The sequence below is a fragment of the Pristiophorus japonicus genome, chromosome 13 (assembly GCF_044704955.1).
Source record: "Pristiophorus japonicus isolate sPriJap1 chromosome 13, sPriJap1.hap1, whole genome shotgun sequence".
Classification (NCBI taxonomy): Eukaryota; Metazoa; Chordata; class Chondrichthyes; family Pristiophoridae; genus Pristiophorus; species Pristiophorus japonicus.
In genome coordinates this window covers 7,149,123-7,271,018 of record NC_091989.1, presented here as the reverse complement: position 1 = coordinate 7,271,018, position 121,896 = coordinate 7,149,123, and the positions used below count along the sequence as shown (strand labels likewise).

General features: G+C 47.5%; 1 protein-coding gene across 1 annotated transcript; it reads left to right on the top strand.

Moving 5' to 3' along the window:
- Positions 1-1,579: 1,579 nt before the first annotated feature.
- On the top strand, positions 1,580-101,522 carry dhtkd1 (dehydrogenase E1 and transketolase domain containing 1). Its single transcript, XM_070897105.1, has 17 exons — positions 1,580-1,846; positions 29,315-29,470; positions 39,320-39,531; positions 44,245-44,439; positions 46,881-47,150; positions 49,323-49,494; positions 53,139-53,337; positions 54,765-55,077; positions 58,567-58,651; positions 64,476-64,615; positions 68,291-68,446; positions 75,439-75,540; positions 77,202-77,366; positions 80,267-80,349; positions 86,805-86,974; positions 93,705-93,790; positions 97,026-101,522. Exons 1-17 carry the CDS (start codon positions 1,669-1,671, stop codon positions 97,128-97,130), a joined length of 2,787 nt encoding a protein of 928 aa, XP_070753206.1. The 5' UTR covers positions 1,580-1,668; the 3' UTR covers positions 97,131-101,522.
- Positions 101,523-121,896: the final 20,374 nt, after the last annotated feature.

Genomic DNA, 121,896 nt, shown 5'->3' with positions numbered 1-121,896 from the left:
TAGAGAGCAGACAGGGCCTCGGTTTAACGTCTCATCTGAAAGACGGCACCTCCGACAGTGTAGCACTCCCTCAGTACTGCACTGGAGTGTCAGTCGAGATTTTTTTTTGTGCTCAAGCCTCTGCAGTGGACTTGAGCACCCATGCCTTTGTTGCCTCTAGACTTGACTAATTCCAACGCTTTCATGGGCAGCCTCCCATCTTCCACCCTCCATAAACGCAAGCTCATTCGAAATTCTGCTGCGTGAATCCTAACTCGCACCATTCACCCATCACCTCTGTACTCGCTGATCTCTGCGCGCTTCCGATTTCTGGCCTCTTTCACATCCCCGATTTTAATCGCTCCACCATTGGCGGCTGTGCCTTCAGCTGTTGAGGCTCTGCGCTCTGGAATTCCCTCCCTAAACCTCTATGCCTCTAAGACATTCCTTCATACCTGCCTCTTTGACCAAGCTCTGTGTGGCTCAGTGTCAAATTTTGTTTAATAACGCACCTGTGAAGCACCTTGGGACGTTTTACTACATTAAAGGTGCTATATAAATACAAATTGTTATGATTGTAATCATTGTTATGTATAAACAAAATGCCATTTATTTATTCTGTCAACATTTTCATAAATTAAAAACTTATCAAACTATGAAAGTACACCTATGGTCACAGTTGAACGCAATCTTGTATTTTCCAGCTGGTGGGTCACTGCAGAATATTGAGGCCAATTTTAGTGCGTCTACTTGTGGCGAAGATCATTTAATTCAGAACTGAGACAATCCTGCAGCCAAACTTGTGTGAAAGCTCAGTACCATGCCAGATGGTTCACCAAGTAAAAAAAAAAGGTCATGTATAAAAAAAATCACTGGGTGACTGAGTCAATGATTGAGTTTTAGCCGTGGCTCAGTGGGCAGCACTCTCTCTCGCCTCTGAGTCAGAAGGTTGTGGGTTCAAGTCCCACTCCAGGGACTTGAGAACATAAATCTAGGCTGACATTCCAGTGCAGTGCTGAGGGAGTGCTGCACTGTTGGAGGTGCCGTCTTTCGGATGAGACGTTAAACCGAGGCCCCGTCTGCCCTCTCAGGTGGACGTAAAAGATCCCATGGCACTATTTCGAAGAAGAGTTATCCCTGGTGTCCTGGGGCCAATATTTACCCCACAATCAACACCACTGAAAACAGCTAATCTGGTCATTATCACATTGCTGTGTGTGGGAGCTTGCTGTGTGCAAATTGGCTGCCGCGTTTCCTACATTACAACAGTGGCTGCACTCCAAAAGTACTTCATTGGCTGTAAAGTGCTTTGGGACGTCCTGAGGTTGTGAAGGGCTCTGTATAAATGCAAGTATTTTTTTTTTAAACTGTTGTCATGAACAAAAATTTACTGAAAAATACAATTATTCTCAAAGGAATGGGTTCCTCTGCTGTTAATATGTTTCTATGTTTTTAAATACTTTACAGATTATACGTTTCTGGACAAGCTGCCTGCCCTGGGGGAGGTGGCTGCTGTCACGAGCTGGAACCTATCAGAGTCTGGAGGTGGTGTCTGTTGGAGTTGATCCGCCCTCCTGTGATCAATTGCCTGTCTGGGGCTCTGGCTTTAGAAGCACGCGCTCAGGGGAAAGGCGGAAATTATATTTATTTCGGGAAGGGAGAGAAAAAGGTTAAAAGGAAACACAAAGGATGTTGGCTTCTATCCTCAGTGCAGTGATTAGTGGGCCATTGGGCAGGCCCGCGAGGGCAGTGTGCCAGAGTGTCAGACTGAGGCGTCTTTACCGCAGCGAGAGAGGAGTTTATGGCTACAAACCGCACAGGAATGACCGTAATGTCAAATGCACAGCAGAAGCAGTCCCCACTCCAGGTCAGTCGGCGTTGTTTGTCTTTTAAACCCCAGAGTTTTTTCAGGGTTGGAACTGGACTGTAAAACATGTAATGAGAGTAAGGGCGAGGGTCTGTAAACTGCTCCCCGCGCCAAGTCAGCGAGCATTGTAATTGCAAACTTTTGTGACTTTCAAAGTAATAATTTTAGGAAGGCGCTTCCTCGATTTTTGCTACATCGCTGCCGACACTGAACCTTCCACCTTCCACTGCAAATGGCTGCCTCACAGCTCTTAGTTTTGCTCCTCCAGAGCACTAGGAGGATGTTCCATGATCAGATCCTGAGTATACAACCACTGGGTTCCTGCATTTCAGCCTGACCTGTAAAGTTGCCAATGTTCTCGCTACCACACTGGTGTGGTAGCCAGTGTGCTCCTGCCTGGACTTCTGTCAGCCTGCTGGGTACACACGTCCCTTCCAACAGCTGCCGCCAGTTTTAGTCACACTGGAAACACTCAGCAGGTCAGGCAGCATCTGTGGAGAGAGAGAAACAGAGCTAACGTTTCAGGTCGATGACCTTTCGTCAGAATGGGGAAAAAGTTAGAGATGTTACAGATTTTTAAGCCAGCTCAGAGGCAGGGAAAGGAGGGGAGGACAAAAGGGAAGGTCTGTGATTGGGTGAAAGGCAGGAGACAGTAAAAGACAAAAGGGACAATGGTGCGAAGTGAAAGGATACAGTAATGGGACAGGTGAAGAAACAAAAGATGGGTCGAGAGGAGATGTAAATGGGAATAGCAGAATCAATAACAACGTGTATTTATATAGCGCCTTTAACGTTGTGAAACTTCCCAAGGCGCTTCACAGGAGTATTATGAGATAAAAATTTGACACCGAGCCTCATAAGTAGAAATTAGCGCAGGTGAAAGAGGTATGTTTTAAGGAGCGTCTTGAATGAGGAAAGAGAGGCGGAGAGGTTCAGGGAGGGAGTTCCAGAGCTTGGGGCCCAGGCAACAGAAGGCACGGCCACCGATGGTGGAGCGATTATAATCAGGGATGCTCAGGAGGGCAGAATTAGAGGAGCGTAGACATCTCTGGGTGGGGGGTTTGTGGGGCTGGAGGAGATTAGAGATCGGGAGGGACAAGGTCACAGAGGGATTTGAAAATAAAGGTGAGAATTTTGAAATCGAGGCGCTGCTTAACCAGAAGCCAATGTAGGTCAGCGAGCACAGGGGGTGATGGGTGATGCAGGCAGCGGAAAGAGTGTGTGGCAAACCAGTCCCACCCACCCTTTTCCTCAACGACCATATGTCCCATCTGTGACAGGGACTGTGGTTCTCGTATTTGACTGTTCAGCCACCTAAGGACTCATATTTTAAGAGTGGAAGCAAGTCTTCCTTGATTCTGAGGGACTGCCTATGATGATTGATGGGTGAGCGGGACTTGGTGCGAGTTAGGACACAGACAGCAGAGTTCTGGATCATCTCTAGTTTACGTAGGGTAGAATGTGGGAGGCCAGCCAGGAGTGTGTTGGACTAGTCAAGTCTATAGGTAACAAAAGCATGGATGAGGGTTTCAGCAGCGGATGAGCTGAGGCGGGGTCGGAGACGGGCAATGTTACAGCGGTGGAAATAGGCGGTCTTAGTTATGCTGCGGATATGTGAATCATCAGCAACAACTGCCATCTGAAAAAATGGGGGCGGAGGTTACGATTCTGCCATTTACATCTCCTTTGGACCCATCTTTTGTTTCTTTACTTGTCCCATTACCATCTCCTTTCGCCTTGCACCATAATTCCTTTTGTCATTTAATCTCTCCGATCAAGACCTTCCCTTTTGTTCTTTCCTCCCTTCCCCTGCCCCGACACTTGCTTAAAAACCTGTAACATCTCGAACTTTTTCCAGTTCTAACGAAGGGTCACCGACCTGAAACGTTAACTCTGTTTCTCTCTCCACAGATGCTGCCTGACCCACTGAGATTTCCAGCTTTTTCTGTTTTTACTTGTCACATCATCATCCTCATAGGCAGACCCTTGAAATCGAGGAAGACTTGCTTCCACTCTAAAAGTGAGTTCTCAGGTGGCTGTACAGTCCTATGCAGGAATTACAGTCTCTGCCACAGGTGGGACAGACAGTGGTTGAAGGAAAGGGTGGAGAGTCTGGTTTGCCTGCGCTTGATTTCTCCATGCTCTCGGCGACGAGACTCGAGGTGCTCAGAGCCCTCCCGGATACTCTTCCTCCACTTGGGGTGGTCTTTGGCCAAGGACTCCCAGGTGTCGGTGGGGATGTTGCATTTTATCAAGGAAGCTTTGAGGGTGTCCTTGAAATGTTTCCTCTGCCCACCTGGGGCTCGCTTGCCGTGTAGGCGTTCTGAGTAGAGCACTTGCTTACGGAGTCTCGTGTTGGGCATGCAGACGATGTGGCCTGCCCATCAGAGCTGGTCGAGTGTGGTCATCAGCAAGGGCAGACATCGATGATGTTAGATCTCTTAATTTCCAATGAAATATGAACTCCGGTTGTAGTTTTAATGTAACTTTATTCTGGCAGCAGCAACAAGCTCTGGTTTTAAGCCAGGCCTTTGTCCTTCTGAGACCACATGGCCAAAATGGCTGTACTTATACCTGGTTCAATTTACAGAAAAGAACTTGCCTTCTTTGACCTTATTGGCTCAATTGAAAGTATTTTAACCTTTAATTGGCTCGCTACCCAAGGTCCTAAAATTCCAAGTTGATTGATGACTTAATGCAATGTGGTCTGTGTTCTTTCAAAACTGCAGCCGGGCTGCAGAGCTTGAATTCCCTATCAATCCCCCCTTTGATTCTTTCACAAACTGCATCATAAAACATCAGCTATCACTGGTTAAACATTCTACAAAATAATTTCATACATCTTCATAGAGTTTCCTTCTCAAATTTGTTGATGTGTTTCGCCACATGTCCAGACTAGTAGCTTCCACACAAATTTACACCAACCCGAGTTCCATCGTGACCACAATGGAAGTCTGGTTTTAGTAGGTTAATTAACCTTATTCCAATTTAATCCAAATCAATATCTTAATTCAACCAGTAAACAACCTTCCCTTAAGCATAACATACCCCTGTGCCACGTACAGACGGTCTGCTGGAACCTGCAAGGTGTCTCACCTGCGGGGCAGCAGCTACAGCCGCCTGGTCGCAACAACATTTAATCAACATAAACAAACAATATAAAAGTAAAATAATTACAGCAAATAAAATTAAACCTTCCACCAATGAAGTTCCAATTGAACCTAGCCATTCAGTGGCACCGCTCCACAAAGTGAATGATGGGGGTTGCTTAAGGTTTTCTACCTCCTTTTGGATATGCTCCGCTAAGTGGGTAATTTCTTCGGAGCTATCTGGGATATATGTGCAACACTCAGTTCTGAGTAGGGCGCAAGTACCTCCCTTTTCAGCCAGGATGTAACCAAGGGCCAGTCTATTCTGTAGGGCTACTGTGCGGATTGCTACCATTTCTGCATTGATTTTAACTAGGGCCTCTGAGGTATCATTGGCTACCTGTTCCACAACGGATGCCATGTTAATGGATTCCCTTGCCAGTCTGGCGGTCCCATACCTGGGGATCAGAATGGCAAAGAACCTCTCTGTTTCTGTGATAGCGCTCTTAGGACGGTGTAAATGTTCCGACAGTGACTTTATATGATACATATAAGGCACAATGTAGGCTAAATAGCAGGATCCCTAATTCTGGGGCAGCCAAGGGTAGGCCTTGTGGCCACACACCCAATAAGTGCCATTATGGGCAAAGAATGTTAGCTGTTTCTTTGTCAGCAACACTCCGGGGCCTGTCCAGGCTTTTCCATCTGTTTTATTCAGAATCCCTGTTACGTTAAAAGTTCCCACATCGGCCCAGTTTGGACGGTTCCATGGCTTGATTATATTATAATTCCGGGAGCAGTTACTATACCCCATAATTTGGCCTCCTTCGATGTTTCTAATCAGACAGATCGATTCCCCCCGGTCTTCCTATTCCCGTTGTATTAGTGATAACAAAAAATGGGGGCCGTTTGGAATTATTGTAGCACGGTTGGTATCCCCCTTCAAAGATAGTCAGATTGTAACCTGCTGACTTCCATTTACGTGCCCAGTTTTCCTTATCCTGAAACGCATTGCCTGTTTTGTTTTGATTAATTATCCACTCAGCCATTTCCGAGATATTCAAGGGAACTGGCCTCAAGGGAATCCCTCCCTTTTGAGTGAATAGGAATATGCGCACACACTCAACAACTAGAAATGTTACCTTTTTTGACATAAATGTATGACATATATAAAAAGGTATTTACATGTAATTCCCTTGCTACCCTACTATTTCCCTTTGGTGCAGAGGGTCAGCTAGTAAGAAGTAGGCAAATGCCTAGAATACCTACAGTCAGCAATACAGTAAATTTATACATTTGGCAAAAAGTAATTGTCCTTATTAGATTTCAGCTTCAGTTACGGGTGCTCGTTTAACGTGTGAAGCGTGGATCCAGGCTTTCTTTCCTTGGACTTTAACAGCTGCCTGGGTGGTCAATAACACTTGATAAGGTCCCTCCCACTTGGCACCCAAAGGTTCTTTATGCAACTTTTTCACATACACCCAGACTCCCAGGATGATGTCGTGTCCTCCTTCGGGTGGATTACCCCAAGCTGCCGATATCTGTCGGGAAACAGAACTAATAGCATTGGTTAAATTCTGACAGTATGATAACAAAGCGTCACTCATAAAGTGAACATCAGCTTTCTGTAAATCGATAGTTCCTGGCAGCGACATGGGTCTTCCTGTTATAATTTCAAATGGGCTTAGACCTGTAGTTCTGTTCAGGGTTGCCCTAATGCTACATAGCACTATTGGTAGTGCCTGGGGCCATGGTGTTCCTTCTTGGTGATATTTGGCAAGCCGTTGTTTCAGAGTTCGATTCATTCGCTCTACTTGTCCTGATGATTGTGGATAATAAGGACAGTGTAAATCTCACGTAATGTTCAGTAACCTACAGACTTCTTGGCAGACAGCACCTGTGAAGTGTGTTCCCTGATCTGAGTCAATGCTACTCGGGACTCCCCATCGGGGAATGTAATCCTTACACAAGACCTTTGCAGTGTGATTGGCTGTGGCTCTTTTAGTTGGGACAGCTTCTACCCATCTAGAGAATCTGTCGACCATGACAAGAATGTTAGTGTGTCCTTGGCATGAAGGAAGAGATATATAATCAACCTGCAGATGCTGGAATGGTCCGACAGGGGCAGGGGGCCTCAGTTGGGGCATTACCGTGATGGGTCTAGAATTATTTTTCTGGCAGACCACACAGCGGTCTGCTACCAGCTGGGCATGTTTTTTAAATCCCCGACCCCACCAGCTTTTCTGGAACCGTGCCGCCATCTGTTGAGGCCAAGTGTCCCCACGAGTGAATCTGTTGGGCTAAAAAAGGCTTAAGCACTTATGGCGCGACTGGCTTGTCGGGAACTCTTTGTCTCCAGACACCATCTTCACATAGCTTAATTCCTGCCTCAATCCATAGAAACATAGAAACATCGAAAATAGGTGCAGGAGTAGGCCATTCAGCCCTTCTAGCCTGCACCGCCATTCAATGAGTTCATGGCTGAACTGAAACTTCAGTACCCCATTCCTGCTTTCTCGCCATACCCCTTGATCCCCCAAGTAGTAAGGACTTCATCTAACTCCTTTTTGAATATATTTAATGAATTGGCCCCAACCACTTTCTGTGGCAGAGAATTCCACAGGTTCACCACTCTCTGGGTGAAGAAGTCTCTCCTCATCTCGGTCCTAAATGGCTTATCCCTTATCCTTAGACTGTGACCCCTGGTTCTGGACTTCCCCAACATTGGGAACATTCTTCCTGCATCTAACCTGTCCAAACCCGTCAGAATTTTAAACGTTTCTATGAGATCCCCTCTCGTTCTTCTGAACTCCAGTGAATACAAGCCCAGTTGATCCAGTCTTTCTTGATAAGTCAGTCCCACCATCCCGGGAATCAGTCTGGTGAATCTTCGCTGCACTCCCTCAATAGCAAAAATGTCCTTCCTCAAATTAGGAGACCAAAATTGTACACAATACTCCAGGTGTGGCCTCACCAAGGCCCTGTATAACTGTAGTAGCACCTCCCTGCCCCTGTACTCAAATCCCCTTGCTATGAAGGCCAACATGCCATTTGCTTTCTTAACCGCCTGCTGTACCTGCATGCCAACCTTCAATGACTGATGTACCATGACACCCAGGTCTCGTTGCACCTTCCCTTTTCCTAATCTGTCACCATTCAGATAATAGTCTGTCTCTCTGTTTTTACCACCAAAGTGGATAACCTCACATTTATCCACATTATACTTCATCTGCCATGCATTTGCCCACTCACCTAACCTATCCAAGTCACTCTGCAGCCTCATAGCATCCGCCTCGCAGCTAACACTGCTACCCAACTTAGTGTCATCCGCAAATTTGGAGATACTACATTTAATCCCCTCGACCAAATCATTAATGTACAATGTAAACAGCTGGGGCCCCAGCACAGAACCTTGCGGTACCCCACTAGTCACTGCCTGCCATCCTGAAAAGTATACCCATTTACTCCTACTCTTTGCTTCCTGTCTGACAACCAGTTCTCAATCCACGTCAGCACACTACCCCCAATCCCATGTGCTTTAACTTTGCACATTAATCTCCTGTGTGGGACCTTGTCGAAAGCCTGCTGAAAGTCCAAATATACCACATCAACTGGTTCTCCTTTGTCCACTTTACTGGAAACATCCTCAAAAAATTCCAGAAGATTTGTCAAGCATGATTTCCCCTTCACAAATCCATGCTGACTTGGACCTATCATGTCACCATTTTCCAAATGCGCTGCTATGACATCCTTAATAATTGATTCCATCATTTTACCCACTACTGAGGTCAGGCTGACCGGTCCATAATTCCCTGCTTTCTCTCTCCCTCCTTTTTTAAAAAAGTGGGGTTACATTGACTACCCTCCACTCGATAGGAACTGATCCAGAGTCAATGGAATGTTGGAAAATGACTGTCAATGCATCCGCTATTTCCAAGGCTACCTCCTTAAGTACTCTGGGATGCAGTCCATCAGGCCCTGGGGATTTATCGGCCTTCAATCCCATCAATTTCCCCAACACAATTTTCCGACTAATAAAGATTTCCCTCAGTTCCTCCTCCTTACTAGATCCTCTGACCCCTTTTATATCCGGAAGGTTGTTTGTGTCCTCCTTAGTGAATATTGAACCAAAGTACTTGTTCAATTGGTCTGCCATTTCTTTGTTCCCCGTTATGACTTCCCTGATTCTGACTGCAGGGGACCTACGTTTGTCTTTACTAACCTTTTTCTCTTTACATACCGATAGAAACTTTTGCAATCCGCCTTAATGTTCCCTGCAAGCTTCTTCTCGTACTCCATTTTCCCTGCCCTAATCAAACCCTTTGTCCTCCTCTGCTGAGTTCTAAATTTCTCCCAGTCCCCAGGTTCGCTGCTATTTCTGGCCAATTTGTATGCCACTTCCTTGGCTTTAATACTATCCCTGATTTCCCTAGATAGCCACGGTTGAGCCACCTTCCCTTTTTTATTTTTATGCCAGACAGGAATGTACAATTGTTGTAATTCATCCATGCGGTCTCTAAATGTCTGCCATTGCCCATCCACAGTCAACCCCTTAAGTAGCATTCGCCAATCTATCCTAGCCAATTCACGCCTCATACCTTCAAAGTTAGCCTTCTTTAAGTTCTGGACCATGATCTCTGAATTAACTGTTTCATTCTCCATTCTAATGCAGAATTCCACCATATTATGGTCACTCTTCCCCAAGGGGCCTCGCACAATGAGATTGCTAATTAGTCCTCTCTTATTACACAACACCCAGTCTAAGATGGCCTCCCCCCGAGTTGTTCCTCGACATATTGGTCTAGAAAACCATCCCTTATGCACTCCAGGAAATCCTCCTCCACCGTATTGCTTCCAGTTTGGCTAGCCCAATCTATGTGCATATTAAAGTCACCCATTATAACTGCTGTACCTTTCTTGCATGCACCCCTAATTTCCTGTTTGATGCCCTTCCCAACATCATCACTACTGTTTGGAGGTCTGTACACAACTCGCACTAATGTTTTTTGCCCTTTGGTGTTCTGCAGCTCTACCCATATAGATTCCACATCATCCAAGCTAATGTTTTTCCTAACTATTGCATTAATCTCCTCTTTAACCAGCAATGCTATCCCACCTCCTTTTCCTTTTATTCTATCCTTCCTGAATGTTGAATACCCCTGGATGTTGAGTTCCCAGCCCTGATCATCTTGGAGCCACGTCTCCGTAATCCCAATCACATCATATTTGTTAACATCTATTTGCACAGTTAATTCATCCACCTTATTGCGGATACTCCTTGCATTAAGACACAAAGCCTTCAGGCTTGTTTTTTTAACACCCTTTGTCCTTTTAGAATTCTGCCGCACAGTGGCCCTTCCTGTTCCCCGCCCCGGGCCTCTCCGCCCCCCCACCCCCCCCCCCCCCTCAATCTCCCCTCCGTCTCCTGCCTCTACCTCCTTTTTGTCTCCCTCTGTCTCCCTGCATTGGTTCCCATCCCCCTGCCATATTAGTTTAACTCCTCCCCAACAGCACTAGCAAACACTCCCCCTAGGACATTGGTTTCGGTCCTGCCCAGGTGCAGACCGTCCGGATTGTACTGGTCCCACCTCCCCCAGAACCGGTTCCAATGCCCCAGGAATTTGAATCCCTCCCTGCTGCACCACTGCTCAAGCCACGTATTCATCTGCGCTATCCTGCGATTCCTACTCTGACTAGCACGTGGCACTGGTAGCAATCCCGAGATTACTACTTTTGAGGTCCTACTTTTTAATTTAGCTCCTAGCTCCTTAAATTCGTTTCGTAGGACCTCATCCCTTTTTTTACCTATGTCGTTGGTACCAATGTGCACCATGACAACTGGCTGTTCTCCCTCCCATTTCAGAATGTCCTGCACCCGCTCCGAGACATCCTTGACCCTTGCACCAGGGAGGCAACATACCATCCTGGAGTCTCGGTTGCGGCCGCAGAAACGCCTATCTATTCCCCTCACCATTGAATCCCCTATCACTATCGCGCTCGCACTCTTTTTCTTGCCCTCCTGTGCAGCAGAGCCAGCCACGGTGCCATGAACTTGGCTGCTGCTGCCCTCCCCTGATGAGTCATCCCCCCCCCAACAGTACTCAAAGCAGTGTATCTGTTTTGCAGGGGGATGACCACAGGGGACCCCTGCACTACCTTCCTTGCACTGCTCTTCCTGCTGGTCTTCCATTCCCTATCTGGCTGTGGACCCTTCTCATGCGGTAAGACCAACTCGCTACACGTGATACTCACGTCATTCTCAGCATCGTGGATGCTCCAGAGTGAATCCACCCTCGGCTCCAATTCTGCAACGCGGACCGTCAGGAGCTGGAGGCGGATACACTTCTCACACACGTAGTCGTCAGGGACACCGGAAGTGTCCGAGTTCCCACATGGTACAGGAGGAGCATATCACGTGACCGAGCTCTCCTGCCATGCCTTAACCCTTAGATACCCTTAAATTGGTAATAACAATGTTACAGTTAACTTACTGATATAAAAAAGAAAGGAAAAGCTACTCACCAATCACTTACCCCATTGGCTGTGACGTCACCTTTTGATTCCTTTCTACTTCTATTTTGCTTTCTCTCCCTCTGTAGCTGCACCGGTACGCCTTTTATAGGCCGCTCCGACGCTGCTCCCGCCTCTCACCTACTGCCGCTGGTACTCGAGCTCCCGCTGGGCCTTTTAAAGGCCGCTCCGACACTGCTCCCGCCTCTCGCCAACTGCCGCTGGTACTCGAGCTCCCGCTGGGCCTTTTATAGGCCGCTCCGACACTGCTCCCGCCTCTCGCCAACTGCCGCTGGTACTCAAGCTCCCGCTGGGCCTTTTATAGGCCGCTCCGACGCTGCTCCCGCCTCTCCCCAACTGCCGCTCAGATGCTGTCCATTTTTCCTCTCTGGAGCACTCGCCTTGCATTGTTTGAAGGTCTCGTGTCAGAGTCCTGAGTGCTTTCAATCTGCACATCTGTGTTGGTTCTTCTGGGGGAACGGCCATGTGAGGCGACATCTTTAGCTGCCTGGTCAGCTAGGGCATTTCCTTGTGCTTCCGTGGTATTTTCCTTGGTATGGGCCTTACACTTCAGGATGGACACTTCCTGAGGTAATTGTATGGCCTCGAGTAAGTATCGGACGACTTTTCCATTTCGGATAGGTGGACCAGCAGCAGTGAGGAATCCTCTTTTCCGCCATAACAGACCAAAGTCGTGAGCGACTCCAAAAGCATAACGCAAATCTGTGTAGACATTAGCTGTCTGTCCTTCTGCTATTCGACATGCTTCTGACAGGGCCTGTAACTTGGCCTGTTGTGCTGATGTTCCTGAGGGTAAACAACCTTTTGCCACTACCTCATATAAGGTTGTAACTGTCCATCCTGCTTTTCTGGTACCATTGTCAATAAAAGAGGAACCATCTGAAAACAGGATGAGGTCTGGGTAGTGCAGAGGCTCCTCTGCTGCTAAGGCTGCTTCTTCTGTTTCTTTTAAAATCTCCACGCAGTCATACTCTTCACATTCTCCCCCCTCTTGCTCCCTCGATTCTGACATTGGGAGCATAGTTGCGGGATTAACCGGGCTGGCCCGGACGATATGGACATTAGGAGCTTCCAAAACTGCTGTCCAGCGGGTCCATCTAGCTGCTGTCACCTGAGACATTCTATTCATAGACAGCAAAGCATGTACGGTGTGGGGACACTTGACAATCAGCTTTTGGTCGAGGACTAGACCCGCTGTGATCATTACCGCTCGACATGTAGCTTCCATGGCCCTTAGGCAACTTCCCCATCCGAGGGCTACCGCATCCAGTTTTGCCGAATAATAGCCAATAGGTCTTTGCCGATCCCCATGTTCATGTGTCAGTATAGCTGTCATATATCTTTCTTTCTCATGGACAAACAGGGTAAATGGCTTACCACTGTCGGGGATTCCCAGAGCCGGTGCTGAGACAAAACCTTTTTCAAACTCGGGAAGGCCTCTTGCTGTTCTTTAGTGAGGGTGATGGCTTCTTTAGAGGCACGTTTCCCCTTTAAAATATCATTCAATGGCTGAGCAAGCTGTATGAAGGAGTCAGTCCAATTTCTGTTAAAGTTACACAATCCCAAAAAAGACCTTAGTTCCTGAATAGTGGTGGGTTTTTTAGCAGCCCGAATGGCTGCAGTTCTATCCTGGGTAAGTTCTCTCTTTCCTTGTGAAATCTTTTGTCCCAGGTATACAACCTCTTCTTGGGATATTTGTGCTTTGTCGATGCTGGCTTTATGTCCTTTCAGCCAAAGGTGGTCCAGCAAAGCTCATAAATCTTGTTCATGCTGTTCTTCCGTGTTTGAAGCTAGCAGGATATAACATAAGAACATAAGAATTAGGAACAGGAGTAGGCCATCTAGCCCCTCGAGCCTGCTCCGCCATTCAACAAGACCATGGCTGATCTGGCCATGGACTCAGCTCCACTTACCCGCCCGCTCCCCATAACCCTTAATTCCCTTATTGGTTAAAAATCTATCTATCTGTGACTTGAATACATTCAATGAGTTAGCCTCAACTGCTTCCTTGGGCAGAGAATTCCACAGATTCACAACCCTCTGGGAGAAGAAATTCCTTCTCAACTCGGTTTTAAATTGGCTCCCCCGTATTTTGAGGCTGTGCCCCCTAGTTCTAGTCTCCCCTACCAGTGGAAACAACCTCTCTGCCTCTATCTTGTCTATCCCTTTCATTATTTTAAATGTTTCTATAAGATCACCCCTCATTCTTCTGAACTCCAACGAGTAAAGACCCAGTCTACTCAATCTATCATCATAAGGTAACCCCCTCATCTCCGGAATCAGCCGAGTGAATCGTCTCTGTACCCACTCCAAAGCCAGTATATCCTTCCTTAAGTAAGGTGACCAAAACTGCACGCAGTACTCCAGGTGCGGCCTCACCAATACCCTATACAGTTGCAGCAGGACCTCCCTGCTTTTGTACTCCATCCCTCTCGCAATGAAGGCCAACATTCCATTCGCCTTCCTGATTATCTGCTGCACCTGCAAACTAACTTTTTTTGGGATTCATGCACAAGGAGCCCCATGTCCCTCTGTACCTCAGAATGTTGTAATTTCTCCCCATTCAAATAATTATCCCTTTTACTGTTTTTTTTTTTTCCCAAGGTGGATGACCTCACTTTCCGACATTGTATTCCATCTGTCAAACCTTAGCCCATTCACTTAACCTATCTAAATCTCTTTGCAGCCTCTCTCTGTCCTCTACACAACCCACTTTCCCACTAATCTTTGTGTCATCTGCAAATTTTGTTACACTACACTCCGTCCCCTCTTCCAGGTCATCTCTCTTCCAGGTCATCTATGTATATTGCAAACAGTTGTGGTCCCAGCACCGATCCCTGTGGCACACCACTAACCACCGATTTCCAACCTGAAAAGGACCCATTTATCCCGACTCTCTGCTTTCTGTTCACCAGCCAATTCTCTATCCATGCTAATACATTTCCTCTGACTCCGCGTACCTTTATCTTCTGCAGTAACCTTTTGTGTGCACCTTATCGAATGCCTTTTGGAAATCTAAATACACCACATCCATCGGTACACCTCTATCCACCATGCTCGTTATATCCTCAAAGAATTCCAGTAAATTAGTTAAACATGATTTCCCCTTCATGAATCCATGCTGCGTCTGCTTGATTGCACTATTCCTATCTAGATGTCCCGCTATTTCTTCCTTTTATGATAGTTTCAAGCATTTTCCCCACTACAGATGTTAAACTAACCGGCCTATAGTTACCTGCCTTTTGTCTGCCCCCTTTTTTTAACAGAGGCATTACATTAGCTGCTTTCCAATCCGCTGGTACCTCCCCAGAGTCCAGAGAATTTTGGTAGATTATAACGAATGCATCTGCTATAACTTCCGCCATCTCTTTTAATACCCTGGGATGCATTTCATCAGGACCAGGGGACTTGTCTACCTTGAGTCCCATTAGCCTGTCCAGCACTACCCCCCTAGTGATAGTGATTGTCTCAAGGTTCTCCCTTCCCACATTCCTGTGACCAGCAAATTTTGGCATGGTTTTTCTGTCTTCCACTGTGAAGACCGAAGCAAAATAATTGTTTAAGGTCTCAGCCATTTCCACATTTCCCATTATTAAATCCCCCTTCTCATCTTCTAAGGGACCAACATTTACTTTAGTCACACTTTTCCGTTTTATATATCTGTAAAAGCTTTTACTATCTGTTTTTATGTTTTGCGCAAGTTTACCTTCGTAATCTATCTTTCCTTTCTTTATTGCTTTTTTAGTCATTCTTTGCTGTTGTTTAAAATTTTCCCAATCCTCTAGTTTCCCACTAACCTTGGCCACCTTATACGCATTGGTCTTTGATTTGATACTCTCCTTTATTTCCTTGGTTATCCATGGCTGGTTATCCCTTCTCTTACCGCCCTTCTTTTTCACTGGAATATATTTTTGTTGCGCACTATGAAAGAGCTCCTTAAAAGTCCTCCACTGTTCCTCAATTGTGCCACCGTTTAGTCTGTGTTTCCAGTCTACTTTAGCCAACTCTGCCCTCATCCCACTATAGTCTCCTTTGTTTAAGCATAGTACGCTCGTTTCTGACACAACTTCCTCACCCTCAATCTATTACAAATTCAACTGTACTGTGATCACTCATTCCGAGAAGATCTTTTACTAGGAGATCGTTTATTTTTCCTGTCTCATTACACAGGACCAGATCTAAGATAGCTTGCTCCCTTGTAGGTCCTGTTACATACTGTTCTAAGAAACAATCCCGTATGCATTCTATGAATTCCTCCTCCAGGCTACCCCGTGCGATTTGATTTGACCAATCGATATGTAGGTTAAAATCCCCCATGACTACTGCCGTTCCTTTTTCACATGCCTCCATTATTCCCTTCATTATTGCCCGCCCCACCGTGAAGTTATTATTTGGGGGCCTATAAACTACGCCCACCAGTGACTTTTTCCCCTTACTATCTCTAATCTCCACCCACAATGATTCAACATTTTGTTCATTAGAGCCAATATCGTCTCTCACAACTGCCCTGATATATCATCCTCTATTAACAGAGCTAACCCACCTCCTTTCACTTCTTGTCTATCTTTCCGAATTGTCAGATACCCCTGTATGTTTAATTCCCAGTCTTGGCCACCCTGCAACCATGTTTCTGTAATGGCCACCATATCATACCCATTTGTAATGATTTGTGCCGTCAACTCATTTACTTTATTTCGAATGCTGTGTGCGTTTCGGTCTACATATTGGATGACTGTGGATGACAGGGGAGGTAATTCTCGCAAATGGCTTTGTAAAGCCATGTGGAATACCGTCGGGCTGTTGTGGAAACCCTGCGGCAACCGGGTCCAAGTATACTGTTGTCCTTGGACCGTGAAAGCAAACCACTGTCGAACCTCCGGTGCCAGAGGCACCGACCAAAATCCGTTGGCCATATCTATAACCGAGAAATATTTATGTTCCGGTTTGAGGGCATTAAAAATGGTGGAGGGATCTGTGACCAAAGGAGCTTTTTGATTAATACGCTGGTTAGCTTTCCTATAATCGACAGTCAAACGCCAAGTCTCATTAGATTTCTGTACTGGCCACACGGGGCTATTGGAGGAGCTATGCGTTTTAATAAGCACCCCTTGTTTCTCCAATTGCTGAATAACCGGTAAGATTCCCGCGATGACAGTTGGACTGATGGGATACTGTTTAGTGCATGGCGGCTTGGTCCCGGTACATGACGCAGGCTCCATCTGGAGTAGGCCACAATCGTTCTTATCTTTAGCCCATATCGGGTGTTCCTTCAATTCTTCTTTCTTCAAAGTTCTAATTGACCATGTCACCCGACCATTCTCGAAGTGCAACGATGAATCTATTTGGATTAGAACGTCCATTCCCAAAAGGGGTTGATCTACTGGGCCTATCCAGACCGGCATGGTTAGTTCATGTGGACCCAGCCCTATAAGTACCGGTGTTGTCCTTTTAATTTCCATTTTATGGCCCCCAACTCCATAGGCTGTACGTGCCCGACCATCCAACGGCAAAAAGTCTCCATATTGTCGGGGTAAGCATGTTCATTCCATCCCTGTGTCTAAAAGACAGTCCACATCCTTATCGCCCACCCTCACAGTTATATATAGCCCATCTCCTCTTTGTTGTATTAGTGCGAGGAGGTAGACCAGGGTGGGCTCTAATTGTTTTTTGCTATCCCAAGTAACTCCTTCTGTTGTATTGTCATTAAATGCTTCTATGAGGTCGTTATCTTGTGACAAGCCTAGTTTGTTGGCTGAATTGTATCCCTGGCTGCGTCCTCTTCCCCGGCCATGACCTTGCTGTTTTGCCCTGCACGTCTTGGCTTAGTGACCTTCTTTCCCACAATAATGACATTTTCCGGGTAATTTTCCTAATGACTATTTATTGGAATCCTGGGATTTCCATCCCATAGCCTGTACAGCTCGGACTTTCACTCCCATATCCCGACCTAATTGGTTACATTGATCCACCAATGCTGCAAAGGTAGTTCCTCTACCTTCCCAGTCCGGTAACACTACCTTAAGCATTTTGGACAGTTCTGGCTTTAGACCTGCCACGAAAGCTGCTTTCAGGGGTTCAAACACTTGTTCATCCATTTCCTCATCCGTATTATTCATACCCGAATGTTCTAGCCACGTGCATCTAAACCACTCGTCATACTCCAGGACCTCCTCTGTTCCTTTCTGTTGGCAGGCTGCAATTTTTCCCCAGTCTGTCTTAGCTGGACTGAAGGTTTGCAGCCAGTGTTTAATCGCCTCCTACCCTGTGTCTAATTCTTGCTCATTCTGCTCCAAAGCTTCTTCTGCCTTGTCGTGCAATTTTCTTCCCTGTGTTTTTGGCATCATTATGGTCAAAATTTGCACTCCATCCCAGGGATGAAGTTGATATATATTTCTTAAGCGGTCCAATTGGTCCCACGTTTTTACTGCTCCTTTCTTTTGATTGGGCAATTCCTTGGACCATTTATCAATTTTCTCTGGGTCTGCCGGATTATGAAATAAGTATTCTGCATACACCCTTTTCCTCGTTTTTTTGGTTCCGCCCTCATCCGCAGTCTCTTCTGATTTGACTACAACTCGTCTTTTTTTAAACGGGGCAAAGTGCACCCCTAATTCTTCATCCTCCGACCCTATATCGTCGGAGGATTCAGAATTCGTATCTATTCCTTGGTTGTGTCTTCGGGTTTGCGCTTTTAATTTATCCAAACATGCGTACCCTGGGAATTGACCGATACATTTTCATTTTCCTATGACTGTCTCTTGACCTAATGATTTTTTCCATTCTTTAATTTCACCTTTTAAGATCTTTAACTTCCGCTTCCGACTTTTCAAGTTCAAATCTTTTCTGTTGCAGCTGTGCACAAACAGCTTGCAATTGGTCCTTTGTACTGGTCAGTTCTCGATCATGTTGGGAACGCATTATAATTTCACTCAGATCTGTCCCATAACGGCTAGGGACCATCTTGTTCACTCTTTATTTTTCATACGGGTCGTTTTTCCCCAGACCCTTTTCATCTCGTCCACGGACCATTGTCCTTTGGAGGTTCCGTACTTTTGTTCGATCTTAATACAGGTTTTAGATAAGTCGAATTGTTGCTCTATGTATTCTTTCAACTGTTGGAGGATTTCATCCATCGAAACCTCAGGTAGTGCCCGCCCACCTTTTAACAGTTGTAGGCAATTCTTTGCTCTTATCTCCTGCTGCCATAATACTGATTTCTTTACTGGGGTCTCGAGTCGTAGGCTTTCCAGCCGATCAGTGGGTCGGTGATTAATTAACTAACACACCGCCGAAGTTAGACGTCTATGGGACCTCGAGCTGACTATCAACCGGAGGGTTCGCAAATCGGAGGCTTTCGGAATCGCATAGAAGGAGAGGCGAATTTAGACTTTTGACCGAGGACTTTTTATAAAGAGGAGTCCTGACCTCAGTATGTAGGCCCGATGTCCAAAATTCAGTTTCTTCCCTCAGCGATCGTGTTCGTGACGCCAAAATTGTTAGATCTCTTAATTTCCAATGAAATACGAACTCCGGTTGTAGTTTTAATGTAACTTTATTCTGGCAGCAGCAACAAGCTGCTGGTTTTAAGCCAGGCCTTTCCTTCTGAGACCACATGGCCAAAATGGCTGTACTTCTACCTGATTCAATTTACAGAAAAGGACTCGCCTTCTTTGACCTTATTGGTTCAATTGATAGTCTTTTAACCTTTAATTGGCTCGCTACCCAAGGTCCTAAAATGTCAAGTTGATTGATGACTTAATGCAATGTGGTCTGTGTTCTTTCAAAACTGCAGCCGGGCTGCAGAGCTTGAATTCCCTATCAATGACGAGGTCCAACACTGCCTCCAGTGTCCCAGCGCAGGCTTCGGTCGCCTGGGGAGGAGAGTGAACACCAGGACCTCAAATCTGGCACAAAGCTTATTTATCACACCCTGCCTGCTACATGCCTTAGACTGTCAACTGGATTTACTTGCCTCATTGCCAGCTATCAGCACACACCCGTCTAGTTATTGTGACATAGGGGTGGGTCATTTCGCCTACTCCTTTTTTTTAGTTATTATTTGTTCTTCCTCAAACTTCTCCTGAGACACGAATACAAAATCAAAATTCTGCAGATGCAGGAAACCAGGAATAAAAACAGAAAATGCTGGAAATAATCAGAAGGTCAGGCAGCATCTGTGAAGAGAGAGACCGAGTTAACATTTCAGGCCGATAATCTTTTGTCAGAACTGGAATAAATTAGAGATGTAACAGGTTTTAAGCAAGTGCAGAGTCAGGGAAACGGGGACGGGGAGGAAAGAGCAAAAGGGAAGGTCTGTGATAGGGTGGAAGGCAGGAGAAATTAAATGACAAAAGGGATGATAGTGTAAGTCACTGTTTCGAAGAAGAGCAGGGAAATTATCCCCGGTGTCTTGGCGCTAATATTTTTCCTTCAATCAACATCACTAAAACAGATTGTCTGGGTCATTATCACATTGCTGCTTGTGGGAGCTTGCTGTGTGCAAATTGGCTGCCGCGTTTCCCACATTGCAACAGTGACTGCACTCCAAAAGTACTTCAGTGGCCGGGAAGTGCTTTGGTGTGTCCTGAGATTGTGTTTCTTTTCAACAGCAACAACAGTGACTTGCATTTATTACTGAAGAACACTATAAAATCTGTTGCAGGAATGTTGCCAGCAAAAGTTACCAAATCACTTGTAGATCGCTTCAGGGAAGCATTGAGTGAATAAAAACAGAGATGAGGCAGACCCAGGATCCAGCACTGTGGCTGCAAAAGAGGTAGCTGTTTAAACAAATTGCAATTCTCCCTTTGGCTATGGTGTCACAGACAGAGAGACTTTGCATTTATATAGCACCTTGCATGGCCGAAGAGCATGGCAAAGCGCTTCACAGCCAATGAAGTACTTTTGCAGTGCGGTTCCTGTTGTAATGTAGGAAATGTGGCAGCCAAGGGCACACAGCAAGCTCCCACAAACAGTGAAGACGAGCAGGGGGAGTTCTCCCCGGTGTCCTGGTCAATATTTATCCCTCAATCATCGTCACTAAAACAGATTATCTGGTCGTTGCCTTACTGCTGTTTGTGGCAGCTTGCTGTGCGCCGCGTTTCCTACGTTACAACAGTGACCTCCCCATCCGCGGAAGCACTGGTTCACTCAGCCTACTGTTGGTGACAAAATGGTCTGACGTTGTTGAAGTCAATATTAGGACCAGATGACTACAAAGTACTGAGTAGAAAGATGAGGTGCTGTTCCTGCAGCTGGTGTTGAGCTTCACCGGAACAGGGTCGAAGGCTATGGTTCGAGAATTCAAGTGGTGTGTGTTGTGTTCCTAACACAGATGAGATTGCACACAAGGAGGTTAAAGTAACAGTGACCTCAGTCTTTATTAAGACACTCAGAGTGAGTAACAGGCCTTGGGGGCCGGCTTATATACAGTGCTCCCAGGGGATGCGCTCCCTGGTGATGGAACATGGGAGTGCATGCTTTACAGATACACCATCACTCACCCCGCCAAAGTCAAAGTGAAAACAATTTACAAGGCGAGGCGGTCGGGAGCCTTTCTTTTCCTGGAGGACCGCCTCGGTACAAATGTCTGTTCTGGTGTGTTGGCCGTGCCCTCGCTGGGCTGGCGTGTTGTTGGCCCTGCAGGGCTGCTGGGTGAGCCTGGCCTTGCTGGGCTGTTGGGCGTGATGGGTTCGATTTCCTGGTCCGGGGTGGTGTCGTTGATCCTTTGGGAGTGTGTTCTGGGCTCTCAAAAGGTGGTGTCTGCTGTGGGTTGTTCAGGGCAGTCTGTGAACCACAGCCTCGTTTGGTCCAGGTGCTTTCTGCAAATTTGTCCATTGTCTAGTTTGACGACAAACACCCTATTCCCTTCTTTAGCTATCACCGTGCCCGCAATCCACTTCCATGTCCATTGTTTAGCACATACACAGGGTCATTCAGATCAATTTCCCGTGACACAGTGGCGTGACCATCGTTTACATTTTGTTGCTGCCGCCTGCTCTCTACCTGATCATGCAGGTTGGGGTGAACCAGCGAGAGTCTGGTTTTAAGTGTCCTTTTCATGGGTAGCTCAGCCGGGGGCACCCCTGTGAGTGAGTGGGGTCTCGTGCGGTAGCTGAGCAGTACTCGGGACAGGCGGGTTTGGAGTGAGCCTTCTGTGACTCGTTTGAGGCTCTGTTTGATTGTTTGTACTGCCCGCTCTGCCTGCCCATTGGAGGCTGGTTTAAACGGGGCCGAGGTGACATGTTTGATCCCATTGCGGGTCATGAATTCTTTAAATTCGGCACTGGTGAAACATGGCCCGTTGTCACTGACCAGTATGTCAGGCAGGCCGTGGGTGGCAAACATGGCCCTCAGGCTTTCAATGGTGGCGGTGGCGGTGCTTCCCGACATTATTTCACATTCAATCCATTTTGAAAAAGCATCCACCACCATCAGGAACATTTTACGGAGAAACGGGCCCGCATAGTCGACATGGATCCTCGACCATGGTCTGGAGGGCCAGGACCACAAACTTAGTGGAGCCTCTCTGGGCGCGTACACAGGACTCTAAGTCAGAGTCGATACCGGGCCACCACACGTGGGATCTGGTTATCGCTTTCATCATTACGATACCCGGGTGTGTGCTGTGGAGATCCGATCTTTGGTAGCACTACGCAGTTACCTCACAACAACAGTCTGCCTGAATGGATAGCTCGTCCTTTCGCCGCTGGAACAGCTTGATTAGCTCTTGCATTTCAATGGGGATGCTGGCCCAGCTCCCATGCAGTACACAGTTTTTTACTAGGGACAGCAGGGGATCTTGGCTGGTCCAAGTCCTAATCTGGCGGGCCGTGACAGATGATTTATCATTTTCAAACGCTTCCATGACCATCAACAAGTCTGCGGGCTGCGCCACCATCAACAAGTTTGCAGGCTGCGCCATTTCCACCCCCGTGGTGGGCAATGGTAGCTGACTGAGAGCATCCGCACAGTTCTCGGTGCCAGGCCTGTGGCGGATGGTATAGTTGTACGCTGATAGTGCGAATGCCCAACTTTGTATGCGGGCTTGAGGCATCAGTATTTATCCCCTTGTTTTCAGCGAACAGGAATGTGAGGGGCTTGTGATCGGTTTCCAGCTCAAATTTGAGGCCCAACAGGTACTGATGCATTTTCTTTACCCCAAACACACACGCTAATGCCTCTTTCTCAATCATGCTTTCGGCCCTCTCGGCCTTAGACAAGCTCCTGGAAGCATAGGCGACAGGTTCCAACTTCCCCGCAACGTTAGCTTGTTGTAATACATACCCGACTCCGTACGACGATGCATCACATGCTAGCACGAATCTTTTACACGGATTATACAATACAAGCAGCTTGTTGGAGCATAAAATGTTTCTGGCTTTCTCAAGCAATTACTTGTTTTTTTTTTTCCCCATACCCAGTTCTCATCTTTACGCAATAACACATGTAGGGGCTCTAAGAGGGCGCTTAACCCCGGTAGGAAGTTAGCAAAATTGTTGACGAGTCCCAGGAACGACCGCAGCTCCGTGACGTTTTGTAGCCTGGGCGCGTTCCTGATAGCCTCTGTCTTGGTGCCTGTGGGCCGAATGCCATCCGCCGCGATCTTTCTCCCCAAAAACTCCACTTCTGTTGCCATGAAGACACATTTCGACTTTTCAGCCGCAGCCCTACGCGATCCAGTCGCTGGAGGACCTCCTCCAGGTTTTAGAAGTGCTCGATGGTGACCCGTGACCAATATGTTGTTCTGAAAAACCACTGTGCGTGGTACCGACCTGAGTAGGCTCTCTATGCTTCTCTGGAAGATCGCTACAGCCGACCGAATTCCAAACTGGTATCTGTTGTCGACGAACAGTCCCCCCTGTGTGTGTTGATGCAGGTGAGGCCCTTTGAAGACTCCTTCAGCTCCTGCGTAATGTAGGCCGACGTCAGGTCGAGCTTGGTGAACGTCTTTCCTTCTGCCAGCGTCGCAAATAGGTCGTCTGCCTTAGGTAGCGGGTGTTGGTCCTGTAGCGAGAAACGATTAATAGTTACTTTATAATCGCCACAAATCCTGACCGTGCCATCACTTTTGAGTACTGGAACAATTGCGCTGGCCCACTCGCTGAATTTCACTGGGGAGATGATGCCCTCGTGTTGCAGCCTGTCCAGCTCGATTTCCACTCTCTCTCCCTCATCATGTGAGGTACCGCTCGCGCCTTATGGTGAATGGGTCGTGCCTCTGGGACCAAGTGGATCCGCACCTTCGTCCCGGAAATGTTTCCAATGCCTGGCTCAAAAAGGGAAGGAAATTTGTTAAGAACCTGGGTACATGAGGCCTCATTGACATGTGATAGCGCTCGGATGACATCCCGGTTCCAGCGGATTTTGCCCAAGCAGTGTGGGGCCATTGCCCGGGACAATCCAGTGTGGCAGTTCATGCATCGTGCCCTCATAGGTTACCTTGACCATGGCGCTGCCCAGGACAGTGATAACCTGTTTGGTGTACGTTCTCAGTTTCGTGTGGATGGGGCTCAGGGCTGGTCTGAATGCCTTGTTGCACCACAGTCTCTCAAACATCTTTTTACTCATGATGGATTGGCTAGCGCCAGTGTCCAGTTCCATGGCAACGGGTAAGCCATTCAATTTTACGTTTAGCATTACAGGTGGACATTTCGTCAAATGTGTGCACCCCGTGTTCTTCAGCATCTGCCTCCTCTCTCTCTGAGGCTCTCCAAATGCTTTGGTCCACCATGGACCGATATTCCTCTGCCACGTGGTTAGCAGGTTTTGCAGAGCTGCAAGTTCGTAGGAGGTGCCCCATTGTTCCACAGCTCTTGCAAACATACCCTTTGAAGTGGCATGAATAGGCTGAATGGAAGCCTCCACAACGCCAACAAGGTGTGAATTGCCTTACATTCATCCTTTGTTGCAGACTCAGTCATCTGGGTCACCTGAGGCCTACTGACAGTTGCAGACTCGTGGTTTCTGCCCTGTACATTTCTGCTCGCAAACACAGTTCCAGTTAATTTATGAACAATGCTAGCACTTCTGTGTTGAGAGATTTGTTTGGTGTTATCACTGGTGGACATAAACACCTGTGCTATCGCAATGGCCTTACTGAGGGTCGGTGTCTCTACAGTCAAAAGTTTTCGTAGGATAGTCTTGTGGCCAATGCCCAGTACAAAAAAGTCTGAGAATTTGCTCCAGGTAGCCATCAAACTTACATTGTCCTGCAAGTTGCCTTAGCTTGGCGACGTAGCTCGCCACTTCCTGACCTTCAGATCGCTGGTACGTATAGAACCGATACCTCGCCATCAGCACGCTCTCCCTCGGGTTAAGATGCTCCAGAACCAGTGTGCACAGCTCCTCATACGACTTATCTGTGGGTTTCACCGGAGCCAGAAGATTCTTCATGAGGCTGTAGGTCGGTGCCCCGCAGACCGTGAGGAGGACCGCTCTCCTTTTTGCAGCGTTTCCTTCTCCGTCCAGCTTGATGGCTACAAAGTACTGGTCTAACCGTTTGACATAGGCTTCCCAGTCCTCACCCTCCGAGAACTTCTCCAGGATGCCCACAGTTTGCTGCATCTTTGTGTTGGATTCGTGTACTCGTCGCCAGTTGTTGTGTTCCTAACACAGATGAGTCTGCACACAGGGAGGTTAAAGTAACAGTGACCTCAGTCGTTATTAAGACACTCCAGAGTAACAGGCCTTAGGGGCTGGATTATATACAGTGCTCCCAAGGGATGCTGGGATCCTTTGGGACTTCAGGGGATGCGCTCCCTGGTGGCGGAATATGGGAGTGCATGCTTTACAAATACACAACATCGTGAGCTCAGGATCGCACTTGTGGACAGAATGGAGGTGTTCAGCAATACAATGCATGACTATTTTATCAATTCCTATTTTTATACAATGTCTCTGCTAAAACTGTTGCATTAATCAAAAAAAAATTTAAAAACCAACCGTAATCATGTAGACAAACTGTTCTTGCTGTAGTCTGGCATTAATACTAGTTAACCTACAGCCGTGGCTCTGGGCAACACGCTCGCCTCTGAGTCAGAAGGTTGTGGGTTCAAGTCCCACTCCAGGGACTTGAGCATGAGGATCTAGGCTGACACTCCCAGTAATTGGCAGACAGGAAGTAAAGAATAGGAATAAACTGATCCTTTTCAGAATGGCAGGCACTGAATAGTGGGGTACAGCAGTTATTTACAATATATATTAATGATTTAAACAAAGGAATTGAATGTAAATCTCCAAGTTTGCAGATGATTCTAAGCTGGGTGACGGTGTGAGCTGTGAGGAGGGTGCTAAGAGGCTGCAGGGTGACTTGGACAGGTTAGGTGAGTGGGCAAATGCATGGCAGATGCGGTATAATGTGGATAAATGTGAGGTTATTCACTTTGGTGGCAAAAACAGGAAGCCAAATTATCATCTGAATGGTGACGGAATAGTAAAAGGGTTGGTGCAACGAGACCTAGGTGTCATAGAAACATAGAAAATAGGTGCAGGAGTAGGCCATTCGGCCCTGTGAGCCTGCACCGCCATTCAATAAGATCATGGCTGATCATTCCTTCAGTACCCCTTTCCCGCTTTCTCTCCATACCCCTTGATCCCCTTAACCGTAAGGGCCATATCTAACTCCCTCTTGAATATATCCAATGAGCTGGCATCAACAACTCCTTGTACATCAGTCATTGAAAGTTGGCATGCAGGTGCAGCAGGCGGTGAAGAAGGCAAATGGTATGTTGGCCTTCATAGCGAGAGGATTTGAATATAGGAGCAGGGAGGTCACTGAAATTGTACAGGGCCTTGGTGAGGCCACACCTTGAATATTGTGTACAGTTTTGGTCTCCTAATCTGAGGAAGGACGTTATTGCTTTTGAGGGAGCGCAGCGAAGGTTCATCAGACTGATTTCTGGGATGGCAGGACTGACATATGAAGAAAGACTGGATCGACTAGGCTTATATTCACTGAAATTTAGAAGAATGAGAGGGGATCTCATAGAAACATATACAATTCTGACGGGATTGGACAGGTTAGATGCAGGAAGAATGTTCCCGATGTTGGGAAGTCCAGAACCAGGGGTCACAGTCTATGGATAAGGGGTAAGCCATTTAGAACTGAGATGAAGAAAAACTTCTTCACTCAGAGAATTGTGAACCTGTGGAATTCTCTACCACAGAAAGTTGTTGAGGCAAGTTCGTTAAATGTATTCAAAAGGGAGTTAGATGTGGCCCTTACGGCTAAAGGGATCAAGGGGTATGGAGAGAAAGCAGGAATGGGGTACTGAAGTATATGATCAGCCATGATCATATTGAACATAAGAATTAGGAACAGGAGTAGGCCATCTAGCCCCTCGAGCCTGCTCCGCCATTCAATAAGATCATGGCTGATCTGGCCGTGGACTCGGCTCCACTTACCCGCCCTCTCCCCGTAACCCTTAATTCCCTTATTGGTTGAAAATCTATCTATCTGTGACTTGAATACATTCAATGAGCTAGCCTCAACTGCTTCCTTGGGCAGAGAATTCCACAGATTCACAACCCTCTGGGAGAAGAAATTCCTTCTCAACTCAGTTTTAAATTGGCTCCCCCGTATTTTGAGGCTGTGCCCCCTAGTTCTAGCCTCCCCTACCAGTGGAAACAACCTCTCTGCCTCTATCTTGTCTATCCCTTTCATTATTTTAAATGTTTCTATAAGATCACCCCTCATCCTTCTGAACTCCAACGAGTAAAGACCCAGTCTACTCAATCTATCATAAGGTAACCCCCTCATCTCCGGAATCAGCCTAGTGAATCGTCTTTGTACCCCCTCCAAAGCTAGTATATCCTTCCTTAAGTAAGGTGACCAAAACTGCACGCAGTACTCCAGGTGCGGCCTTACCAATACCCTGTACAGTTGCAGCAGGACCTCCCTGCTTTTGTACTCCATCCCTCTCGCAATGAAGGCCAACATTCCATTCGCCTTCCTGATTACCTGCTGCACCTGCAAACTAACTTTTTGGGATTCATGCACAAGGACCCCCAGGTCCCTCTGCACCGCAGCATGTTGTAATTTCTCCCCATTCAAATAATATTCCCTTTTACTGTTTTTTTTTTCTCCCAAGGTGGATGACCTCACACTTTCCGACATTGTATTCCATCTGCCAAACCTTAGCCCATTCGCTTAACCTATCCAAATCTCCTTGCAGCCTCTGAGTCCTCTACACAACCCGCTTTCCCACTAATCTTAGTGTCATCTGCAAATTTTGTTACACTACACTCTGTCCCCTCTTCTAGGTCATCTATGTATATTGTAAACAGTTGTGGTCCCAGCACCGATCCCTGTGGCACACCACTAACCACCGATTTCCAACCGGGAAAGGACCCATTTATCCCGACTTTCTGCTTTCTGTTCGCCAACCAATTCTCTATCCATGCTAATACATTTCCTCTGACTCCGCGTACCTTTATCTTCTGCAGTAACCTTTTGTGTGGCCCCTTATCGAATGCCTTTTGGAAATCTAAATACACCACATCCATCGGTACACCTCGATCCACCATGCTCGTTATATCCTCAAAGAATTCCAGTAAGTTAGTTAAACATGATTTTCCTTTCATGAATCCATGCTGCGTCTGCTTGATTGGACTATTCCTATCTAGATGTCCCGCTATTTCTTCCTTTAATGATAGTTTCAAGCATTTTCCCCTCGACAGATGTTAAACTAACCGGCCTATAGTTACCTGCCTTTTGTCTGCCCCCCTTTTTTAAACAGAGGCGTTACATTAGCTGCTTTCCAATCCGCTGGTACCTCCCCAGAGTCCAGAGAATTTTGGTAGATTATAACGAATGCATCTGCTATAACTTCCGCCATCTCTTTTAATACCCTGGGATGCATTTCATCCGGACCAGAGGACTTGTCTACCTTCAGTCCCATTAGCCTGTCCAGCACTAACCCCCCTCGTGATAGTGATCATCTCAAGGTCCTCCCTTCCCACATTCCTGTGGCCTGCAAATTTTGGCATGGTTTTTGTGTCTTCCACTGTGAAGACGGAAGCAAAATAATTGTTTAAGGTCTCGGCCATTTCCACATTTCCCATTATTGAATCCAAAATTGAATGGTGGTGCAGGCTCGCAGGGCCGAATGGCCAACCCCTGCACTTATTTTCTATGTTTTCTATGCAGTGCTGAGGGAGTGCCGCATTGTCGGAGGTGCCATCGTTCGGATGAGACGTTAAACGGATGCCCCGTCTGCGCTCTCAGGTGGATGTACAAGATCCCACTGCACTATTTCGAAGAAGAGCAGGGGAGCTCTCCCCATGTCTTGGCCAATATTTATCCCTCAATCAACATCTCTAAAACAGATTATCTGGTCATTATCAGCTTGCTGTTCTCAAATTGGCTGTCTTGTTTTCTACATTACAACAGCGACTACACTTCCAAAGTACAAATACATGCTGGGAGGTTGTTTCCCCCTGGGTGGAGTGTCCAGAACTCGGGAGCACAGTCTCAGGATAGGCGGTCGGCCATTTAAGACAGAAATGAGGAGGAATTTCTTCACTCAGAGGGTTGTGAATTATTGGAATTCTCTGCCCCAGAGGCCTGTGGAGGCTGGGTCATTTAGTATATTCAAGGCTGAGATCGATAGATTTTTGGACTCATGGGGAACCAAGGGATATGGGGATCGGGTGGGAAAGTGGAGTTGAGGTAGAAGATCAGCCATGGCCTTATTGAATGGCGGAGCAGGCTCGAGGGGCCGAATTGCCGACTTCTGCTCCTAATTCTTATGTTCTTATGTATTTCATTGGCTGTAAAGCGCTTTGGGACGTCCGGTGGTCGTGAAAGGCGCTATAGAAATCCAAGTCTTGATCTCTTTTTTTCCAGTTGACCACGGTTTAGCGCGGCTGGTGACAGCTTATCGTGAACATGGCCACAAAGTGGCTAAAATCAACCCATTGCGTCAAGATGTGCAAGAGATGATTCCTGAAATCCAGGCCCTAACGGAAGCACTTCAGGGTCATGATCTGTTCCACACAAAAGGTAAGTCTGCTTCAGTAAATGGACTGCCTGGGATGGTTAGGAGAAATTAGAATTAAAACATTTCCCACTGTTTCCAGCCGATACAGCAGAGATTGCAGCAGAATGATATTTTCCATGTTTTATTCCTCCCTAAGACTGGACACAACTGTTGATGATGATGATGAATATCATATTTTACAGACACGCTTTCAGGGAATCACTGAATATGGGTAGGCGATCAAAGTACTGTGTACAATTCTGGTTGCCACATTTCAGAAAGGAAATACACGACTTGTAGAACGCATGGAGTAAGGGGCAAGAATTAAATCATAGGTTTACATCGGATATACGGCACAGAAACAGGCCGTTCGGCCCAACCAGTCCATGCTGGCGTTTATGCTCCACTCGAGCCTCCTCCCGTCTTTCCTCATCTAACTCTATCAGCATAACCCTCTATTCCCTTCCCCCCATTGGCTTGTCCAGCCTCCCCTTAAATACATCGATACTATTCGCTTCAAACCCTCCCTGTGGCAGCGAGTTCCACATTCTCACCGCTCTCTGGGTAAAGAAGTTTCTCCTGAATTCCCCATTGGATTTCTGGGTGACTATCTTATATTGATGGCCTCTAGTTATGCTCTTCCCCACTCGTGGTAAAATGGATGAATTATGAGGAAGAATTGAAGAAGCTTGGGCTATGCAGTCTAGAAAGATGATTACGGGGGTACCAATAATAAGAATATAACTGAACAGACCACCCGGCATCGACCTGGGCACTGACTTCCGTCCCTAACAACACTGGGAGCACCTTCACCACACGGACTGCAGCGGCTCAAGAAGGCGGCTCACCACCACCTTCTCGAGGGGCAATTAGGGATGGGCAATAAATGCAGGCCTTGCCAGTGATTCCACGCACCGGCATCTTCCACCCTTCAAGATGTAGTTCGGGATCTGGAATATTGGGTCCTTCATTGAAACATCTGTGAACTCATCCCTTTTTGGCGTGGAAGCAAGTCATCCTCGCTTCGAGGGATCGCCGATGATGATGAGTTGCTGGTTACGTTATAGGGCCATGTCGGAGGCAAGCTGTCTCTCTGCCGCTGTCACTGGCAAATAATTTGTGATGAAGCCTCCCTCAAAACGCTCGGCAAGTTTCTTCATCATCATCGGCAGTCCCTCAACATCGAGGAAGACTTGTTTCCACTCTAAAAGTGAGTTCTCAGGTGGCTGAACAGTCCAATACGGGAATTACAGTCTCTGTCACAGGTGGGACAGACAGTGGTTGAGGGAAGGGGTGGGTGGGACTGGTTTGCCGCACGCTCCTTCCGCTGCCTGCGCTTGGTTTCTGCATGCTCTCGGCGACGAGACTCGAGGTGCTCAGCGCCCTCCCGGATGCATTTCCTCCACTCAAGGCGGCCTTTGGCCAGGGACTCCCAGGTGTCGACAAGTTTATTCTGTGCTTAAACCAGACAGTCCAAAGACGGTATCACAGACCTTCCTCTTTTGTTCTGTCCTCCCTCGCCCTTTCACTGCCCCCTGCACTTTCTTACATCTCAAACTTTTCCAGTTCTGACGAAGGGTCACCAACCTGAAACGTTAACTCTGTTTCTCTCCACAGATGCTGCCTCACCTGCTGAGATTGCCATCATTTTTTGTTTTTATTTTAGCAAAGAAGGTCTCCGCTTCAACCGTTGGTCTGTATTGCAGTAGCTGACCTTAGACCGGGAGGCAGTATGGGTGCTATTGGTTTAGCACCCTTGGGGTCAGAAAGGTTCCAGCTCCTGATCGTGATCCAGCGTCGCGTCCCCCCACCCCCTTCTCCCCCCCCCCCCCCCCCCCCCCGCACCCCTTGCGGGAAGTGCGTGTGTCAGGGCACTGACTGAGGTCAGCGTATGAAGCATCATGCAGTTGAACAGCCTTCTGACGTTCACTGCGTGAATAATGATCACTCGGGTGAGACACGGAAGGCTGACGGACATCTGTGGCTCTGCAGCACAAAAAGCGATCGGTGTCTTCGGGAGAAGGAAGGGAACATCTTGCAGGAACTTTCCTCTTTCTCGGGGTGTGGGGGAGGGTGGGGGAAATATAACAGAGACTGAGGAAGTGAACCTTCAGTGATTTCCACACGTGTGAGAAGTGTTCCTTCCTGTTTTGAAACTTGCAAAGAGAAAAGGAAAACATGCATCGAATCTTTTTTATATGTAAAGAAAACTTTAAATTGTAGCCATTGCCATTGAGCAAGCAACAGAGGAACTGTGTGCAGGGTGTAATGTATACCCCTATGTGTAATGTATGTAACCTCTATATAACACCACTGCAATACTGTATATACTTAATGCACACCTTGACCACAGGGGGTGAACTTGTGGGAGACACTCCTTACCTGGTCATCCAGGTATATAAAGGGAGGTCCCACGCAGAGTCATCACTTCTTGGTCCTGTGAATAAAGGTTCAGCTCATAGATTGACCTTGTCCATAGAATGTGCCTCGTGTGGGTTTTGTGCCATTGAGTAAGGACTTTACAGTGGCGACGAGAAACGGGAATCAACGACCCACGAGAATGGCCACCGGTAGCACAGAGGAACGGTACTGTGTTGGTGAGGACTGGGACGATTTCATTGAGAGGCTCCAGCAAAGCTTTGTCACGAAAGAATGGCTGGGAGATGCAGCGGCCGACAAGCGAAGGGCCCATCTGCTGACCAGTTGCGGACCTAAGACTTACGCGCTCATGAAGGACCTACTAGCACCCGAAAAGCCGGCGGACAAAACCTTTTGAAGAGCTCAGCAAACTAATCGGTGAGCACCTCAAACCGGCGAGCAGCATACACAAGGCCTGACACGGATTCTATACCCACTGGCATCGTGAAGGACAGAGCATACTGGACTTCGTTGCGGATCTCCGGCGTTTGGCCAGCCTCTAAGTTTACAGACGCCTGCAGGGGGGAGATGTTAAGGGATTTCTTTATTGAGGGCATCAGTCATGCAGGGATTTTCCGAGAGTTAATTGAGATCAAGGACTTGACTTTGGAAACGGCAGTGTTGATGGCTCAGACTTTCATGGCGGGGGAGGAGGAAACCAAAATAATATACGCGCGCAATTCTGCCTCCAACGCGGCGGGGGATCAGGGAGTCAATATTATAAACGCGACTCAGAGCCCCGCAGGCAGGCAAGGACAGTTCAACACACCCCAGGCAGCAATAGACCCCAGAGTAGGTTTTCAACAGAGACAATGGCAGGCTGAACAGACATTTACGCCATCACAGTGGACAGTGCAGTCTGGGATGGGACCATTGACTCTCACTAACAGGGTACTCGAGGGCAGTCAAAGGGACAATCGGCGAGGAATGCCGGGTCATAGCTCCTTTGTTCACAACAATGGGAATCTCGGCTCATGCTGGAGGTGTGGGAGCAAACATTCTGCCAGGACTTGCAGGTTTCAACAATTTGTCTGCAGAAATTGCAACCTCAGTGGCCATTTAGCTCGAATGTGCAGGAAGCCTGTAACCAGGCTAATTTACGAGGTGGATGGACCAGAAGAGGGGTCTGTGAGGCAGGATGACTCTTGGGGCAAATCAATGGACGCTGAAGTTCAGCGGGTTCATGTGACAAACATTCACAGCTCGTATACCAAAACGGCACCAATGATGATGAAGGTTTTATTAAATGGCATCCCTGTACGCATGGAGCTGGACACGGGGGGCCAGCCAGTCACGCATGAGCGTTCAACAATTCGAAAAGCTATGGTCACTCAAAGCCAGTAGACCCAAACTAGAACGCATTGAGACACAACTACGGACGTATACCAAAGAAATCGTTCCAGTACTAGGCAGTGCAATGTTGGCGGTCACACACAATGGATCAGTGAACCGGCTGCCACTCTGGATTGTCCCGGGCAATGGTTCCGCACTGTTGGGAAGGAGCTGGTTAGCTGAGATGAACTGGAAATGGGGGGATGTGCACACAATGTCATCTGTGGAGCGAAGTGCGTGCTCACAAGTCCTACAACAATTTGAGTCATTATTCCAACCTGGCGTCGGGACATTCAAAGGTACCAAAGTAGTGATATGCATCACCCCGGACGCCAGACCAATGCACCACAAAGCCAGAGCTGTGCCATATGTGATGCGGGAGAAATTTGAGAGCGAATTAGACCGTTTGCTGAGAGGGCATCATCTCGCCCATTGAATTCAGCGACTGGGTGAGCTCCAACATTCCCGTCCTAAAAGCGAATGGTTCTGTCAGGATCTGTGGCGACTACAAGGCCACCATCAATCGGGTGTCCCTACAGGGGAGAGCGGAGGATCTTTTCGCCACGCTGGCAGGTGGCAAGCTGTTTACCAAGTTGGATCTCACTTCAGCCTACATGACCCAAGAACTGGCCGACGAATCTAAACTACTGACCACCATCACTACGCACAAGGAACTGTTCGTTTACAACAGGTGCCTGTTTGGCATTCGATCAGCGGCCGTGATTTTTCAAAGAAACATGGAAAGCCTGCTTAAATCCATTCCTGGAACAATCGTATTTCAGGACGACATCCTCATCACTGATCGTGACATCGAGGAACATCTCCACAACCTGGAGGAGGTGCTACGCTGACTGGACCGGGTAGGCCTGTGACTCAAGTCTAAATGTGTGTTTTTGGCTCCTGAGGTTGAGTTCCTGGGCAGGAGGGTTGCTGCAGATGGGATTCAGCCCACCGAATCCAAAACACGGGCGATTCGCCGAGCACCCAGGCCCGGCAACACATCGGAGTTTCATTCATTTCTGGGACTCTTGAACTATTTCGAGAACTTTCTGCCGAACTTAAGCACGTTGTTGGAGCCGCTTCACGTGCTCCTGCGTAAGGGTTGTGATTGGTTTTGGGGGGACTGTCAAGAACAGGCTTTCAATCGGGCGCGGAACCTACTTTGTTCAAATAAGTTATTGAACCTGTACGACCCCCCGTAAGAAATTGGTTCTGACATGTGATGCATCGTCCTATGGGGTTGGGTGCGTGTTGCAGCAGAGTAATGCTGAGGGCCCACTACAACCTGTGGCTTATGCTTCCAGGTCACGCGCTCAAGCAGAATGGGAATATGGGATGGTTGAGAAGGAGGCACTCGCGTGTGTCTATGGTGTTTTTAAAAAAAAAAATGCATCAGTACCTTTTTGGCAGGAGGTTCGAATTAGAAACGGACCACAAGCTGTTAACATTCCTGTTGTCAGACAGCAAGGCTATTGATGCCAAAGCGTCAGCCCGCATACAGCGATGGGCTCTCACGCTGGCTGCTTATGACTACACCATACGACACTGGCCTGGCACCGAAAATTGCGCTGACGCGCTCAGCAGGCTTCCACTGGCCACCACCGAGGGGACAGCGGAGCAAAGCGCCGAGATGGTCATGGCCGTTGATGCCTTTGACAGCACAGGCTCCCCCATCACAGCCCGCCAGATCAAAATCTGGACCAACAGAGATCCCCTCCTATCTCTGATTAAGAAATGTGTCCTGACTGGGGATTGGGCGCCCGCACACGGAGCATGCCCTGAGGAGGTCGGACCGCTTCACAGGCGGATGGATGAGCTCTCCATCCAAGCTGACTGCCTACTATGGGTCAGCCGGGTAGTCATGCCCCAGAGGGGCAGGGAGGCATTCATCAGGGAACTCCACAGTGAGCATCCAGGCATCGTTCTGATAAAAGCCATTGCCTGGTCACATGTTTGGTAGCCGGGAATTGATTCAGACCTGGAACACTGTGTTCGCAGGTGCACGACGTGTGCCCAGGGAGGCCCCACTCAGCCCGTGACCCTGGCCCTCCAGGCCAGGGTCACGTATTCATGTAGACTATGCGGGCCCGTTCATGAGAAAAATGTTTCTCATTGTGGGCGATGCGAACTCTAAATGGATCGAGTGCATCATTTTGAATTCGTGCACGACATCCACCACTGTGGAGAGTCTACGTGTGGTCTTTGCAACCCCTGGCTTGCCGGACATCCTTGTTAGCAATAATGGCCCATGTTTCACGAGCTACGAACTCCGGGAGTTCACGTCGGGCAATGGCATCAACCATGTCAGGACAGCACCGTTCAAGCCGGCCTCCAATGGCCAGGCGGAACGTGCGTTCCAAATCATTAAACAAGGCATGCTCCGGATCCAAGGACCCTCCCTTCAATGCTGCCTATCGCGCCTCCTGCTGGCCTATAGGTCCCGACCGCACTCGCTCACGGGGGTCCCGCCCGCTGAGCTACTTATGAAACGAACACTCAAAGCTCGGTTGTCCCTCATTCACCCAGTCCTGACCGACATTGTTGAGGGCAAGCGCCAGTCCCAAAACGAGTACCATGACCGAAATTCAAGGGGGAGATGAATAGAAGTAAATGACCCCGTATTTGTCCTCAATCACACCGTGGGGCCCAAATGGCTTGAGGGTACTGTAATAGACAAAGAGGGGAACAGGGTCATCGTGGTTAAACTTAACAATGAGCAGATATGCCGTAAGCATCCGGACCAAGTAAAAAAAAAAAAGGTTCAGCATGGACACAGAGGATCCCGAGGAAGATCATGAGATGGTGCTCACACCACCGCCAGTGAATGAGCAAAAGAACATTCAGCAGCATGCACAGTCCTGGCGGTCAGGCCGGAATCACCACAGATGACAGACACTCACGTCAAGGCTCAACAACCAGAGCCCCAACTGCGGCGCTCCACGAGGGAGCGTAAACCACCTGAAAGACTTGACCTATGATCCAAATAAGACTTTAGGGGGGGGAGGTGATGTCATGTATGTAACCTCTATGTAACATCACTGCAATACTGTAAATACTTAAGCAATGCACACCTTGACCACAGGGAGTGAACTTGTGGGAGACACTCCTTACCTGGTCATCCAGGTATATAAAGGGAGATCCCATGCAGGGGCATCACTTCTTGGTCCTGTGAATAAAGGTTCAGGTCATTCGAGTGACCTTGTCCATAGAATGTGCCTCGTGTGGGTTTTGTGCCATTGAGTAAGGACTTTACACTGAGAATGCTCACAGGTTTGTAGAGCTGTTGGCCTGATCTTTGGGCACCCTGTGCGGAAGGGAGCGGGCATGTCAGAGGGCCTCCTCATAGGACTGCTCCTGGGCTTGGCCAAGGGGGCCATCAGCCGGTCCAGGCAGCGAGCGGTCGAGAGGGTCGTTCAGCCCGATTGCCTTCCTCTCTTCCGCGGTTACATCCGAGCCAGGGTGTCCCTGGAGATGGAGCACGCGGTGTCCACACTCGTGGCCTTCTGCGAGAGGTGGGCACCGGAGGGACTGGAGTGCATCAGCACCCCCGGCAACCAGATTTTAAGTTGATGTACGTTACTGGAGAAGTTTAATTTGAAATTTCTTGGTTCTGGTGCCCTTGTCTAAAGGGGGCATTTGATATACTAAAATAGTTGTAGAGCTATTGCATTGTGAGTGGCTTAGCCAGTCACGTGATGTTCACAAGACTAAATAAAACCCCAGCCAGTTGGGTTCGGGGGAGCCACGATGAGGCAGGTGGTTGTGAGCCTGGTGGATGAACAGGTAATGTATAGTGTGATTGTTAAACCTTTGCCAACTAGTTCTTAATAGCCATGTGTTGCTCTGAATTCTTAAGCAAAGAACCCATGAAGAAAATACATTACACAGGGTTTATTAGAAAACCAACTGGCTCTGATGCAATTGTAGGCAACAACAGTAATATGTGTAGTTCTGTAATACTCTGAGGGCTAGACTTTTGATGATGAGACCATCAACATCCTGGGGGTCACCGTTAATATGAAACTTAACTGGACCAGCCACACACATACTGTGGCAGCAAGAGCAGGTCAGAGGCTGGGTATTCTGCGACGAGTGTCTCACCTCCTGACTCCCCAAAGCCTTTCCTCCATCTACAAGGCACAAGTCAGGAGTGTGATGGAACACTCTCCACTTGCCTGGATGAGTGCAGCTCCAACAACACTCAAGAAGCTTGACACCATCCAGGACAAAGCAGCTGCTTGATTGGCCCCCCATCCACCACCTTCAACACTCACTCCCTCCACCACCGGCGCACCGTGGCTGCAGTGTGCACCATTTACAAGATGCACTGCAGCAACTCGCCAAGGCTTCTTCGGCAGCACCTCCCAAACCCACGACCTCTACCGCCTAGAAGGACAAGGGCAGCAGGCGCATGGGAACACCACCACCTCCACGTTCCCCTCCCAGTCACACACCATCCTGACTGGGAAATATATCGGCCGTTCCTTCATCGTCGCTGGGTCACAATCCTGGAACTCCCTCCCTAACAGCACTGTGGGAGCACCTTCACCACACGGACTGCAGCGGTTCAAGGCGGCTCACCACCACCTTCTCAAGGGGCAGTTAGGGATGGGCAATAAATGCTGGCCTTGTCAGTGATGCCCACATCCCAGGAGCTTTAATGGTCAACTTTGGCCGGCTATTCAGTCAGGGAGACAACAACACAGCCAACTCCAGCCCCAAACCTCTGCTGATGACCACACAAATGAATCTCTGGACTGGGTCATAATGATGAATGAGGACTCTGGTTGATTATTCCCTCTTCAACTCAAGGACATTATGACTGCTCGTGCCCCTACTGCGGCCCTGGCTGAGGGGGGGGGGTTAAAGTAAAATCTATTCCTTTCTATCAATCCAAGCTCTAGCATTCCTATTACGCACATACTAGTACTTTTATAAAAGAAAAACGCATCCAGTTGTAACAACATCCGATTTAAACCACCCAATAACCTTTGTCTGGTATTTGATATTTGTTTAACTTGTCAGGTCAGGATAAGACAGCTACAGGTTTTTATACGGGCTTTTAAGGCAAATCAATATGGCAACCATTGAATATTATCTATCTATCTATCTATCTAATCTATAAAAACCCTAGCTCTCTGTCCCTCTCCCTCCCGCTCTTTCGCTCTCTCACTCTCTCTCCTTCATGTGTATGTCTTGTAATGAGTTCACATCCATTCAGCTGGTAGGCAGGAACCTGCAAAGACTTGGAGCCATGTTTGAGCTTTAGGTGGGAGTGAACTGCTATTCCAACGATTAAATGAGTGGCATAATCTTAACCATTTAATGGGAGAGCGCTTCGTTAGGAAACAGATGCGGCAGGGGTACAGTGAAATCTATCAGACACTGACTGTGGGCAAGCATGGCAGTACCCACTCACTGCCACCCCTGGCATCGTTCATCAGGGCTGTCCAGAAACTAAGCAATTCTCACTCACAACCCAATGTGCCAGGTGCACTATAGCTTGCATTGTGTATATTGTGCTGGGGACACTCGATTTCAAGTTAGTTTAAAATTGTTGTATATTGTGATGTGTACTGTAATCAAAACAATTTCAGTGAAAAAGAGAGAATGGGTGAGAATAGTTACCACCGCTCACTGCTGCCTAGTAATGGAGTGTTTGTTGCTTCCTATTAATTGGCAACGGTCCCAGTCAAAAGGTTTGACTTTGAATTCCAACTGTGGATAATCTCATGGAAAATTTAATAGAATCATAGAACGGTTACAGCGCAGAAGGAGGCCATTCGGCCCGTTGAGCCCGTGCCGGCTCTCTGCAAGAGCACCTCAGCCAGTCCCACTCCCACACCCTTTCCCTGTAGTCCTGCACATTTTTTACCTTCAGGTACTTATCCAACTCCCGTTTGAAAGTCACGATTGAATCTGCCTCCACCATCCTTTCAGGCAGCGCATTCCAGATCCTAACCACTTGCTGCGTTTAATAAAAAAACGCTTTTCAGATGGAAGCACCCCGTGATAACAATGTGAAAGTGGATGATGCAAAGGTGGAGGGGTGAGGGGAGAAGTGTGTTTTTTTTGGGAAAGACAACAGAACAAGTACTAAAGAATGATAAATTATTTTCCAGGGATGTTGAGCTTGGTGAAGGAGGAAGCCACTCTGGAGGAGGTGTTGGCCTATCTGGACCAGACTTACTGTGGGCACATATCTGTTGAGATTAGCCAGCTGGAGACCATGGCGGAGAGGGACTGGTTCGCTCAAAGGTTTGAACAAGCCAAGCAAGACACTCTAACTCAAGAAGAGAAAAGACATTTAGCTAAGTTGATGCTGGAGTCTCAGGTAAGATGTGATCTGTTCTACCTGAATGGAGGATGGGAGAAGACTAGTTGTCACTGGGAGTGGAAATTAACATGGTTGAATAAAATATAGATTGAATAATAGTGATTTATGCCAGTTATGTGGCAGATTTTTAAAAATTCGTTCCTGGGATGTGGGCGTCGCTGGCAAGGCCAGCATTTATTGCCCATCCCTAATTGCCCCTTGAGAAAGTGGTGGTGAGCCACCTTCTTGAACCGCTGCAGTCCATGTGGAGAAGATGCTCCCACAGTGCTGATAAGAATATAAGAAATAGGAGCAGGAGTAGGCCATTCGGCCCCTCGAGCCTGCTCCGCCATTCAATAAAATCATTGGCTGATCTGATCCTGGCCTCAGCTCCACTTCCCTGCCCACTCCCCATAACCCTTTACTCCCTTATCGCTCAAAAATCTGACTATCTCTGCCTTAACTATATTCAATATATCCACAGCTCTCTGGGGCAGGGAGGGAGTGCCAGGCTTTTGACGCAAGGATTTGATTTGAATCTTTTCCCTGCCCCAACCTGCCTGGTATTTCCTGTTAGGAACTTGGACTTGTAGTTCACGTTACTAGGTTAACACAAAAAATCATTTGAAAATTGGGATTTTAATTCTTTCTGAAATCTCAGTCTTTCATTTGAAGGGAGTTGTAATGTATTTGCTTCATGGGTTCTTTGCTTAAGAATTCACAGCAACACATTGCTATTAAGAACTAGTTTGTTTATTAACAAAGGTTTAACAATCACACTACACATTACTGGTTCATCCACTAGGCTCACAACCACCTGCCTCATCGTGGATCCCCTGAACCCAACTGGCTGGGGTTTTATTGAGTCTTGTGAACATCACGTGAACTGGCTAAGCCACTCACAGTGCAACAGCTCCACCAGCCCGTGAGCATGCTCACAGGTGCAAATAAAGTGGACTGAAAATAATCTTGGATCACAACTTTGGGAGAAATGTTCCTCTTGTTCAATGTTTGCAGCAGTATCGTAGAAAGCGGATATCTTTCCCCCTTCTACATTCCTTGAGCAAAGTCATTGTACAATTGAAAAGGATTGGAAAGAAAGCAAAATGAATTGAATACGTTGTAAGCATTCCTAATTGGCAAGGTTGTCTATTGGTAATTATCGGGGGACATTAATCTCAGTTTGGCTCTTCAGTGCACCTGTAAATATTGTCACCGACCTCTCCTTGTTCCCCGCTCCACAATAACAGTGGGGGTGTAAGTCAAGAAGGACTATCTGCATCTCCAGAAGAGCAGCAGCAGGTTAATGTTTCATATCGATACCCTGTGACACACGGGGAAGTGGGCCCGGTTACACACTGCCCCATCTGGGTTACAAGGCAGAAAATAAATCTTAAGTTTTAAAATGCATTTTGTAGATTGTTCCTTTCTAAATGCATTGAGCTTGATGCTTTTCATTCCTTTTTTGTGCTCCCCTTTTGTAAATAGTTTCAGTGATAGCTCTTTCAGTATTATCAAATTGGAGGGTGAATTCTGTTCCGGAAGACATTTGATTATCTGTGTCGATACAGCTTTGGATGAGTCTATATCGCACCCCTCTCTGTGTGTTTAGGCAAGAGAGTGGAATGTCTACTAATCTAACTCCAGGTCCAAGCTGAAGGTGCACCATTGGCTTTTTAACAATGCAGACACGATGGGCCGAATGGCCTCCTTCTGTGCTGTAAATTTCTATGATTCTATGAACAGTGCTCGTCAAGGTAAGCGACGTCATTGGCGGACAATGACCATTTGTTGTCCACTCCCCATACCGAGCACTCCAGGATAAGGCGCAGAGTGAACCTGCCCCAACAATCAGTCTCTGCCCCAATGTCGGCTGGGCACCCAAACTGCACCAGCGTGAATCTTTCCATCTTCTCCATCAGCCGCCCTTAACAGCTTCTCGGGGCGAGATTGCCAAATTGTGGCTAATTTATGCACAGGGTTCAAATCAACAGAACCGACTGGAGGTCGTGGCTCAGTGGGCAGCACACTTGCCTCTGAGTCACAAGGTCGTGGGTTCAAGTCCCACCCCAGGGACTTGAGCACAAAAATCTAGGCTGACACTCCAGTGCAGTACTGAAGGAATGCCGCACTGTCGGAGGTGCCGCCTTTCAGATGAGACGTTAAACCGAGGCCCCGTCTGCGCTCTCAGGTGGATGTAAAAGATCCCACGGCACTATTTCGAAGAAGAGCAGGGGAGTTATCCCCGGTGTCCTGGAGCCAATATTTATCCCTCAATCAACATAACAAAAACAGATTATCTGGTCATGATCACATTACTGTTTGTGGGAGCTTGCTGTGCGCAAATTGGCTGCCATGTTTCCCACATTACATCAGTGACTACACTCCAAAAAGTACTTCATTGGCTGTCAAGCGCTTTGAGACGTCCGGTGGCCGTGAATGGTGCTATATAAATCCAAGTCTTTCTTTTGAGACTCCCGACACTTATTTCGGATGGGATACTGAGGGAGGACATAGAGGTGTTTCAGCCAGCGGGCTGAACCTAGTTCCCAGATGTGAAAGAGCAATGTGCGAACTCCCTGTGCCCTTCAACTCTCAACTGACTGATTTCAGGCTGTGACCCAGGACTAGAGGGCATCAGAATAAAATTGCTAAACCCGGAGTCAGATTAGTCGGCATTCCACTTTATTGGCTAAACACAGTGAGAGATGTGTGGTATAGATCCATCCAAAGACACAAACACAGATAAGCAAATCTGGAGCATAATGCTGGGACCAAGGAGAGACCATCAGTCAGCAGTCAGGGTTCAATGCGTCACGCTGATATATTGGAGTTTGTAAGTTTATTACCTTTTTAGGAGGAAGAAACAATTCACAGAGCTTCTCTTCAAAGTTTTCCATGGAATTATTCACTCCGATATCAGTTGGGTTGCACCCTTGATGCTACAGATTGTACATGATCTGTTGGAGGAATTGCCCTGATGGACAGAATCAATGTTTGTTCCAATGAGGAGGCTTCTTGTGCAGCTTCACGACAAACTGTTTACCCCATCATCCTCGTGCTAATAACTCTGGAATTGGTTCTCATTTCGTTCCCTAGATGTGTTCGATTTGTTTTCAAAATTTCAAAATTCTCATCCTTGTTTTCAAATCCTTCCATGGCCCTCGCCCCTCCCTATCTCCGTAATCTCCTCCAGCCCCACAACCCCCCCCGAGATGTCTGCACTCCTCTAATTCTGACTTCTTGAGCATCCCTGATTATAATCGCTCCACCATCGGTGGCCGTGCCTTCTGCTGCCTGGGCTCCAAACTCTGGAACTCCCTCCCTAAACCTCTCTGCCTCTCGACCTCTCTTTCCTCCTTCAAGACGTTCCTTAAAACCTACCTCTTTGACCAAGCTTTTTGTCACCTGCGCTAATTTCTACTTATGCAGCTCGGTGACAAATTCTTATTGTGTATCATCATAGGAAATCGAGGAAGACTTGCTCCCACTCTAAAAGTGAGTTCTCAGGTGACTGTACAGTCCAATACAGGAATTACAGTCTCTGTCACAGGTGGGACAGACAGTGGTTGAAGGAAAGGGTGAAGGAAAGGAAAGGTTTGCCGCACGCTCTTTCCGCTGCCTGCGCTTGTTTTCTGCATGCTCCCGTGGCGAGACTCGAGGTGCTCGGCTCCCTCCCGGATGCTCTTCCTCCACTTAGGGGTGATCTTTGGCCAGGGACTCCCAGGTGTCAGTGGGGATGTTGCACTTTATCAGGGAGGCTTTGAGGGTGTCCTTGAAACATTTCCTCTGCCCACCTGGGGCTCGCTTGCCGTGTAGGAGTCACGAGTAGAGCGCTTGCTTTGGGAGTCTCGTGTCGAGCATGTGGACAATGTGGCCCGCCCAACGGAACTGGTCGAGTGTGGTCAGTGCTTCGATGCTGGGGATGTTGGTCTGATCCAGAACACTGACGTCAGTGTGTCTGTCCACCCAGGTGATTTGCAGGATCTTGCGGAGGCATCGTTGCGTAATACTTCTGTGAAGCACCCTGGGACGTTTCACTACGTTAAAGATGCTATATAAATACAAGTTGTTTTAAAACAAATTTAACACACCTCTTTTGTGTGTCGACTATTCTAACGCATTCCTGGCTGGTCTCCCACGTTCTACACTCCGTAAACTTTAAGTCTTCCAAAACTCTGCTGCCCATGTCCTAACTCGCACCAAGTCCCGCTCACCCATCACCCCCTGTGCTCATTGACCTACACTGGCTCCCGGTTAAGCAACGCCTCGATTTTAAAATTCTCATCCTCATGTTCAAATCCCTCCATGGCCTAGCCCCTCCCTATCTCTGTAACATCCTCCAGCCCCACAACCCCCTTCCAATTCTGACCTCCTGAGCAATCCCTGATTATAATCGCTCCAACATTGGTAGCCGTGCCTTCTGTTGCCTGGGCCCCAAGCTCTGGAATTCCCTCCCTAAACCTCTCCATCTCTCCTTCTCATTCCTCCTTTAAGACGCTCCATAAAACCTACCTCTAACACCAAGCTTTTGGTCACGGGCCCTAATATCTTATGTGGCTCGGTGTTAAATTTTGTTTGCTAACGCTCCTGTGAAGCGCCTTGGAATGCTTTACAACGTTAAAGGCGCTATATAAATGCCAGTTGCTGTTGTGTTGTACATCTCTCTCTCTGGGTGGGACATGTAATTATAGTAAATAGGCTAACTAATGACTTGCGTTTATTAACCAGGAATTTGACCATTTCTTGGCCACTAAATTTTCCACCGTGAAACGTTATGGCGGCGAGGGAGCAGAAAGCATGATCGGATTTTTCCACGAATTGTTCCGAATGGCGGCATTGAACGGTGTGACTGACGTGGTGTTGGGACTGCCCCATCGAGGGCGCCTGAACCTACTGACTGGACTCCTGCAATTCCCACCTGAGGTGAGCGATAATTGGGAAAAGGCCCGAAAGATACGATTGAAATGTGAAATCTCTCTCTCTCTTCCTCTCTCTCCCTTAAGCAGTCCCTTGGGGTCGAGGATGACTTACTTTCACACTAAAAATGAGTTCTCAGGTGACTGATCAGACCAATGCGGGACCTACAGTCTCTGTCACAGGTGGGGCAGACGGTGATTGGAGGGACGGGTGGGTGAGGTGCTTGGGTTGTCGTGCACTCCTTCCGCTGTCTGCGCTTGGTTTCCCCTTGCTCCCGGCGAAGCGAGTCGAGGTGAATCAGACTTGCTCCCGGGATGGCGGGACTGACGTATCAAGAAAGACTGGATCAACTGGGCTTGTATTCACTGGAATTCAGAAGAATGAGTGGGGATCTCATAGAAACGTTGAAAATTCTGACGGGTTCAGACAGGTTAGATGCAGGAAGAATGTTCCCGATGTTGGGGAAGTCCAGAACCAGGGGTCACAGTCTAAGGATAAGGGGTAAGCCATTTAGGACTGAGATGAGGAGAAACTTCTTCACCCAGAGAGTGGTGGACCTGTGGAATTCTCTACCACAGAAAGTTGTTGAGGCCAATTCACTAAATATATTCAAAAAGGAGTTAGATGTAGTCCTTACTACTTGGGGGATCAAGGGGTATGGCGAGAAAGCAGGAATGGGGTACTGAAGTTGCATGTTCAGCCATGATCTTATTGAATGGCGGTGCAGGCTCGAAGGGCCGAATGGCCTACTCCTGCACCTATGTTCTATGTTTCGCACCTTCCCGGATGCCCCCTCTCCACCCTGAGTGGCCTTGGGCCAGGGATTCCCAGGTGAAATACGGTCGAGTAAAATGTCTAGATTTGTGATCTATAAAATCAGACTAAGGCGTGACTAAAGTATGTGCAGGGCGGCTACAAGCTGTTAAACAAACATTCAGGTACACACAGATCATTTGGCCTTTCGCTTTTGCACAACATTAGAATGACGTATTTATAGAGGGCTGCGTCTGTTTATACTAACTGAAAGGCAGCCGTTTCTCTGGCTGCTCAAGTCTCTGGAGTGGAACCTGAACCCACAACCTTCCCATGTTACAATATGCTTATTTTAAGTAGTTCAGAATTCTGGTGTTGAGGTGCTTTAACGTAACGTTTCCCCTTCCAATTTTCTCTCCTTTCCTCCTGAAGCTCCTTACCGGGTACGAATCTATCGGTGGTGGTCACCTTCTGCCGCCTCGTTGGTCATTTGTGAACCTGCACAGTGAATGTTGGCAGACAGTTTAGCTGAGGGGCATCTGAGCCAAGCAGTGTCCTGTGCTTACCCAGTGTGCCTTTGCACTTCCAGCAGGGGATATTGGTGCGGATTTGGCATTGCAAGTAACGGCGTGGCTATCCGCGCTCACCGTTATCATGGGGTAAATCGGACAGCAACTTCCGGAGTCCGCATGTGCACAGTTAAATGCCGAAATCGGGAATTGCTGTCCGAGTCGCTCTGCTCCTCCAGAGCCTCGCAACAACAGAATCCTGCTGATAGACACGGCACTGAAACCCATGTCAGGTTGTGAAGTTGCTGTTCTTGTCCACTAGTTACCCACTAAACATCTATTGGCTGAGGCATAGAATATAAGAGCAGAGAATTTATGCTTGAACTGTATAAAACGCTGGTTAGGCCACAGCTGGAGTACTGCGTGCAGTTCTGGTCACCGCATTACAGGAAGGATGTAATTGCACCAGAGAGGGTGCGGAGGAATTTTACGAGAATGTTGCCAGGACTGGAAAACTTTAGCGATCAGGAAAGATTGGATAGGCTGGGGTTGTTTTCGATGCAACAGAGGAGGCTGAGGGGAGATTTAATTGAGGTGTATAAAATTGAGGGCCCTAGATAGGTCCTTCCTATCCACTCTATTTCCCTTAGCAGAGAGGTCAATAACCACGGGGGCATAGATTTAAAGTGGTTGGTAGAAGGTTTAGAGGGGATTTAAGGGGAAATTTCTTCACCCAGAGGGTGGTGGGGATCTGGAACTCACGGCCTGAAAGGGTGGTAAAGGCAGAAATCGTCACCACATTTAAAAAGTACTTGGATGTGCACTTGAAGTGCCATAACCTACAGGGCTACGGACCAAGAGCTGGAAAGTGGGAGCTCTTGGTCGACCGGCGCGGACACGATGGGCTGAATGGCCTCCTTCTGTGCCATAATTATTCTATGATTGTATAAACATGCCAAAAAAAGTTGGTGCTGGTGCATTCCGGTATTAATTAATTTTCTATGGCGTGATAAGTCATAATTTCTGCCAAACAACCTACTATTGTAATGTTTAATCTTGTATTTATGATGTTGGCTCCGTGCCTCTAGCTGCAGCATTGCACAAAATTTGGATGGGGTTCGGTTGGCAATATACTTGCTCCGTTATATTGGTGCGCTGAAAAATCTTTCTCGATTTTATTTCCAGTTGATGTTTCGCAAAATGCATGGATTAAGCGAGTTTCCGGAGAACTCCCCAGCCACTGGAGACGTCTTGTCTCATCTGACGGCCTCCCTGGACCTGGACTTCGGCATGGACCAACCGCTGCACGTCACCATGCTGCCCAACCCCTCCCACCTGGAGGCAGTCAACCCGGTTGCTGTCGGTAAAACCCGCGGCAGGCAGCAGTCCCGGCACGATGGGGATTATTCACCGAGTGGCTCTGCACGGCCAGGCGACAAAGTCATTTGTGTCCAGGTCAGGAATCTACGCATGCTGCACCCAAGGCAGAGATCGTTCGATTTTCGAATATTAATGGAATGGGGGGATATGGGGATAGTGCAGGGAAGTGGAGATTTTTTTATTTATCCTGGGATGTGGGCGTCGCTGGCAAGGCCATCATTTATTGCCCATCCCTAATTGCCCCCTGAGAAGGTGGTGGTGAGCCGCCTTCTTGAACCGCTGCAGTCCGTGTGGTGATGGTGCTCCCACAGCGCTGTTCGGGAGGGAGTTCCAGGATTTTGGCCCAGCGACAATGGAGGAACGGCCGATATATTTCCAAGTCAGGATGGTGTGTGACTTGGAGGAGAACTTGGAGGTGGTGATGTTCCCATGCGCCTGCTGCCCTCGTCCTTCTAGGCAGTGGAGGTAGAAGATCAGCCATGATCTTATTAAATGGCAGAGCAGGCTCGAGGGGCCGAATGACCGACTCCTGCTCCTAAATCTTATGTTCTTATACAAACACATACCGAAAACTAAACTCGTAGGAAACATAGTCAATGCTGTCGGTTAGTTTTATTTTCTTTAAAGCAAAATAACTGACTTCATTGACGCAATCACTGGAATGTCCTGGTCAGAAGAAAGAGGAATTGGTTTTAGAAGCTCATTTTTAAATTAAAAAAAAAACATATATATGCATTTTTATAACGGCTCTTTGCCTATGAGGCCTCCTTAAATACCTGCGCTCCCAAGGGATTATGGGATCCCTTGGGACTCCAGGAGATGAGCCCTCTGGTGGCTATACAGAGTAAATACAAGTTTACATATATAACAGTTAGGATCTGGAATGTGGGGCCTGAGAGGGTGGTGGAGGCAGACTCAATTGTGGCTTTCAAAAGGAGAAGTGGATAAGTGCCTGAAGGAAAAGAATTTTCAGGGCTACGGGGAAAGGGCGGGGGAGTGGGACTGGCTGAGGTGCTCTTGCAGAGAGCCGGCACGGGCTCGATGGGTCGAATGGCCTCCTTCTGTGCTGTAACCATTCTATGATTCTGTGACTGTAGGCAAGCATGGTCATCGTTCTACACCAGCAAACCCCACAGACATCGAGGTGCATGAACAGTTGATGATTTAGTCATGCTATTGGAAACATTGGTCGGACAATGGGGGAACGGCTCTTTGAATAGTGCCATGGGTTGTTAAAGCCCACCTGAACAAGCATACAGGACCTCTATTCACTGTCCCATTCAAAAAAAAATTGTAAAGCAAATCCCTTGCCCCCTCTTAAAACTTTTTTGAACATTTACATATTGTACAAATATTCTCAGACACTGTCTCAAATATACTATGCATACCCATCATCCAGAAATATTTAACATTTTTCAGATAGTGTATACATTTTGTTTTAATTCTGAAACAATGTTGTTTCAAAGCTAAATAACTAACACCTATTATGTAACAGAGGGGTCAATAACCAGGGGGCATCAATTTAAAGTAGTTGGTAGGAGGATTAGAGGGAGATGAGGAAAAATGTCTTCATCCAGAGGGTGGTGGGGGTCTGGAACTCACTGCCTGAAAGGGTGGTAGAGGCAGAAACCCTCACCACATTTTTAAAAAAAGTACCTGGATGTGCACTTGAAGTGCCGTAACCTGCAGGGCTACAGACCAAGAGCTGGAAAATGGGATTAGGCTGGGTAGCTCTTTTTTGACCAACACGATGGGCCGAATGGCCTACTTCTGTGTTGTGATTTTCTATAATTCGAGGAGATAGCTCTGAAACTCATGACACCTGTAGACATTTAGGGGCCTGGATAGAGTGGATAGGAAGGACCTGTTTCTCTTGGCAGAGTGGTCAACAACCAGGGAGCAGAGATTTAAAGTAAATAGTAGAAGGTTTAGAGGAGATTTGAGGGAAAATTTCTTGACCCAGAGGATGGTGGGGGTCTGGAACTCACTGCCTGAAAGGGTGGTAGAGGCAGAAACCCTCATCACATTTAAAAAGTACTTGGATGTGTGCTTGAAGTGCCGTAACCTACAGGGGCTACGGACCGAGAGCTAGAAAATAGGATTAGGCTGGGTGGCTCTTTGTCGGCCGGCGCAGAGACGATGGGCCGAATGGCCTCCTTCCGTGTCGTCATTGTTGGATGATTGTGTAGCCGTTTGAAGATGATGGGCTTTCTCTCCCCCCACCCCCCCCCACCACACCCGCTGCAGGTACACGGTGATGCCTCTTTCCCCGGACAAGGTATTGTCGCTGAGACCTTCACTCTGTCCAATCTCCCCCACTACAGAGTCGGCGGGAGTGTTCACCTGATCGTCAACAATCAGTTGGGCTACACCACTCCTGCTGAGAGGTCCAAATCCTCACTGTACAACAGTGACGTCGGTAAGCTCATTCCCTGCACCTTGTGACTGCTGACTGTCAATGAGAGAAGCATGATGTCAACCTGTGACCCCGAGACCAAACTGACGGAGACGCTGTAGGGCTGGGAATTTGGTTGGAGGGATTTTAAGGCGCTAATGTCGGGCGGTCACTACACTTAGCGCCGGGAAATGGTTACCGATGGCACCCAGCACATTCACTTATTGCGTCCTGAGAGAGGGGCGGAGCGCTAAGGGAGGCGTTTCCACACCTCTCTCGGGGCGCCAGGCCGGGTGAGCAACTGAATATCCCGCGCTAAAGAGCCGGCCTCGGAGCGCCCTGAGAGAGGCCTGCCCGTAACAAAAGGAATTGGAACAAGAAACATTCCCGATACATTACTCACCCCAAATAAAGTTAAATCGCAAAAAAAGTACATCACTCACACACGTGCCTCACGCAGTCGTTCCTTCCCGTAGCGCCCCGGGACAGCTCCGCACGCCGGCTTTCTCTGGCGGGGGCGCTACGGGTGCTGCACAAACCAAATGTTGCCGCCGTGTCGATACCGGGGGCATTGCACACCGGCGCGGTGCTCCCGGGCGATACTCCTCAGCCTCGCCAGTACCGCCACACTGAATTTGCTGAGCGGCACGAATGGCGACACTTGCGGCTGCAAACCCTCTAGCGCCCCTGTTCCCACCCTCGCCAAGGGGCACCATCCTACCGAATCTCTAACCCTATTGCTTTAAGGGTTGGCATGTTGCTGAACCGTATGCAGCGGCGTCTGCAGGTTGGTCCGCTGTGGATATTGTTTCACCGGTGCTGAGAGAGTCTTCTGACTTGGTCCTTGCTATAATTTTGGTGGATGAAACAATTAGAGAACAATCTTTGAAGAAAAGGGTAAATGTCGAGGGGACGACTTTCACCATGAAAACATTCCACTTGGGAGCAGTGGTCCCGCTCAGCTGCGTGCGTGTGGCCGCTCAGTAATCTGCAAGGTCCCGCGCAGGCCACTCTCCGCCTTTTACGTTGTAAATACTGCGCATGCGCAGAAATTTAAAGGGACAGCGCATTAAAAGAAACAGGCCACGCAGAACAAGCACAGCTCGCGGGGAACATTGCCCAGGAGCCGTTATTTCTGGTTACATTTATCTTTCCCTTCCCTCTGAGCATCATCATCATCATCACAGGCAGTCCCCCGGAATCGAGGAAGACTTACTTCCACTCTAAAAGTGAGTTCTCAGGTGACTGAACAATCCAATACGGGAATTACAGTCTCTGTCACAGGTGGGACAGACAGTGGTTGGAGGAAAGGGAGGGTGGGGAGTCTGGTTTGTCGCACGCTCCTTCCACTGTCTGTACTTGCTTTCTGCATGCTCTCGGCGACGAGACTCGAAGTGCTCAGCACCCTCCCGGATGCTCTTCCTCCACTTAGGGCGGTCTTTGGCCAGGGATTCCCAGGTGTCGGTGGGGATGTTGCACTTTATCAGGGAGGCTTTCAACCGTTTCCTCTGCCCACCTATGATGACTCCAGCCTAACCTGCAGTCTTAATGCTGAGAGTTGTACATTTTTTTTGTTAGTAGTTTGACTATCACGCATTCCATCAGACCGCGTTCCGTTGATCACAGCTACAGCTGCACCACTTGAATTCTCTGAAGTTGGGTTTTGTGATTGAGCCCATGATGAAGAAGCGAATAATGATATTATAATGTGATGCACATGAACAATAGTTCTGGTGCCAATTTCGAAGGCAACCAGGTCCGGGAAAGCCGGCACCAGCTGGCTGTTGAATTTTCCTACCTCTGATGCCTCTCGATTGGCTTTCAGGACCAACCAGATTGCAGTCTGCAGATGCCTTGTGCAGCCAGTCACCAATCCCTTGTATTGGATCTGAGCTGTATGTGGAACCCTGAAAGCGATTGTCTCCATATTACTGCACTTTATGTACTTGAACCATTGTAAAATACTTCCTGCGGGACCTCCCACTTCAGGGACACAGTGCACTGCATAGCCATCTGAATCACACTGCCAGTCTGCAGTTGATGTGCACCCAAAACCCCTTTGTTTCAATGCAAAGTGACAGTATGACTGATCATGCTATAATTATTAACAACTTCATCATAAGCATAATCACATAACCCAACTTTCAGCCAACTGTAGTGGTGCAGCTCTAGCATCTAACATAGTCTGATGGAATGTATGTTAGTAATCAAACAGTTTCTTTCTTTGTTTATGGGATGTGGGCATCGCTGGCAAGGCCAGCATTTATTGCCCATCCCTAATTGCCCCTTGAGAAGGTGGTGGTGAGCCGCCGCCTTGAACCGCTGCAGTCCGTGTGGTGAAGGTGCTCCCACAGTGCTGTTAGGGAGGGAGTTCCAGGATTGTGACCCAGCGACGATGAAGGAACGGCCGATATATTTCCAAGTCAGGATGGTGTGTGACTTGGAGGGGAACGTGGAGGTGGTGGTGTTCCCATGCGCCTGCTGCCCTTGTCCTTCTAGGAGGTAGAGGTCGCGGGTTTGGGAGGTGCTGCAGTGCATCTTGTAGATGGTGCACACTGCAGCCACGGTGCGCCGGTGGTGGAGGGAGTGAATGTTGAAGGTGGTGGATGAGGTGCCAATCAAGCGGCTGCTTTGTCCTGGATGGTGTTGAACTTCTTGAGTGTTGTTGGAGCTGCACTCATCCAGGCAAGTGGAGAATATTCCATCACACTCCTGACTTGTGCCTTGTAGCTGGTGGAAAGGCTTTGGGGAGTCAGGAGGTGAGACACTCGCCGCAGAATACCCAGCCTCTGACTTCTTCTTGTGGCCACAGTACCTATATGACTGGTCCAGTTAAGTTTCTGGTCAATGGTGACCCCAGAATGTTGATGGTCTTGTTATCAAATGTACCAAATGCGTTTGGACCTAACATTCTCCTGAACAATGTAGCTTAACCCTGAACTCGGAAGAGAAACCATTCTGCATCAGTGCAGCAACTCTTGCGTTCCAATTCTTGTGGCTCTTCAGTAAAATTGATAAAATAAAGGCAGCTTTCTGCAGAGAATGCATTCCACTTACAGAGGGATCCTTACAGTGACCGAGAGGAGAGCTCACCTGATCACCAGTGTCAGCTGTGGCTCAGTGGGTAGCACACTGAGTCAGAAGGTCATGGATTCAAGTCGCACTCCAGGAACTTGAAAGCATAAAAAAATCCAAGCTGACACTCCCAGTGCAGTGCTGAGGGAGTGCTGCACTGTCAGAGGTGCCGTCTTTCAGATGAGACGTTAAACTGAGGCCCCGTCTGCTCTCTCAGGTGGATGTAAATGATCCCATGGCTCTGTTTCGACGAAGAGCAGGGGAATTATCCCCGGTGTCCTGGGGCCAATATTTATCCCTCAATCATCATCACTAAAACAGTTTATCTGGTCATTATCACATTGCTGTGTGCGGGAGCTTGCTGTGCGCAAACTGGCTGCTGCGTTTCCCACATTACAACAGTGACTACACTTCAAAAGTACTTTATTGGCTGTAAAGCGCTTTGAGATGTCCGGTGGTCGTGAGAGGCGCTGTAGAAATGCAAGTATTTTTCTTTCTTCGTCAGCTGGTTCAGACTGTACAGCTAGAATGTGCTTCCCTTCTGTCAACGATGTCTAGTTTGAAAACCACATGTTTATTTTTGGTGCTTCCAGGTAAGATGGTTCATTGTGCCGTTCTTCACGTGAATGGAGACGATGCTGAAGAAGTGATTCGAGCCACAAGGCTGGCTGTTGAGTATCAGCGGCGTTTCCGCAAAGACGTGATCATCGACCTGCTCTGCTACAGGCAGTGGGGCCACAATGAGCTGGATGAGCCAACCTTCACAAACCCCACCATGTACAAAATCATCAGGTGCGGTAAAGAATGGAGTCCGATCTTTATTGATATTGATACTGATGAGCTGTTGAACATGCATCCATATCAACAACAACTTGTCTTTATATAGCGCCTTTAACATAGTGAAACGTCCCAAGCCGCTTCACGGGAATGTTATGAGATAAAACAATATTTGACACCGAGCCGCATAAGGAGAAATTAGGGCAGGTGACCAAAAGCTTGGTCAAAGAGGTAGGTTTTAAGGAGCGTCTTGAAGGAGGAAAGAGAGGTAGAGAGGTAGAGAGGTAGAGAGGTAGAGAGGTAGAGAGGTAGAGAGGTAGAGAGGTAGAGAGGTGTAGGGAGGGAGTTCCAGAGTTTGGGGCCCAGGCAACAGAAGGCACGGCCACCGATGGTGGAGCGATTATAATCAGGGATGCTCAAGAGGGCAGAATTAGAGGAGTGCAGACGGGGGGGGGTGGGGGGTGTTGTTGTTGTTGTGGGGCTGGAGGAGATTACAGAGATAGGGAGGGGGCGAGGCCATGGAGGGATTTGAAAACAAGGATGAGAATTTTGAAATTGATGTGCTGCTTAACCGGAAGCCAATGTAGGTCAGGGGGTGATGGGTGAGCGGGACTTAGTGCGAGTTAGGACACGTGCTGCCGAGTTTTGAATCACCTCTAGTTTACGTAGGGTCGAACATGGGAGGCCAGCCAGGAGTGCGTTGGAATAGTCAAGTCTAGAGGTAACAAAGTAACATCAATAAAGTATCAGTGGGCATTGTGTCTATCCATATATTGCCTAGTCTGGAATCATCATCATCATAGGCAGTCCCTTGGAATCGAGGAAGACTTGCTTCCACTCTAAAAGTGAGTTCTCAGGTGACTGAACAGTCCAATACAGGAATTACAGTCCCTGTCACAGGTGGGACAGACAGTGGTTGAGGGAAGGGGAGGGTGGGACTGGTTTGCCGCACGCTCCTTCCGTTGCCTGCGCTTGGTTTCTGCATGCTCTCGGCGACGAGACTCGAGGTGCTCAGCGCCCTCCCAGATGCTCTTCCTCCATTTAGGGCGGTCTTTGGCCGGGGACTCCCAGGTGTCGGTGGGGATATTGCACTTTATCAGGGAGGCTTTGAGAGTGTCCTTGAAACGTTTCCTCTGCGCACCTGGGGCTCGCTTGCCATGTAAGAGTTCCAAGTAGAGCGCTTGCTTTGGGAGTCTCGTGTCGGGCATGCGGATGATGTGGCCCGCCCAGCGGAGCTCAATCAACATCACTGAAACAGATTATCTGGGTCATTATCACGTTGCTGTTTGTGGGAGCTTGCTGTGCGCAAATTGGCTGCTGCCTTTTCCACATTACAACAGTGACTACACTCCAAAAAGTACTCCATTGGCTGTAAAGCGCTTTGAGACGTGCGGTGGTCGTGAAAGGCGCTATATAAATGCAAGTCTGTTTTTTTCCCACAGATCCCGTAAAAGTATTCCTGACTTGTACTCTGAGCAGTTGGTTGCAGACGGCCTCCTGACTGAGCAGGAAGTGTCCCACATTAAAACCTCTTATTATTCTAAACTGAATGACCACCTGTCGAACACGACCTCATTCTGTCCGACTGCCTCCAACCTCCAGGCCCACTGGAGCGGCTTGGCGGAGCCTTCAGCCAGCATCAGCGTATGGGACACCGGAATGCCCATTGATCTGCTCAAGTATGTGGGAGCCAAGTCTGTGGAGGTTCCCGAGGACATCGCCATGCACAGTCACCTGATGAAGATACATGTACAAGTAGGTGTCAGCAGGAAGGGGGGGCCAATAAATCACACTTCAATTATTAACATGCACATTGATCCTAAACTGAAACATAGAAACATAGAAAATAGGTGCAGGAGTAGGCCATTCGGCCCTTCAATATGATCATGGCTGATCATGCAACTTCAGTACCCCATTCCTGCTTTCTCTCCATACCCCCGATCCCTTTAGCCGTAAGGGCCACATCTAACTCCCTTTTGAATATATCTAATGAACTGGCCTCAACAACCTTTTGTAGAGAATTCCACAGGTTCACAATTCTCTGAGTGAAGAAGTTTCTCCTCATCTCGATCCTAAATGGCTTACCCCTCATCCTTAGACTGTGACCCCTGGTTCTGGACTTCCCCAACATCAGGAACATTCTTCCTGCATCTAACCTGTCCAATCCCATCAGAATTTTATATGTTTCTATGAGATCCCCTCTCATTCTTCTAAATTCCAGTGAATATAAGCCCAGTCGATCCAGTCTTTCTTCATATGTCAGTTCTGCCATCCCGGGAATCAGTCTGGTGAACCTTCGCTGCACTCCCTCAATAGCAAGAATGTCCTTCCTCAGATTAGAAGACCAAAACTGAACATAATATTCCAGGTGTGGCCTCAACAAGGCCCTGCACAACTGCAGTAAGATCTCCCTGCTCCTAGACTCAGATCCCCTCACTATGAAGGCCAACATGTTATTTGCCGCCTTCACCGCCTGCTGTACCTGCATGCCAACTTTCAATGACTGATGTACCATGACACCCAGGTCTCATTGCACCTCTCCCTTTCCTAACCTGTCACCATTCAGATAATATTCTCCCTTCGTGTTTTTGCCACCAAAGTGGATAACCTCACATTTATCTACATTATACTGTATCTGCCATGCAGTATGATCAGTGAAGACCCCTTTGTCAGATACAGTGCTGTGCCCAACATAGAATGGTTACAGCTCAGAAGGAGGCCATTCGGCCTGTCGAGTCTGTGTCGGATAGCACATAGCACTCATTCTTCATCTTTAAAGGATGTATTCCCTTTTGCTTGGTCTTTGGCAGTTTATGCTATATTGCTGTACATTTATCTTATTACAATGGATTCTCAGCAGATTTTTGCTTCAGCTCTGGCATTGGATTGTTGGGAACCCCTCTGAGGAACATTGTGCGATCCGTCTCCCAATATTGCTGTATACATACTTATTGTTCAAACAGAGCCAGAAAACAGCTCTAATATCCTGCACCCTTAATTAGCAGCGATGCCATTTTAAGTTCAGCATTATGGTAATTCTGTGATCATTTTTTTTAAATTTCCTAATTTGTTACTTTTGTCCCCTGGTATTTGAACTCTTTAACATAGTAAACAATGTAAATAAAAATGTATTTGTTCCTGGGATGTGGGCGTCGCTGGCAAGGCCGGCATTTATTGCCCATCCCTAATTGCCCCTTGAGAAGGTGGTGGTGAGTCTCCTTCCTGAACCGCTGCAGTCCGTGTGGTGAAGGTGCTCCCACAGTGCTGACTTTGTCGTAGTGGTTTCGCACAACTGAGTGTCTCGCTGGGCCATTTCAGAGGGCATTGCTGTGGGGTCTGGAGTCACATATCGGCCAGACCGGGTAAGGGCGGCAGATTTCCTTGTCTAAAGGGACAGTAGTGAATCAGATGGGTTTTTCTGACAATTTGGTAGTTTCATGGTCAGCATTACTGTCACTAGTTTTCTGGATTAATTTTGTCAATTCCCTTTTATAACATGGAAATGGCAATTAGATCAGAGCCTGTACTTTAATAACTAGTGTAACTTATCCTCATAATTTAAATGGCTGATACCCCAAATAATCTTCTCTCTAAAGAGCAATAATATCCTTCCTGTGGGTCCTTGAGCAGGGAGGCACACAATTATCTAAATGCTTTGGACAATACATGTTCCTTTTTAATTTATACCTTGTCCCTCTGCTACTGTAACCTCGTACCTCATTCGCCATTTTACTGCCGCTGAGCAGGGTCATAGAATCATAGATATTTTAGGCATTTCGACCCATCGTGTCCGTGCCGGCTGACAAAGAGCTACCCAGCCTAATCCCACTTTCCAGCTCTGGGTCCGTAGCCCTGTAGGTTACGGCACTTCAGGTGCACATCCAAGTACTTTTTAAATGTGGTGAGGGTTTCTGCCTCTACCACCCTTTCAGGCCGTGAGTTCCAGACCCCCACCACCCTCTGGATGAAGAAATATCTCCTCATACCTCCTCTAAACCTCCCCCCAATTACTTTAAATCTATGACCCCTGGTTGTTGACCCCTCTGCTAAGGGCCCTTCCTATCCTGGACACATAGAGAACACTACTTTAGATTTATTAATTTTGTTCTGTGCATGATTGCTCGCTTTGTAGGTTATATTATTTTAAGGACTTAAGTTTTTCAAATTGCATCACTGTGTTATTGTGAACGGAAATGAAATGGCTCACTTGTTTCAGTCGCCATTGAGCAACATTGTTACGTCAAAGAAAGACTGCATTTATATAGTGCTTTTCACAACCTCAGGACATCCCAAAACATTACCCAGCCACTGAAGTACCTTTGAAGTGTAATCAACTTGTAATGTAGGAAACACGGCAGGCAATCTGTGCAGTCGTGAGGTAAATTACCAGGTAATGCCCCTCCCTATCTCCTGTAATCCCCTCCATGGCCTCACCCCTCCCTATCTCTGTAATCTCCTCCAGCCCCACAACCCCCCGAAATATCTGCGCTCCTCTAATTCTGCCCTCTTGAGCATCCCTGATTATAATCGCTCAACCATCGGTGGCCGTGCCTTCTGTTGCCTGGGCCCCAAGCTCTGGAACTCCCTGCCTAAACCTCTCTGCCTCTTGACCTCTCTCTCCTCCTTCGAGACGCTCCTTAAAACCTACCTCTTTGACCAAGCTTTTGGTCACCTGCGCTAATTTCTCCTTATGCGGCTCGGTGTCAAATTTTTTAAATCTCTCAATACTCCTGTGAAGCGCCTTAGGACGTTTCACTACATTAAAGGCGCTATATAAATACAAGTTGTTGTTGTTTCGGAATTGTTGATTGAGACATTTTGACCAGGTGCGCTCCCTTCCTCTTCTTTTGAAAAGAGATATTTTATATCTGCCTGGGAGGGTAGACGGGACCTCAATTCAACATCTCGTCTGAAAGACCGCCCCTCCCAACAGCATAGAACTCCCTCAGTATTGCATTGAGGTGCCAAACTAAAGCTTGTACTGAAGTCTCTCTGAGTGGGACTTGAACCCAGCTTCATTTGACCCAGTGGAATGACGCTGCCACCGAGCCAATGCAAAACCCATTTCAGAAAGGAAAGAAGGCTCATGAAAGTATCCCGGTCAGGATTTTCCCAAGTTGCTTTCCCTGCAGCACATCTCCGAGTGGTGGCTTTGTGACCTGAGCCACGGGCTACGCAACCCGAGGTTGTGGAATAATGTCTGTCTAAGTGTAGTCCGCTTAATTCCTCTCCATGTCTGTATAGGCTAGGTTGCAGAAACTGCAAGAGGGCACACAGTTGGACTGGTCTGCAGCAGAAGCCCTGGCCATTGGAACTTTGCTCTGTCAAGGTAATGGGCCGGATTTTCGGCTTTGCTCATTTCGGGGTGATAACGGTGGCGGGGCGGGAAAGTTAGCACCCAGGAACAGTTTGTGCCTCAGTCGGTAAGTTTGGGCAGCTGGGGCCCTGAGTCAGGGGGCGCAGCGCTAAGGGAGGCGTTGTCCACCTCTCTCGGGGCGTTAGCGTGGGAAACTCCCGAGTTAAAGAGCCGGGCCAGGAGCGTTCCCAGAGAGACGTGGGGGGTCGGGGGACAACGACCCACAAAAACATTCCCAATACATCGCCCACGCCACCACAACACAAATCGGGGGGGAAAAAATTGACAAGAACAAACAATCACACTTGTCTCAGGAGTCCATTCCTCACCTCTCCGCTGTTGGCATGGTTGGCCCGCCCTGATTTCCCAGGCGGTCAGTGCGGGGCGCGCTGCGGGGCGGACTGGTCGGGCAGGAGCTCAAACTCGCGCCGGCGTAGTAACCGGGGGCGTCACACACCGCGCGTAGCTCTCCCGGGCGGTGCTGCTCTGCGCTGCCGCTAAACCCGACCCGAGGATCACCGCGGGGCGCTGGAGGCTGACCGCCCGCCCAGAACACCCCACCCTGCCATTGTCGCCGCTCCCGGGCGAAAAACGGAGCGCAGAAGATCCAAAAATCCAGCCCAATAAATTTGAAGGAGACGAACTGGGACTGAATTGTCCAGTTATAATAAATACGTCACGATGGTGGATGAACTTGGGCTCGGCTACGCTGAGGCTCACTCTGGTTACCAGTGCGGGGCCAACAGGCCTCTTTCACTCCCACTACACAACAGACACAAGTGGATGGTTGCAATCTGAAGGGGTCCTTAAAGAAGGATTTGCATTTCTATAGTGCCTTTCATGACCACCTGATGTCCCAAAGCGCTTTACAGCCAGTGAAGTACTTTTGAAGTGTAGTCACTGTTGTAATGTAGGAAACGCGGCAGCCAATTTGCGCACAGCAAGCTCCCACAAACAGCAATGTGATAATAACCAGATAATCTGTTTTAGTGATGTTGATTGAGGGATAAATATTGGCCCCAGGACACCGGGGATAACTCCCCTGCTCTTCTTCAAAATAGTGCCGTGGGATCTTTTACGTCCGCCTGAGCGAGCAGACGGGGCCTCGGTTTAATGTCTCATCCAAAAGACGGCACCTGCGACAGTGCAGCACTGCTGTCGAAATCTCGACCTCCGAAAAGAATGACTCCGACGCTTACAGCTCCGGCAGAAGTTTCTTTAATTTACTTGCTAGCAAGGGGCAGGTTACACTCAGTCAAGGGCTAAGTGAACACCTCCGCAATGGTACAGTTTCACAAGATATTTATACAATAAAACCCAAGTTATGGCCTCTCCCTGTATATTGCTCTGTCTCACAGTCAGTGAATACAGATAAAGAGCTAATTACTATATCCTGGTCCTGACATGGTTTACAGATATTTCCTTTTGTCAGGGTTATCAGTTGGCCAGCCGGCCATTACTCCATGAGAATGAGGTAATGGGCTATCACCTGTCTTGTATTGTGTCAGGATTGTTCAATTTCCTGGTCAGTTTATCGTTTACATCAAAAAGATGAGGTCTCTACAAGAGATAGTGGCTGGTGGTTTGAGTACATAGAAAAGGGTGGGGTGACATGGAACTCTTGTCGTGTAGACAATAGGAGAGCACCATGGGGGGGGGGGGGTGCTTGTCTCAGCATGACTTGTCTCCTAGCTGTCTGATGGCCATCAGCCATCTCCAACCAGGTTTAGCTGTTTATGCAAGCTGACTGATTTTATGCAGAAAGTTCTGGAAGGACCAGGACTCCCTCTTGTAATATATTGCAAGGGGCACACAAATACCGTATGGTATCAGCTTAGATGCAAATACATTGCCACACTGCACTGGAGAGTCAGCCTAGATTTATGTGCTCAAGTTCCTGGAGTGGGACTTGAACCCACAACCTTCTGGCTCAGAGGCGAGAGTGCTGCCCACTGAGCCATGGCTGACACTGAATTATGGAACAATATGTCGATGGTGCTTGAATACTAAAAAGAAACCTACGAGCAGAGGGGTGGGATGCCTCGGTGTCGATAACATATTTGATCACGCTTATTTTCGAGAAATCTTGCACCGAGTTAACTTATCTTGGCCTAGTGTAAGATTTAAGGCAATTGGTCTCTGTGAACTGCGAAGCGGAAAACCAACCATCCAGGGTTCCTGACCAAGGATTGACGGCCACTGGAAAATGTGTGTGTGTGTGAACTCAAAAAAAAAAAAAAAAAAAAAAAAATTAATTGATGGGATGTGGGCACCGGTGGCAAGGCCAACATTTATCGCCCAACTCTAATCAGAGGCGGGAGTTCGTGGCGTTGGTGAGGCCGATAAAGGCCCGGCGGCAGTCAGCGGCGGGAGTTCGTGGCGTTGGTGAGGCCGACAAAAGGCCCAGCGGTACCGAGAGGAGGGAGCTCGAGGTGCGTGTTGAGGCCTATAAAGGCCCAGCGGTACCGAGAGGCAGCGGCAGTCGGAGGCGGGAGCTCGAGGTGCGCGGTGAGGCCTCTCGGAATGAGTGATCACAGTATGGTTGAATTTGTAATACAGATTGAGGGTGAGGAAGTAGTGTCTCAAACGAGCGTACTATGCTTAAACAAAGGGGACTACCTGGGATGAAGGCAGAGTTGGCTAAAGTAGACTGGGAACACAGACTAAACGGTGGCACAATTGAGGAACAGTGAAGGACTTTTAAGGAGCTCTTTCATAGTGCTCAACAAAAATATATTCCAGTGAAAAAGAAGGGCGGTAAGAGAAGGGATAACCAGCCGTGGATAACCAAGGAAATAAAGGAGAGTATCAAATTAAAAACCAATGCGTATAAGGTGGCCAAGGTTAGTGGGAAACTAGAAGATTGGGAAAATTTTAAACGACAGTAAAGAATGACTAAGAAAGCAATAAAGAAAGGAAAGATAGATTACGAAAGTAAACTTGCGCAAAACATAAAAACAGATAGTAAAAGCTTTTACCGATATATAAAATGGAAAAGAGTGACTAAAGTAAATGTTGGTCCCTTAGAAGATAAGAAGGTGGATTTAATAATGGGAAATGTGGAAATGGCTGAGATCTTAAACAATTATTTTGCTTCGGTCTTCACAGTGGAAGACACAAAAACCATGCCAAAAATTGCTGGTCATGGGAATGTGGGAAGGGAGGACCTTGAGACAATCACTATCACTAGCGGGGTAGTGCTGGGCAGGCTAATGGATCTCAAGGTAGACAAGTCCCCTGGTCCTGATGAAATGCATCCCAGGGTATTAAAAGAGATGGCGGAAGTTATAGCAGATGCATTCGTTATAATCTACCAAAATACTCTGGACTCTGGGGTGGTACCATCGGATTGGAAAGCAGCTAATGTAACGCCTCTGTTTAAAAAGGGGGGCAGACAAAAGGCAGATAACTATAGGCCGGTTAGTTTAACATCTGTAGTGGGGAAAATGCTTGAAGCTATCATTAAGGAAGAAATAGCGGGACATCTAGATAGGAATAGTGCAATCAAGCAGACGCAACATGGATTCATGAAGGGGAAATCATGTTGAACTAATTTACTGGAACTCTTTGAGGATATAACGAGCATGATGGATAGAGGTGTACCGATGGATGTGGTGCATTTAGATTTCCAAAAGGCATTCGATAAGGTGCCACACAAAAGGTTACTGCAGAAGATAAAGGTACGCGGAGTCAGAGGAAATGTATTAGCATGGATAGAGAATTGGCTGGCGAACAGAAAGCAGCGAGTCGGGATAAATGGGTCCTTTTCGGGTTGGAAATTGGTGGTTAGTGGTGTGCCACAGGGATCGGTGCTGGGACCACAACTGTTTACAATATACATAGATGACCTGGAAGAGGGGACAGAGTGCAGTGTAACAAAATTTGCAGATGACACAAAGATTCGTGGGAAAGCGGGTTGTTAGAGGACACCGAGAGGCTGCAAAGAGATTTAGATAGGTTAAGCGAATGGGCTAAGGTTTGGTAGATGGAATACAATGTCGGAAAATGTGAGGTCATCCACCTTGGGAAAAAAAAAGAGTAAACGGGAATATTATTTGAATGGGGAGAAATTACAACATGCTGCGGTGCAGAGGGACCTGGGGGTCCTTGTGTATGAAACTCTTTTGAGTTTACCTGCGAAAACATAAAACATTAAAGAGTGCCACCCGACCTGGGTGACACTCCAGACATTTACAAGGCCCTTTTTTTCCCCCCTTTTTTTTTTTTTTTGTGTTTTTCTTTTTTTGGTTTTTTTCCTTGTGTATGAATTCCAAAAAGTTAGTTTGCAGGTGCAGCAGGTAATCAGGAAGGCGAATGGAATGTTGGCCTTCATTGCGAGAGGGATGGCGTACAAAAGCAGGGAGGTCCTGCTGCAACTGTGCAGGGTATTGGTGAGGCCGCACCTGGAGTACTGTGTGCAGTTTTGGTCACCTTGCGTCAGGAAGGATGTACTAGCTTTGGAGGGGGTTCAGAGACGATTCACTCGGCTGATTCTGGAGATGAGGGGGTTACCTTCTGATAAATTGAGTAGACTGGGTCTTTACTCGTTGGAGTTCAGAAGGATGAGGGGTGATCTTATAGAAACATTTAAAATAATGAAAGGGATAGACAAGATAGAGGCAGAGAGGTTGTTTCCACTGGTCGGGGAGACTAGAACTAGGGGGCACAGCCTCAAAATACAGGGGAGCCAATTTAAAACCAAGTTGAGAAGTGAATCTGTGGAATTCTCTGCCCAAGAAGGAGTTGAGGCTAGCTCATTGAATGTATTCAAATCACAGATAGATAGATTTTTAACCAATAAGGGAATTAAGGGTTATGGGGAGAGGGCGGATAAGTGGAGCTGAATCCACGGCCAGATCAGCCATGATCTTGTTGAATGACGGAGCAGGCTCAAGGGGCTAGATGGCCTACTCCTGTTCCTAATTCTTATGTTCTTAATTGAGTGGCTTGCTCGGCTTAAAAAGTTAATCGTATTACTGTGGGTCTAGGGTCACATGTAGGCAGATTTCCTTCCTGTAATGTATTTGCGTCATGGGTTCTTTGCTTAAGAATTCATTGCTATTCAGAACTAATTGGCTTATTAGCAAAAGACTTAACAATCACACGACACATTACCAGTTCATTCACCAGGCTCACAACCACCTGCCTCATCGTGGATCCCCCCGAATCCAACTGGCTGGGGTTTTATTGAGGCTTGTGAACGTCACATGACTGGCTAAGCCACTCCCAGCTCAACAAACCTGTGAGCACACTGATGTCCTTTAGGGAAATGTAATGTATGAACCTGTGAGCATAGAGAACCCAATGGGTTTTTACAACAATCCAGTGGTTTCACAGTCACCATCAGTGATACTAGCTTTTTATTCCTGATTTATTTATTTAACTTGAATTTAAATTCCCCAGCTGCCCTGGTGGGGATTGAACTTCTGTCTCTGGATTACGAGCGCAGTAACCTAACCACTATGCTACAGTGATGTCTTCCACATTCTGCTGACACCGTTCCTATCTCGGCTCACACAGAATATTTGTGTTCTGTGCAGGGTGCGATAGGGCTGCTGGGAGCCCGGAAACACAATCCAACAAGAGTCCGTAAATTGCACCGATCTGAGGAGAGAACTGGGCAAAATAACAAGTTTAAAAGTGTTATTGACACCGGAGCTTGTAGTTTTTAACACTGTGATTTGTTTTTAATATAACTTTTCTTTAATAACCTGTTACTATTCTGAAGAACTTTCAGCAAACTGTCTGTGTAAATTTGCAGTATTTGATTAAAAACGCTATTTTCTTTTTGGCAAAGATTTTAACGTGCGCATCAGCGGACAGGATGTTGGCCGTGGCACGTTCAGCCAGCGACACGCAATGGTCGTTTGCCAGGAAACCAGTGAGACTTACATCCCGCTCAACTACTTGAGTCCAGAACAAAAAGGATTTTTTGAGGTAAAAGATCAAAATGAACAGCGTCCATCACCTCTGCAAAATAGAACGGAAGTCTTTGCTTGTGGACACATTTTAAGCTTTCTTGTTTGTGACGGAGCCAGTAGATATGTGTTTTTTATTTCAATAAACCTTTTTTGAGGTGTGTAAAATTATGAGGGGCCTAGGTAGAGTGGTAAGGAAGGACCTGTTTCCCTTGGCAGAGGGGTCAACAACCAGGGTGCTTAGATTTAAAGTAATTGTGGGGAAGATTTGAGGAGAATTATTTCACCCAGAGGGTCTGGAACTCACTGCCTGAAAGGGTGGTAGAGGCAGAAACCCTCACCACATTGAAAAAGTACTTGGATGTGCACTTGAAGTGCCGTAACCTACAGGGCTACGGACCGAGAGCTGAAAAGTGGGATTAGGCTGGGTAGCTCTTTGTCGGCCGGCGCGGACAGAATCAGCCGAATGGCCTCCTCCTGTGCTGTAAATTTCTAAGAAGCTGTTCTGAAGATTTCTGGTCATTTGCTGACAGCGGATGGAAAGCACAGAGGGGTTGGAAGATTCTGCCTGCTCTGTGTTTTGCCGTTCCCTGAAGCTACTCTAATGACCAACATTTCACACTTAAAGTTAACAAACTGTGGCCGACTTAATTTTCTTGTGTTCATCAGAGAAGATCAAGTTTATTTCTGCCTTTGGTCAGAATGTTTGAACTTATTAAGAACCCATCATATGGAACTTGATAATAAACATCTTCACATCTGAGGTGCAAATTGGTGAAAAAAGTTACATTTCAAAAATAAATTTTCAGAACACAATAACTGCCCCCGAGATAGCTGTAGGTCCGTGCAACAGAGCAGTCGTCCTGGTTAACCCTTGCCACTGGACCAAGACCTCGCTCTGTCAAGCCCGTGTGGTGGCTGGTGTGCAACGGCCAGCCCACGTTAAAAAAATCCACCCACAGGCATCTTCCACCCCTGGAGTTCAGGACTGGAATATTGGGTCCTTCATTGAAACATCTGCAAACTCATCCCTTTTGGTGTGGAAGGAGTGGCGAGGTCGGGGTGAAGGAGCGGCGAGAGATTGTAGAGGGACGTGATCAGGGCCCAGGAGAGGCGAGAGTTCGGGCCCCAGGAGAGGCGAGGGCCCAGGGTCAGCACGGGCCCAGCCCACACTGCGATATGTGGGCACACTAGGTCTGTGCAGCAGAGCTGGTCTCCAGTCGTCTTGGTTAACCCTTGCCACTGGACCAAGACCTCGCTCTGTCAAGCCCGTGTGGTGGCTGGTGTGCAACGGTCACCCCACGTTAAAAATATCCGCACACGGGCATCTTCCACCCTTCAAGGTTTAGTTCGGGACTTCGAATTGTAGGTCCTTCATTGAAACACCTGTGAACGTTATGACGTGGAAGCAAGTCATCCTCGATTTGAGGGACTGCCTATGATGATGATGATGTGCAGAGCAAGCTTGAAGAGCTGAATGGCCAACCCCTGCTCCTATTTTCTGATGTTTCAACTACTGTAGTAGTTTATATTAACATTATTTTTTGTTTTGAAGCAAATTAAGAATTGTTGCCATTTTTATTTAAGCTCGGCGATTTTAAACAACGTGCGGAGGCAGTAAGTGTACTGCTGGCAGGGGTTTAAAATGGCTGGCCCGGTGTTATGTTCCATGTCCAACTCACTGTCATCAATAAGAACATAAGAAATAGGAGCAGGAATCGGCCATTCGGCCCCTCGAGCCTGCTCCGCCATTCAATAAGATCGTGGCTGATCTGATCATGGGCTCGGCTCCACTTCCCTGCCCGCTCCCCATAACCCTTTACTCCCTTATCGATCAAAAATCTGTCGATCTCCACCTTAAATATATTCATTGACCCAGCCTCCACAGCTCTCTGGGGCAGAGAATTCCAAAGATTAACGATCCTATGAGAAGAAATTCCTCCTCATCTCAGTTTTAAATGGACAGCTCCTTATTCTGAAACTATTCCCCTTGGTTCTAGATTTCCCCATGAGTGGAAAGATCCTCTCTGCATCTACCCTGTCCCAGCCCCCTCATTATCTTATATGTTTTAATAAGATCACCTCTCATTCTTCTGAGCCCACAGGGAGTGATTCCCAACACATGGTGATGCTATCTCTGTAATCTCCTCCAGCCCGACATCCCCCCCGAGATGTCTGCACTCCTCTAACTCTGCCCTCTTGAGCATCCATGATTATAATCGCTCCACCATTGGTGGCTGTGCCTTCTGTTGCCTGGGCCCCAAGCTCTGGAACTCCCTCCCTAAACCTCTCCGCGCCTCCACCTCTCCTTCCTCCTTGAAGACGCTCCTTAAAACCTCCCTCTTTGACCAAGCTTTTGATCACCTGTCCTAATTTCTCCCTATGTGGCTCGGTGTCAATTTTTTTAATCTCATAATACTCCTGTGAAGCGTCTTGGGACGTTTTGCTACGTTAAAGGCGCTATATAAATACAAGTTGTTGTTGTAATTTCAGTTCTGCCTTTGGGGAGGTGCTAAGTGGATTCCCACAGGAAATCAGTGAAAATTCACAAGTTAGTCATCCCAACTCACTGTTACGCACTTGTCATGATTGAAGGAAGGTGATGAAGTTGAAGATTACCCCCCACATGTCTTCGTACTGTAGGCAAAAATGTATATTATGGATTGGGGGGAGGAATGGGGAGCGGGGGCGGGGGGTACTTTGACAGGTGGAGAAAGAAAATGCTTCATTTTGTTCCGTGAAAGAAAGCCTTCTTACACGTGCTAATCTTAAATTACTGGAAGGTACAGAAGACGTGACCTATATGCTGTGTCCTTCATTTTCTATCCCATTCTCTGCAAGAAACCACCTTCACACACCCTGCTACGATCAGGAATCCATTACGGAGAGAATTGTGGCTGTGTACCTGTGTCCTGCCACTCTCCATTGGTGTACTCATGCATCCCACTGACTTAAAAAATAAAGTTTCAGCTTAATATTAATCATGTTGGTGGAGAAAATGCGTGCCATCATACTAATGTTTTTGTCTTAACTCTGTTATTAAATAAAGAAAAGACAGACTTGCATTTCTATAGCGCCTTTCACGACCACCGGACATCCTAAAGCGCTTTACAGCCAATGAAGCACTTTTTGGAGTGTAGTCACTGTGTTGTAATGTAGGAAACACTGCAGCCAACTTACACACAGCAAGCTCCCACAAACAGCAATATGATAATGACCAGATGATCTGTTTTTAGTGATGTTGATTGAGGGATAAATATTGACCAGGACACCGGGGATAACTCCCCTGCTCTTCTTCAAAATAGTGCCATGGGATCTTTCACGTCCATCTGAGAGAGCAGACGGGGCCTCGGTTTAACGTCTCATCCGACAGACGGCCCCTCTGACAGTGCAGCGCTCCTTCAGTACTGCACTGGGAGCGCCAGCCGAGATTTTTGTGCTCAAATCTCTGGAGTGGGAGTTGAACCCACACCCTTCTGACGCGGAAAGAAAGAAAGACTTGCATTTATATAGCGTCTTTCACGACCACCGGACGTCTCAAAGCGCTTTACAACCAATGAAGTACTTTTGAAGTGTTGTCACAGAGGCGAGAGTGCTACCCACTGAGCCACAGCTGGCACGCAGATTAAAAACTCTGACACAATGTAAATGTAGTAATAATATGTAATAACTTGTCATATCATCTTTGCATTAGGTGTGCAACAGTCCGTTGTCTGAAGAGGCGGTGCTGGGCTTTGAGTACGGGATGAGTATTGAGAACCCGAAACTGCTGCCAATATGGGAAGCCCAATTTGGGGACTTTTTCAACGGCGCTCAAATTATATTTGATACATTTATCTCTGGAGGTGAGGTTTTAAACAAAGTATAAGAACATAAGAACATTCGGCCCCTCGAGCCTGCTCCGCCATTCAATAAGATCACGGCTGATCTTGTACCTCAACTCCACTTTCCCGCCCGATCCCCATATCCCTTGATTCCTTCGTGTCCTAAAAACTATCGATCTCAGCCTTGAATATACTCAAAGACTGAGCCTCCACAGCCCTCTGGGGCAGAGAATTCCAAAGATTCACCACCCTCTGAGTGAAGAAGTTTCTCCTCATCTCAGTCCTAAATGGCCGACCCCTTATCCTGAGACTGTGAACCCCTGGTTCTAGGCTCTCCAGCCCGGGGGGAAACATCCTCCCTGTCAAGCCCTGTAAGAATGTTGTATGTTTCAATGAGATCACCTCTCATTCATCAAAACTCCAGAGAATATAGGTCTAGTCTACTCAATCAAACGAATTTAAGGAGCTAGGAGTTAAATTAAAAAGTAGGACCTCAAAAGTAGTAATCTCGGGATTGCTACCAGTGCCACGTGCTAGTCAGAGTAGGAATCGCAGGATAGCGCAGATGAATACGTGGCTTGAGCAGTGGTGCAGCAGGGAGGGATTCAAATTCCTGGGGCATTGGAACCGGTTCTGGGGGAGGTGGGACCAGTACAAACCAGACGGTCTGCACCTGGGCAGGACCGGAACTAATGTCCGAGGGGGAGTGTTTACTAATGCTGTTGGGGAGGAGTTAAACTAATATGGCAGGGGGATGGGAACCAATGCAGGGAGACCGAGGGAAACAAAAAGGAGGCAAAAGCAAAAGACACAAAGGAGATGAGTAAAAGTGGAGGGCAGAGAACAAAAAGGGTCACTGTACAGCAAAATTCTAAAAGGACAAAGGGTGTTAAAAAAAAAAAACAAGCCTGAAGGCTTTGTGTCTTAATGCAAGGAGTATCCACAATAAGGTGGATGAATTAACTGTGCAAATAAATGTTGACAAATATGATGTGATTGGGATTACGGAGACGTGGCTCCAGGATGATCAGGGCTGGGAACTCAACATCCAGGGGTATTCAACATTCAGGAAGGATAGAATAAAAGGAAAAGGAGGTGGAGTAGCATTGCTGGTTAAAGAGGAGATTAATGCAATAGTTAGGAAAGACATTAGCTTGGATGATGTGGAATCTATATGGGTAGAGCTGCAGAACACCAAAGGGCAAAAAACGTTAGTGGGAGTTGTGTACAGACCTCCAAACAGTAGTGATGATGTTGGGGAGGGCATCAAACAGGAAATTAGGGGTGCATGCAAGAAAGGTGCAGCAGTTATAATGGGTGACTTTAATATGCACATAGATTGGGCTAGCCAAACTGGAAGCAATACGGTGGAGGAGGATTTCCTGGAGTGCAGAAGGGATGGTTTTCTAGACCAATATGTCGAGGAACCAACTCTGGGGGAGGCCATTTTAGACTGGGTGTTGTGTAATGAGAGAGGATTAATTAGCAATCTCATTGTGCGAGGCCCCTTGGGGGAAGAGTGACCATAATATGGTGGAATTCTGCATTAGGATGGAGAATGAAATAGTTAATTCAGAGACCATGGTCCAGAACTTAAAGAAGGGTAACTTTGAAGGTATGAGGCGTGAATTGGCTAGGATAGATTGGCGAATGATACTTAAGGGGTTGACTGTGGATGGGCAATGGCAGACATTTAGAGACCGCATGGATGAACTACAACAATTGTACATTCCTGTCTGGCGTAAAAATAAAAAAGGGAAGGTGGCTCAACCGTGGCTATCAAGGGAAATCAGGGATAGTATGAAAGCCAAGGAAGTGGCATACAAATTGGCCAGAAATAGCAGCGAACTCGGGGACTGGGAGAAATTTAGAACTCAGCAGAAGAGAACAAAAGGTTTGATTAGGGCAGGGAAAATGGAGTACGAGAAGAAGCTTGCAGGGAACATTAAGGCGGATTGCAAAAGTTTCTATCGATATGTAAAGAGAAAAAGGTTAGTAAAGACAAACGTAGGTCCCCTGCAGTCAGAATCAGGGGAAGTCATAACTGGGAAGAAAGAAATGGCGGACCAATTGAACAAGTACTTTGGTTCAGTATTCACTAAGGAGGACACAAACAACCTTCCGGATATAAAAGTGGTCAGAGGGTCTAGTAAGGAGGAGGAACTGAGGGAAATCTTTATTAGTCGGGAAATTGTGCTGGGGAAATTGATGGGATTGAAGGCCGATAAATCCCCAGGGCCTGATGGACTGCATCCCAGAGTACTTAAGGAGGTGGCCTTGGAAATAGCGGATGCATTGACAGTCATTTTTCAACATTCCATTGACTCTGGATCAGTTCCTATCGAGTGGAGGGTAGCCAATGTAACCCCACTTTTTAAAAAAGGAGGGAGAGAGAAAACAGGGAATTATAGACCGGTCAGCCTGACCTCAGTAGTGGGTAAAATGATGGAATCAATTATTAAGGATGTCATAGCAGCGCATTTGGAAAAAGGTGACATGATAGGTCCAAGTCAGCATGGATTTGTGAAAGGGAAATCATGCTTGACAAATCTTCTGCAATTTTTTGAGGATGTTTCCAGTAAAGTGGACAAGGGAGAACCAGTTGATGTGGTATATTTGGACTTTCAGCAGGCTTTCGACAAGGTCCCACACAAGAGATTAATGTGCAAAGTTAAAGCACATGGGATTGGGGGTAGTGTGCTGACGTGGATTGAGAACTGGTTGTCAGACAGGAAGCAAAGAGTAGGAGTAAATGGGTACTTTTCAGAATGGCAGGCAGTGACTAGTGGGGTACCGCAAGGTTCTGTGCTGGGGCCCCAGCTGTTTACATTGTACATTAATGATTTAGACGAGGGGATTAAATGTAGTATCTCCAAATTTGCAGATGACACGAAGTTGGGTGGCAGTGTGAGCTGCGAGGAGGCTGCAGAGTGACTTGGATAGGTTAGGTGAGTGGGCAAATGCATGGCAGATGAAGTATAATGTGGATAAATGTGAGGTTATCTACTTTGGTGGTAAAAACAGAGAGACAGACTATTATCTGAATGGTGACAGATTAGGAAAGGGGAGGTGCAACGAGACCTGGGTGTCATGGTACATCAGTCATTGAAGGTTGGCATGCAGGTACAGCAGGCGGTTAAGAAAGCAAATGGCATGTTGGCCTTCATAGCGAAGGGATTTGAGTACAGGGGTAGGGAGGTGTTGCTACAGTTGTACAGGGCCTTGGTGAGGCCACACCTGGAGTATTGTGTACAGTTTTGGTCTCCTAACTGGAGGAAGGACATTCTTGCTATTGAGGGAGTGCAGTGAAGATTCACCAGACTGATTCCTGGGATGGTGGGACTGACCTATCAAGAAAGACTGGATCAACTGGGCTTGTATTCACTGGAGTTCAGAAGAATGAGAGGGGACCTCATAGAAACGTTCAAAATTCTGACGGGTTTAGACAGGTTAGATGCAGGAAGAATGTTCCCAATGTTGGGGAAGTCCAGAACCAGGGGTCACAGTCTAAGGATAAGGGGTAAGCCATTTAGGACCGAGATGAGGAGAAACTTCTTCACCCAGAGAGTGGTGAACCTGTGGAATTCTCTACCACAGAAAGTAGTTGAGGCCAATTCACTAAATATATTCAAAAGGGAGTTTGATGAGGTCCTTACTAGTAGGGGGATCAAGGGGTATGGCGAGAATGCAGGAATGGGGTACTGAAGTTGCATGTTCAGCCATGAACTCATTGAATGGCGGTGCAGGCTAGAAGGGCTGAATGGCCTACTCCTGCATCTATTTTCTATGTTTCTATGTCTATGTTTCTAATCTCTGCTCATCGGACAATCCCCCCATCCCAGTGAACCATCGTTGCACTCCCTCTATGACAAGTATCTCCTTCCTTGGGTAAGGAGACCAGAACTGTATCTTGCCAAATTTGTGACATTGTAAGACTATTTTGTAGCAGGGCCATTTATTCCTGGCATGCTCTGGGCCACTGTTGACCATTTCCCAGTCTCAACCTGAGTTTTTCTTTCATCCACACATTGCAGCAGTTCTTTGATGCCCTTTATTAACCTGCTGCATGCCTTGTCTTCAAATCCCTCCATGGGCTCGCCCCTCCCTATCTCTGTAATCTTCTCCAGCCCCACAACCCCCCGAGATGACTGCGTACCTCTAATTCTGCCCTCTTGAGCATCCCTGATTATAATCGCTCAACCATTGGTGGCCGTGCCTTCTGCTGTCCTGGGCCCCAAGCTCTGGAACTCCCTCCCTAAACCTCTCTACCTTTCTTTCCTCCTACAAGACGCTCCTTAAAACATATCTCTTTGACCAAGCTTTTGATCATCTGCTGGAATTTCTTCTTGCATGGCTCGTTGTCAAATTTGTCTTATAATCCTCCTGTGAAGCGCCTTGGGATGTTTTACTATGTTAAAGGTGCTATATAAATACAAGTTTTTGCTGCTGGCCCCACCCTCTCCAGTCCCATCTCCCAGCTCTGATCCAGTGCATTAATGTCGGTTCATTCGGTTTTACTGAGTTAAGGATTTACAAGGTGAGCATCAATCTTTTGTGTCACCAGGGTTTAATTTGGACGTTCCTGTGGGGTGTACTTTTAACTGGATAGTTTTCTTGTTGCTTTTCAGTATTAAATTCCGCTGAGTGAGAGAGGGAGAAATTATGTTTTTTTTTCTCATTTAAGAGATCGATTTCCCTTAGCAGAGCGGTCAATAACCAGGGGGCATAAATTTAAAGTAATTGGTAGAAGGATTGGAGGGGAGTTGAGGAAAAATAAAATTTCACCCAGAGGTTGGTGGGGGTCTGGAACTCGCTGCCTGAAAGGGTGGTAGAGGCAGAAACCCTCACCGCATTTAAAAAGTACTTGGATGTGCACTTGAAGTGTCGTAACCTACAGGGCTACGGACCGAGAGCTGGAAAGTGGGATTAGGCTGGGTAGCTCTGCTGTCTGGCACGGACACGATGGGCCGATTAGCCTCCTTCTGTGCCCTATATTTCTTTGATTCGATAAATTTCTCTGGTTCTATGCCAGCTGCCATCCTGTGTCCTGATTGACTGAGTCAGTGCTGGAACATGTGTCGGAGGGACACTGAACAATTGGGAAAGGAGCAGAGGAAGGAGAGACTAGCAGAAACAGAGAGAGAGAGAGATCGGGAAACAATTGGAGACAAAAACAGAGATGACTGAGCAAAAATGTGCCAGAGTCAGAAAGGGAGAAAGAACGAGGGGAAATAGTGGAACACGGAGTCCGAGTTGGAAATAAGCAGAAAGGACAGTTGTAGGAAGAGAGCACCACAACGTTTTCAAACTTGGTCGGTGAGGAAACCCTTGTGTGAGCAACTCGTTTTAAATTATATTTGCATATCTCCTATGGCTTTACTCTGGTAGGCCAGAGGATGTGCTTTTATCCTGCTAGGAGGGTTATACCAGTCCCATGTGCCAACATGTTGTATTATATCAGGCAGGCTGTTTACATCTTCAATAGTCCTTTCCTGAAATGGGACTGCCTCAAGGAAAGCCACTTCCTACGCTGGTGGAGTTGTTTAATCCAGCCTGTCCATTTTTAAGTCCATAAGGTCTACTTGTTGTAAATAGAGAGAACCTGCGACTATTGGAGGCTACTGACGCCCCTGTTCCATGATTTGAATGGGCTGGCTCCTCAGTTTCTGGTTCCACTTCAGTCTGCGCTCCTGATCTTTGGCAGCCCAGTGCCGGGGGGGATGGTGGTGGGGGAAGGGCGATAGAGGGGCAAGTTGGAGGACTGGAGGACCTCCTCAAACGTCTGCTCCTGGACCTGGAGGCCATCCACAGGTCCAGGTTGGACCCGGTCTGTGAGGCTGGCCACTCTGGCTGCCTGCCTCTCTTTCACGGCTATGTCCGCTCCTGGGTGGCCCTGGAGAAGGAGCACACGGTGTCTGCCGGTGCCAGGCGGTGTCTGCCGGTTGGCACACGACCCGTGGGCACCACAGGGATGGAAGTGTGTAGTCAACACTGCAAATAATAATATAATTTCATTAAGTTTCCTGTCTTTGTATGATTTGGATTTTATTAGTTGTGCCCCTAAAAGGGGTCACTTTTGTTAGCTTGCTTGTACCTGGGTTGGCAACACTGGGGGGCAACTCCGTCTCTCTCCTTCAGGCTTCAATTACAGGAGTTTGAGACTGCTTGCTGTTGGAGGTGTGCCTTTAGATTGTCAATTCCGAGCAGCTCCCTGGGGAAAAGGGCCAGGCTATCCAGATCAGAAGAAAATGACAAACCTTTTGTTAAGATGCTACTTATTGATCGGGAAGTTTCCCGTCTGTTCCGTTGACCAGTTTAATGGGTGAACATGTGAAACTCGCTCTGTGTGTGAGACACTTTCAAGAGCACACTGAGAACTCTCAGGGCTTGACCGGGTGTATGCAGGGAGGATGTTTCCCCCGAGCTAGGGAGTCGAGAACCAGGGGTCACAGTCTTAGGATAAGGGGTCGGCCATTTAAGACCGAGATGAGGAGGAATTTCTTCACTGAGGGTGGTGAATCTTTGGAATTCTCTACCCCAAAGGGCTGTGGATGCTGAATCGTTGAGTATATTTGTCATGTATGTACATGCTGTTTGTAGCCACCAGATGGTGTCATTGTTGGAGGCCACTGAGCAGTACACACATTGTGCTGCTCTGGTATAAAAGGCCAGCCATTTTGTGAGTCAGGCACTTTGGGCCGTAATAAAGCAGAAACAAGGTTGCACCTTGTTCAGTTTGCACCTTTATTGCATACATAACAATATTCAAGGCTGAGATCGATCTTTGGACTCTAGGGGAATCGAGGGATATGGGGATCAGGCGGGAAAGTGGCGTTTGAGGTCGATGATCAGCCGTGATTTTATTAAATGGCGGAGCAGGCTCGAGGGGCCGTGTGGTCGTCTCCTGCTCCTATTTCTTATGTTCTTATGCTAACATTTGGGAGAGTGGTAATTATTAGTCTTTGTTGAAAATCTATTGAAACCGATTCTGACTTTGTGTCCCCATTTGGTAGGTGAGGCAAAGTGGCTGTTGCAAAGTGGAATGGTTATTCTCTTACCCCACGGATATGATGGTGCCGGCCCAGAACACTCCTCCTGTCATCTGGAACGTTTCCTGCAGGTGAACCATCCTTGCACCTGTGCCATAATGTATTCTAACTGCTCCTTAAATTTAGATAGAACGTGGTTCAATGCACGAACCAAACACATTTTTCATTAGATGTATGATTCAAGCACTGTTGTAAGATTAGGATCACCGGTCACACACACATACCCAAAGGGTCTTGGGAGTCATAAGACGTTTTATTTTAAGGAGCAGTAGTTCACATATAGTCAAATATAACACACAATCAGGAGAGGTATGGCAGCCATATGACAATGACAAGTAGCTGGTATTAGTCCCGATCAGACAGACGGCTGGTGGTACGAACAGCTCTTCTCTGCACTGTCTGCCCTGAAACGCCTTCTTTAATCCTCTTTTTAGGGGTGGGCCCGGTGTAGGATATGGCCATTACCATTCAACCTGTGATATGTCGGGTTCTTTGCCTCACCTCTTGGGTGAAACCCTCCTCTTCACATCCTACGTAAGAACATAAGAAATAGGAGCAGGAGTAGGCCATACAGCCCCTCGAGCCTGCTCTGCCATTCAATATCATGGCTGATCTGATCATGGACTAAGCTCCACTTCCCCGCCCGCTCCCCTTATCGTTTAAGAAACTGTCTATTTCTGTCACAAATTTATTTAATGTCCCAGCTTCCACAGCTCTCTGAGGCAGCAAATTCCACAGATTTACAGCCCTCAGAGAAGAAATTTCTCCTCATCTCTGTTCTAAATGGGCGGCGCCTTATTCTAAGATCATGCTCTCTAGTTCTAGTCTCCCCTATCAATGGAAACATCCTCTCTGCATCCACTTTGTCAAGTCCCCTCAAACTTATACGTTTCAATAAGATCACCTCTCATTCTTCTGAATTCCAATGAGTAGAGTCCCAGCCTACTCAACCTTTCCTCATAAGTCCAACCCTCCCATCCCCGGAATCAACCGAGTGAACCTTCTCTGAACTGCCTCCACAGCAAGTATATCCTTTCGTAAATATGGGAATCAAAACTGCACACAGTAGTCAAGGTGTGGCCTCACCAATACCCTGTATAATTGTAGCAAGACTTCCCTGCTTTTATACTCCATCCCCTTTACAATAAAGGCCAAGATACCATTGGCCTTCCTGATCACTTGCTGTACCTGCATACTAACCTTTTGTGTTTCATGCACAAGTACCCCCAGGTCCCGCTGTACTGCGGCACTTTGCAATCTCTCTCCATTTAAATAATATCTTGCTCTTTGTTTTTTTTTTTTTGCATGACCTCACACTTTCCAACATTATACTTCATCTGCCAAATTCTTGCCCACTCACTTAGCCTGTCTATGTCCTCCTCCCGCATTACCCTACCTCCCATCTTTGTATCGTCAGCAAACTTGGCTACATTACACTCAGTCCCCTCTTCCAAGTCGTTAATATAGATTGTAAGGTTAGAGTCAGACAGGCCATTCTTGGCCTTCAGACGTTTGGAGCTTCCTGTTATCAGTTATTTATGTTCATGCTGTTCAAGTGTCTTTAGTCATTGTACCATGGAACGAATCCTCAATTCCAACACCAGTCTGATGAGGCTTTTTGGTCCCAGGTTATCTCTTCCCATTCACGATTTCTTACACATGTTCCCTTAACATCATAGCGGAGAACTTTCACAATCTAACATTCTGTAACAAATGTTCTTTTCTCCAACAGATGTGCGACAGCAAGGAAGAAGGTGTTGATGGAGATAATGTAAATATGTTCATTGTCCATCCGACTACCCCCGCTCAGTACTTTCACTTACTGCGTCGGCAAATGATCAGAAACTTCCGAAAACCCCTCATTGTGGCTTCTCCAAAAATGCTGCTACGTCTCGCGGTGAGTACACGGAACACTTCCGATACCGTCACAAGTATACTCGGCACTGTTGAAGCTGTGTGTTCACAATACTCGATCTGCAAACACGTTCCTCTGGCTCATTTCCAGTGAATATTGTTAAATATACAGTGCTGGACTGCTTTCTTGCTCTTTCTCGTTTTGTCGCTTTAAATGTCAGATTATAAACACACACTCGGTTGTCGTACAGGTACAACATCTCAAATCTGGTGGTCTGAAAATCGGAATTGCCTGAAAACCAGACATTTTTGAGAAAATCCCATTTGATATTCAGTAAAATAAAACCCGTAATTGTTGTCCAAAACCCGGTGGGCCGGACTAGTTATCGGCTTTGCCGCGATGTTTTAAATAGTGTGAGATCAGTCCGAGCCTTGCCCATTGACCCTCGACCCCAGCCCGACCTGACCCATGCCACCATTAATACTTTGTCTGTCTCGGTAGCATACGCACGCTCTTGGTTTTATTGTCCGAAATCGGGAAAAATTCAAAAATCGGCATGGTCCCGAGGTTGCCGGATTTGAGACGTTGTACAGGTGCAGTGTCCAGAATCCGGAATCTGGAATGTTCCAGAATCCGGACTCCGGACCGATCGGTGGCTGGGTCGTCTGAAATCCGTAAAATGTTCCGGAATCTGGAGCCGACGACCCTGCTGACCTCGGGGTCCTGCCACTGCCCTTACCACAGGGTCTCCTCGCCAGCCCGCCCGACATCACCCTCAGTGGGGCCCCGCCCGACATCACCCTCAGTGGAGCCCCGCCCGACATCACCCTCAGTGGGGCCCCGCCCGACATCACCCTCAGTGGAGCCCCGCCCGACATCACCCTCTGTGGGGCCCCGCCCGACATCACCCTCAGTGGGGCCCCGCCCGACATCACCCTCAGTGGGGCCCCGCCCGACAACACCCTCAGTGGGGCCCCGCCCGACATCACCCTCAGTGGGGCCCCGCCCGACATCACCCTCAGTGGGGCCCCGCCCGACAACACCCTCAGTGGGGCCCCGCCCGACATCACCCTCAGCGGGGCCGTGCCTGACGACCTACTCAGCGGGCCCCAGGTGGCCAGAGCAGCTCCTCGGCAAGTATCCCCCCCCTCTTTCTGACGTTCCGAAATCCAACCTGGGCTCGGGTATTTCCGGATTCGTGATATCAGAAAGACGATTGAAAATCCGGAAAAGCCCGGAATCCAGAACGGCCTCGGTCCCGACAGTGCTGTTAGGAAGAGAGTTCCAGGATCTTGACCCAGCGACGATGAAGGAACAGCCAATATATTTCCAAGTCGGGATGGTGTGTGACTGGGAGGGGAACGTGGAGGTGGTGGTGTTCCCATGCGCCTGCTGCCCTTGTCCTTCTAGGTGGTAGAGGTCGCGGGTTTGGGAGGCGCTGCCGAAGAAGCCTTGGCGAGTTGCTGCAGTGCATCTTGTAGATGGTACACACTGCAGCCACGGTGCGCCGGTGGTGGAGGGAGTGAATGTTGAAGGTGGTGGATGGGGAGCCAATCAAGCGACTGCTTTGTCCTGGATGGTGGCGGTGATGGATGAAGGGGAAAAGGAGGGAGGGATAGGAGTGAGGAACAGGATGAGGGTGAGTGAAGCTCGGTGAGGGGGGCAGCGAAAGAGAGGGGAGAGGAAAAAGTGAGATATGAGGAACTTTATGACGGGGGGGAAAGGGGTCCCTCAGAGCTCTGCCAGTCCATTTGCCGCCTTATTAATCATCTCCATTCATTATCTGATCCAATCTACTTTCAGCTGATTATTCCATACATTCATTAACTCTAATCAAATACCCTCATTGCACAGAGATTCTAGTCCTCTTGCAGTACAGTGGCTCACTTGCTCCTTCCTTCCAGTGCTTCAAAGACACTTTTTTAATGCCTGGTGTAATAGAATTGAAAAGTAGGGAAGTTATGCTAGACTTGTATGGAACCTTGGTTAGACCACACATGGAATGCAGCACACAGTTCTGGTCGCCATATTATAAAAAGGATATAGAGGCACTGGAGAGGGTGCAGAGAAGATTTACAAGGATGATACCAGAAATGCGAGGGTATACGTATCAAAGGATGAACAGGCTGGGTCTCCTTTCTCTTGAAAAGAGAAGACTGAGGGGGTGACCTAATAGAGGTCTTTAAAATGATGAAAGGTTTTGATAGAGTGGATACAGAGAGAGTGTTTCCACTTGTGGGGAAGACCAAAATTAGAAGCCATCAATATAAGATCGTCACCGAGAAATCCAATGGGGAATTCAGGAGAAACTTCTTTACCCAGAGAGTGGTGAGAATGTGGAACTCGCTGCCACAGGGAGTGGTTGAGGTGAATAGTATCGATGTATTTAAGGGGAGGCTGGACAAGCCAATGGGGGAGAAGGGAATAGAGGGTTATGCTGATAGATTTAGATGAGAAAAGACGGGAGGAGACTCGAGTGGAGCATAAACACCGGCATGGACTGGTTGGGCTGAATGGTCTGTTTCTGTGCCATATATCCCATGTAAGTCTCACCAACAATTGCTACCTCTGATTTTGATGACTCCATAGTGTCACTATCTCATAATCTTAGATGAAACTTCTCGATTCTAAAGTTACATTGAAATATCTTTGTATCCTCTTATGTGGAAACACCCAACTTATTTCCCATACAGTGATCTAATTTAACAACTATATACCAAGTCATCATGCAGATAAATCGGTTTAACTGGTATTGAGGCCAATGAAAATATGTAACTACATAACTATAACACCCTTTATATTTAGTCAAGAATTAATGTGATCTTTTTAATAATTCTTTCATGTGGCATGACTTACCCTGCTGCAGACCTATTGTAATGTAGAGCTACTTTCATGTAACAGTAACATTTCTGAACGCTCACTTGTATTCTTTCTTTCTGAAGGCTGCAGCCTCCAGGTTGGATGAGATGGCACCTGGAACCACATTTAAACCCGTCATCGGGGATTCATCGGTGGATCCTAAAAAGTAATTTATTTTCTCTTTCCAAAATGGTCACAACACTCGAATTTTTTTTTTTTTTTTTTTTAAAGCCTTTTCTGTGACTGTTTAGCACAAACTGTTGAATAGAGTTTTACAAGTATTTGACGAGCCCAGCTCCAACAACTCACGAGGAGCTCGACACCATCCAGGACAAAGCAGCCGCTTGATTGGCACCCCATCCACCACCTTCAACATTCACTCCCTCCACCACCGGCGCACCGTGGCTGCAGTGTGTACCATCTACAAGATGCACTGCAGCAACTCGCCAAGGCTTCTTCGGCAGCACCTCCCAAACCTGCGACCTCTACCACCTAGAAGGACAAGGGCAGCAGGCGCATGGGAACACCACCACCTCCAAGTTCCCCTCCCAGTCACACACCATCCCGACTGGGAAATATATCGGCCGTTCCTTCATCGTCACTGGGTCACAATCCTGGAACTCCCTCCCTAACAGCACTGTGGGAGCACCTTCACCACACGGACTGCAGCGGTTCAAGAAGGCGGCTCACCACCACCTTCTCAAGGGTCAATTAGGGATGGGCAATAAATGCTGGCCTTGCCAGTGACGCCCACATCCCAGGGAAGGGGGTGGGGGGGGGGCACTATTTTTCTTCCCTTCCTATAATGACTATCATCAATGGCCTAAACAAGTCCACTGGCAGCGCTGCAGGAGATGCACTTTTATGACTTTCCCATCGTTAATGATCCTTGTAGCCGTGTGTTACATGCAAAGAATAGCTGACGGAAGCAAAATGCCTTAACAGCTTTATAGGCATTTCAATGTACAGTAAGTTCCTGCTTGCTGTTGGTTTTTAGTGACCTAAATAGCCAAACATGTTGCATTGAAGGAATTGCACACATATTTTTATAGTAAATGCGAGTGAACTTGTATCCGTCTACACATAAAGTCATAGCATTAGAATGACAGATTTTTGGACATTACGGGAATCAAGGGATATGAGAACAGTGCAGACAAGTGGAGTTGAGGTCGAAGATCAGCCGTGATCTCATTGAATGGCAGAGCAGGTTCGAGGGGCAGAATGGCCGACTCCTGCTCCTAATTCTTATGTTATGTTCTTATTAACGTCTGGTTCTTGCATCACTTTCAAGAAGGTGTGTATTCATCTGAATTACCACATGATAATACAACACATGACCATCAATTATTGGATTTCCTGTCTTTTAGACTTTAAAATCACTTGACATCAAGTCTCAATCGCACTATTTCTCACGTACTCATTCTGTCCCGGCAGCATTCCTTGCCTCACTCAGTCTTTGTGCAGACTTTTAAAACTCAAGCTGATGTCACCGAATGTAGCTGATGCTACTCGATTGACCTCAGCTTCTCTCCTGCTCTTCAAACTTGCTGGTTGTCCCTGCACCGTGAGCCTGTGTAAAATCAGATAGTCGGGTGGTAAAGGAGAGAACACTGGAGCCTATTCTTTCGTTACTCACAAGCCTTCATTTACAGAGAGATGTACGCTACATACTGTGCACCCCTGAGATCAACTCTCAACCCTTTCCCAAACTACTCCCCTATTTAGGAAATCTCAGCAGGTCAGGCAGCATCTGCGGAGAGAAACAGAGTTAACGTTTCAGGTCGATGACTCTTCGTCAGAAATCTCAGAACTATAAGAGTTCTGATGAAGGGTCATCAACCTGAAACGTTAACTCTGTTTCTCTCTCCACAGATGCTGCCCGACCTGCTGAGATTTCCAGCATATATATATCATCATCATCAAAGGCGATCCCTCGAACGAGGATGACTTGCTTCCACATGAGTTCACAAATGTTTCAATGAAGGACCTAATATTCCAGATCCCGAACTACATGTTGAAGGGTGGAAGATGCCTGTGTGTGGATTTTTTTAACGTGGGGTGGCCGTTGCACACCAGCCACCACACGGGCTTGACAGAGCGAGGTCTTGGTCCAGTGGCAAGGGTTAACCAGGACGACTGGAGACCTGCTCTGCTGCACGGACCGAGTGCACACACACACACATCGCAGTGTGGGCTGGGCCCGTGCTGCCCGTAGGCTCTCTGCTCTTCTGGGCCCCGTACCCTCATTTGCCGTACTTCCATCACGATCTTTCGCTGCTCCTCCGCCACAACCGTGCCAAGTGTGCGACGGCTTCGAGATGGGCGACTGGGTGACGTCATCAAAACCCAGTTTGGAGTGTGGGCAGGAACATCGGCAGGGCCCAGGTACAACAGAGGAGTGGGGAGGTCGGGGCGGAGGTACGGCGAGAGATCGAGGCGGTGGTGCAGCGAATATATGTATGAGCAAGAGTGTCCCCAATGAATTCCCACCACCTGAATATAATTAACACCCAATTGCCATACACCACTTGAATACAATTAACAACCTTGATCCCTCCCAATTTGTAAATAATAACAATGGCCTGAGAGCAGATATTTTTAAATCCCACCTTTTGGTGTCTTGACATTCCAATCCAAAAGCATTGTATATTGGGATTCATGTCCACAGTCCTGTATTACAGTCATGATGTGCAGAATCCCTGCTCCTGAGGTTTTGGGCCAGAGATCCAGGGGGGATGTGAGGAAGAACGTTTTTACGCAGCGAGTGGTAATGACCTGGAACTCTCTGCCGCGAGGGTTGGGGAAGCGGAGACTTCAGAAGGAAATTGGATAGGCGCTTGAGGGAAATAAACGTAGGGGGAATGGGACTAACTGGATTGGTCTACGTGGACTTGATGGGCCGAATGGCGGCCTCCTGTGCTGTAATGACTCTCTGACAAGTAGTCTTGAAGTGTAAAATGTAGCCAGACTGAGGCATCTACATGGATACAAATCTTTGCCTTTATATAATGCTGCATCCTTTCAAGTGCCACCCTTTAGAGGTATACCAAATACAAAAGAAAAACACTGCGCGTGCTGGAAATCTGAAATAAAACAGAAAATGCTGGAAATCTTAGCGAGTCAGGCCAGCGTCTGTGAGGAGAGAAACAGAATTAATATTTCAGGTCGATGACCCTTCGTCAGAATGATCGTGTTATACTATTCAAGGAGTCGGAAATTACTGTTTCCTGACCGACATTCCTCCCTCAACTAACACCACAAAACGCACTCATCTCACTGCTGCCTGTGGGATCTTGCCATGCACCAAATGGCCGTTGCATTTGTCTACATAATCGTCACTACACAAGAGAAAATTAATTTGTATACAAAGTAATTTCAGATGCAATGAGGAATTCTATAAAGCCATGTCTTAGTGTGGTAATTCAGATGAATACATTCTTAATAATTTGTCAGGCTTCTTGATTAGAAAAAATATTAAAATATGGTCTTTGAATTTCGGTTTTCCCCCTTTAAACCAAAAGGCTGTATGCTGGCTATTGCAAATCCCCAGGCGTAGTATTTCGCAGTTCATATCACAGAATCTGAGAAATTTACAGCATGACAGGAGGCCATTTCGGCCCATCGTGTCCGTGCCGGCTGACCAAGAGCTATCCAGCCTAATCCCACTTTCCAGCTCTTGGTCCGTAGCCCTATAGGTTACAGCACTTCAAGTGTACATTCAAGTACTGTTTAAATGTGGTGAGGGTTTCTGCCTCTACCACCCTTTCAGGCAGTGAGTTCCAGACCCCCACCGCCCTGTGGGTGAAGAAATTTCCCCTCAAATCCCCTTTAAACCTCCCCCCAATTACTTTAAATCTATGCCCCCTGGTTGTTGACCCCTCTGCTAAGGGAAACCGGTCCTTCCTATCCACTCCATCCAGGCGCCTCATAATTTTATACACCTCAATCAGATCTCCCCTCAGTCTCCTCTGTTCCAAAGAAAACAAAACCAGCCTCTCCAATCTTTCCTCACAGCTAAAATTCTCCAGTCCAGGCAACATCCTCATAAATCTGCTCTGTACCCTCTCTCGAGCAATCACATCTCTCCTGTAATGTAGTGACCAGAACTGCACGCAGTACTCCAGCTGTGGCCTAAAAATGTGTAGTCTATGGTACAGCACGTTGGATCAAATGTGTATGGCACCGTAACAAGTGAGGGGTGTGTGTTAGCCAAGGTTAATTTCCTCTTTCAGCACCTGTTTCCTTACAGGCCTCATGTCTAGATTCTCCCAACAGAATTCCCAGGAGGAGAGGGAAAATCTGGAGAGAGTATATACTGAAGCAGGGGTAGCCTACCTATTTGCAATTAGTTCACAGCTGGATCAGCAGAGGCCTGGATCATCCAAAGGACATACTACCTTGGAAATGGGGCATGAGGGTGGAAGTTTAAGTTTTGACAACTGTTATCCATGCCTTTGTTACCTCTAGACTTGACGATTCCAACACACACCTGGCTGGCCTCCCACATTCTACCCTACGCAAATTAGAGGTGATCCAAAACTCAGCTGCCCGTGTCCTAACTCGCACCAAGTCCCGCTCACCCATCATCCCCTGTGCTCGCTGACCCGTGTCCTAACCCACACCGAGTCCTGCTCACCCATCACCCCCTGTGCTCGCTGACCCGTGCCCTAACTCGCACCAAGTCCCGCTCTTCCATCACCCCCTGTGCTCGCTGCCCCATGTCCTAACCCACACCGAGTCCCGCTCACCCATCACCCCCTGTGCTCGCTGACCTACATTGGCTCCCGGTTAAGCAACACCTCGATTTCAGAATTCTCATCCTTGTTTACAAATCCCTCCATGGCCTCGCCCCTCCCTATCTCTGTAATCTCCTCCAGCCCCATAACCCCCCGAGATGTCTGCGCTCCTCTAATTCTGCCCTCTTGAGCATCCCTGATTTTAACCATCGGCACTGCACTTTGGCAGAAAAAATGAAAGAGCAAGTTATTATTTAAATGGTGAAAGATTGCAAAGTGCCGCAGTACAGCGGGACCTGGGGGTACTTGTGCATGAAACGCAAAAGGATAGTATGCAGGTACAGCAAGTGATCAGGAAGGCCAATGGAATCTTGGCCTTTATTGCAAAGGGGATGGGCAGGGAAGTCTTGCTACAGCTGTACAGGGTATTGGTGAGGCCACACCTGGAATACTGCGTGCAATTTTGGTTTCCATATTTACGAAAGGATGTACTTGCTTTGGAGGCAGTTCAGAGAAGGTTCACTCGGTTGATTCCGGAGATGAGGGGGTTGACTTATCAGGAAAGGTTGAGTCGGTTGAGCCTCTACTCATTGGGATTCAGAAGAATGAGAGGTAATCGTATAAGATTATGAGGGGGCTTGACAAGGTGGATGCAGAGAGGATGTTTCCACTGATGGAGGAGACTAGAACTAGGGGGCATGATCTTAGAATAAGGGGCCGCCCATTTAAAACTGAGATGAGGAGAAATTTCTTCTCTCAGAGGGTTGTAAATCTGTGGAATTCACTGCCTCAGAGAGCTGTGGAAGCTGGGACATTGAATAAATTTAAGACAGAAATAGACAGTTTCTTAAATAAGGGGTTATGGGGAGCGGGCGGGAAGTGGAGCTGAATCTCTTATGTCGTCAGATGCTCTGATAATGACTGCACGAGACAATGTGTTGTACTTGAACTGTAGTGACCTTAGTCCATTTAATGTAACTCCAGAGTGAGGATCACACCTGGTGGCCTGCCTTTTATACTAGGCTAGGCACACCTGTACAGGTAACCTACAAGTCTCCCACTGCAGTGCCCTCTGGTGGCACACCTTGTAATAGTACAAGCAGTACCCATGTAGGATACATGACAGAGTCCATGATCAGATCAGCCATGATCGTATTAAATGGCGGAGCAGGCTCGAGGGCCCTGTGGTCTACTCCTGCTCCTATTTCTTATGGTCGTGCCTTCTGCTCCTAAGCCCCAAACTCTGGAAACCCTCCCTAAACCTCTCCCCTTCTCTTTCCTCCTCAAGACACTGCTTAATATCCACCTCTTTGACCAATGTGCTAATTTTCCCTTCTGAGTTCGGTGTCAAATGTTTTATCTCATAACACTCCTGTGAAGCATCTTGGGACGTTTCACTATGTTAAAGGTGCTATATAAATACAAGTTGTTGTTGTTGTTGTGTTGCTAACTCAGTAACCAAGGCAATACATTCTTCACCGCCTTAAAGTGAATGTAATCCTTGTATTATTCAGTTCTTTCAGTCGGAATTTCTACTGCACACATTTTACAAACCAGAATGTTTTGCCAATAATTGCTTTAACAAGCAGTGTGCTACATTCTCAGTGTAACAGCTGTCCTATTTATAGGTTAAGGTGAGGGTTGATGTCAGAATTCAGATGAAGTTTTTGAATTTTAATAATTTCCATATAAATAACGGAAGTCTGAACTCATTGATCGCCAATTCTAGTATTGATCTAAAAACATTCGGATTCTCAGTTTCATGTATTCAGTTCATTGATTATTTCTGTTTTGCAGACAATCGTATATTTTTAAGATGCAGTAATGCCATGTTCCCACAACAGACTTTTAATCGTGTTTGTTTCTTTTGTCTGATTTATTTCAGTGTGAGCCGAGTGGTGGTGTGTTCCGGCAAACACTATTACACTCTGGCGAAACACAGAGAGGCTTTGGCAGAAGCGGCCCACAACACAGCCCTGGTCAGGGTGGAGGAACTCTGCCCCTTCCCACTGGAGGCACTTCAGCGGCAACTGGAGAAATACAAAGATGCAAAAGGTCAGGTCCGCTTAGCAAACGTTACACCCGCCTTGAAACCGACTGAAGTGAGTGTGAATCGTGCAGCGCAAAACCAGGCACGTCCAGAAAGCTCGGGTCAAATTGCTCCTTGTGTGTGAGACAGTCATGTATTTTTCGGTTGGTGTAAATGTCCTGAATTTTCGCCCTGAAAATAATGACACAGGCTGGGTTGTCAGACGCTCTTCAGTGCCTTTCCTGTAACCCTGCCCTGGCAATACGTTGACTGCCTGTGGGAGGGGGCACCAGCAAATCTGGGAATGTCACCCCTCACGTTCCAACTGACTGCACGAATATGCAGGCAATTTTGAGTGTTAGCGACATTTATCCTTCCTTAAACATCAAGGTTTCGTGAGTAAAAACAGCAAATGCTGGAAACGTTCAGCGGGTCAGGCAGCAGCTGTGGGGCGAGAAACCGAGTTAGCGTTTCAGGTTTGGTGACACCTTCGTCAAACCTGGAAAAAGTTAGAGATGTGATTTCATCGACCTGAAACATTAACTCTGTTTCTCTCTCCACAGACGCTATCCAACCCGCTGAGTATTTCCACCATTCTCTTGTTTTTATTTCAGATTTACAGCATCCGCAGTATATTGCTTTTGTATTAAGGTTTCTTGCGCGTATTATAATCCACAGTATGCCTGCAGATGCTTTAACTACAATTTGGGGGTTCTAGAAACATAGAAACATAGAAAATAGGTGCAGGAGTAGGCCATTCGGCCCTTCTAGCCTGCACCGCCATTCAATGAGTTCATGGCTGAACATGCAACTTCAGTACCCCATTCCTGCTTTCTCGCCATACCCCTTGATCCCCCTAGTAGTAAGGACTTCATGTAACTCCTTTTTTGAATATATTTAGTGAATTTGCCTCAACAACTTTCTGTGGTAGAGAATTCCACAGGTTCACCACTCTCTGGGTGAAGAAGTTTCTCCTCATCTCGGTCCGAAATGGCTTACCCCTTATCCTTAGACTGTGCCCCCTGGTTCTGTAGAAGTTGTACAGTTGATACATGCTTGAGTTCAATATACAGGTACAGCGTCGGGAATCCAGAACCCTCGGGACCGAGGCCGTTCCAGACTTCGCATTTTCCGGACTTTCGAGCGTGTTTCTGACGTCACGAATCCAGAAACGCCCGAGCCCAAGTTTGGGTATTTCTGGATTTTGGAACGTCAGAAAGCTGGGGGTGGGGGAGGGGGGCCCGTGGGGGTGTTCGAGCCGCCGGCCACGTCCAGGAGGCTACAATGTCGGCAGGTCCGGATTCTGGAACATTTTACGGATTCCGGATGACCATGCCACCGATTGGTCTGGATTCCGGAACATTCCGGAATTCCGGATTTTTGGCGCTGCATCGGGATCGATCATATTCACAACCACTGTGTCCTATTTGACTCTGAGCTGAGCTTCCTCTCCAACTCCATATCCTCTCCATCATAAAGACAGCCTGCTTCCACTTCGAACATCGCCCGTCTCCGCTCCTGCCTCAGCTCAGCTGCTGCTGACACCCTCATCCAGGCTTTTGTTATCTCCAGACTCGACTATTCCAAAGCTTTCCTGACTGGCCCCACATCTTCCGCTCTCCATAAACTTGAGCTTATCCAAAATTCTGCTGCCTGTATCCTAACCCGCACCAAAACCCCTGTGCTCGCTGACCTACATTGGCTCCCGTTCGGTGAAAGAAAGACTTGCATTTATATATCATCATCATCATCATCGGCGGTCCCTCGTATCGAAGATGACTTGCTTCCACGCCAAAAAAGAGATGAGTTCACAGGTGTTTCAATGAAGGACCTAATATTCCAGATCCCGAACTACATCCTGAAGGGTGGAAGATGCCTGTGGGTGGATTTTTTTAACGTGGGGTGACCGTTGCACACCAGCCACCACACGGGCTTGACAGAGCGAGGTCTTGGTCCAGTGGCAAGGGTTAACCAGGACAACTGGAGACCAGCTCTGCTGCACGGACCCAGTGCGCCCACATATCGCAGTGTGGGCTGGGCCCGTGCTGCCCCTGGGCCCTCGCCTCTCCTGGGCCCCGATCACGTCCCTCTACAATCTCCCGCCGCTCCTTCGCCCCGACCGCGCCGCTCCTGCAGTACCTGCCCACGCTCCAATCACCGACCTGGACCTTGGTGACGTCACTCTTCATTACCGTCGCCCTACTGCACCAGCTCGCGCTGCTCCCTGGAGTGGTATTCCACCATGCTGCTCCTTCCGCTCCCCGGCCTGCTCCGATGGTGCTCGCAGGCCGGGGGCCGCACAGACTGCTGGGCCAGGCCGTTACACTGCTCCTTCCTCTCCCTGGAGCACCATCGGAGCAAGCCAGGCAGCAGAAGTTCTAGATTAACCCATGAGGGGTAACATCCTCTCTGCATCCACCCTGCCAAGCCCCCCCCCAGAACTTATACAGCGTCTTTCACGACCATCAGACATCCCAAAGCGCTTTACAGCCAATGAAGTACTTTTGGAGTGTAATGTGAGAAATGTGGCAGCCAATTTGCGCACAGCAAGCTCCCACAAACAGCAATGTGATAATGACCAGATAATCTGTTTTTTTTGTTATGTTGTTTGGGGGATAAATATTGGCCCTAGGACACCGGCGATAACTCCGCTGCTCTTCTTCGAAATAGTGTCATGGGATGTTTTAAGTCCACCTGAGAGAGCAGACGGGGCCTCGGTTTAACTTCTCATCCAAAAACGTGAAAACCACAAATTTAAAATTCTCGTCTTCATGTTCACATCTCGACAGGGCTTTACCCTTCGCTGTCTTTGTAACCTTCTCCAACCTTGACAAGGTGGATGCAGAGAGGATGTTTCCACTGAGGGGAGACTAGAACTAGAGGGCATAATCTTAGAATAAGGGGCCGCCCATTTAAAACTGAGATGAGGAGGAATTTCTTCTCCCTGAGGGTTGTAAATCTGTGGAATTCGCTGCCTCAGAGAGCTGTGGAGGCTGGGTCATTGAATATATTTAAGACAGAAACAGACAGTTTCTTAACCGATAAGGGGTTATGGGAGCGGGCAGGGAAGTGGACCTGAATCCATGATCGGATCAGCCATGATCTTATTAAGTGGCAGAGCAGGCTCGAGGGGCCATATGGCCTACTCCTGCTCCTACTTCTTATGTTCTTACAACCCTCCAAGAACTCGGCGATCCTCCAACTCTGGCTTCTTGCGTGCCGTACCCTCCCATCGCTCCACCACAGGCAGCCGTGCCTGCAGCCATTGAGGCCCTAAACTCTGCGATTCCCTCCTTAACCCTCTCGGCCTCTCCTCCTTTGAACCACTCCTTCTAAACTCCCTCTTTCGTTAAGCTTCTAGTCACCGCTCCTAACATCATCATCTCCGGCTTGGTTGTGGTGTGAAGAATTGCAGGCCCTTTTTCGACATTAAAGGCGCAGTACAGGTTCTAACTCAAGTTATTGAGCGGTGGGCTTCAATGGGCCGCGCAGCTGTTTTGCGCCCCTGATTTTTTTCTTGTGCATTCTGATAATTCATTCCTTAAATCTCCTCCATCTTTTGTCTCCATCCTATGTATTGAGCACCTTGGGCATTGTCTGAGGTTAAAGGTGTTCTACAAATGCACTGAAACATTGGTTAATGTTTTTTTGAAAACCAACATGATAAGTTTAAGAACATAAGAATTAGGAGCAGGAGTCGGCCATTCGGCCCCTCGAGCCTGCTCCGCCATTCAATAAGATCATGGCTGATCTAATCTGGCCTCAACTCCACTTCCCTGCCCACTCCCCATAACCCTTCACTCCCTTATAGTTCAAGAATCTGTCTATCTCTGCCTTGAATATATTCAATGACCCAGCCTCCACAGCTCTCTGGGGCAGAGAATTCCAAAGATTCACAACCCTCAGAGAAGAAATTCCTCCTCATCTCCATCTTAAATGGGCGACCCCTTATTCTGAGACTATGCTCCCTAGTTCCAGATTCCCCCACGAGGGGAAACATCCTCTCAGCATCTACCCTGTCATGTCCCCTCAGTATCTTATATGTTTCTGTAAGATCACCTCTCATTCTTCTGAACTCCAGTGTGTATTGGCTCAACCTGCTCAACTTAATTCCGGTGTTGTAGTCCTTGTTGAATATACATGTATTGCCCATCATGCTGCTTCATGTTGGACATTGTTCCAAGGACACTGGCTGCTCCTCACACCTTGTCCAAAGCAGCTGAGCCCACACGTCAGGAGCTACATGTCTGAGCATGAACAGGGAGTGTCAGCAGTCTGTTTGTGGAGGCACCATAGCTGAACCTGCTCCTATTCACACTTGCATCGGATATACGGCACAGAAACAGGCCATTCGGCCCCACCAGTCCAAGCCGGCGTTAATGCTCCACTCGAGCCTCCTCCCGTCTTTCCTCATCTAAATCTATCAGCGTAACCCTCTGTTCCCTTCTCCCCCCCATATGCTTGTCCAGTCTCCCCTTAAATGCATTGATAATATTCGCCTCAACCCCTCCCTGTGGCAGCGAGTTCCACATTCTCCCCACTCTCTGGGTAAAGAAGTTTCTTCTGAATTCCCCATTGGATTTCTTGGTGACTATCTTATATTTTCTAGCAAGGAACATGAGGTAATGATCAGGAAAGGATGATTTTTCATTTGTTTGCTCTTCTCCCGAAGTTGGAGATGTTGAGGCCAGATTTAGCTCTGTTTCTGCCAGCCTGGCTAAGATCACCTCATGCGATACAGACTTGGGATCTAACGTAGGGATCTTCCTGATCTGTATGGTTAAGTTCCACATTGGTCAAAGTATTTATGAACTGAAAAAAATGTGTATTTGTATAGCACCCTATCACATCGCATGGCACTTAATGTACAATGAATTATTTTTTAAGTACACAGTAAATTATGTTAGCAAAAGCTTCCATAGATATGTGAAGAGAAAAAGATTGGTGAAAACAAACGTAGGTCCCTTGCAGTCAGATTCAGGTGAATTTATAATGGGGAGCAAAGAAATGGCAGACCAGTTAAACAAATACTTTGGTTTTGTTTTCACGAAGGAAGACACAAATAACCTTCCGGAAATACTAGGGGACCGAGGGTCTAGTGAGAAGGAGGAACTGAAGGATATCCTTATAAAGCAGGAAATTGTGTTGGGGAAATTGATGGGATTGAAGGCTGATAAATCCCCGGGGCCTGATAGTCTGCATCCCAGAGTACTTAAGGAGGTGGCCATAGAAATAGTGGATGCATTGGTGATCATTTTCCAACAGTCTATCGACTCTGGATCAGTTCCTATGGACTGGAGGGTAGCTAATGTAAAACCACTGTTTGTTTCAAAAAGGAGGGAGAGAGTACACGGGTAATTATAGACCGGTTAGCCTGACATCAGTAGTGGGGAAAATGTTGGAATCAATTATTAAAGATGAAATAGCAGCGCATTTGGAAAGCAGTGATAGGATCGGTCCAAGTCAGCATGGATTTCTGAAAGGGAAATCATGCTTGACAAGTCTTCTGGAATTTTTTGAGGATGTAACTAGCAGAGTGGACAAGGGAGAATCAGTGGATGTGGTGTATTTGGACTTTCAAAAGGCTTTTGACAAGGTCCCACACAAGAGATTCTTGTGCAAAATCAAAGCACATGGTATTGGGGGTAATGTACTGACGTGGATAGAGAACTGGTTGGCAGTCAGGATAAACGGGTCCTTTTCAGAATGGCAGGCAGTGACTCGTGGAGTGCCGCAGGGCTCAGTGCTGGGACCCTAGCTCTTTACAATATACATTAATGATTTAGATGAAGGAATTGAGTGTAATATATCCAAGTTTGCAGATGACACTAAACTGGGTGGCGGTGTGAGCTGTGAGGAGGACGCTAAAAGGCTGCAGGGTGACTTGGACAGGTTAGGTGAGTGGGCAAATGCATGGCAGATGCAGTATAATGTGGATAAATGTGAGGTTATCCACTTTAGGGGCAAAAACACGAAGACAGAATATTATCTGAATGGCGGCAGATTAGGAAAGGGGGAGGTGCAACGAGACCTGGGTGTCATCAGTCATTGAAAGTTGGCATACAGGTACAGCAGGCGGTGAAGAAGGCAAATGGTATGTTGGCCTTCATAGCTAGGGGATTTGAGTATAGGAGCAGGGAGGTCTTACTGCAGTTGTGCAGGGCCTTGGTGAGGCCTCACCTGGAATATTGTGTTCCGTTTTGGTCTCCCAATCTGAGGAAAGACGTTCTTGCTATTGAGGAATGCAGCGAAGGTTCACCATACTGATTCCCGGGATGGCGGGACTGACATATGAGGAGAGATTGGATCAACTGGGCCTTTATACACTGGAGTTTAGAAGAATGAGAGGGGATCTCATAGAAACTTACAAGATTCTGACGGGACTGGACAGGTTAGATGCAGGAAGCATGTTACCGATGATGGGGAAGTCCAGAACCAGGGGACATAGTCTTAGAATAAGGGGTAGGCCATTTAGAAAACTTCTTCACTCAGAGTTGTTAACCTGTGGAATTCCCTGCCGCAGAGAGTTGTTGATGCCAGTCCATTGGATATATTCAAGAGGGAGTTAGATATGGCCCTTACGTCTAAAGGGATCAAGGGGTATGGAGAGAAAGCAGGAAAGGGGTACTGAGGGAATGATGAGCTCCAAGAGTCGAATGGCCTACTCCTGCACCTATTTTCTATGTTTCTATGTAAAACACAACAGTCACACTGCACAACTTATTATGAATACTAAATTGGAAATATATTTTTCAGATTTTGTGTGGAGTCAGGAAGAGCCACAGAACATGGGCCCGTGGTTTTTTGTATCTCCCAGGTTTGAAAAACAGTTAGGATACAAGGTAAGCTATGATATCCATCAGAGTAAAGCTCTATTATTATGAAGACCCCAGATAGAGTGGATAGGAAGGACCTATTTCCCTTAGCAGAGGGGTCAACAACCAGGGGGCATAAATTTAAAGTAATTGGTAGAAGGATTAGAGGGGAGTTGAGGGGAAATTTCTTCACCCAGAGGGTGGTGGGGGTCTGGAACTCACGGCCTGAAAGGGTGATAGAGGCAGAAACCCTCACCACATTCAAAAAGTACTTGGATGTGCACTTGAAGTGCCGTAATCTGCAGGGCTACGGACCTAGAGCTGGAAAGTGGGATTCGGCTGGATAGCGCTTGGTCGGCCGGCATGGACACGATGGGCCGAATGGCCTCCTTCCGTGCTGTAAATTTCTATGATTCAAACGTTAATACTGTTGGACAGTGAAGGTGTGTGGATAAATATTCCAGTTTTTGTTTGGAAGTTGGGGCGTATGAATGCCGAACTTTCTTGTAAGAGGTGATACGATAGTCAATGAGGTTGGTGATCGAATAGTTTTTGAGAGAGAGAGAGAGAGAGAGAGAGAGAGAGATCACGTGGGACTAAGATGCCTGAAAGTTCCACCAACAGAGGAACGGGAGAATTCTCAGGAGGCGAGAGATGGTGCAGCAGTGGGGACATGCTGACATGTGCAGCTGGAGGAGGTGGCAGACATGAAGAGGGACAAGACTGTGGAGGCACTTGTAAATGATTGAGGATTTTAAAATTCCATGCATTAGTGGACAAAAGCCATTGGAGGTTGCTTGAAGATAGGTTTGATAGAGAAACTGGAATTAATGCAAGATGCAATAAAGTCGGCAGCGTTTTGAATGAATTGGAGTGTTTGGAAAGTGGAGCATGGGAAGATAACAAGGTGAACATTAGGGGCATAGTTGCATAGTGGTTATGTTACGGGGCCAGTAATCCAGAGGTCTGGATTAATAATCCATAGACCCGACTTCAAATCCCATCATGGCAGTTGGGTAATTTAAATTCAGTTAATTAAATAAATCTGGAATTAAAAAGCTAGTATCAGTAATGGTGACCATAAAACTACTAGATTGTTATAAAAACCTATCTGGTTCACTAATGTCCTTTTGGGAAGGAAATCTGCCGCCCTTACCTGATCTGGCCGATATGTGACTCCAGACCCACAGAACATAAGAATTAGGAACAGGAGTAGGCCATCTAGCCCCTCGAGCCTGCTCCGCCTTTCAACAAGATCATGGCTGAACTGGCCGTGGACTCAGCTCCACTTACCCGCCCGCTCCCCGTAATGTGGTTGACTCTTAACTGCCCCCTGAAATGGCCCAGCGAGCCCCTCAGTTGTACCAAACCGCTACGACAAAGTCAGCACTGTGGGAGCACCTTCACCACACGGACTGCAGCGGTTCAAGAAGGCGGCTCACCACCACCTTCTCAAGGGGCAATTAGGGATGGGCAATAAATGCCGGCCTGGCCAGCAACGCCTGCATCCCAGGAATGAAAAAGAAACGGAGGTGATCATGAGGGTTCCAGCAGCAGTGGAAGTGAGTTAAAGGGAAGAGGTGGGTTAAGTTGGAAATAGGTGGTCTTGGTGATAGGTCAGTTATGGGATCTGAAACTCCGCTCAAGATCCGACCATGAGATTGGATTCATCCTGAACAAGCAGTTACGGAGGGGCGATGGAATCAGGACTAGTGTGCAAATCCTTTGGCAGGAACAGGGTAGTTTTGGTCTTGCTATTCTTAAGTTAGAATAAGTTCTGGCTGATCCCTGATTTAATGTCTGATCAGCAGTCAGACAGCACGATGATGGTGGTGGATTTGAGGTAATGACAGTGACTTATAGCTGTGTGTCCTCAGCATACACATGGAAGTTGATCCCTGCCTACAGGCGATATTGGGGAGTAAAAGGCAGATGGGGGACAAGCGGAGGCCAACAATCTCAAAAATATAGACAATCCACATTGTTAATCCAGGGCAGTTAGCAAATCAATGCAGGGCAGAAAAAGATACAGATTTCATTAGTGACTTAATTAACAAGCCAAAATATTTGTCTGCCAGTGATGGTTAATTGCTTGATGTACGTTGGATGCAATTGCAATTTTGGCCACTTAAACTTGCTGCCATTTTTATAGCCCAGACCACTTGGTATTTCCCCACAATTACTATTTGTTACAATATTGTCCTCACTGTTCCTAATTCATAGCAAATAATTAATTGGGTCCAAAATTGACCCTTGTTATAGCCCCGCGGAGGTGCTAACGGGGCACTAATGATTTATCACCCGGGGGCAGGCGGAGGAAGCGACCTGCCCGGAATTGCCCCCGGGATGCCGCGGGCGAAAACGGGTTTGCGCTGCGCCCCTTACTTTTTGCAATGATGTTACCGCCTCGTGCCGACCCCTTTGCGCCCCATGGGGGAGATTGGCGTGGGGTGATGCCAACGACCGTGGCTGGCCCATCCCGGCCGCCCTTAAAGGGGAGGACCTTTGCACTGCTGGGCCGCCAACAGGCAGACCCGCACCTCCTCTTGGTTGCCGGTCCGCAGGTCTGGCTGAAACCCTCCCTGGTAGCCCAGTGGGTGCCAGGAGCAGCCCTCCTGCCCCGTGGAGGCGAATCCGCCTCCCATACCGCCCCGCACATTTTTTTCAGACAAAGACCCCATCATCATCATCATAGGCAGTCCCTTGGAATTGAGGAAGATTTGCTTCCACTCTTTTATAAAAAAAAAAAAAAAAATTAGTCCTTGGGTGGCTGAACAGTCCTAAACAAGAAACACAGTCCCTGTCACAGGTGGGACAGATAGTGGTTGAGGGAAAGGGTGGGTGAGGAGTCTGGTTTGCCGCACACTCTTTCCGCTGTCTCTGCTTGCTTTCTCCATGCTCTTGGCGACGAGACTCGAGGTGCTCAGCGCCCTCCCAGATGCACTTCCTCCACTTAGAGTGGTCTTTGGCCAGGGACTCCCAGGTGTCAGTGGGTATGTTGCACTTTATCAGGGAGGCTTTCTTTGTAACGTTTCCTCTGCCCACCTTTGGCTCGTTTGCCGTGAAGGAGTTCCAAGTAGAGCGCTTGCTTTAGGAGTCTCGTGTCTGGCATGCGAACAATGTGGCCCGCCCAGCGGAGCTGATCAATGTAGTGACCGTTAGCGGCCCATCTCGCTGGGCAATAAATATTCATTTAATTCAAATGGGGCGCGGGACAATTTCACCCCCATTAACTCTTCTAATTCTTTGTATTTGTCTCCAGTTGAAGTTGGTAAGCAGACCATCTCTTCCAACACCTGCAGTTGGCATCGGGACTGTACATCAGGAACAAAATCAGGACATCCTCACCAGAACCATCTTCTCCTAAAAGGAATTGGGTAAAGCTGTGTGCGCTGCTGTGCCTGACTGTCGGAGAAGACCCACAGCTTACTAATATAGTTGTTGAAGTTATAATTCAACAAAACCGTTTTCCAAAAACATATTTTACTTTTCTGTCTTGAAAGGCCTTTGAGTTCTCACCAAATCATGTAAAGTTTTCCAACTGACTGTAGTTAAAAGTAAAATCCCGAGTTCTTTTTGAGAGCTAGGTATGCAAAATGAACTGGACGTTTTGTAGACAAATACTCCCATGACATGATCTATACATATACCTCAAATTTCAAAAGCACGTTTATGCTGATCTTGTCGGACTGAATAGCTACTGCTGTGCTACAATTCATGGGTTCAAAGGAGTTTTAAATTCCTCTACTGCTCACAAAGCAATCCCTCTCAACGTGACGTTATTCTAAAACTACAAATCAACCAGGCATAACTGTGCAGAAAATTCCTCCCCCACACACACAGCGTGTCAAATGTTAATAAAGAGTACAACGTAAATCGGACATTTCAAAAGAGCAGCATCTTCTCGTTATGTGCTTCACTACTGCCACCACATTACTGGCACTGAATGGTGCAACTTGAACCAAAGGTGAAGGAACTGGGTTAGTGCTCCTGCTGTCCCACCAAGGGGTACAGGTCCCACCAAACAAGGGCGCTTTCAATATTCAGCAGAATTGGGCTTGTTGTCAGGGCAGCTATGCTTTGTGACTGGTGCTGGGTTGAGCAGTTCTGCCTTCTCGCACAGAGGAGGGAAGTTGTTCCATTACACAGGCTTATCTGGTTCTTCCTCAGTCACAAGAAGTAGTCCAACAGGCCGATACAGTGCGACACACACAGCCCGATACAGTGAAACACATAGTGTAACACATACAGTGCGACACACACAGCCCGATACAGTGCGACACACACAGCCCGATACAGTGCGACACACACAGCCCGATACAGTGCGACGCTCGCAGCCCGATACAGTGCGACGCACGCAGCCCGATACAGTGTAATACATACAGTGCGACACACACAGCTCGATGCAGTGCGACACACACAGCCCGATACAGTGTAATACATAGTGCGACACACACAGCTCGATACAGTGCAACACACACAGCCCGATACAGTGTAATACATAGTGCGACACACACAGCTCGATACAGTGCGACACACACAGCCCGATACAGTGTAATACATAGTGCGACACACACAGCTCGATACAGTGCGACACACACAGCCCGATACAGTGCGACACATACAGCCCGATGCAGTAATACATAGTGCGACACACACAGCTCGATACAGTGCGACACACACAGCCCGATACAGTGCGACACACACAGCCCGATACAGTGCGACACATACAGTGCGAGACACACAGCCCGATACAGTGTGAGACACACAGTGCGAGACACACAGCCCGATGCACTGCGAGACACACAGCCCGATGCACTGCGAGACACACAGCCCGATGCAGTGCGAGACACACAGCCCGATGCAGTGCGACACACACAGCCCGATACAGTGCGACACATACAGTGCGAGACACACAGCCCGATACAGTGTGAGACACACAGTGCGAGACACACAGCCCGATGCAGTGCGACACACAGCCCGATGCAGTGCGACACACAGCCCGATGCAATGCGACACACACAGCCCGATGCAGTGCGACACACACAGCCTGATGCAGTGCGAGACACACAGCCCGATGCAGTGCGACACACACAGCCCGATACAGTGCGAGACATACAGCCCGATGCAGTGCGACACACAGCCCGATGCAGTGCGAGACACACAGCTCGATGCAGTGCGAGACACACAGCTCGATACAGTGCGACACACACAGCCCGATGCAGTGCGAGACACACAGCCCGATGCAGTGCGACACACACAGCTCGATACAGTGCGACACACACAGCCCGATACAGTGCGACATAAATACACCATGAACTGCCAACTTCCATCACAAGCACAGCCTCTCGTGCTTTCAGATACTGCGGCCTAAATTGCCCTCTGCCCCAAACGGCGCACATTTCGAAATAAATTATTATTCTCTGCCCCAATCCATGGGGCGGAGAATAGAGTGAAATTGGCATCTTTAAAGTTTTTAATGTTTGGGGCGGCTGAGGGGCGGAGGTGAGTCGGGAGCGGGGCGGAAGGCGGGCGGTGTCATCAGCGCCACACTGAGCACGTCGGTGTGACGCTGATGATGTCAGCACGATGCGCTGACGCATAGCAATGTCCCTCCCCCTTCAGTTAACTTAGAAACATAGAAAATAGGTGCAGGAGTAGGCCATTCGGCCCTTCTAGCCTGCATCGCTATTCAATGAGTTCATGGCTGAACATGAAACTTCAGTACTCCATTCCTGCTTTCTCGCCATACCCCTTGATCCCCCTAGTAGTAAGGACTACATCTAACTCCTTTTTGAATATATTTAGTGAATTGGCCTAAACTACTTTCTGTGGTAGAGAATTCCACAGGTTCACCACTCTCTGGGTGAAGAAGTTTCTCCTCATCTCGGTCCTAAATGGCTTACCCCTTATCCTTAGACTGTGACCCCTGGTCCTGGACTTCCCCAACATTGGGAACATTCTTCCTGCATCCAACCTGTCCAAACCCGTCAGAATTTTAAACGTTTCTATGAGATCCCCTCTCATTCTTCTGAACTCCAGTGAATACAAGCCCAGTTGATCCAGTCTTTCTTGATAGGTCAGTCCCACCATCCTGGGAATCAGTCTGGTGAACCTTCGCTGCACTCCCTCAATAGCAAGAATACCCTTCCTCAAGTTAGGAGACCAAAACTGTACACAATACTCCAGGTGTGGCCTCACCAAGGCTCTGTACAACTGGAGCAACACCTCCCTGCCCCTGCACTCAAATCCCCTCGCTATGAAGGCCACTGTGAACTCTGCAGCCACTTTAGTGGCACCCACCAGGGAAGGTTTATGGCCGGGCCAGCAGCCGACAATTAAAAATAAAATGGCGGCTGCGGTGGCGTGACCTCCCCTTTAAGGCCGGGTGCGCCACCCAGCCTCGGGCAGCTTCCCGCGAGGGAAAGCTGTCGGGGTCACCGATCCTCGGCGGCTCCACTCCTACGCAGCAATCCCCCTCGCGGGGCGAAAGGAATCGCCGTGGGGGTCCCGTTTCTGCCACTTCCGGTCCGGGGGCCAATTTCCGACTGGTCGGCCCATCCTCCTGCCCGCCGGTCGGACTGGCCTTACCGCCCCATTGCTGCCTCTTAGAGGCGGTAATGGACCTTGGGGAGGGAGGCAATTTTGGTCCTTTGCTCGAATGGCCATACACCTGCCACAATTCACAGAATCGATACACCTGGATTGTCCAGCATCCTTTGGCAGTAGATTCCCAGCTTGTGGCATACCAGGAACAGACGAGCTACCCAGGGCCAATTTTGAGTTTAAATACAAACGCGAAGCAATGCAAAGATACCATTTAAAAAAAAATATGTGTTATTATTATTGGACCTCGTTCCGCCATTTTTAAATCATTCATGGCTTGCTCACCTACATTCTGCCAGCTAGTCGGGGAGATTGGCTGGATGTTCAGTGATTCATACTCACTGACAACGACACTTTGGGACAGGACAGGGAATTGAGGGGAAAAAACTGCAAATAATTCATGTCACAGACAGATAGATTTTTAACCAATAAGGGAATTAAGGGTTACGGGGAGAGGGCGGGTAAGTGGAGCTGAGTCTACGGCCAGATCAGCCATGACCTTATTGAATGGCGGAGCAGGCTCGAGGGGCCAAATGGCCTACTCCTGTTCCTAATTCTTCTGTTCTTGTGTTAATTGGAATACACAGCAGGTTCTGTCAGCCTAAAGCAGAAGGGTAATGACATTTTCCGAATGGAACTGTGCTGGAAAAAGTTCACCTGTCTTTTTGCTTTACACATCTCGGCAGATCTGCTGCATTCCTCCAGTATTTTCTGTTTTTATACCAGAATTCTATGAGAGACCCATGTTTAAATACCACAGCCAGGTCTAATCCATGCCCTGGGTGCAGAAAGGCAACACAGCTGAGAAGTTTAGTCTGCTCTGTGCTCAGAAGATTCTCCTTTGACAGATGGTTCAATACTGTAACGGGTCAGTCATTTTCAGTCAAAGACCAGATTTAATATTGTAAACATGTTAAATTGTTGATAATTAAATTATAATAACGGAGATGTATGTTTAAATTACAAAACAATTGAAAGACTTGTGTTTGTAAATCTTATTTAGGACATATGTGGTAATTCTGTAATTCACAACCATTTGCCCAATTCTTTTAAGATTTAATTTATGTAACGACAGTAAGCTTTCTGATGCTGAAAAAAATAAAATCATGCAAGTACCAACTAGCCTCATAATGATTGAGGTAAAAGTGCTGAAGACCTTTCTCCCCAGTGTGGATTTATTTACTTTTATTGACGAATGAAAGTGTGGAGGTGGGGTTAGCAAAGTGAAGCCTATAACAGGGGACTCTTAACAATTGTTACATGTCGATCAAATCTAAATATTTACCATGTGCCTTACAACCAGCTTGCCCCCCGCCCCCCCCCCCCCCCCCCCGGCCCGAAATGGGGCACTCCTTCCCTCTGCCCCCCCCATTTTGATGGTTTTTACCGCAACTGCGATTCAGGTCGCCTCTTGAGCGACATTCGGCTCTTTGCTTTTTTTGTTTTGATCTGGAAGCCGCTCGAGACTACACGAGAGGGGGGGGGGGGGGGATACAGGGCAGTGACTACAGGAGAGGGGGGGGGTTACAGGGCAGTGACTACAGGAGAGGGGGGGGTTACAGGGCAGTGACTACAGGAGAGGGGGGGGGTTACAGGGCAGTGACTACAGGAGAGGGGGGGGTTACAGGGTGGTGACTACACGAGAGGGGGGGGGTTACAGGGCAGTGACTACACGAGGGGGGGGGGTTACAGGGCAGTGACTACAGGAGAGGGGGGGGTTACAGGGTGGTGACTACACGAGAGGGGGGGTTACAGGGTGGTGACTACACGAGAGGGGGGGAGTTACAGGGCAGTGACTACAGGAGAGGGGGGGGTTACAGGGTGGTGACTACACGAGAGGGGGGGGGGATACAGGGCAGTGAGTACACTAGAGGGGCAGATACAGGGTGGTGAGTACACGAGAGGGGCGGATACAGGGCAGTGAGTACACGAGAGGGGCAGATACAGGGCAGTGAGTACACGAGAGGATGGGATACAGGGCAGTGAGTACACGAGAGGATGGGATACAGGGTGGTGAGTACACAAGAGGGGCAGATACAGGGCAGTGAGTACACGAGAGGGGCAGATACAGGGCAGTGAGTACGCGAGAGGGTGGGATACAGGGTGGTGAGTACACGAGGGGCGGATACAGGGCAGTGAGTACACGAGAGGGTGGGATACAGGGCGGTGAGTACACGAGAGGGGCAGATACAGGGCAGTGAGTACACGAGAGGGGCAGATACAGGGCAGTGAGTACACGAGAGGGTGGGATACAGGGCGGTGAGTACACAAGAGGGGCAGATACAGGGCAGTGAGTACACGAGAGGGGCGGATACAGGGCAGTGAGTACACGAGAGGGGCAGATACAGGGCAGTGAGTACACGAGAGGGGCAGATACAGGGCAGTGAGTACGCGAGAGGGTGGGATACAGGGCGGTGAGTACACAAGAGGGGCAGATACAGGGCAGTGAGTACACGAGAGGGGCGGATACAGGGCAGTGAGTACACGAGAGGGGCAGATACAGGGCAGTGAGTACACGAGAGGAGCAGATACAGGGCAGTGAGTACGCGAGAGGGTGGGATACAGGGTGGTGAGTACACGAGAGGGGCAGATACAGGGCAGTGAGTACACGAGGGGCGGATACAGGGCAGTGAGTACACGAGAGGGGCAGATACAGGGCAGTGAGTACACGAGGGGCGGATACAGGGTGGTGAGTACACGAGAGGATGGGATACAGGGTGGTGAGTACACGAGAGGGTGGGATACAGGGTGGTGAGTACACGAGAGGGGCAGATACAGGGCAGTGAGTACACGAGGGGCGGATACAGGGCAGTGAGTACACGAGGGGCGGATACAGGGCAGTGAGTACACGAGAGGATGGGATACAGGGCGGTGAGTACACGAGGGGCGGATACAGGGCAGTGAGTACACGAGAGGATGGGATACAGGGCAGTGAGTACACGAGGGGCGGATACAGGGCGGTGACAGCCTCAGTGGACCACCGGGAAAAGCAGGTTTTGGCCCCGCCGGGCGGGCCGAAGATTTTCCATGGGAAATGTCGCCATCGCGGGGGGGGGGGGGGTTAGCTCGGCGGTGCGCACGGTGATGATGTGCTTACCGCGGAGCGGCAGCACCGGAGCGGTAAGTGGGGGGGATCGGGGCATCACCGGGAAACCTCGGAAGGGCAAATGGGTGAGCTGCAGCCTTTCCACAAATAGTCGATGGCCACTCTGCAGCGTGGCCGCCGGTTTGCGGAGAGGGGCAATTTCCGGCCCTGTGTCTTTAGTGGTGCTGGCTGGTCGGGAATTCACGTTATTTATATCTGCTCCTGTACTTTTCCCCTTTCAGTGAAGATCACCTCATGTTTAAATAGCTTGAATGTAAATGTTTCTGTCATATTGCAAGACTTCAGGAAGATGAAAATCTGCCCTCCGCTCCCCCCCCCCAAAGAAAATGGTGTGCCTATGCTGAATAATTCCCCATTTGCTCCCTCTGTTGGTGATTAGAATCGACGAGAACAGAAGCTGAGGTTTGGGATTGTGACAAAGGGTCCCCCTGTTTTACTTCAATCTGTTTTTATTATTGAGAGTGCGTTCACGTGGACGAGGCGATCACATCGTACCCTTCACATGTTCGGGACGGCTGGAGCCAATCAATTGCGTTTGAAGCAAAGGCATGACTGTCTCGCATGAATGCAGATTAAACCACTTGCACATGCATTCAATCTTGCTGTGCTAGGATTCATGTTGTCACATCTGTAGAGCCACAGCATTAAAACATCTGGCCTGCATAAAGTTCTTGGTAATTTTTGACTGTGGGCCCAGTCCCAGAGTGGCTTGTTGAACGGGCTGTACCCTCCCACAGCAACAGGTTTGATTCTCAAAATAGCATATAACATATATTTATTTTATATTTATATTTACATTTGATATTTATTTTATATATTATATATATATTATATTTTTATATATTTATATATATATATTAACCTACTTTAATGTATTGTACTCATCCTGTTCTTTTACTGTTATATCACTGACGTCTTTTGTTGTTTTCTCCCAACATTTAATAAAAATGCATTTCTCTGCATGGTTCCGTTTGCCCCATTGTAAGCAGAAAACTATCAAAAAGGACCAAATAGCTCATACTGTCTCTGGCTTTTTTTTGGTCTGTTTCTGACCAGATGTTTTCAATTTTTATGCTGCTATTCTACAGATGTGACAACATGAATCCCAACATCTGCAAGTGGTAACATCTGCATGCTTACAAGACAATCATGACTTTGCTTCAAAAGTAATTCATTGGCAGTAAAACAGCTACAGATTAAGTTTTAATGCCACCTCAGATAATGGAGCAGTCCGTGCCCGCATGCAGCAAGACCTGGACGACATTCAGGTTTGAGCTGATAGGTGGCATGTAACATCCGTGCCACACAAGGGCCGGGCAATGACCATCTCCAACAAGCGAGAGTCTAATCACCATCCCTTGACATTCAACAGCATTACCATTCATCATCATCATCATCATCTTGTCAGTCCCTCGGAATCGAGGAAGACTTGCTTCCACTCTAAACATGTGTCCTTAGGTGGCTGAACAGTCCAATACGAGAACCACAGTCCCTGTCATAGGTGCGGCAGATAGTCGTTGAGGGAAGGGTGGGTGGGGAGTCTGGTTTGCCGCACGCTCCTTCCACTGCCTGCGCTTGATTTCTGCATGCTCTCGGCGATGAGACTCGAGGTGCTCAGTGCCTTCCCAGGTGCATTTCCTCCACTAATGGTGGTATTTGGCCAGGGACTCCCAGGTGTCGGTGGGGATGTTGCACTTTATCATGGTATGATAGTATGAGACGTGAATTGGCAAGAATTGACTGGCAAATGATACTTAAAGGTTTGACAGTGGATAGGCAATGGCAAACATTTAAAGTTCACATGGATGAACTTCAACAATTGTACATCCCTGTCTGGAGTAAAGATAAAACGGGGAAGGTGGCTCAACTGTGGCTAACAAGAGAAATTAAGGAGAGTATTAAATCCAAGGAAGGGGCATATAAATTGGCCAGAAAAAGCAGCAAACCTGAGGACGGGGAGAAATTTAGAATTCAACAGAGGAAGACAAAGGGTTTAATTAGGAAGGGGAAACTAGAGTATGAGAGGAAGCTTGCCGGGAACATAAAAACTGACTGCAAAAGCTTCTATAGATATGTGAAGAGAAAAAGATTAGTGAAGACAAGCATAGGCTCCTTGCAGTCAGATTCAGGTGAATTTATAATGGGGAACAAAAAAAATGGCAGATCAATTGAACAAATACTTTGGTTCTGTCTTCACGAAGGAAGACACAAATAACCTTCTGGAAGTACTAGGGGACCGAGGGTCTAGTGAGAAGGAGGAACTGAAGGATATTCTTATTAGGCGGGAAATTATGTTAGGGAAATTGATGGGATTGAAGGCCGATAAATCCCTGGGGCCTGATAGTCTGCATCCCAGAGTACTTCAGGAAGTGGCCCTAGAAATAGTGGATCATTGGTGATCATTTTCCAACAGTGTATCGATTCTGGATCAGTTCCTATGGACTGGAGGGTAGCTAATGCAACACCACTTTTTAAAAAAGGAGGGAGAGAGAAAACGAGTAATTATAGACCGGTTAGCCTGACATCAGTAGTGGGGAAAATGTTGGAATCAATTATTAAAGATGAAATAACAGCGCATTTGGAAAGCAGTGACATGATTGGTCCAAGTGAGCATGGATTTATGAAAGGGAAATCATGCTTGACAAATCTTCTAGAATCTTTTGTGGATGTACCTAGTAGAATGGACAAGGGAGAACCAGTGGATGTGGTGTATTTGGACTTTCAAAAGGCTTTTGACTAGGTCCCACACAAGAGATTGGTGTGAAAAATTAAAGCACATGGTATTGGGGGTAATGTACTGACGTGGATAGAGAACTGGTTGGCAGACAGGAAGCAGAGAGTCGGGATAAACGGGTCCTTTTCAGAATGGCAGGCAGTGACTAGTGGTGTGCCGCAGGGCTCAGTGCTGGGACCCCAGCTCTTTACAATATACATTAATGATTTGGATGAAGGAATTGAGTGTAATATCTCAAAGTTTGCAGATGACACTAAACTGGGTGGTGATGTGAGCTGTGAGGAGGACGCTAAGAGGCTGCAGGGTGACTTCGACAGGTTAGGTGAGTGGGCAAATACATGGCAGATGCAGTATAATGTGGATAAATGTGAGGTTATCCACTTTGGTGGCAAAAACACGAAGGCAGAATATTATCTGAATGGCGACAGATTAGGAAAAGGGGAGGTGCAACGAGACCTGGGTGTCATGGTACATCAGTCATTGAAAGTTGGCATGCAGGTACAGCAGGCGGTGAAGAAGGCAAATGGTACGTTGGCCTTCATAGCTAGGGGTTTGAGTACAGGAGCAGGGAGGTCTTACGACAGTTGTACAGGGCCTTGGTGAGGCCTCACCTGGAATATTGTGTTCAGTTTTGGTCTCCTAATCTGAGGAAGGATGTTCTTGCTATTGAGGGAGTGCAGCGAAGGTTCACCAGACTGATTCCCGGGATGGCTGGACTGACATATGAGGAGAGACTGGATCGACTGGACCTTTACTCACTGGAGTTTAGAAGGATGAGAGGGGATCTCATAGAAACATGTAAAATTCTGACGGGACTGGACAGGTTAGATGCAGGAAGTCCCTACCACAGACAGTTGTTGATGCCAGTTCATTGGATATATTCAAGAGGGAGTTAGATGTGGCTCTTACGGCTAAAGGGATCAAGGGGTATGGAGAGAAAGCAGGAAAGGGGTACAGAGGTGAATGATCAGCCATGATCTTATTGAATGGTGGTGCAGACTCGAAGGGCCGAATGACCTACTCCTGCATCTATTTTCTATGTTTCTATGAGGGAGGCTTTGAGGGTGTCCTTGTAACGTTTCCTCTGCCCGCCTGTGGCTCGTTTGCCATGAAGGAGATCCGAAAAGAGCACTTGCTTTGGGAGTCTCGCGTCGGGCATGCGGACAATGTGGCCCGTCCAGCGGAGCTGATCAAGTGTGGTCAGTGCTTCAAAGCTGGGGATGTTGGCCTGGTCGAGGACGCTAACGTTTGTGCGTCAGTCCTCCCAGGGGATCTTGCCAAATCCAGGGGGTCACCATTGACCAAAAACTTAACTGGACCAGCCTTGTAAGTACTGTGGCCACAAGAGCAGGTCAGAGGCTGGGTATTCTGTGGCAAGTCTCACCTCCTGACTCCCCAAAGCTTTTCCACCATCTACAAGGCACAAGTCAGGAGTGTGATGGAACACTCTCCACTTGCCTGGATGAGTGCAGCTCCAACAACACTGAAGAAGCTCAACACCATCCAGGACAAAGCAGCCCGCTTGATTGGCTCCCCATCCACCACCTTCAACACTCACTCCCTCCACCACCGGCGCACCGTGGCTGCAGTGTGCACCATCTACAAGATGCACTGCAGCAACTCGCCAAGGCTTCTTCGGCAGCACCTCCCAAACCCGCGACCTCTACCGCCTAGAAGGACAAGGGCAGCAGGCGCATGGGAACACCACCACCTCCACGTTCCCCTCCCAGTCACACACCATCCTGACTTGGAAATATATCGGCCGTTCCTTCATCGTCGCTGGGTCACAATCCTGGAACTCCCTCCCTAACAGCACTGTGGGAGCACCTTCACCACACGGACTGCAGCGGTTCAAGAAGGCGGCTCACCACCACCTTCTCAAGGGGCAATTAGGGATGGGCAATAAATGCAGCATTTTAAGTTTGCCAACAGACTGCACCAAACAGGGAGTACATTGCTCCTACAGTGGAAATAAGATTGAAACTGGAAAGACTTTTTTTCCTTTGGAAAGAGAGGAGAGTACAGAGTGCACGTGGAGCAGCATGATTTGCAATTAGAAAAAAAAATAATCCTGTTGCCAGCAAGCAAGACATTTCCTAAGAGGATTAGTGATTGGCTTGTGCCTGTGGTTTGTGCTCGGTGTCCACTGCAATGCAGTGAATGAGCAATCCTGCAGGGGTGTGACTTTGGTGCTCATGTTGGACATCTTATTACAATGGATTCTCAGCTGATTTTTGCTTCAGCTTTGTCATTGGATTATTGGGAGCCCCTCTTAGGAACATTGTAGTATCCGTCTCCCAGTATTGCTGTACACATACTTATTGTTCAATCGGAGCCAGAAAACAGCTCTAACATTCTGCACCCTTAATTAGCAGCAATGCCATTTTAAGTTCAGCGTTATAGTAATTCAGTAATCATTTTTTGTAAATTTCCTAATTTATAACTTTTGTCCTCTGGTATTTCAACTCTTTATCATAGCAAACAATTTTACTTTTATTTATTAGTTCCGGGATGTGGGCGTCGCTGGCAAGGCCGGTATTTATTGCCCATCCCTAATCGCCCTTGAGAAGGTGGTGGTGAGCCGCCTTCCTGAATCGCTGCAGTTGATCCTCTGTGTTAGCAGTTGGTGGAGAAATACCACCAACGATGTCTCCGCAAGATCCTGCAAATCCCCTGTGTGGAAGAAAGAATCTATGAATCTATGGCTTATGGTAAAGGGAAGGGTTAAATTCTGTTTTTGCTATATTTGAAGAAATAATAGGACTAGAACAACACCCACACTTTTTAGCCTTGAAACTTAGAAATGTAATTAAATGACTATCCGGTATTAAAAGGGAGTCTCCTGATATTCTACTTATCAGACTGTGAACAGGGAGAAACTATGCCAGGACAGATAGAGTGTGTGCCTCCCGAGACGACCTTTGTACTCACGGAACTAATGAATAAGATTCCTTTTCTATTTCTGTATTCTATTTCTGTATAAAGATAGGGACAATTTGCTTGTACAGGAGAGTTTTCTGCCTTGGTACGGTCCAAGCAGGCTCTCCGAGATATCTCGCTTTTTCAAAATAAAATTCTCTCGAAGCACGACTCTGAAAGCCTCCGCCTGAGTTAACTAACTTAGAAATTTCCTCGACAGATTCTGGCGTAGTCAGCAGGATCTCTAAAAAACGAGATCCAAAAGAACTAAATTTAACTTTTAAAGAGAAAAGAGGAATTTTAAGGACCTTCCTAGCTGAAAGGAGGAAGGTGCCTAGGCCGTCCTAGCAAAAGGGGGACGGGCCGCCGAGATCCCCTGGGGGGGGTGAGGCATAATTTAAGGTAGCTACCGCAAAGAAGCTAAAATAACAAAAAGGCAAAAGGAGACCCCGAGCTGAGCAGAAAAGAGAACACCGGTGAGCGCTTTGTAAATTATTGTATATTTTGTAGGATTGTCCTAACTCTCATTTCAGAAAAGATCGTGAGACGTTGCACCCGGAAGAATGGGAAACGGCTCGCGCCCAGCTCCTAGAAAAGGAAAGAAAGACGACCTCTCAACTGAAAGAATGAAAGTACATCCTAAGACTGAGAAAAGAATCCGTAAGGTTGCAAAGCAACGAGAGAAGGTAGGAGATCCTATTGTGCCGCCCGGCTCGCTGGCGGACACTGTAATTAAAGAAACAGGAGACGACAGATACGCGGTAACGTTTAGTAGCGATTTGTACGGTTGGTCTGATAGGGATTGGCCATATGGAGGAAGTTTTAAATTGTCCTTAATTGAGGAATGGAGACAGACCACCAAAGACGGGGCGGGGGACCCCACTTGGGATAAAGATTATATGGAGAATTGTTTTAAAAAATGGACAGAGGTGGCAAAAAGGCACCAGCCCCCGAAAAATAAAAAGAAAGAGGAGGAGGGTAAGGAGAAGCCCCCTCCCTCTTACAGCCCCCCGAGTGCCCCGGTTATGACCGCTTCCCCTGTCGGCTTATATCCCCGCCTTCCAACCACCAAGCCGGATGATTGGCAGGAGATCATAGAAATAGTGGCTGCCCAGCTAGATCAGGCCTCTAGGCGATGAATGCCCTGGACACCGGGGGAAGCTCGGGATATGATATCAGCCGCCCCTAATCCTGTTAAGAAGCCAGTAGCCTTTCACAATTGGCTTGAGCAAACCTGTACCATTTATAACCCCCTCCCCGGAGATGTGAAATTATTACTGCAGGCAGCATATAGGTCCTCTTGGCAGGGGGTGAAAGATATGTTCCCTATACCCGCCGGCGAAAACGGAGATTGGCGGGAAGATAATGAGGAAGAAGGAAATGAGTCCCGGGAACATTGGTTGCAGCACAGGGGCAAGGATGCCATACTAAAGGGAGCTAAAAAGCATGGAGATATCGGGGAAGTCACGCGCTGTCTGCAGAAAGCAGAAGAATCAATAATAGATTTTGCAGGCAGATGGAAAAATAGTTGGGACGAGCATGCAGGAATACCAATGGATCAAAATGAACCTTTGGCAGTGCAAACCTTGTTAAATTGTATGTTGCCGCAACACGCGAGAACCTATAAAATTAAGGTTTAGGACTGGCAAGGAAAAAGTTGGAAGGAAACAATTACAGTCTTGGCCAACATGGATAGGGAGGGACTATTCACATATAAGGAAAATAAGGCTAAAACAGCAGGTCAGTACTATCAGCAAAAGGGACGAGGACAGGTATAGAATAATAGAGGAGGGTTTTGGGGATGAGGACGAGGAAGAGGGAGAGGACAGTGGCCCCAACGAGACCGCTCCCAAGATGAGTGTAGAAATTGCGGAAGGAAAGGGCATTGGGCTCGCGATTGCAGATGCCCCCCGAAACAGGGTGGAGGGTTACAAGGGGATTTCCCCGAACCTCCACCTTCATTGGCCCCTCAGTTTTCGTTCTCTAACCCCAACCCGCACCAATCAGCATAGGGATGCCCCGGAGGCTTAGTGGTACAGGCGGCAGCCCTCCGCTTATCAGCAGACATAGAAGAAAACCCTTTGGCAGTAGTAAAAGTAGGAGACACTTATGTGAAATTCCTGGTGGATACCGGTGCTACTATGTCTTCTGTACCATCCTCTGTGGGATTAACTGTCAGCAACACCACCGTCTTAAGTATGGGTGTGGCCAGTATCCCCATGAAAGAATTCTTATCTGAACCTACCAGATTGATCATTGAAGGACAACCAGTTAATGATGAGACTTTGAAAGTCTCTAAAACAACACCGCTCCCTTTATTGGGAAGGCAGACTTTGTGCAAACTAGGAGCCACAATTTATTGCACAAAGGAAGGAATGTTCATGGAGCTCCCTCCAAATAAAATTCATCAGTTCTTTAATGGGATTAAAGAAGAGAAAAGGGAGGATAACAAAGAAAAGGCTGCCCTCTATTGTTGGCAATTGAATGGCAACTTCTACTCCCCTTTGATACATGAAGTTATACAAAATTTAAAAGCTAAAATCGACCCTAATACTGAAGAATTGATGTATATAATTTTGACAAGCTTTGAGGCAGTTCAGCTTCACTGTACAGCCTGATACACTCGACAAAAAGCTGAAACTTACCAGTGTCTGGTACAATCCTTTTAAAAAAAAGAAGAAATAGTAGAAGCTACGCCCCGCATTTATTTTGGACCAGAAGGATTGGGGGTAGCCATCGATTTGACACCCTTACAGCAGCAGCGGTTTAGAGAAGCGAACTCGACACCCCATCTGACATTGGCTGTAAAACCACCAGCGAAACCTAAAGATATGGGTCCGATGATTGTAGAAATAGAAAAAGAAAAACAGCAACCAGGCTATCAACCTTGGGCAGTAACAAAACTGCAAAATGTTCAGATAGACTTTATCACCCGCACCAGGGGGATTCTCTGGTGGAAAGGTAAAAATCATGCCTCCACTTTTGAAAAACAGCAACCCCCGGAACAACCGAGCCCTAGGCTTCCAATGGCATTGAATCAAGTATCTTCTGAACTTTGGGCAAAGCATAAGAATCATGTTGGGCAAGTACACTCTGCAGTACCCCATCGGGTACAATTGATAAAGAACGCCGTGTTACCAAGCATTAGGCAGTACAGACTGCCTCCAGAGGCAGAAAATGGGATAAAGCCAGTCATTTCTGCATTGTTGGAACAAGGAGTTTTAGAAAAGACACAGAACCCGTGTAACACTCCGATACTGCCCATACCAAAGGTTAATAGGCCGAATGATTGGAGATTTGTGCAAGATCTGAGAGCTATTAATAAGATAGTAATCCCTATCACCCCTGTGGTACCGGACACCAACATTATACTATCTGCTATACCACCAACAGCAACTGTCTTTACTGTGATAGACCTGTGTTCAGCTTTTTTCACCATCCCGTTAAATCAAGAAAGTCAGTATCTGTTTGCTTTCACCCACAAGAAGCAGCAGTACACATGGACCAGGTTGCCCCAAGGATACACCGAAAGCCCCGCAGTATATGCAGCAGCAGTAAAAAGAGACCGCGAAGACTGTTCATTATCAGACCAGTCTGTGCTGTTGCAGTATGCGGACGATTTGCTTGTGGCTTCTAGCCACGGATACAGGTGCATGCAAGATTCCCTGAAACTGTTACAGCACCCATGTGAAAGAGGGCACCGAGTGTCGTTACCAAAGTTACAATTTTGTCAGACTCAAGTCCAGTACCTGGGTTTTCACATATCTCAAGGGCAGAGGCAGCTAGGACCAGAAAGGATTCAGACAATTCAAAGGGCCACCATACCAAAGACAAAGAAGGATATCTTGTCATTTTTGGGGATGGTTGGGTACTGTAGACAATGGATCCCCGATTATCGAGAATGGGATGCGGTCCTAAGATCAGCTGCCCTAAATGATGCCCCACCCAAGGTGGAGTGGACCCCAGAGAGAGAGGAGGCATTTAAACAGTTAAAGAAAGCCATTACTAATGCTCCGGCGTTGGGACTTCCGAATTATGGTAAACCTTTTCAGATGTATGTGAATGAGAAAGAAGGATTTGCAACAGCAGTACTAACCCAAGAACATGGTGGGGGAAATAGACTAGTGGCTTATTATTCGGTTTTGCTGCCTCCAGTAGTAAGGGGAATGCCAGCATGTCTACGCGCTGTAGCTGCTACTGCGGTCATGGTGGAGAAGTCGGTATCTATTGTTTTGGACTATCCATGTACTGTCATTACAGCCCATGCTGTGTTATTACTTTTGAATTCAGCTGCCACATAACACTTTACAGCGTCTCGAAGAACAGGTTATGAAGTATTACTGCTGTCACACCCTAACTATACCTTTCGACGTGCACCGGTAGTAAACCCAGCCACCTTTCTTCCTACTAAAGAAGTAGAGGATCCAGACCAGCATGATTGTCTGTTAACAGTGGAAATAGCCACCTTACCAAGACCAGATTTGCTCACAGAGCCCATGGACAATCCTGATCTTATTCTCTATACGGATGGATCATCACATAGGCCGTCGGATGACTTGCTGTTGGCAAGCTATGCTATTGTAAATCCCCACGAAACTGTTGAAGCATTCGCCCTGCCTCTCGGAACCTCGGCTCAGGCTGCTGAATTGTTTGCCCTCACTAGAGCTTGTATAATAGCTAAAGATCATACTGCTAATATCTATACTGATTCCAGATATGCATTCGGTGTGGTCCATGATTTTGGACAACTGTGGAAAAACAGAGGCTTTTTCACCTCTGGTGGAAAGCATATTAAGCACTCTCAACTGGTGCTTAATCTATTAGATGCCATTCAGTTGCCAAGTAAGGTAGCCGTTATCAAATGTGCAGCTCACACAACCGGTGAGGATGAAGTATCATTAGGAAATAGGAGGGCTGATGAAGCAGCCAAACAGGCCGCTTCGGCACAGGCAGACTGCCTTCAAGCAGTCTCAGTCTCCCCTCCACAGATACTTGACATCCAACAACTTAAAACAGCCCAACAACAAGTTACTATGCAAGAAAGAAGAACTTGGGAAAACCAGGGTTGTTTTCTCAAAAATGACATCTGGTGTCACCCTGATGGGCGAACTGTTTGCCCTAGATCTCTATCTTTGCCCCTGTCTCGCCTAGCACACGGTCAGGCTCACATGGGCAAAGGAGGGATGATACATGCTATTAATGCTATTAGAAAGGAAAATATTATCCTTCCATGCTAACACATGGGAAAGGTTGCTGGAAATTAACAAAAGGGATAAGCTTCTTAATTTAACCATTAACCCTCAAAAAAGATATACCAGTTGTAATTCAAAAGGATGTAACATTACTGTGGAGATAGTAAGTAAGACACGAAAAGAAATTTGGTGTCAGTTCCAAGTAATGCCCCAGCTGTTTGGACAGAACTTCTGGTACCCAGAATTTAAAGGAGATTGGGTCGATGAGAAGAATATGACACATCACCAGAGGGGATGTGCTAGGTGGCCATTCGGAATGGTATGTCCCTATCAGACCACCATATACGAACCATGCTCACTGCAGCACTCCATTGGAGTATGTAAATGGGAATTAAAGCCAACAAATGACACTGAGATTACGGAAATAGGACCGAATGAGGTCTGTGTGACAGGAAATAAACCTGTCTATCTGGATGGAATTTTGTATAAACCCCCCATTAATAAATGCGTGAGAAGTGTCTATACCCTGTATGACCCTGAAGTAAAAAGAACTTATACCTTTGGGCAATGGCAAAATGTAGAAAAATATCTGTCTATGCACAAGATTGAACCCTTACCCCCCGTAATTAATCTGACCAGACTGCACAATTTGATACGGAATGACAAGGAAATCGAGGAAGCTCTGTCAAAGCAAGGCAGAGACATCCACCAATTTAGAGTCGAAATGAGTTACAAGAAGGGGACTAGTGAGAATCGCAGATGAAGTTACCTCTGACAGTACACCACTGGTGGGATGTGTTTACCGGATGGTCCCCAAAAGCTACAGCAGTACTGAAGTTTGCTATACACCCCATAGTAATCGTAGGTGTGGTTATGCTTGTATTATTAATAATCCTTTGCGGAATGTGGATAAAATAAAAAAATTTAATTAGTCAAGTAATAGGCCTGATCTCCGAAATAGAAAGGAAAAGTGTGTGCATGAAAGGAAGGTTAAGTCGCTTAGAGGAAAAGGTTGATGAAGACGAATATCTCAAAATGCGACCCTCTCCTGAAGGGTATGAACCCCCTTTTGCGCAAGAAGAGAATATAGGAAATTGTGTTGATCTGAAAAAAAAGATCAACAAGGAGGGAATTGTGGAAGAAAGAATCTATGAATCTATGTCTTATGGTAAAGGGAAGGGTTAAATTCTGTTTTTGCTATATTTGAAGAAATAATAGGACTAGAACAACACCCACACTTTTTAGCCTTGAAACTTAGAAATGTAATTAAATGACTATCCGGTATTAAAAGGGAGTCTCCTGATATTCTGCTTATCAGACTGTGAACAGGGAGAAACTATGCAAGGACAGATAGAGTGTGTGCCTCCCGAGACGACCTTTGTACTCACGGAACTAATGAATAAGATTCCTTTTCTATTTCTGTATTCTATTTCTGTATAAAGATAGGGACAATTTGCTTGTACAGGAGAGTTTTCTGCCTTGGTACGGTCCAAGCAGGCTCTCCGAGATATCTCGCTTTTTTAAAATAAAATTTTCTCGAAGCACAACTCTGAAAGCCTCCGCCTGAGTTAATTAACTTAGAAATTTCCTCGACACCCTGGGAGGACAGATGCACCGTCAGTGTCCTTGATCAGGCCAACATCCCCAGCATCGAAGCACTGACCACACTCGACCAGCTCCGCTGGGCAGGCCACATTGTCCGCATGCCCGACACAAGACTCCCAAAGCAATCGCTGTACTCGGAACTCCTACACGGCAAGCGAGCCCCAGGTGGGCAGAGGAAACGTTTCAAGGACACCCTCAAAGCTTCCTTGATAAAGTGCAACATCCCCACCGACACCTGGGAGTCCCTGGGCCAAAGACCGCCCTAAGTGGAGGAAGAGCATCCGGGAGGGCACTGAGCACCTCGAGTCTCGTCGCCGAGAGCAAGCAGAAAGCAAGCGCAGGCAGCGGAAAGAGCGTGCAGCAAACCAGACTCCCCACCCACCCATTCCTTCATAAGAACATAAGAACATAAGAATTAGGAACAGGAGTAGGCCATCTAGCCCCTCAAGCCTGCTCCGCCATTCAACAAGATCATGGCTGATCTGGCCGTGGACTCAGCTCCACTTACCCGCCCGCTCCCCGTAACCCTTATTGGTTAAAAATCTATCTATCACTGTCTGCCCCACCTGTGACAGAGACTGTAATTCCCGTATTGGACTGTACAGTCACCTGAGAATTCACTTTTAGAGTGGGAGCAAGTCTTCCTCGATTTGCCTATGATGATGATGATGGCAGTGTGACGTTGGTACAAAGGCTTAGCAATTTATATGTAACCAAAAGCTTCAATTCAAATTTTTACATTACGACTATAACAGAGAGGGGAGGTTTTTTATCTGTTTGCCTAACTTGTTAAAATTTAAGTCATGCGCATGTTTATTTGGTTGGCTAACTTGTTCCAGGTGTGATATTGAATGTATCAAGTGCGTCAAACTTAATTTGAGTTTAGAGGGTTGGAAATTCCCCAACTTTGCGCCCGGTTTTTGGCGAAAAACGGCGAACTGGGAAATTCAGTGAAATCTTAGAAACATAGAAAATAGGTGCAGGAGTAGGCCATTCAGCCCTTCGAGCCTGCACCACCATTCAATAAGATCATGGCCGATCATTCCCTCAGTACCCCTTTCCTTTCTCTCCATACCCCTTGATCCCTTTAGCCGTAAGGGCCGTATCTAACTCCCTCTTGAATATATCCAATGGACTGGCATCAACAACTCTCTGCGGCAGGGAATTCCACAGGTTAACAACTCTCAGTGAAGAAGTTTCTCCTCATCTCAGTCCCAGATGGCCGAGCCCTTATCCTAACACTGTGTCCCCTGCTTCTGGACTTCCCCAACATTGGGAACAATCTATCCACATCTAACCTGTCCCGTCCCGTCAGAATCTTGTATGTTTCTATGAGATTCCCTCTCATCCTTCTAAACTCCAATGTATAAAGGCCCAGTTGATCCAGTCTCTCCTCATATGTCAGTCCAGCCATCCCGGGAATCAGTCTGGTGAACCTTCGCTGCACTCCCTCAATAGCAAGAACGTCCTTCCTCAGATTAGGAGACCAAAACTGAACACAATATTCCAGGTGAGGCCTCACCAAGGCCCTGTACAACTGCAGTAACACCTCCCTGCTCCTATACTCAAATCCCCTAGCTATGAAGGCCAACATACCATTTGCCTTCTTTACCGCCTGCTGTACCTGCATGCCAACTTTCAATGACTGATGTACCATGACACTCAGGTCTTGTTGCACCTCCCCTTTTCCTAATCTGCCACCATTCAGATAATATTCTGTCTTCGCGTTTTTGCCCCCAAAGTGGATAACCTCACATTTATCCACATTATACTGCATCTGCCATGCATTTGCCCACTCACCTAACCTGTCTAAGTCACTCTGCAACCTCTTAGCATCCTCCTCACAGCTCACACCGCCACCCCATTTAGTGTCATCTGCAAACTTTGATATATTACACTCAATTCCTTAATCTAAATCATTGATGTATATTGTAAATAGCTGGGGTCCCATTTCACAAATAATTTTTCCGTTCAGTGATGCACATCAGTGATGCTCTATCACTTGATGGATCTTCTTGCCGACCCTGTTGCAATCACTGTGGCAAGTGATTTGTTATTGCTCAGACATTTTCACGGCTTCTGGAAATTTTTATTGCCAAATTGCAGTACTCGAGTAGCAAATGACAAGGCCGTGCCGCGCCAAACTACTTACCCGCTGTAAGGAAATCTCTTAAACTCCAATGATTCCTCGTGATTCAGGCTCGAGCGTATTGTCCAAATGCAAGTTTATTACTCAGATGCCAATCATATAATAACTATTACGGTTATGCAATAAACTTAGACAACCCGGTGTCCTGCAGACCCAAGGTGATCAAGCTCGGTTTCCATAGGTGTTGGATTTCTCACCGTCCCGGGAGCTCTCCGTACAAGGCCTGTTCTTTTGTCACATGCTCAAAAACCTTCCAGACATCCTTAAAGTACCCTCCCCTATAATGTGAGTCATATCACATGATGCCCAGAATGTATATCTTGATGGTTTGACTGTTAATCGGTTTAACCTGACATCCGGCAGTAACATTACAAAAGGAAAGGGCCGATCTAGGCAATCTCAGACAGTTAATGTGATACTGCTTGGGGGCTTCCATTGTTCTGGTCAATTCTGGCCATTGAATAAATACCAATGTATAAGGGTAAAGACGTCTTACTGCAATTATATAGGGCCCTGGTGAGACCGCACCTGGAGTACTGTGTACAGTTTGGGTCTCCTTACCTAAGGAAGGATATACTTGCCATTGAGGGAGTGCAACGAAGGTTCACCAGACTGATTCCTGGGATGGGGGGATTGTCCTATGAGGAGAGATTGAGTAGACTAGGCCTATATTTTAGAAGAATGAGAGGTGATCTCATTGAAACATACACAATTCTTACAGGGCTTGTCAGGGTAGATGCAGGGAGGATGTTTCCTCTGTTTGGGGAGTCTAGAACCAGGGGTCACAGACTCAGAATAAGGGGTCGGCCATTTAGGGCTGAGATGAGGAGACATTTCTTCACTCAGAGGGTGGTGAATCTTTGGAATTCTCTGCCCCAGAGGATGCTCAGTCATTGAGATATTCAAGATAGAGATTGATAGATTTTTGAATAGTAAGGGAATCAAGGGATATGGGGATAGGGCAGGAAAGTGGAGTTGAGGTAGAAGATCAGCCATGATCTCATTGAATGGCGGAGCAGGCTCGAAGGGCCGAATGGCCTACTCCTGTTCCTAATCCTTATGTTCTTATATTTATTGCATGCTAATTTCCTTCCTTTCCTGAATTTGGTTGAGGTACAGTTCTATGGTGCGAGTATTGCACATCACATATGTGGTACTTTTTCATCTGAGCCTGGTCAGTGAATGCCAGCAAAGATATTCAACTATAGAAGGCGACTTTGCCTTATTTAAGATTAGGATCACAGGTCACACACAGATTACATAGAAAATAGGAGCAGTAGTAGGCCATTCGGCCCTTCGAGCCTGCACCGCCATTCAATATCTCAACACCATGTTCCTGCTTTCTCCCCATACCCCTTGATGCCTTTTGTGTCCAGAAATCTATCTATCTCCCTCTTAAATATATTCAGTGACTTGGCCTCCATAGCCTTCTGTGGCAGAGAATTCCACAGGTTCACCACCCTCTGAGTGAAGAAATTTCTCCTCATCTCAGTCCTAAATTTTCTACCCTGTATCCTGAAACATCCTCCCCGCATCCAGTCTGTCCAATCCTGTCAGAATTTTATACGTTTCAATGAGATCCCCTCTCATTCTTCTAAACTCTAGTGAATACAGGCCCAGTCGACCTAATCTCTCCTCATATGACAATCCTGCCATCCCAGGAATTAGTCTGGTGAACCTTCGCTGCACTCCCTCTATGGCAAGTATATCCTTTCTTAGGTAAGGAGACCAAAACTGCACACAATATTCCAGGTGTGGTCTCACCGAGGCCCTGTATAACTGTAGTACGACATCCTTGCTCCTGTACTCAAATCCTCGAGACCCAAAGGGTCTCAGGAGTCATGTTTTATTAAGGAACGGTAGTTTAAATATAGTCAAATCTAACACATAATCAGGATAAACATACGACCATGACAAGTAGCTGGTACTAGTCCCGATTGGTGACACGAACAGCTCTTCTCTGCACCGTCTGTGTTAAAAAGCCCTTTAGATATCTCTCTTAGTCTCTTTTTTAGGGGTGGGTCTGCGTAGAAGATGGACAGGGCTATCTAACCTGTTAGAGCTCTTCCCAAACCAGGGTGCCCAATTTCCTACTATCCCTCCAGTGCCTACCCTCCCAAGGTTGGCCAAATCAAAGATACAGTCAACAGCCTTTCTAGCACACAACCAGCAGAAAGCTAGCCTGGAAACAAGGTCACTGCCGTGGTGCAGGATATTATAATGTCCGCAGGGAGTCAAAAACATAAGCAAATTCAAAGGGCTGGAAATTCGGTTGGAGGGTTTTTAAGGCGCTAATGTCGGGCGAGCGGTAAATTTAGCGCCGGGAAATGGTTTGCGACGGGAGCCACAAAGTTCAGTGTTTGCGCCCTGAGAGTGGGGCGGAGCGCTAAGGGAGGCGTTTCCACACCTCTCTCAGGGCGCTCGGCCGGGTGAGCAACTGAATATCCCGCGCTAAAGAACCGGCCTCGGAGCGCCCTGAGAGGGGCCTGCCCGGCAAAAAAAAGAATCGGAACAAAAAACACAAAAAAACATTCCCGATACATTACTCACCCCAAATAAAGTGAAATCGCAAAAAAAATCACTCACACGTACCCCATGCAGTCCTGCCTTCCCGTAGCGCCCCGGGACAGCTCTGCACGCCGGCTTTCTCTGGCGGGGTCACTAGGGGGCGCTACGGGTGCCACGCAAACCAAATGTTGCCGTCGTGTCGATACCGGGGGCATTGCACACCGGCGCGGTGCTCCCGGGCGATACTCCTCAGCCTCACCGGTATCGGCACACTGAATTCGCCGAGCAGCGCGAACACCGATGCTCGCGGCTGCAAACCCTCTAGCGCCCCTGTTCCCACCCTCGCCAGGGGCACTGTCCAACTGAATTTCCGGCCTCATGAGTCTAGTTATTCTAACACCAGTCTGAAATGACTTTTTTTGGCTCAAGTTATTTGTTCCAATTCACGGTTTCTTACACTAACCTAACATTCACTTTCCAAGGGCCACTCGATAGGCAGCTGAATCATTTCTTTCTCCAACTCTGCCACCCGAGGCACGTTCGAGAAGTCTGCTCAGCACCACACGGACTGGACCTTGGAGCTTCTGATCTCTATGATGCACGATGTATTATTTTCTCCTTTCCCCTCCCCCCCGCCCCCCCCCGCTCTTCAACATGGTGAGTTCCCAACCTTCACATGACCTAGAAATGTTTTTTGTTATATTTGTTCTTGGGGTGTGGGTTCATGCTGACCAGGCAGCATTTATTACCCATCCTCGGTTGTTTTGAGGGCATTAAGAGCCAAGCACACCGTGTAGACTGGAGTAGGTCAAAGCAAACAGAGGTGGCAAATTCCCTTCCCCAAAAGACATTAGTGAACCGATTTATGGCTTTTGCAATCATCAGGCAGCTTTTATGGTCGTTTTTTCTGGTGCAAGTCCAAAAATAACCCAGACTTACTGAATTCAATTTCAGATTGTCAGAACACTCTGCCATTGGGCTGCTTGTGTCATCATATCATAGGCGGTCCCTCGAATCGAGGATGACTTGCTTCCACGTTATAACGTTCCCAGGTGTTTCAATGAAGGACCTAATATTCCAGATCCTGAACTACATGTTGAAGGGTGGAAGATGCCTGTGGGTGGATTTTTTTAACGTGTGGTGGCCGTTGCACACCAGCCACCGCACGGGCTTGACAGAGCGAGGTCTTGGTCCAGTGGCAAGGATTAACCAGGACGACTGGAGACCTGCTCTGCTGCACGGACCTAGTGCGCACACATATCGCCGTGTGGGCTGGGCCCGTACTGCCCCTGGGCCCTCGCCTCTCCTGGCCCC

Excerpts from the sequence above, each read along its gene's own strand:
- dhtkd1 (XM_070897105.1), top strand. The coding sequence starts at position 1,669 with ATGTTGGCTTCTATCCTCAGTGCAGTGATTAGTGGGCCATTGGGCAGG. Across the intron at positions 39,532-44,244 it reads AGTTGATGCTGGAGTCTCAG|GAATTTGACCATTTCTTGGC; the intron begins GTAAGATGTGAT and ends TTTATTAACCAG. Across the intron at positions 55,078-58,566 it reads TGATGAAGATACATGTACAA|GCTAGGTTGCAGAAACTGCA; the intron begins GTAGGTGTCAGC and ends ATGTCTGTATAG.